The sequence below is a fragment of the Podarcis bocagei genome (assembly GCF_964188305.1).
Source record: "Podarcis bocagei genome assembly, chromosome: 17".
In the NCBI taxonomy this organism is placed as follows: domain Eukaryota; kingdom Metazoa; phylum Chordata; class Lepidosauria; order Squamata; family Lacertidae; genus Podarcis; species Podarcis bocagei.
The window spans coordinates 29,926,488-30,065,690 of record NC_138143.1 but is presented as its reverse complement, the minus strand read 5'-3'; the positions used below and the strand labels follow the sequence as shown (position 1 = coordinate 30,065,690).

The 139,203-nt window shown below is 43.3% G+C and overlaps 1 protein-coding gene and 2 long non-coding RNA genes across 7 annotated transcripts; 2 read left to right on the top strand and 1 right to left on the bottom strand.

Moving 5' to 3' along the window:
* Nucleotides 1-41,416: 41,416 nt before the first annotated feature.
* On the bottom strand, nt 41,417-49,934 carry KLF4 (KLF transcription factor 4). Of its 4 annotated transcripts, XM_081176633.1 has the most exons (5): nt 49,407-49,932; nt 49,098-49,218; nt 46,213-47,164; nt 45,955-46,119; nt 41,417-43,045 (listed from the first exon to the last, which is right to left on the bottom strand). In XM_081176633.1, exons 1-5 carry the CDS (start codon nt 49,409-49,411, stop codon nt 42,870-42,872), a joined length of 1,419 nt encoding a protein of 472 aa, XP_081032759.1. In that variant the 5' UTR covers nt 49,412-49,932; the 3' UTR covers nt 41,417-42,869. The 4 variants fall into 4 exon arrangements, with proteins under 4 accessions (XP_081032759.1, XP_081032758.1, XP_081032757.1 ...); XM_081176632.1 differs by having other exon boundaries at nt 45,955-47,161; nt 49,407-49,934; XM_081176631.1 differs by having other exon boundaries at nt 45,955-47,164; nt 49,407-49,933.
* Nucleotides 47,178-119,294, top strand: LOC308577116. Its single transcript, XR_014003455.1, has 2 exons — nt 47,178-48,436; nt 118,696-119,294. It is a non-coding gene; the product is annotated as an uncharacterized lncRNA (long non-coding RNA).
* Nucleotides 50,652-63,071, top strand: LOC308577024. Of its 2 annotated transcripts, XR_014003352.1 has the most exons (5): nt 50,652-52,640; nt 55,106-57,742; nt 60,427-60,518; nt 61,935-62,033; nt 62,829-63,071. It is a non-coding gene; the product is annotated as an uncharacterized lncRNA (long non-coding RNA). The 2 variants fall into 2 exon arrangements; XR_014003353.1 differs by lacking the exons at nt 60,427-60,518; nt 61,935-62,033; nt 62,829-63,071 and adding an exon at nt 58,777-58,805.
* Nucleotides 119,295-139,203: the final 19,909 nt, after the last annotated feature.

Genomic DNA, 139,203 nt, shown 5'->3' with positions numbered 1-139,203 from the left:
TTTTACAGTGGTACCTCAGGTTAAGTACTTAATTCATTCTGGAGGTCCGTTCTTAACCTGAAACTGTTCTTAACCTGAAGCACACTTTAGCTAATGGGGCCTCCTGCTGCCGCCGTGCCGCCGGAGCATGATTTCTGTTCTCATCCTGAAGCAAAGTTCTTAACCTGAAGCACTATTTCTGGGTTAGCGAAGTCTGTAACCTGAAGCGTACATCACCCGAGGTACCACTGTACTATGAGCTGGATTCCATTTACTAGTGCTGCCAGTAGAAGACCCCAAGAAGGACTTCTACTGGAGCAATGGGCTATTTCCCCCTTCTCCCCATCTCTACGTTCCTCAAATTGGCCAAGGGGGAATGGCAGGAGAAACCTCAGAACTGCACATCGGGAGAGGAGAAGGGAGATTGTTCCATACAGCAACTATAAATACTAACACTGACAGAGTGATCTGCTAAGCACCACGTTGAACGTATTTCTACAGTTCCAGTTACTGGTGTCTGTTCTGTACTTCTACATTTTGTAAGCCTCTTGGGATAGCAGCATTACAGAAAAGCAGAGTATAAGTCAAATAAAGAAAAATCTTAACTTGCAAGAAAAGAAGGGGGGAAATGTATGGCTTAGCACGGTACTCTTGTTCTCCAACTAAACCTCATGCTAGTAACCTCATCCACCTCTGATTGTCCACACTGACTTCCCCCATAGAAAATATCCCATAAGCCACTTGGATGATTTCGATACGAATACAAGGATTGGCAACATTACAACTCCTGTCAGAAATGGAATGAAGCGGCTTTAGCGCAAAGATACTTAAAAGAAGGAGAAAACCCCCCACTAGAAAACCAAGATGTAAAAGTTTCTGCTACTGACAGTTGGAAAGTAATTTATTATGTTACTAAATAAAACCCAGCAAGAATTACAGGCTTATCGTAGTATTGGGAAACATCAGCATATGGGAACAATCAGGTTTATGTAAAAATACCTGGGCAGCTTTCAACTATATTTGTCACTCACTGAAACATTCTGAGCTATCTTTGTAAATGTCAGGCTATAATTCCACCCTCCCCAATAGTTCTCTCCCCCCCCTCCCCTCTATTTCTATGTTTCCTTGTTTGTACCTGTTGAATACTGCAGAAACATACGACTGTTGTTTTAAGCAAATATAGTGTCTCCTTGCCAACAGGAAAATCCTGTTTTGGAGAGCTTTCTTTTACCAAGGTGCCATGATGCATGAAAACATTTGTGTATTGCCACATCAGAATATGCTACTGCTTTTTCACTTTTATCTCTCTCTCTCCCCCATTCAGTCAAATAGAGCAGTTAGAAGGGAGCATCGACCCTTAATCAAAGCTGATGTGGAAGCCATGCATAACTTTCTGATGCATTTGTGGACCACACTGCAAGTGGCTCAGATTATAGACATTTGAATTTAGTGTGTATGTAATTTTTTTTTAAGCACAGTCTAATTTTCCCCCACATCATGTGACACCTGGCTCTTTAAGAAGCATCTTGACCTAGCCACCAATATTCCAGTGAGGTCACCCATTCATTCAAAAGTGGCTCAGCCACACAAAACCTCACACATACACTAAGGAAAAGAAAAAAATTCCTTCCAGTAGCACCTTAAAGACCAACTAAGTTAGTTCTTGGTATGAGCTTTCGTGTGCATGCACACTTCAGATACCAGATACCATGCACATGAAAGCTCATACCAAGAACTAACTTAGTTGGTCTTTAAGGTGCTACTGGAAGGAATTTTTTTATTTTGACTATGGCAGACCAACACGGCTACCTATCTGCAACTAAGGAAAAGAATATACCATAAGTTTTACCACCCCACCGCCTCTCCCCACCCCTTCTCTCCCAACCCTGGCAATCACTCATAGACGAGTAAGAGTGTCTTCAAAAACAGGGTTTTAGCAGTGAGTCCGTAAGTGACTGCGGAGGCCAATTCTGGATCCATACGTCCTTGCACAGAGGGGACATGGGTTTCCGGGTGGGAGTTGATCATGGTGAGGGTTTGCCAAGCGTGCCTTCCTCTTAGCATGTTTCTCCCTTTCTTCAAAGTCCATGATACCTTTAGTAAAGACTGCTCTCCAATTGGAGTGCTTGCAGGCCCGTGTTTCCCAGTTGTCGATGTTTATACTACATTTTTAAAATTATTTTTTTAAAAAAATTATACAGTACACAAGACTAACATTCCACAACAAATGTAATTGACCTGCAGAAAGTACAACCTAAAGAGAGAGAGAGAGAGAAAGGCAATGCACATACTTTTGTAAACCAAGCCAATCTTCAATAAAAATTATTATTATTAGTGGCTCAGCTGGCCTTTATAATCTGGTAGTTTGTTAACATGGAAGCTGGATTTCTAGGACTTGGTTCAGACATGCTCTCTACCAAACCGGCAAGAGTGCTCTTCGATTTGTTTGGAATAATGAGGATGGGAGGAAATCCACCAACATCCTGAACGGCTGGTGCTGCATATGTTTTGCATACAATATTCTTAATTAATTAATTAATTAATTAATTATTAAATTTGTATACTGCCCTTCATCTGTAGATCTCAGAGCTGTTCACACAACAAAGATCCCAAGATTGAACCTTCGGCATCTATAGGCAGGACTGGAGACATCCCTTCTTGAAATCTTCTTGCCACTTAATTCTGCATATTTGGGAATATCAATAGTCCTTACTCAAGGATGAGTGCAATGAGTAGAAAGCATGCGGTATTGCCCTTGGCTGTACTTGAGGGATGATTCCAACAGATTCCACACGAAAAACGCTTATGTCCCTGTGGAGATGGCAGTACCGAATCGGTGGCGCATGCCCTTCTGGCTTGCACTCTTTATAAAGACTTGAGGAATGAGATTATCACCCCTCTTTTATTGTCCATTCCGGGTTGCCCAACCACTGCCACAGTGCCCTTTCTCTTGGCAGATGAAGATGAGCAAAGGTTGCAAGGTTTTTAGCTGGGGCAATCAGAATAAGATCCACTATTTGACTATTGATTCAAAAACCTAAAATGTATTTTATATAATTGACTTTTTATTTCTATTCTTTGTATATAGTATTGTTGTTTTATTGCTAAGGCCGATGTCTGCCACAAATAAAGATTCATTCATTCATTCATGCTCAACATTTTCCATCTACTGACTTTTTTAAAAAATGGTGGTTTGCTTTGATTTTTTTATACGCTTCTTTTTATTTGTCAGTCACCTTTAAGATCAGTTTGAGAGTGACTCTGTGCATATTCAGGGTCGTCGTTCCCATCCCCCGTTTCACGAGCAAGTGCAAATACAACCAACATACCTAGACTCAGGGCACTGATTTCTGGCTCAGGCTAGAAGGACTCTCGCTTTTTAGAAACAAATCCTAGGTTCTAAGGTGGTCATATTGCACACCCTTTCTTTGGGACGGTAGTTACAAGCAGTGACACAATGGCTTTGTAGTTGCCTCTCTCCCTCTGCAATTTCACCTAAAGTGAGATTTTAGACAGAGGGCCTTCTCGGTAGTGGCGCCTGCCCTGCGGAACACCCTCCCTTCAGATGTGAAGGAAATAAGCAGCAATCTTCTCTTTAAAAGACATCTGGTCTTTTAAAGGCAGACCTGTTTAGGGAAGTTTTTAATATTTAATGCTGCATTGTTTTTAACACTTGATTGGAAGCTGCCCAGAGTGGCTGGGGAAACTCAGCCAGATGGGCAGGGTATAAATAATAAATTATTATTTTAAGTCACTTAAAATCTGTGTCCCCTTATGTAAAAAATAATAATCTGAGAAGCTTCCATTAAAAATAAAAATTATCGAAGGGAATTTATTTATCAATAAATTATCAATAAATTCATGCATTAATCTGTTACTAGGTTTAGGGCAAAGGTTTTGTACAAATCATTATTCGACTACTATTGCTGCTGCTGCTGCTGTTTTAAAGCTTCAGCCAGAACTGATTTCTAGAGGGTTATTTTTCTAGAAAAAGATGTGCAGGATCTCACCATGAACAAATGACAATGGCGCCCGCTTGACAGGTGACAGAGCTGAGCCCTGGCTGATTGGTACTAATTGGGTGACAATTTGTTAAAAATTACGGAAAATCAATAAAAATAATTGGCCCAAAAGAAAGAAAGAAGCAGCCCTGGCTTTACTTCAGAGGAGCAATGCAGAAGATGCACATCTATTTAAAGACATCAGCAATATTCTCAGCGACATCCCTCCAGAGGGCAGTGCAGAGTTATTTAAACATCTGGCCTGTGCAAGCGCTTCAGCTCCTGTTTGCCTATAGTCCTCAATCAGATACAGTTTCGTGACAAAAGACAGAGGCTTACTATGCCAAGTTCATTGTTTACTATTTTTTATTTAGAGCTCTTGACAGCTTGAGACCAGTTAACCTGGAGAGTCACCTTGCCCTATAGGTGCCTACTCAATGGCTTCAATTTGTGAAACTGCCATGTAATATTCATTCCACATCTGTGTGGAGCCAATCTTTCAGTAGGGCAGATTGTTTCATGGTGTTTTATGTACACTGATTAATGCCTTTAAAAAAATAATACACACACGGTATAATATACAGTGGTACCTCTGGTTACGTAATTAATTCGTTCTGGAGGTCCATTCTTAACCTGAAACTGTTCTTAACTTGAAGCACCACTTTAGCTAATGGGGCCTCCTGCTGCCGCCATGCCACTGCCACACAATTTCTGTTCTCATCCTGAGGCAAAGTTCTTAACCTGAGGTACTATTTCTGGGTTAGCAGAGTCTGTAACCTGAAGCATCTGAAACTTGAAGCGTATGTAACCCAAGGTACCACTGTATTTATATAAAAATATACAGTGGTACCTCAGGTTACAAACATTTCAGGTTACAGGCTCCGCTAACCCAGAAATAGTACCTCAGGTTAAGAACTTTACCTCAGAATGAGAACAGAAATCGTGCAGCAGCAGCAGGAGGCCCCATTAGCTAAAGTGGTATCTCAGGTTAAGAACAGTTTCAGGTTAAGAATGGACCTCCAGAATGAATTACCATATTTTTCGCTCTATAAGACGCACCAGACCACAAGATGCACCTAGTTTTTGGAGAAGGAAAACAAGAAAAATAAAATTCTGAATCTCAGAAGCCAGAACAGCAAGAGGGATCGCTGCGCAGTGAAAGCAGTAATTCCTCTTGCTGTTCTGGCTTCTGGGATAGCTGCACAGCCTGCATTCGCTCCATAAGATACACACACATTTCCCCTTACTTTTTAGGAGGGAAAAAGTGAGTCTTATAGAGCAAAAAATACGGTAAATTCTTAACCCGAGGTACCACTGTATAATATAATATAGAAGAGGTGATCACCAAATCACACCCACCCACTCATTTTTACCAAGCTTCTTTCCACCACACGTCGTGCAAAGGAGCCGGACGCCATTGCTTCACCTAAGAGTGGCTATGAGAGTCTTAAGTGGCCTTACAGTTAATACAAATCAACCCTGGCTCTATTTTTAAGTTTCAACTATCTGATTGTGACCGCTGAAGGTTTTGACGCTAGATTTTTATCGTGAATCGAATACGTCTGAAGGCAAATGTCAATCGCTTTAAATTACCCCATGCTATAAAGAGCGTGGAGAGCAAAGCATGACAACCGCTCGTTCTGGTCTTGTTTTACGAGTTTAGTTCTGTATTGTGTAGGAAAAGTGCTTGTTTTGTGTGTTCAACATCTTCTTTCACGCGATGTCCTTTGGTTTGTACATTTTACCTCAGCCTGCTTTCAGCCAGTTCCTACCTGCCTACTTCCCCTGTTTCTGACACAGCAGTCCTGTCCATTAATTCCACTGGGCCTGCTCTGCATATGACTAACATGGATTACAAACCACAATCCTTTATTGCTCTCATTTTCCATTCCATTTTTCATCCTTCCAACGGAGGGAAAGAGAGTGGCTCGCTTTAGTCCACTCTCAAGGATGAGGTAAAATCTGAGCAAGAGAATTCCCAGGGACTGCCATTTGTTGTCAACCTGCTATGCCAATTCCCACTTCTAAATATGATTGCTTGGTTCTGTTTGGAACAATTGGAAGACAACTGCTTCCAGATGGGTGATCTCTAGTGTTTCCTAGGACTAAGCTACATTAGTCAAAAAACAGCGTTTTTTAAATGTGTTATGAACATGCAACACTAGAGAGCGCTGTAGAGCACAGCGCCTTTCTATGCGATTTTACATAGGGGTTTCCCCCGCTTTTCTTATAACAATTTAATTTATGACTTATTTATAGTGTTTTGTGTAGATCCATCCCTAGTCATTGTTCTTTCAATGTAAGCTTCAATTCACTTTCTACACTGTTAGAGGTACTGTGCTTTTTCTGTGTTCTGTCTCCACATTTTCTGAAACCTTTGCAGGGGGTACCATTTTATGACCCTGTCTTTGTTTTTAAAGGAATCAAAGCACTGGGACAGCTCAGTCAGCAGAGCATGAGACTCTTAACCTCGGGGTTGTGGATTCAAGTCCCATGTTGGGCTAAATATGCCTATGTTGTAGGGGGTTGGACTAGATGACCCTCATGAGAGCCAGTGTGGTGTAGTGGTTAAGAGCGGTAGACTCGTAATCTGGGGAACCGGGTTCGCGTCTCCGCTCCTCCACATGCAGCTGCTGGGTGACCTTGGGCCAGTCACACTTCTTTGAAGTATCTCAGCCTCACTCACCGCACAGAGTGTTTGTTGTGGGGGAGGAAGGGAAAGAAGATTAATAGCCGCTTTGAGACTCCTACTGGTAGTGATAAAGTGGGATATCAAATCCAAACTCTTCTTCTTCTTCATGGTCCCTTCCAACTCTACAATTCGATGGTTCTGTGAAATGATGGAATGACTGTGCACTGGTTCTCTTTACAGTATATCACTGTTCATGTAACCTTTTCCCTACCTTTTTTATTTTAAGAGAAGTGCTGTACTAAAGGCACCTACACCTATAGCGCTTGCAGTCCTTTTCAATTCTCCTAAGAAAAGATGAAAGAACCACAAAGAAATATAGGATGAGAATGACTAGATGGTGGCATTGTGAATGCCTTGCAAAAAGTGACTGAATGGAGCTCGACAATGCTGCACTAAATTTGCTGGTATGTGGCTGGATCCCACCTGCAAAAGAATGACCCTCCAAGAGGGGAGTATGTCTCAGTTAATATTGGTGTAAATATTAGGTAGCATCTCATCAAGCAATTTAAGTTCCATGGATTTCCAAGGGGAGATAGCAAAGTATGTTCTTGGCTGAACTGCACCCATTCACTGGAGTTATTAAAACCTGATTTAGATGGATATTCAAAGAACAGGCATGAAAAGCTGAAAGTCTTGTTCAAAGAACATGCATGGAAAGCTGAAAGTCTTGTTCCTTTCCTACCTTCTGTCTAACACTTAATAAGAAGAGACATTCTAGATCAGGCCCAAGACCTATCTATGATGATGATGATGATGATGATGATTTCAATTTATATATTTAAAAACACATTACAGAACATCAATGATAAAAACATAATACAAAGCATAAGCCTAATAATAAAATAGTCATCATAATAACTGTCCTCTCCCTCACTTTCACAGGCCATAGATTATTTACCGTAATAGCCATAGGACTGAGTAAAGAGGAATGTTTTCGCCTGTTGCCTAAAGATATGTAGTGATGGCACCAGGCTAGCCTCTCTTGGGGGAGCATTTCCATGCTCTCTGATGAAAATAGGGATGTCCTATTCAATAATAATAATAATAATAATAATAATAATAATAATAATAATAATAATAATAATACATCTGACTGGATTCACACTGTGGGCGGCTTTCAACACCTATAAAAACATAATAAAATGTTAAACATTAAAAAACTTCCCTATACAGGACTGCATTCAGAAGTCTTCTAAAGGTAGTATAGTTACTTATTTGCTTGGCTCAGGAGTTGCATAACTCCATACCCTCCAACATTTCTGTGATGAAAATAGGGACATCCTAAGGAAAAGCGGGGCATTTTGGGATCAAATCAGAAACTGGGATGGCTTCTGTAAATCTGGGATTGTCCCTGGAAAATAGGGACACTTGGAATGTCTGCATTTCACAATCGGGGAGCCAACACAGAAAAGGCCCGTTCTCTTGTTGCCACCCCCGAACCTCTCTGGGATGGGGGACATAGAGAAGGGCCTTAGATGACAGGAGCAGGGTCCAGGTTGGTTCAGTCAATAAGGTATTGAGATCCTGAGCTGTGTGAAGCTTTATAGGTCAACACCAGCACCCTGCTGTCACAGTGGATTGTGGGAAACTTGCAAGCAAGACCTCAGTCCAACACCCCCCTCTCTCCACATGTGTACACAGCAACTGGTGCACAGAGGTTCATTGACTCCAGCTGCTGAGGTACGAGGGTCGCTCATTAAAGATTTCCCCTGATCCACTTCCAGTTATTGTAGGAGGATGAAACTGCACATTTATCTCTCCACATCTCTCCATAGGTAACGTGGTAATTTGTAGCTCTGAACTCCTAACAGTTTCTCTGTTACGGGTGCTAACATGGAGTAACGTCTGATATTGGAACCAGTTGAATGCAGAGTGGTCATCAGGTTCCTGTACTTGAAGGGGTGCACACCATGGGAGACGTTCGATGAGATGAAAGGGACTTATGGGGAGGAGGACCCCCGTATGACATAGTCAAGCACTGCCATTATCAGTTTAAGTGGTCAGACTTCAGTGGAATGGCTCCCATTCCTGGGCAACCAGTCCACCACTGAAGAAGACACCATCCACCAAGTGGAGGCCACCATTTTGGAGGATCGCCCCGTAACTGTTCGCCAGCTAGCTGCAGATGTCAAGATCAGTGTGGGCTCTGTAGAAAAAAATCATCCATGACCATTTGCACATGGGAAAGGTGTCTGGATAGTGGGTTCCCCGGCTGCTGATGCCTTTCCAGAAGCAGGAACGAGTCACATGCTCATGGGCTCTTTTGGCCATGTGTCACAAAAACCATGATGACTTCTTCGCCAGACTAATTACTCAGGATGAAACATGGGCCCATCTTTATGACCCAGTGACTAAATCCCAGTCCAAACAATGCAAGCACTCCGCCTCACCACCTCCAAAGTAGGCACGTGTTCAACAGTCAGCGGGCAAATCATGCTTACGGCCTTTAAGGACCAGCGCGGAGTAGTGATGATGGATTTCCTGGCAAAGGGTACCACAGTTACCGGGACATACTACACTTCACTGCTGCAGAAATTGCAAAAGGCCATCAAAATCGTAAGACATGGTATGCGGACCAAAGCTGTCCTCCTTCTGCAGGATAATGACCCGGTTCACAATTTGCATGTTCCTCAGATGGAAGCACAGTCCTGTGGCTATGAAATCCTTCCTCAACCCCCTTATTCTCCCAACTTTGCACCATCGGACTTCTACCTCTTTCCAGCCATTAAGTTATTTTTGAAGGGCAAGCTTTTTCCAGACGACAAAATGCTGATTTCTGAGTTCAAGCCGTGGCTTCTGATGCAACCTGCTGACTTCTACAGATGAGGTCTCCACAGCTGCGTAAAGCGATGGGAGAAGTGTTTGACTCTTGCGGGTAGCTATTAGAGAAGGACTAATAACTGTGCCCAGTTTCGTTTGTCTCAGTGCACGGGAAGTACATCAGGGGAAATCTTTAATGAATGCCCCTCGTGGAACATAGCTATTGTGGCTACTAGTTGCCATTGATAGTCTTATTCTCCACGAATCCCCCTTTAAAGACTTCCAAGCTGGCTGCTGATGTATGGAAGTGAGAGCTGGACCATAAAAAAGGATGATCACTGAAGAATTGATGCTTTTGAATTATGGTGCTGGAGGAGACTCTTGGGAGTCCCATGGACTGCAAGGAGATCAAACCTCTCCATTCTTAAGGAAATCAGCCCTGAGTGCTCACTGGAAGGACAGATTGTGAAGCTGAGACTCCAATACTTTGGGCACCTCATGAGAAGAGAAGATTCCCTGGAAAAGACCCTGATGTTGGGAAAGATTGAGGGAACAAGGAGAAGGGGAGGGCAGAGGACGAGATGGTTGGACAGTGTTCTCGAAGTTACCAGCATGAGTTTGACCAAACTGCGGGAAGCAGTGGAAGACAGGAGTGCCTGGCGTACTCTGGTCCATGGGGTCACGAAGAGTCGGAAACGACTAAATGACTAAACAACAACAAGCTGGCTGCCATCTCTGCAATCCAGCACCTAAATAAGTTTTGTGGCTAATGTAGTTTATAAATGTAGGTCTAAAGGGACATGGGTTCTTGGAGTTTCATATATCCAAGCAGATAACTCTTGCAACTTAAGTTGAAGTGAAATATCGGGCAGTTGGGCTTTTGCAATCAGCAAACAGCTGGGTGCATTTTGTGGTAGGTCAGGGGAACTATCTCAGATAGGCAGATATCTTCTTCTCCTGTAGTAAACACAAGTTCCTGCCTGCTTGTCTTTGCCAAGCCAAGATACGCTTAATGTGAATGCATACTGTTACTGGTTACCCCAATCTCTGCCGATTTGTGGCCCTCAGCCAAGGTCTATGCTCCTTTGGAGAATTGGAGACCTGGTGGAAGCGGTGATAAGCTTTAAGAAATGTGATTTATTCACATATTTACACCAGAATTCAGATGAAGGGAGTCCAGATTTTACAGCATGGTCATTTCTCCTTCCTTCCTTCCTTCCTTCCTTCCTCTTAAATTATTAGATCAAATTTAATACAGTGTCCACAGAAATAGCATTAAGATTGTAACATCATTTTATAGAGTCATTTATGCAGAATATTGGGCTGGCTGAGGTCCAAACTAGATGGGACGGCAAATAAGTCCCTTTCCACTCATAAACAAGATCACCTGCCATGCTCCTAAGGCGAAGAGCACCGTGCTCTTAGAATTTGGGGTGAGGGTGGGGTTCATGGCTGTTAAAACTCCCCCCCCCCCATGCACTGTGGTCCCAGTTAAAAACCAGACTTGTTATTTTGTTCCATTTTTAACCTGATGTAGTTTCTAATGATGCATTTCATTTAGCCTTGCATCTAGTTTGGCTCTAATGCCAGTGCCTCCAAAATAATTATAAAATGGCTGTTGGGTTCACAAGAGTGGCCTTTGGATTCTGTGCTGTTGAGCTTGGTGTGTTGTCTCTTACGGACAACTAGTACCTAAGCACTTGCATTTTTAGTGTAAACACCCCCCCTTTTTTAAAAAAAGGACAGCCTCCACAGTGGCAGTGGAGGAGAGAACTTACAATTCCACACTTTCGCGCAATAATGCAGACACACACACAGAGAGAGACACATCTCACTTTGCTGACTTTCCAATCTGAAATTGGAAAGAGCAAAAAAGAAAACCTAATGGCAGCGAAGCCAGGGGAGAATTTTCCCACAACTTTTAATGGAGATAGGGGATTTGCCCTTAGACTGTTTTTCTTCAGGAAAAAAAAATATTCCCAGCCTAATTATATTTAGGATGATTTGGATTTGCTCCATGCAGTTTCATTTTCCCAGGCGCAAATCAACATTAATCTCTAAATTTATTTCAGATGTCAGATTTACCTGACTAGCATAATTTAGTTGGGTAATGAACTATTCAAATAGCCTACAGTCAAAGAGAGTTAAAAAGTCATCACTTCTTAAGTTAATTGGTCATCTAGATCTAGGCTGAGAGCCGCAAACCCAGTTAAGAACAGGAGAGCCTCGATGGAGATCAGATCAGGGATCTGTTGAGCCAAGCATCCTGGTTCCAGCAGTGGTCAGCTAGATACCTCTGGGAACGAATAAGCGTAGCATGAAGGCAACAAACAGCCCTCCCTTGTTGTTTGTCCCCAGCACTTGGGATTAAGTGCATAGATAGTTACAGTGCTTCTGAGCATGGGGTGGTGTCCATTTAGCTGTCATAAAATCACAGAGCAAGAAGGTACCTCCGAGGTCACTGAGGCCAACCCCTTGCCAATGCAGGAAATTTCTGCTACAGGATCTCTGACTCAGCTTCTCTTTAAAAGCCTCCAACACAAAGGGAGTGCGCCACCTTCCAAGTGGATCTGTTTCATTGTCAGAGCAGTTCATATTACCAGGAATTAATGCAATACATAAATTAATTACATGTTGTGTAAAGAAATAGTTCTTTTTTGCCTCTCCTAAATCTATTATTGGTCAATTTCAACTCCACCTGTAATTTCCAGTGTTGTAGGTAAAGAACCCCTGGGCTGTTAAGTCCAGTCAAAGGCGACTATGGGGTTGCGGCATTCATCTCACTTTCAGGTCGAGGGAGCCAGCGTTTGTCCGCATACAGCTTTCTGGGTCATGTGGCCAGCAGGACTAAACATTGTGCTTCTGGCGCAATCGGAAACTGTGACGGAAACCACAGCACATGGAAATGCTGTTCATCTTCCCACAGCAGCGGTACCTATTTATCTACTTGCACTGGTGTGCTTTCGAACGGCTAGGTTGGCAGGAGCTGGGACAGAGCAACGGGGGCTCACCCCATTATGGGGATTTGAACCGCTGACCTTCCGATCGGCAAGCCCCAAAGGCTCGGTGGTTTAGACCACAGCGCCACCCCCTATTTTACCTCCAATGTTGTAGGAGAGGGCAGCAAGAAAATCATTTCTATTCACTCCCTCTACACAATTCATAAGTTAATCTAAGAAGGCTTAGATTTAAGTCCCACTACTGAATTAAACAATGGTCACAGTGGATTCTCGACTGATGGAGTAAACCCGGTTTTACAACTTGTCTTGCAAGATCTGAAGCTTTTCCTTTGCGGGGGAATAATCAACTTGGCCAGGGATGTGGTTCAGAGGAAAACACACACGCAAGGATGAAGTTCCCCACCCATGACTGAATTGTATGAAGATTTTTAAAAAGATCAGTCGTCTGGATAAAGAAGTGTGGTACTACACTTTTCTGAACATATTTATATGAAGCTGGGTTCAGTAAGGTGTACTATTGGCTGGTAGAGGTAAAAGACTCCTGGACGGTTAAGTCCAGTCAAAGGCGACTATGGGGTGTGGTGCTCATCTTGCTTTCAGGCCAAGGGAGCTGGCGTTTGTCCACAGACAGCTTTCCAGGTCATGTGGCCAGCATGACTAAACTGCTTTTGGTGTAACGGGACACTGTGATGGAAAACAGAGAGCACGGAAACACCGTTTACCAGGGAGCGGGTGGCGTTGTGGTCTAAACCACTCAGCCTCTTGGGCTTGCCGATCAGAAGGTCGCCGGTTCGAATCCCCGCAACGGGGTGAGCTCCTGTTGCTCTGTCCCAGCTCCTGCCAACCTAGCAGTTCGTAAGCACACCAGTGCAAGTAGATAAATAGGTACTGCTGTGGTGGGAACATGTCCTCCTATGGCACCAGGGAGCTTCTTAACAAATTTTGATTGACCAAGACAAATGTTTCCATTTCTGGCACAAACAAATATGATCTGATACCAACCAGGCTTGATTACTATAATGCATTGTATGTGGGGCTGCCTATGAAAGCCATTTGGAAATTTCAGATGGTCAGTGAGGCCACATGCTTAAAAGAACACATATTTCGCTGTAAATATAAGACAACAAAGAGATCTCTCTTCCCTCCTATTTTCTTTCTTTTTTGACTATACATTTGTATGAAATGAAGATGCTGCTTCTCTGATCTCTGTTCTTAAACGACGACAAAAAAAAGTTTTTTAAAAATAAAATAAATAAATGAAATAAACTAAAATAAAAAGGGCACAAATTGCCTGAACAATGGCCTTCGAGGAGACAGTTTCCAAGTGCACAAAGCTTCTTCTGTAGGTTTTGCATTACGAACATGGGAACTTTGTCAAAGCAAATGTTAGTTAAAAAAAGGCTGTTTACCAAAGGAAAGGTAGTTAAACATCATACACAGAAGGCTGTATTGTCATCCCAAATCAATAAAATGAGGTGAACATGGATGGCAGCGCAGCTGTAAATACCAAAACATGAATAGCACCTGAGAGAGGTCACCATTTGGGTTAGTATTCATGCAAGTTGTCTTCTGATGATTTCCCATTTTTAGAAGTCCTGTTTTTTTTCAGTAGTCCCCCCCCCTTTCATTAAACCTAGCTAGTAGTGGAAGTTATTAAAATGACTGCTAAGATTGAAAAAAGCTGTTAAGATCAGTTTACCGCAATGTGCAGGAAATAAGTGAAAGATGAATGACTCTGCGCATTGGGCGGGGGGAGGGAGGGAAGGAAAGCTTTCACTCCTGACAGAGAGGATTTTACAATCACGCTTAATCAAAGCAAACTTCCTGTAAAGTAGTTAATCAATTCATTAACGCTCTATGATATATTCCATTAAGGGCGCAGGCAGGGGTGGAAATGATCCTGACAAGGTCATGCCTTTTACCTCCAGAAATTAAACGAGGAGGGGTGGGCTAATCCACTCACAGAGGTCCCAAAGGGCAAATCAGATTTTCTACGCATCAAGGGAGTTTTGGCTAACAAATCTGTGCTATAAAGACTCCCAGTGGGAGAAGAAAATCCCCTCTTCAAGTATTTTCCAAAGCTCGATTGGCTTGGTAATTGTGAGACTGTTGCGAGACCAATTAGGGTCTTACAACAGGTTTTTTGTTTTTTTTTTTTAATGAACAGGCTTTAATTCAGGAGATTTGTCTGTTCCCTCCTGGAATCAAGGAACTATGTTTGCTGGAACTATGTTTCCTGGAATCAAGGAACTAGGAGTCTTGGTTGACCACAAACTTGACATGAGCCAACAGTGTGACGCGGCAGCTAAAAAAGCCAATGCAATTCTGGGCTGCATCAATAGGAGTATAGCATCTAGATCAAGGGAAGTAATAGTGCCACTGTATTCTGCTCTGGTCAGATCTCACCTGGAGTACTGTGTCCAGTTCTGGGCACCACAGTTCAAGAAGGACACTGACAAACTGGAACGTGTCCAGAGGAGGCAACCAAAATGGTCAAAGGCCTGGAAACGATGCCTTATGAGGAACGGCTAAGGGAGCTGGGCATGTTTAGCCTGGAGAAGAGGAGGTTAAGGGGTGATATAATAGCCATGTTCAAATATATAAAAGGATGTCACATAGAGGAGGGAGAAAGGTTGTTTTCTGCTGCTCCAGAGAAGCGGACACGGAGCAATGGATCCAAACTACAAGAAAGAAGATTCCACCTAAACATTAGGAAGAACTTCCCGACAGTAAGAGCTGTTCGACAGTGGAATTTGCTGCCAAGGAGTGTGGTGGAGTCTCCTTCTTTGGAGGTCTTTGGAGGCTTGACAACCATATGTCAGGAGTGCTCTGATGGTGTTTCCTGCTTGGCAGGGGGTTGGACTCGATGGCCCTTGTGGTCTATTCCAACTCTATGATTCTATGATTCTATGTTTGTCAAACAGGAAAAGGAGAACAGAGGGATTGAGGTAGGTGACAGACCTCTGCCAACAAGCTTTAAAAGAAATGGGGAAAAGTTGACATTGGGTTGAAGTTGACCAGCAGATAACTGTACACAGATTTTCTTCATTTAAACTGTTCAGAGGGATACAGTGTGTCCCCCCCCCCCTAAATTAAGAAATAAATTTGCTTTTATTCATTCTGATACATAAAAAAGATAAGAGCAAGGGTCTCTCCCTGTCAATGAATTTATTTTACCGCATCAATTTTAAGGTTCAGTTGTGCTGTCAGAATAGGACTTTGGGCCAGAACCCCAGATCATCACTTCGGAGGGCTTTCAAATGCAGTAGAGCTGGTTTGTCATATTTTGACATAAATAAAGTAATACACATTACAGTCATACCTTGGATCCCGTACGCCTTGGTACTCAGACGTTTTGGCTCCTGAACGCTGCAAAAGCGGAAGTGACTGTTCCGGTTTGCAAACATTCTTTGGAAGCCAAACATCCGACAGGGCTTCCGCAGCTTCCGATTGGCTGCAGGAGCTTCCTGCAGCCAATCAGAAGCCGCGATTTGGTTTCCGAACATTTTGGAAGTCGAACGGACTTCCAGAACAGATTCCGTTCAACTTCCAAGGTACAACTGTGCATCTAAAGAGAGATGGGCAGGCTGTAAGATCATAAAGACCAGAGTTTAAAATGACCTAACTTCAACACTGTGGGTTAGGCAGTTGTATGCATGCCACACAAAGCATTTTTTCCTTGGGGTATGCAGTACTGGGACACAGGTGGAGCTGTGGTCTAACCCACAGAGCCTAGGACTTGCTGATCAGAAGGTTGGCGGTTCAAATCCCCGCAAGGGGGTGAGCTCCTGTTGCTCAGTCCCTGCTCCTGCCAACCTAGCAGTTTGAAAGCATGTCAAAGTGCAAGTAGATAAATAGGTAGGTAAAAGGCATTTCCATGACCTGGAAGCTGTATGCCGGCTCCCTCAGCCAATAAAGCAAGATGAGCGCCGTAACCCCAGAGTCGGCCACGACTGGACCTAATGGTCAGGGGTCCCTTTACCTTTACCTTATGCAGTACTGTCGCCTCTTTATGTTGTTGTTACAAAGCGTGGCACTTATTATAACAACTTCATGATGAGTACCGGCACCTATTTTTCCGGGGGGGGGGGGGGAGCACTGATGCCACGTTTATGCGAGAGTGCAGAAAAAGCATTGCCTGTTGCATGGTGCTTGGAATTCCTGGAAATCTTCATTTTTGTTTTTTTTTAAGCAAGTTTCTCACCCTTATTGAAACAAAACACATGCAAGTATGTTGATAATGCTTGCTGAAACCTCAGAAATTGGAGGATTACTACATAAGATTTCCTGTGGTTAGGGGAGGGGTGGATTTTCAATGCCTTGGGCAGCCCCATGCTTCTCCTTATACTTACTGGTGTAAGTTCTGCTCAGTTTTTAAAAAATGCAGAATAAATAAGGTAAGAAAATGAGGCACATTTGCTCAGTTACAGAAGCAAGCCATTGTTGATGTACACTTTATTTTAGTGCTACATTCGCAGGCCTATTCTCCAAAGCAACCACTGAATTGAATAATTGCAGGTCTAATCACGGTATGCTTTCTAGCAAAAGGGTTATGGGGTGGGAAAAGTCTCTCTTTGTTTACAGTGTAGTGTGCAAGCCGCTGAGCATCATGGGACTCAACATCCAACCGAATGTTCAAGGGGGGGAAATCATAATGCCAAGGTTGCAGGTTTGATCCCTATAAGAGATAGCTGTGTATACCTGCACTGTAGGGTGTTGAACATCCTCAAGGTCCCTTTCCAACTCTATAATTCAGTTATATCAGTGGGTCTGCTGTGAACTGTTTCGAAATGTTGTTGATATTTGATTCTTTTTTTTTTTTATAAAATTTTTTATTGCGTTTCTTTCCATAGGTTAACAGATTTGTTTACATAGCAACATGCAAGAAACATTTTTTATATATGAAGAAAAATAAGAAAAAGAAGAAAAAGTTAAGTAACTTTCACAACGTCCTTCAACAGTTCGCTTTCTTTTTGGACCTCCTCACATCCTCTCAGCATTGCATTCATTATTCTAGCCAGTTCAGCAATTTGTTATCTTGTTTCCCATCTTATTATACCTTTGAATTTATTATGTTACCAATTTCGGAAATTTGTAATTTAGTTTTAACACTCTTAATAAACATAATATTTTGTTTCTAATTTGTCTCGTTTTTTTCATCAATACTTACTTTATCATTTACTTAGATAAATTGCAGAAGCATAACGTTTCTTAATCGTGCACAATCTTAACATTCAAACAACTTATAATATTTTTGCAAATAGTCCTTAAATTTTTTCCAGTCCTCCTCCATTGTTTCTTCGCTCAGATCTCGAATTCTGCCAGTCATTTCTGCCAACTCCATATAGTCCATCAGCTGCGTCTGCCAGTCCTCCAGTGTGGGTAAATCTGGTGTCTTCCAGAACTTTGCAATAAGAATCCTAGCTGCTGTGGTTGCATACATAAACAAGGTTCTGTCCTTCTTTGGCACCTTCCGGTCCACCATGCCCAGGAGAAAGGCCTCTGGTTTCTTAGAAAAGGTATATTTAAATACCTTTTTCAACTCATTATATATCATTTCCCAGAAGGCCTTTACTTTCGGGCAGGTCCACCAGAGGTGAAAGAATGTCCCTTCTGCCTCCTTGCATTTCCAACACTTATTATCAGACAGATGATATATTTTAGCCAACTTGACTGGGGTCATGTACCACCGGTATACCATTTTCATAATGTTCTCTTTCAAGGCACTACATGCCGTGAATTTCATACCGGTGTTCCATAACCTTTCCCAGTCCTCAGACATAATATTGTGTCCTACATCCTGTGCCCATTTTATCATAGCAGATTTAACTGTCTCATCCTGTGTGTTCCATTTAAGCAGCAAGTCATACATTCTCGAAAGTACCTTAGTCTTTGGTTCTAATAACTCCGTCTCCAGTTTCGATTTCTCCGTCTGGAAACCCACTTTTTTATCCATTTTAAATACCTCTTGAATTTGAGCGTAATGTAACCAATCTCGCACCTTACTTTTTAATTTGTCCTGGCTTTGGAGCTTCCAGTTGTCTCCGACTCTTTCAATTAATTCCCAATATTTTGGCCAGTAGGCCTCCATATTGGGCCTTTTTTTAGAAATCTTGGCTTCCACTGGTGATAGCCACCTCGGGGTCTTACTTTCTAGTAAGTCCTTATACTTCATCCAGACGGCAAAAATTGATTTTCTGACAATATGGTTTTTAAACAGTTTATGAACCTTCGCCTTGTCATACCACAAGTATGCATGCCAACCATAAACATTGTCAAACCCTTCCAGATCTAGGACATCAGTGTTTTCCAACAGAAACCAATCCTTCAGCCAGCAGAAGGCTGCAGCTTCGTAGTATAACCTTAAATCCGGCAGGGCAAACCCCCCTCTTTCTTTTGAGTCAGTTAGTATTTTGAATTTAATTCGGGGATTTTTGCCCTGCCAGACAAACTTAGAAATATCCTTCTGCCATTTTCCAAAACATTCCATTCTGTCCACGACCTGGAGGGTTTGAAATAAAAATAACATTTTTGGCAAAACACACATCTTTATAGCTGCGATTCGGCCTGACAAGGTAAGTTTCAATCTTGACCAAATATCCAAGTCTTTTTTAATTTCCAGCCAACATTTTTCATAATTATCTTTAAATAAATTTAAGTTTTTGGTGGACAAAGATACCCCCAGGTATTTCACTTTTTTAACCACACTTAGCTCTGTCTCTTTCTGGTACCCCTCTATCTCTGTAGGCGTCAAATTTTTGGCCAAAACCTTAGTTTTCTGTTTGTTTAGCTTGAATCCCGCCACCCGACCAAACTCCAAGATAAGTTCAAGAACTCTTTTTGTGCTAGATTCTGGCTCCTGTACTGTCAAGACTAGGTCATCTGCAAAAGCTTTCAGTTTGTATTGTTTCGCTCCGACCACTATACCCTGCACCAACTGGTCCTCCCTGATCATATTCAGCAATACCTCCAGAACAGAAATAAATAACAGAGGGGATAGAGGGCACCCCTGTCGTGTCCCTTTTTCAATTTGGAGTTCCTCCGATACCACATTGTTCACTATCAGTTTAGCTTTTTGTTCTGAATAGATTGCTTCTAATCCATTTTCAAACCCCCGTCCCACTCCCATCCCTTTCAAGTTTTTCTTCATAAACATCCAAGAAATGTTGTCAAATGCTTTCTCCGCATCAATAAAGATTAAAGCAGCCCTTGTGTTTCTAATTCGCAACAGCTCCAATATATCAATAATGTTCCTGGTGTTGTCAGACATGTGTCTACCAGGGAGAAAGCCTGCTTGGTCCTTGTGAATTACTTCATTTAGTACATTTTTAAGTCTATTTGCTAAAATGTCTGCAAATATTTTGTAATCCACATTCAGGAGTGAGATGGGACGGTAGTTCTTAAGCTGGGTCTTTTCCCTTTCTGACTTGGGAATCAATGTGATGAATGCTTCTTTCCACGTTTCCGGTGCCTTCCTCCCCTCCATGATCTGGTTACAAACCTCCAACAACGGTTGTATCAAGAAGTCCTTCAAAGTCTTATAATATTTGGAGGTGAGTCCATCCGGGCCTGGAGATTTGCCCAGCTGCATATTTTGGATGGCACCTTCAATTTCCTGTTGAGTTATTTTGCTGTTAAGAATTGATCTTTTATCTTGACTTATTTTAGATAATCCATTTGTCCTCAAAAATTGATCTATTTCCGATTCTTTCTGAGGCCCCTGTGCGTAAAGCTCTTTGAAGTATCTGTGAAAGCACTTTCTTATTTCTTCTGGTTTCTGAACTATTTTTCCTTGAATCTCCAAGTTTGTAACCGTATTTAACTTTTGTCTTTTTTTCAACTGCCAAGCTAACAACTTTCCACATTTATTTGCTGATTCAAACGATCTCTGCTTCATTTGTTTAATTTTCCACTCAATCTCTTGATTGATCAATTTCGAATATTGTGCTTGATGGAATTTGATCTCTCTTAGCACCTCTTTTGACTTCGGTTTGGTTCTCAACTTTTTCTCTCCTTCACTTATTTTCTCTAAAATTTTTTCCTTTTTTCCATTCCAAAATTTTCTCTTTATTGTATTCTGTTGTATCAGAAACCCTCTCATTACAGCTTTACTTGCATCCCAGATTGTTCTTTTCTCCACCGTAGTGTTCAAGTTTATTTCAAAATAGTCCTTTAGCGTTTTTTGGGCCTTCTTAACAATCTCTTGATCTCTTAACAAGGTGTCATTCATTCTCCATCTGAAGGATCCAGTTGGGAAAAGTCTCAATTCCATTTTTAAGGCATTATGGTCGGAGCAGGTTTTTGGGCAGATTTCCACTTTTCTTGTTTTCGGGGCCAGCCCTCTAGATATCCAAATTTGGTCAATTCGTGTCCATGACAGGTGGGCCTCAGAGAAGAAGGTTCCTTCTTTACCCAAGGGGTTCCTTGTCCTCCAGATATCAATCAAGTCCATATTGTCTGTCATTTCAAAAAAAGGTTTTAGGGAGTCTGCCGTCTGTTGTTAAGTTTTGATTTTGGGATTTGTCCATATTTGTTGACACCACCCCATTCATATCTCCCATCACAATAATGTTAGAATAGTCCAAATAGTCCATCATTGTCTCATGCAGCTTCTTATAGAATTCTGATTTTCCATCATTTGGCGCATAAACTCCTAATATCAAAATCTTTTCCCCTTGTGTTTGAATTTCAATTGCGAGAATTCTTCCGTGATCATCTTTGAATAGAAATTTTGGTGACAGGTTCTCCTTTGCATAAATTACAACGCCTCTTTTTTTAACTTTGTCTGATGAGATAAATTCTTGGCCAAGTCTTTTATTGATTAATACTTTCCTGTGGAGCCTAGTCACATGTGTTTCTTGAAGGCATATTACATCCAATTGTTCTTTTTTTAGGATATGAAATATCCTCCTTCTTTTTTCCGGAGAATTCCCGCCATTTATATTCCAACTAAGTAGCTGCAGAGACATCCTGTTCTATTTAAGATGTTCTTAGGATGAGGTGCCTTCCTTTTGCTCAGATCCCGAGGGTGCAGGCGTTGGCCCGCTTCCAGGCAGTATTGGTGCTGGTAAGACTGGAAGCCAATCTACTCCTTTTTGGAGATCTTCTCCGTGGTCGTGAAGGAACTTTTGGTTATCTTCAGGTGTTCTAATTTTAACCTTCCTTTCTTTGTAGGTGAAGGATAATCCTTGTGGAAACTCCCACCTATAGGGAATTGCGTTGTGTCTCAGCAATTTTGCTAGTTCTGTATAGGTGGCTCTGAGGTCCAGCAACTGTCTCGGAATATCTCTATAAATTTCCACCCTTTTGTCTTGTATTTCAATTGCTTTTTTGAAGTGAAGACCTAGGATCTTGTCTCTCTCTTCCTTTGATCTTAAAATTATCAAACAATCTCTGGATCTGTCTTTCCTTACCAATCTTCCCAGTCTATATGCCGAGACAATCCTGAAGTCTGTATCTTCCTTTAAACCCCAGAACTTCGAAAATTCCTGTGTCAAGTATCCAATCAAGTCTCCTTGCTCGAGTTCCGGGATGCCTCTCAATTTGATGTTACTCTCACGATTTTTCAGTTCCACCATTGACAGATAGACTTGTTGTTCACCCACCTGTTTGTGCAGGGGCTTAACTTCTCCTTTTATTTCTTCAACTTCTTTTTGTAGAGCTCCCACTTTCTGGATTGCTTCTCCAGCTAATTCCCGATTTTCCGCTGTTGCTCCTTGCAAATTCTCTATAGCTTGCGTGTGCTGGGAAACTTGATCAGTCAATTTTTGAATCGAGGAAGTCGCTTTATCTATCTTCAAAGACTGGTCGTCCACCTTCTGATTTAAACTTGATAATTGCTCCAATATTTGTTTTAATAGTGTATCTGACCCACCTGCTGCCATATCTTCCTCAGTGGACTTCTCAGTTATTTCCCCTTGTTCCCTTTGGGTCACCAGTACAGCTGGAACCGACGATCGGCGTCCTTGAGTCAGTGTTGTTTGTACAAATTGTGCTGGTTTTCTTTCCTTTTCTTTTTCCTTGGCCTCTTTAGATTCCTTAGCTTTAGATGCTCTTGTTCTCCCTGCACCACTCATTACACATCTGTCAGTGTTCAAGGTCAGGTTGTCTATTGTTCCATGGGAGAGACAAATTCAGTTATAAACAACCAGTGAAGTGGAATTCAAAACAAAAGTCAATTCCCAGGATTTTATAATCCGAAAGCCCTGTAGGGGGAGTGCCACCAGGTTTCAAAGACAAAGAAGGAAGTAATCCGCCATTAAAGTTCCAAATTATTTCAACTCAGTAAATTCGATAATCCAACAGTCCCTTCAAAGACTCAAAATTCCCCAAAGCACCTTTTAAAGTTCAGCAAAGTTTCACAAGAGGTGCTTGCAACAGTATCACGTCCAGTCTTTTCTGCTCAAATGTATCAGTTACGCTCGAACAAAGTTTTTGCAAAGTTTTTGCAACTGTTTCCGCAGTTTGACACAGTCTCCCTCTCCGGCAGCCCGACGATCTGGCTCTTTAGAAATACAACCCAAAGAGGAAGGGAGATAGGAGGGAAGTCCCCGTTACTCCTTCTTTTAATCAATGTCCATTTCCACCTTCAGTTCAGAAGGAAAAAGAGCAGGTCTAATAGCAGGAAAAAGTTAAAACTTCCCACAGTCCCGTTTCAAGCGCTTTCCGCTTTTTAAAGCTTTGCTTTGATCTTGTCAGCAATGTCGGAAGACGGACTTCCCTTTTCTCGTCTCCCGTTTTCAGCCAAATTTAACAAATTCTTTGCCAATTTTAAACCCTTTACTCACGGGTATGTTGCTTGCAGTTTGGTGTTGGTTTTAGGAAGAAGGATCAGCGCTCATCTGCAACGGCCGCGCGGCTTCACTTCCGCGGAAAGAGCGATGAACTCACAGCACCGCTACCCCTCCTTCACTCCGGGTCTCCTTACGGGGTCCCTTCTGTGTTTTCGGAGCAGCTTCTGGTGCCCGCCGAGTCCCACGGCCACGGGCTCACTCTACCCGTGGTTTATCTTGATGGGTCGTCGCTATGCCGCAGCGAACGACCCTTTTCCGCGGAGCCCCTCTTCAGAGCCCGAAGAGGACCGCCATTACAGTTTCGCGCCGCCCCCGGAAGTCCGATATTTGATTCTTTTAGACCCCAGCTGAGCAGGGGTGGAGGAAGAGGGTGTGGTGGGGGCAGTCCGCCCTGGGTGTCACCACTAAGGGGGGGTGACAAAATGCCTGCAGCACGCCCGAGCCACGCCTCTCTCCTAGGAGTGATGCGGTGGCTTGGGCACCTGCAGGCTCCATGCTGCCCCAAATGGTCCACCCACTGCCTCCCCCTCAGTTGTAGGGCAGCTGAGTGGGAGGAGGCAGGCAGACTCCTAAGAGGCCCCACGGAGCGTCCTGCCCCTACCCCATGGGCCGCGGGCCCTGCCCCTGGACACAGGGCACGCACCGCCCCAGCCACCCGATTGGCTTGCTCTACTGCTGCAGCTGAGGAACCAGTGGCCCTCCAGTTGGCAGTGAGGCAAAATGGGAAGGTGCCACCTGGCTTCCAGGTTCCAGTGAGATTCCTCAAGATGTCTGTGAGATCTTGCCAGAAGCCACAGCTGCTTCTCCTTGCTTCTCTAGCGGCGCCAGTGGGGATGGGTAGGGCATGCCTTACCACGGGAGAAGTGAGACATGGCGGCAGTGGCGAGATCACGTCAGTGTTCTGTGAGATCTCACGAGATCTCAGCGGAAGCCATTGGTTCTCCTTGCTTCTATGGCAGGGGCAACAGAGCGGGAAAATCAGCTATGAGACTGTTGCACCTTGGGATTCTGCCACCTGAGATGGCTACCTCAATTCCATAGCCTCCAAAGTTTCTCTGATGAAAATAGGGACATCCTATTCAATAATAATAATAACAATAACAATAATAAAACCCGCCCCAGCCACTTGGGCTTGGTTGAAGGAAGGACAAAGTTGAAGGAAGGACAAAGCAGATACGAAAGAGCAGTGAGTGACATTTGAAAAAGAGAGATGTTGGGATGAGGTGTGGTTGGTAGAGTAGGAGGAAAAGATTCTCACAGAAGGTTGAGGTGGGAATCTGCTGCTAATTACTTTAGCTCAAGCTGTCTTACACCTCAAGTTATATTTTAATTGAAATTTATTATAACTTCATTAATTTTAGTATTAGTAATAGATATACATGGAATTTAATGGGTTTAAATAAAAACGTAATAAAACATTAAACATTAAAAAACTTCCCTGTATGGTGCTGCCTTCAGATGTTTTCTAAAGGTTGTCTAGTTACTCATCTCCTCAGCTTGGGAGGGAGGGGGGTTGCATCACTCCATACCCTCCAACATTTCTCCAATGAAAATAGAGACATCCTGAGTCCAGTGGACTGCAAGAAGATCAACCCTATCCATTCTTAAGGAAATCAGCCCTGAGTGCTCACTGGAAGGACAGATTGTGAAGCTGAGACTCCAAAACTTTGGCCACCTCATGAGAAGAGAAGACTCCCTGGAAAAGACCCTGATGTTGGGAAAGATGGAGGGCACAAGGAGAAGGAGACGACATAGGAAGAGATGGTTGGATAGTGTTCTCGAAGCTACCAGCATGAGTTTGACCAAACTGCGGGAGGCAGTGGAAGACAGGAGTGCCTGGCGTGCTCTGGTCCATGGGGTCACGAAGAGTCGGACACGACTAAACGACTAAACAACAACAACAAAGGAAAAGCAGGACATTCTGGGATCAAATCAGAAACTGAGATGGCTTCTGTAAATCCAGGACTGTCCCTTGAAAATAGAGGGGTTGCAGTTCCCCTCATGGGTGATGTCTGGACTCGAGTTCCTATCAGCTCCAACCAACACAGTCAGTGGACAACTCCAACCATCTCTTGCTCAACAGCTTCTAAGGGCCACATTGTTTCCCAGCTCTGTTTTAGACTTGTGTTACTTTTAAGTTTAGAATAATGGAGGGAGGTTTGTTTGTTTGTTTTAAACTTACAGCTTAATTAGATTTTTAAAATGCTGTATATTAAGGTCCCCAACTGCACAAAGGGATGTTGGGAGTCCCAACTTGGGACAGAGGGACAACAATTTACCCATAATCAGGCAAGTCTGTGTTTAACTCAGATTTAAAGTTGTAAGCCACATGAGCAGACTTAAAAATAATAATAATACAGTTCTTATACTAGCACAGCTAGATGTTAATTAGAAAGTATATTAAGCACAAGGTCAATTATGGTTTCCAGCCAGACAGTATTTTACTGGTCTGACCTGTAAAACTGTTTTGTTAAGTAAATGTAATGTCAAAGAAGAGACATGTGCACTATTAAAGTAATTAAAATATTATTTTAAGTATACCACTAGAGAGTGACCTTTAACATGGAAATCCCTCCTTTTTTAAGGTTCTCCCTGAAACAGTCTTGAAAACAATCACAGTTCTGAAAAATCAATAAACACCAGGTTGTGAAGGACTTCACATCTAATACACCAGATTCCATCTTGATTGGCCATAGACCTACCACTGACTTGCCCAAATTCATCCTAGTGCTGCTTGCGACAAGCCATATTATGCTGTGAGCCATGCAGAGGCCCATAGGAGCTTTCTGATCTGCAGTACAAATAGGATCAATGACATTTGGGTACAGGCTCCCAGATTCTTAAAGCTCCAGCTTCTAGAATGTGTGGCTTGCTAGCTGCATGCTGGTTCCTACTGCTGATTAATTATGTGTTTTGGGCAATGAACAACATCTGTGTCTTTCTCAATTACAGTCGTACTCTGGTTCTTGAATGTAATCCATTCTGGAAGTCCGTTCGACTTCCAAAAATGTTTGAAAACCAAGGCGCAGCTCCTGATTGGCTGCAGGAGCTTCCTGTGCTCAATCAGAAGCCTCAGAAGCCGCAGAAGCCGCGTCGGACATTCAGCTTGCAAAAAACGTTCACAAACTGGAACACTCACTTCTGGGTTTGCAGCATTCGGGAGCCAAAACGTTCAAGAAGCAAGGTACATATTGTGTAGATCTAACATGGAAACAGTTCCTACTTTCTTCTACAGGCCTTTCCATTTTTATTTTTATTTCTTTTTTGCTGGTGTCAATACCCATTGTTTATTTTTTATTTTTAAATAATTTTTATTGGGAGAAATACAAAACTTACTATCAAATATATATTTTTCATTTAACATTAATCTAAATAAGAAAAAAAGCAGAAAAAAGGAGAGAGGGAGAGGAGATAGAAAAGAGCTTAAATGAGAAAGAAGAATAAAGTTCAGAAACTAAAGAACTTCTGATTCTTCATCTGTCTGCTGTATAGAAACAGTATTCACTTTGTCCAATCCAATATAACACCCAACAAAACCACTTTCTATAAACAAACATTATCTTCAATCTTCAAATCCAACTATCATTATTTCATTTTCTTCTTCTGCGAGAGGTTCCCAATCTTTAGTAAACGTTAATAATGACTTTTCTCTGATTAGACATGCCAATTTTGCCATCTCAACTAAGTCTGTTAATTTTAACAACAATTCTTCCATTGTTGGTAACGATGAGTCTTTCCATCTTTGTGCATCTAAAAGTCTCGCCGCCGTAATCGTATATTGAAACCAAGTTCCATCGTCCTTTTCTAATTGCATATCCACAAGCCCCAGTAGGAAGGGTTCTGGTTTCAGTCAAAAGTTAATTTTCAAAATTCTCCGTAACAGTGTATGTATTTGTATCCAATATTTCTTGGCTTTTTTACATGTCCACCAAGCATGATAAAATGTTTTCTAGGGGCGTTTTCAGATGGCCTCCTTCTCCCATTAGAATTTCCCTTTTCATCCTTAGGCCCATTCTAGGTGCAATCAAAATCTAGTAGCTGAAAACAGCCTCTTTTTCTCTCGCCTGTTTTTATTATTACTCAGAGTTGGCTCCAACTTCCAGTTTCCCCTCATATAACAGAACTCCTGACCTTTCCACCTCCACACCCCAAATCTGTTCTGGATGGTTGCAGGATTCCCTCTGAGAAGAATTTGGGAGATGGGGGGTGCAGGAGGGGAGGGATAAAGGGAAAGAGGGAGAATGATTTGCTGAGCAGAAGTCATTCAACTCATCCAATGACTTGTAGGATACATCTCTTACTCTCAATTACAACACTGAGATTTTATTTCCTTATTAATAACATTTTATCTGCCTCTTTCTCCCTCCTCCATGAAGGTCCAAACAGGCTAGCACAAGCGATTACATGAAAGCAGCGCTAGTAACCACATAATAGGTATAACATCAGCAACGAGAGCTTCTGTTAATTATAATTGCCTCCTGACTCAACCTAGCTGGTGTAGGAACGTTTTTGTCTTCCTCCTAAGTGTCTGAAGTTTCAGGCTTAGAGGGACTTTTCTTGGGAGTTCCAAAACTGAAGGGCAACGATGGAGAAGGCCCTGCTCTAGGCCATTATCCTGTTGCATAGCGCTCACAGTTAAAACAGCAGGCAAATGGCATCAGTTGTTGAACCTTGGTTGAGACAGTGGCTTTGCAAACTAATCTCCCATGCGTCCTCTTATTTATCCAGGACATTCCCTATTTCCTGGTACCAGTTAATCCATGTCTCCATTTTGGGAGGACCTCTGCAATCTTAGAAACGTTGTTTGTTGTACTTCCAATTTTCGAGTTAAATTGAATGTATGTAAAAGAGAATGCATATTGACTTGGGATTAAATTGTGCCAGGGCTCAGCAATTGTTGGCACACAATTTAGCTGATGGAAGATTATTTTGAAACTGTTGATAATACATTTTAGGATGGTTATGTTTTTGTAGTATATCTTTAATGAAAGTAATACACACACCCTCTTTGCTTTTTAATCAGCAAGGGGTAGGTTATTGTAATGTAGAGGAATTGAATGCAGCATTAATGAATGTGAATATGTCCCCCCCCACCCCCCAGCCTCTGTTTATATCCAAGCTGGTCATCAGAAGAACCTTGTAATGCCAATAATTTGCTTGTTCAAGAGCTTGCTTGTTTTCCTCTTTCCTCCTCATCTCTTTTTCCTTTTGTGCCCTGACCTTTTAGACTGTCAACCCCTGTGCTACTGCTGGGAACTTTCCTAGCTGAAGAGCAAAATGTAAACACTTTGAATAGAAACAGAATATTGAAGAGCAAGCAGACATTAGAAATAGAAATCTGCAATAGCAGGGGGGCAGAGTTACTTCGGTGATTCTTGATACAGTATGAGAGAAGAGGTGTCATAAATGGGGGGGGGGGGAGTTCACATTTTCGCCTGTGAGATGGTGCGAGGTAATTACTGTATTTTTTGCTCTATAAGATGCACCAGACCACAAGACGCACCTAGTTTTTGGAGGAGGAAAACAAGAAAAGAAATATTCTGAATCTCGGAAGCCAGAACAGCAAGAGAAGTCGTTGCACAGTGAAAGCAGCAGTCCCTCTTGTTGTTCTGGCTTCTGGGATACCTGCGCAGCCTGCATACGCTCCATAAGATGCACACACATTTCCCCTTACTTTTTAGGAGGGAAAAAGCGAGTCTTATAGAGCAAAAAATACGGTAATTCTCCATGGATTCAGAAGCCTTCAAGTGCCTGTAACTGTTCTTGCTGGTTTCCTATCTAGTGATATAGGTGGCTGACTTGCTCTCCAGCTGTACCTGATGTCTTTCACCAAAGAGTAGCAAGGAAGTTAACAGCAAAGGGAACCTTAAAGCATAAGAAACTGTCCATGGAGGCACAGGTCAACTCTGTGTCCAGGGCAGCTGCCTACCAGCTCCATCTGGTACGCAGGCTGAGACCCTACCTGCCTGCAGACTGTCTTGCCAGAGTGCTGCATGCTCTGGTTATCTCCCGCTTGGACTACTGCAATGCGCTCTATATGGGGCTACCTGTGAAGGTGACTCAGAAACTGCACTAATCCAGAATGTGGTAGCTAGACAGCCAACTGGGAGCGGCCTCCGGGACCATATAACTCTGGTCCTGAAAGACCTATATTGGCTCCCAGTACGTTTCCGAGCACAATTCAAAGTGTTGGTGTTGACCTTTAAAGCCCTAAATGGCCTCAGCCCAGTATACCTGAAGGAGTGTCTCCACCCCATCGTTCAGCCCCGGACACTGAGGTCCATCGCCGAGGGCCTTCTGGTGGTTCCCTTGTTGCAAGAAGTGAAGTTACAGGGAACCAGGCAGAGGGCCTTGTCGGCAGTGGCACCCATCCTGTGAAACACCCATGGCAGAGTATTGCCATCTTGGCTAGTAGCCATTGATAGCTTTATCTTCCACGAATTTGTCCAATACTTCCAAGTTGGTGGCGTCTTGTGGGAGGGAGTTCCATAGTTTAGCTATGCACAGAATAACTTTTTTTTTGCAAGCTACATAAATATTCTTTTTCCCTCTCTGCTTCCTCTGGAGGTGAAGTGAGCAGGCTGCAATGCTGACACTGTTTATTACATCAGCTGGAATGTGCCCTCTGTTCATCCATGGACACAATGTGATTTTGTTTTGTGATCAATTCAGATATTAATACCCTAGTTTCCAGTCTGTCGCAATCCATCTCAAGAGAAGGAAGTGTGTTTTCTGAGTCGCCCGTGACCTCGCGCAATGCATGTAACTGCATTTTTACAACACAAGGAGAGGAGGGGACTCTGCCGATGTAAAGAGACTGCATTTTCATTGAATGTCTGAAACCTTAATAGCACGGAACCCGACTAACAGGATTTAGCAAGCCTTAGCATGCATCGAAATCAAGCCTGCCGAGTCCAAAACAAAATTATGCAAAAAAGGTTTCTGAGCTGCAGCTCGATGGCTCAGTCGATGCAGCACATTTTCTCATTATCAGCCTCGCAATCTGACATAAGTTCTTCTGTGAAATGTGCTTGGGGTTTCTTAAACTTTAATTGCTTGTTAACAACCACACAAATGCATCTGCAAACTGCTGTTTCTGCAACAAAGAGAGGCTCATCACTTCATTAGGCCTATTGTTCAGGAATCTGGTCACGGTTTCTTTTATGGCCACAATTCACCCACCCTTGCCCCAAATATGTTTCTTACATTGTACAGGGCCGGCCCTGTCATTGGGCAAAATGTGGTGAGAAGTAGCCACAGCCCTATAGCTGTTTTTCCTAAGCCTTCTGGGCATCCCCCCTTCTGTTGGGAAGCAAATGTAAATAAAGCTACCCAGCCTAGCCTGCCCTGGCCTCCCTAAACTATCGCTCCTTCCTCAGGGGAAGTGGAAAATATTGTCCCATTACCAATGTTGAAGTTCATGCACTCAGTTCCTGCATGTGGAATGAGGAGGGGGACACCATATTGTCCTTCGCCTCAGGCAGCAGTATGTTTTGGGCTGGTCCTGTGTGTGTGCAGGCCAAGATTGGGACTTTAAAAAGTAACAGTAACAACAACAACATTGAACTTTGGAACAACTACTTTGGAAGGGAAAGTCTATAAGGGTCTGTTGCTGAAAAGACCCCATGAAAATGGAAAACACAAATTGCTGATGCAGCAATTCAAGACCTGGTTGACTGTCGTCTGTGGCCAAGATTCAGTTTGTAATTTGACGCTTTTTGTTTTATAACCAGGGTCAACTTGAGAGCATTTTATGGCGTATTTATGTCACACTGATTTTTAATTCTCGGTGGACTGCGGAAAAATGAGCACTGGATAAGCGTGCTTCAGTACCACTGGAATAAATGAGACAGGGTTTGTTCTGAAGTCCCATGAAATTTGCTGGGGTGTCAGTATGCTTAATTTTCATCAGAGTGCTCCAAATATTATTACTTCTTTTTTTTAACCTTGCTGAAGCTTGTCTTGACATGTCTTTGAACCCTTTCATAACAGGAGTATGCTTAGAGGATTGGCAGCCATTTTGAACAAACATGTGACAGGACATTGGTTAAAAATTGGGGAAGTGGGGAGGTGGGGGAGGCTTTTAAAAAGGTTTTTAGAAATCTGGTATATGTTATGGGCAGGCCAAGGTGTTTTCTGCCATTTGCCGATGAAGGCAATATGGCAGGACTTGCTGCTAAACCTGCACAGCGAGTTGATTATGGCTGAGGTGATTCTCCAATTTTCATCCTCACAAAAACACTTTGAGGAATAATAACAGAATCACCTTGTGGCACCTTTAAAACTAATTAATTTATTATGGTATGAGCTTTTAAGGGCTAGAATTCTCGTCACCAGGACGTAAACTGTAATGCATGGGTAGGCAAACTAAGTCCCAGGGGCCGGATCCGGCCCAATCGCCTTCTAAATCTGGCCCATGGATGGTCCGGGAATCAGCATGTTTTTACATGAGTAGAATGTGTGCTTTTATTTAAAATGCATCTCTGGGTCATTTGTGGGGCATAGGAATTTGTTCATCCCCCTCAAAAAAAATATAGTCTGGCACCCCACAAGGTCTGAGGGACAGTGGACCGGCCCCCTGCTGAAAAGGTTTGCTGACCCGTGCTGTAATGCTTGGTTGGCAGGTGTGCGTGAGAGAGGTAGGAGCCAACTCCAAGGGGCCAAGGTGTCTTCACCTTTTTAATGTCTGATGTTTTATTCTGTTTTTGGTCCTCTGATGGGAGCTGCCCAGAGTGGCTGGGGAAACCCAGCCAGATGGGCGGGGTATAAATAATAAAATTATTATTATTATTATTATTATTATTATTAGTAGTAGTAGTAGTAGTAGTAGTAGTTGGATGCAGCTGCAGAGAGTGAAGAAAGTGGTAAGGACCTGATGGTGGCAGTGGAAGCCTGCAGATGACTCAATGAGGCATCACATCAGATTTTGGGAATGAGGACGACAACGAGGGGGCATGGGATAGAGAGTTTCTTTTGGAAGGGAGTGATTCTCAGCTAAGTTTAAAGTCTGATTCCTGAACGTGGCCAATTTAAGTAGCCTTTGTTTTAGGTTTTTATATATCTATACCTAATTACAACTACAGCAATGATACCAGCCTAGGATCATCATCGTCTTTCTCCCACTTTTTTAAAGCAAAGAGATCTGTTCCTTTTTACTGAACTTCATTTATTCATTAGATTTATTTCCTGCTCTTCCTTCGATAGGAGCCCAAGGAGTCAAACACTTATGTGGGTTTTCATATATATATATAAAACACTTATGTGGGTTTTTTCATATATAAAAAAATAATAAATATATACCTGAAATGTTTAAAAATATCTTAAAGCAACAAAACCCAATGGAAACATCGAAAACTGATTCAGGAGGAACCAAATCACACAGGCCTGCAGAAACAAATGTTTCTGGCGAGCATGCAGTGACGGTGCCTTCCTAATATCAATAGGCAGGGAGTTCCAAAGGTGCTTGCCGTATTTTGGCCATTATCCCTTGTAAATAGGCTCATTTGATTGTGGTAGCAGTTACTTGGTGTTTGGAACCGGCGTGTTAGCAACAAATACAAGTGCTAGTTGTGTGGAGCTGGAGAAATGGGAGTGAGACGGTGGTTTGGCGCCCTTGAATGACTCCCTTCTTCAACAGCTAGCTTTTGTGGGTTTAAAGCAAACAAACAAACTCTTCCGTCAGTTAGACCTATTATCTAATTAATCCACCCAAGCTCTAGTGTTTCCCTACATAGCAGAGTCTTGTACTGATGCTTTTCTTTGTTCTTTACTCATTGAAGTAGAATTAGATACAGTGAGTGATTCACACCGGCTTAATTGAGTCTTTTCGGTTCACGTCAATAGCAGCAGGAATCTCTCTTCACAAGAGTAATGGATCCACTAGAAAAGAAGCTGATCTTATTAAAAGACTGAGCGTTTTTGCCTAGCGGGGGAGTGCCAAAGGCATTTATGCTGAGTTACAAATAATTAAATTGTTTTAATGCACACGGGGTTCTTCTCCAGACTTTGTAGCAGACACAGAGGAAAGGTTAATGAAGAACAATGCTATTCATTGCCTTGGGTTTCTTTCTTTCCCCTTGAATTTAAAAAGTTGGCGCTTTCCAAAGAGGCATGTGTCATCCTGCAGGGAACAGCTCATCTGTCCTTGCAAAAACGTGCTCTGTGTTTTGGGCTTCCCAGTGACTGGTTGGTATATAAGGTTAGCATTTTATAACCTTGATGTTATTTAAGGCATGGGGCAGATGAATCAGGATTGCAAACTAAAACTAAAAAGAGGCGCCAATAGATATTTATTTAGTTTATTACTGCAATTCCTTGCCGGTTAATCCATTAAAAACATATCCATCAATATAATCTGGTATCTTAATCTCTATTAATTTTATTAACCTGGTGACTTTCTTTTTTAAAAAGACAAAAAACGCATAAACTATATATAAAAAGCACAAGATATGAGTTGTTATAGAAGAGGTATTTCCCATTCTGTTTTGCATCAGATTCAGTGTTTGCTAAGATAACATGCTCTAATCTAAGGTTACCAGATTTTTTCCCATTGAATCCGGGGACACTTTTCAACTTTAATGGATTTTGTCAGGGGACTGATTTGTAAATCCGGGGACTGTCCCCGGAAAACGGGGACACCTGGTAACCTTACTCTAATCCCTCATAGACATAAAACAATATGAATTTCTCTTGAGATCAGTTGACTTTAATGTGCCAGATAATTAATACATGTATTAACTAACACGATCCTATATCCGTCTACTCAAAAGTAAGTCCTATAGAGTTCCATTAGGGCTTACACCCAGGGTAGAGGGTTGGTGGCTAAGATTTGATTTTACTGAGGAACAGCTCTTCCTTTTATTTAGCTTTAATTTCAGGTCCAACTCTCCCCTGATCAAGGAATAACAGCTGAAAACAGAAGACATCCAGTTGAAACAAAACCCAGTTAAGTAAAAATTAGTTCATGCTTAACCCAGCTTGTTGATAATTCTAGTCCATTCACAGAGATCGTGTTTCGAAGACTTCAAGAAATAATTTTGTTGGACCTTTAAGGCAGAGGTGGAAAAGAAACAGCCCTTTGGCTGATTAATACTGTATCAAATACCCTTTTAAATGTGTTTGTGGGATGGGAAATTATTGGTCTGTGGGGTTTCTTGTTCTTGTTTTTACTACGCATTTTTTTGTTTTTTTATCTCGCATTGTTATGTTGTGAACTGCCCTGAGATCTACGGATGAAGGGTGGTGTCCAAATTTAATAAATGAAAATAAATGAAAATAGTGGACTCCCATCTCTCACCAGCCCTGCTGGAATGGCCAATGATCAGAAAAGGTGTGAGTCATGGCAACATCTAGAGGGTCACAATGTCCTCATTTGTGCCATCAATGAATGGACTTTCACAACTGCAAGGCTGTCAGTGAGAGCCCCTTCCTGCAAGCTCTCACTGTTCAGATATGTACCATCGAGAAGGTGCTTTCTCTAGTCAGGGTGATGAACAAAGAAGAGCAGGTGGTATCTGAAAATTTTGCAGCCTATGCAGGTTGATTTTATATCATCATCATCATCATCATCATCATTATATCTATTCCCTGCTGTCTTTTTCCTTGACAGGGACTCAAGGCACCCAGTAGATTTCTGAGCACAATTCAAAGTGTTGGTGCTGACCTTTAAAGCCCTAAATGGTCTCAGCCCAGTATACCTGAAGGAGCATCTCCACCTCTACTGTTCAGCCCAGACACGGAAATCCGGTTCTGAGGGTCTTCTGGCAGTTCCCTCACTACAAGAAGTGAAGTTACGGGAAACCAGGCAGAGGGCCTTCTCAGTGGTGGCACCCATCCTGTGGAATGCCCTCCCACCAGATGTCAAGGAGAACTACCCAACTTTTAGATGACATCTGAAGACAGTCCTATATCAGAAAGTTTTCAATGTTTGATGCTTTATTATGCTTTTATATTTGTTGGAAGCGGCCCAGAGTGGCTGGGGCAACCCAATCAGATGGGTTGTGTACAATTATTATTATTATTATTTACAGATGAAACAGGAACAGCTAAAAACATAGGGGGAAAATAAATTAAAAATGAACATTAATAGAATTAAACCAATATATAATATAAAAGCACTATTAAAAACATAGTTAATTACAATAAAAACACAGTACAAAGTTATCGCTTTTTTTAAAGTCATCTTTCAGCCCTGGTTCCATTCTTTTTTTTTAATAAACCAAATACAGTAGTAGTTGACACCCCTCAATGTTATGAGATAGAACAAAGGACCTCTTTTGTCTGTAAAAGTCCTAGGACAAGCAGTGATGGGGAAGAAATCCAGGTTGTTTTACATTTTAATGCAAACCTACCAAATCTGAGCTTCCCAAAACATTATACAAACCAAACTACATCTATCTGTCAAAATTCACACTTTGACAAATTCTGTGATGGAGTTCCCAAAACAAACACTATGTACACAAATGCATAAATTAGGGGGGAAATACAGTATGCATATTAAAAACACATATATTATTACACACACATTAGGATAAATTGCTTGCCAAAAAAGACACGTGGGGGTAAAATCATCTACAACATGTATATTAGGAGAAAAACACACTAATATACCGATGGATTTCTGTGGGAACTTTAATTCTCCCCCCAAAAACTGCTGCAGAAAATTAAAGACTGGAGAACTAACTGAGAATATGAAACTGACAGATTTGTCCATCCCTAAGGACAAGCCATGAATCTTATTAGATTCAATGGGACAAATTGCATGCAGCCACAATGATAGTACGGAATCTCATGTAATGCAAATGAGACTAATCTGTTTGCCTACCTCCCAGTTGTAATCTTACAAAACTTCCTTTACTAGGGTGCGGAATAATGCAACAAGAAAACAGATAGATTAAATCATAGATTTGGGAGGGATCCCAAGGGTTGTCTAGTTCAATCGCCTGCAATACAGGAATCCTCACAGCCACCCCTGGGTGGGCTCAAACCATCAACCTTCTGATTACTCGTGTCCTCCAAATCATGGAGAGCCACGCATTGCGGTGAGATCACTAAACTGCCTTCTTGTTGCTGGGGCGGGCCCGTTTGGATGACCTCCTTGCCTCATTGGTCTCCCCTTTGTTACTGGGGCAAATTTCTGTCGGTTGGGGTTTGACTGGCAACTGAGAGGCTATTTAAGGGGCTGCATGTGGTGAAGTACTTCCTCTTTTGCATCGTGCAGCGGATCTCCCTCCCTCCCTCCCTATAATTTTAGGTTGTGTTTTTGACCTTGCTATGCCTGTCTAGGGGTCGTCTGTTTTTCGAGCAGGAGCCCGGTAGGAATTTTGCCGCTTGGCTGATTGGCTGGTGCCATTTGGTTTTTGCCTACCGTGTAGCAAATCGCCACAACTTTGTAAGGTTGGCGGTTAGGCATTGGTTCATTCTTTGGTGGAGGGGATTATGGATTGGCTGTGCCTGCCTCTCAATTTTGTTGATGCTGCTAGGGAATTCCGTTAAAGGAATCCAGGGGCTTGATTTGCTCTGTCCGATTGTTAAGTTGTGGGTGAACATATCAGACGACACAGCGATTCTTCAAACAACACTTGTTTATTCACAGGCCATAACAGAACTGGACTGAAGGGTTCAGTCAGTCTGCTTATATAGAGCTCCAGTACAACGTAACTGTAACAATTTTCTAAAACTATCCAATCACTGACCGTCACTTTCGATCCCTTATTTGCATAATTATCTACAGTATCCCCCTGCTGGCCCAGGGTGAGAACTTCAGTACATAACACTGATCCCCTCTCAGGGGTAGGGCCATGCCAGAGCTCCTGGGAGCATCTGGAGTGAACTAAGAGGCGGAAATCAGCCTCTGTGCTCCACTAGTATGTTTTCCCTTACTGACCTCTGGAGGTTCCAGCTGTCAGGACTGTTCCTGCTGGTGCAGGTTCAGGTAGTCCGAACCAATGCCTAAGCAACCACTCACATGCTGTAAACAATAAAGTTGTGGCCAAATTAGTGCCAGAAATCCTAAACAAATATTCTGTTTCCTGTGTGATTCATTTGGGGGGTTGGGGGTCTTCACACACAAAGAACCAGATGCACCGGCCCATTGCGCCACCGGAGTACTATAAGGGTGGCACATGGCTCATTTCCCATATATCGCTCTGGCTTATTAGCTTGCGACACCTGTCTACATAGACTCTTTGAGGAATCTAGTACAGCATTTACATGAGAGCCATACTTGCAATGCTCACAGGCTGCAGCTGTGGGATGCATGAGGGCGAAGAGAGAGAAGACAGGCCATGCCCCTTTTTCTTACTTAGTGGGGGCCAGGCACTGCTTTGCCTTCCCCTTCTTGTGGTTGTAAAATAGTGGAATTGCAAGTGACGAGCCAACACCGCAGGCAGGTTGTTTATCTCGCCCAACACAATGTGTGTTGCTTTTAAATCAAGTCTGTTCATACTTCCAGTTGGAGTCATGCGAGAACCAGCCCTTAGTTAAGGATCTTGCTTAACTAAAGGAGCCCCCTATTGCATCTGGGCTCTAAATTAGCTTTATAAATTTGCGTGCAGAAAAACCCATTTTCCCAAAGCATGCTCTGAAACGGTGCATTTGCTGCAGCTGTTTTGTTCCCCTAGTTCTATTGATGATCTTTTTAGCTCCAGGAGCCATAGCACATAATAGAACAGGTGGCTAACACAGTATGTTATTTTTAGCTACACCTGCCTTTTCAAATTACAACTGCTTGTGTGGATATTCTTCTCCCGTGCCTGAAGACCTCCTAAAAAACAAGTTCTCCCTACGAAGGGTTGGCTTACACGCATTAAGGAGTGTTAGCTGGCATTCCCCCAAAACAATGTGCAGCAGCTTTCCCCCCCCTAAAAAAACCAACAAAACGAAGTTTAAAGGCACAATGAAATAATTAAAATATTGAACTTCTTGGATTTGCGTTTCATTTTTAACAAAGTCACACTCTTTAAGTGGGAAGTAGCTTTTGGCATGAGGGGGAGGAACAAAAACACAGCGAAGCGTTGTTTTAAGATTGGGGGAAATGCAATAAAAATACTTTTCGTCAAATACAAAGCTACGGCAGAATACAACAGCCAGAAAATTATGCACATATCGTTTGCATTAACAAACATCTGTCTTCAGATTTATTTATTTATTTTAAAAAAGACTAAGAAAACAATCCACTTCAATGTATGAGCAAGAATCCTCTTGCACTTCACAGCAGCCACAGAGATAAGTATCTTGTTCCCTAACAGTGCATTCGAACTAGTTTCTCTACCCAACTGGATTTGAAGAGACCTCCATCTTACTTTGCTTCATGAAATTATTTAAATGTCTTGCTGCATTCTATGCTGACATGTTTATCTTTCAGTAAATGAAGTGGGCCTGCAGATTTGATAGCTCCCAGCTTGAAGTTTTCAGAGAGACAGCAAGGTACCTACCATAAGCTCCATTTCCTGTCACGAACTTGACCAAGGGAGAAAGTGGGTTCAGACTTCAAAACCCTGCTCATTTAAATGTCTTTGGGTAACTCTTTCTCTGTGTTCAACCTATTCCACAGAACCTTTGCGAGGATAAAAGGCCATGGATAGGGCTGCCGTACATCCAGGTTTATTTCTGGACACATCTGGTAATTGCTCAGAAAAATGGCATCCGGGCAGATTTTTGCTAAATCAGCAAAATGCCTGCGAAAACCCAGATGTCTGGCAAGTTGAGCTATTTTTAAAAATATTTTTAAAAATAAAAAAATGCCCCAAATCTTTTTGGGAGTGCAACAATCCTCAACAACAACTGTGGGGGGGGGGGGGAGCTCAACAACTGTCCAAATTTTCACTCTTGGGAAGATAGAAACCCTAGAAGTTCAGAAACGGGTGAGGAACTGAAGGTATAAAAAGTTTTGAACTGGAGAAGGCAGGGTCCAAATTATCAGGAAGAGAAAGCAGCTCTGAGAGTCCTCCTTAGTTTGGGCTAAGGTAGATAGTTGAGTGGTTTCCCACAAAGCAACGAATAACTGCAAGAGCCAACCGGGTACAGGAGCGTGTTTATTGGATCGGAAGAAGAAAAGGTGCAAAGACTTACAACTCATGCCCACTGGGACCCTTCGACTGCAGTATGAACCCCAAATCCTTCAGACCGATAGACAAAAAGTAAAGGACCCCTGGACAGTTAAGTCCAGTCAAAGGCGACTATGTGGTTGCGGTGCTCATCTCCCTTTCAGGCCTAGGGAGCTGTGTTTGTCCGCAGACAGCTTTCCGGATCATGTGGCCAGCATGACTAAACTGCTTCTGGCACAACGGAGGACCGTGACAAGTCCCAGAGCGCATGGAAACGCCATTTACCTTCCCGGCGGAGCTCACCTAGCAATGGGAGCTCACCTAGTCATGGGGATTCGAACCACTGACCTTCTGATCGGCAAGCCCAAGAGGCTCAGTGGTTTAGACCACAGCACCACCTGCGTCCCTATTGATAGACAATAGCGGTGTAACAGATTGAGGAATCCCTTTCCCCTTCTGTTACCATGCTTCAGATGGGCTGCTACCTCTGGCACCAATTCCAAACACATTTATAAGGATGGAAGCCCCATTTCTAAGGAAACATGCATAGGATTGCACCATGGGCACCAGCCAATATGCACCTTAGTCTACAGTCAGCTACATAGGTTGGGATGAAACATATTAAGATACTTACAAACTGACATACTGTTCTGCAAATAATCTCTCTGCTTCAAATCACCTTCTTTAGCCACAAAGCTTATGCCTACCATTCTCTCATACTAACCTATTTCACAAGTTAGTGAGACAAGGATAAAACGAGATAACCTGAGTTTCTGAGCAGGGCACAGAAGCAAGTACTCAAATGAATCTTAGGGGGGGGGGAATGAGTTTTCCTGAATAAGCTCACTTTAATGCACTTACTGTATTTTTTGCTCTACAAGACTCACTTTTTCCCTCCTAAAAAGTAAGGGGAAATGTGTGTGCGTCTTATGGAGCGAATGCAGGCTGCACAGCTATCCCAGAAGCCAAAAGAGCAAGAGGGATTGCTGCTTTCACTGCGCAGCGATCCCTCTTGCTGTTCTGGCTTCTGAGATTCAGAATATTTTTTTTCTTGTTTTCCTCCTCCCAAAACTAGGTGCGTCTTGTGGTCTGGTGCGTCTTATAGAGCGAAAAATACGGTACCTGTTTACTGTGATGACTAACAATTTCTAAGAAAAAAAAATATATATCCAAAGTTTTTCTCCAACCTCTGATGTAAAGATGTATTCAAGGCAAAAGACACTGCACAAGGGAACACAAGAAGTATTTTCAAATCCAAATTTACTTATGGGGAGGGAGGTGCTGTGAAATTCGGCCAAGTGAATAATATTCAAATAAAATGTAAATGTCAAACAGTGAATACGGCATTCCTGAGGTATGCTTGATATTAAGTTTCTACTTATTCTTGCTTTATCAGCAACTAGGAAATATGATCTGAAATTCGCAGTGAAATGAATCGCCACTTGTATATACTTGTAAGGTAGAAAGGCAACAGCCTATAGCAGACTTAAAGGTTAGAAAAGGCTTTTTAATGGCAACAGTGTGGGCCTGATCCCACTTAGAATCCTGAAAATAAGTCAAATTTGCCAAGATCTTGCTTAGGATGCAGTACGACATAGGGACTAAGAGATCAAGTAATGGAGGCAGGAAAATCCCTGCTTCAGATCTTTCCCCTAACACATATTATAGGTGGTAGCCTCAAGCAAGGCATTTTCTTCAGCTCCCAATCAGCAATATGCTTTACAGGGTTATCGCTCAGGAATGGCATACACAAATCAAACACTTTACTCAAAGTGCTAAGCAATATTGTTACCTTGGAACTACTAGCCAACTTGATCTATTGAACTGACCAGCCAACAGGCCTATTGAGCTCATTTTCTGCCTCTGCTTTAATTATTTGGTTGGATTATCAGTATTAAAGATAGCCAGTTAAGCATCTCTGGCTCTCCAGGGTTAAACTAATGGTCAGGGTTGTTTTAAGGAAACAACAATATGGGGGAAAATGAAGCCAGTATTATCCATAATAATTATTCACTGAATTTCGACCTAGAGTAATTTCCTTTAGGAGTAAGCTTCATTGAACTCAACAGGGGTTGTATAAGAATAAACATGCATAGAGCTAGATAGTAAGCACTACTGTTCTTTAAAACACTGATTAAATGCAGCTCTTTAAATGCAACATGATTCAGAAAGAAGGAAAAGGCACTCAGATAAAATAGGTTTATTTAAAAGTTATTTTCAGCAAAAAAGAATATGCAAAATACGAACTCTGACAAAATGTTCATTTTTCACTTCATAGTTTACAAATATACAAAATAGAAGTCTCCTTAAATTTATATTACATATTTATTATGTAAAGAACCATATAGAAAAAAAAAATATTTGTTCTGCTTAAGGCATATTTGGGAATAAACCATTGTACAAATTATTGCACATTGAAACCACAGTGCATTACAGACTGTCTGCATAGAAGATTAAAAGAGAGACAAACATAAATAAGCCAGGTTTATCAACCTGACTTAGGTCATCATTAACTGTAGATCGGAAGACAAACGTATTTCCTTGTCAAATATGCAGCAGTTGAGAACTTTGGCATTTTTGGTACCTTAAGAACCAAAAGTCATTCAGCACCATGAAAATAGACTTTTAACCATAACTCTGTACCTGAATTTCTTCTTCCTCATTTGACATAGTTTAGTAATGGCTTTTTCTTTTTTTTTTAAGGAAAAAGAAATTGCAAGACTACAACATGTTTACAATATTGCATTGAAAATAAATCTTAAGGGAATTTAGGGCGAAGACAGACATAGCATTTAAAGAGAACTCACAGTGGATTCTTCAGCCATGGTGTGAGCCAACCTCCCCCCCCCCCAACTCCTCTCCCCCCTACTTTGCACGACATTCATCCTCTGTGAAGTTAAATGGTGAGGTTTGGTGTCAGTTTTGTCCCTTTCCCCCCACATTCCTTGCTTTAAAAATAAAATAAAGGTAAGTGCAAGTTATACCTTCACACATTCTCTCATCTCCTTAAAAAAAAATGAAAGTTTTAGAACTGTTGCAAAATTGCTTGAGGAATTTGGATGGTGGGCAAAGAGAGAGAGAGAGAGGTGTCTCTGAAGTCACAAGCGCATTAGCAGAACAGCATTAGCTTTTGTGGGAACCTTGCACAAACATGTTTTTTGGACTTCAACCTTGGCAAAGTAGGGGGGGGGGAGTCATTTAGATTGAATGAGATGAAGGAACTGCCAAAGCTGAACAGCCCCCCACCGCTCTACAACGTTACACCTGTCTTCACCCATCATCTCCCTACGTAATCTCCCATTCTCCCCACCCTCAACAGTTTCGTTTTAACCCTGATATCCTTGACTTCCAGTCAATCCTTGGCAATCTGTAGTCCAGAAAGATTCAAGTCAGATTTTTCAATTAAAAAAAATGGAATGATACAAGATCCAGTCATCGTCCCCCTATAAAAGTTCCACAATAGTCTCGTCTTTTCTTTATTGTCTGTTCATTTCCACGCTTTCTTTTGAGAAAGACCTCGCTGGGGTTCTTTGTAGTGCTTTAAAGTGGAGTTCTCCCCTCTGGCGGAAGACAGTCTTTTGTGCTGTCAAATACTGAATCTCTCATGGCAGTAAAGGAAAAAGTTCACCACGTCCTGTTTAAAAGTGTCTTTTCATATGCAAGGCAAGGTGGTCAGACCTGGAAAACGCTCTGTCACACCTCTGGCACTGGAATGGGCGGTGCCCCGTGTGTTTTCTGTAGTGACGCGTGAGTTCATCAGAGCGGGCAAATTTCCAGCCACAACCTTCCCAGTCACAGTGATAGGGCTTCTCACCTTCAGAAATAAAGAACCATATCAATTACTTCTGTATCCTTCACAGATATAGGTGCATCATACGATTCAATAAATATAAGTTTTTTCCAGCAATCACAGTTACAGACAGTTTTCCCTAGGATCAGACTATTGTCATTATAGCTTCACATTAGCCGCTATAGCTGAACAAATTAGAAAAGGAAAAAATCCCATGCATATTTATTCAGCTGGCGAGGCAATAGTTTTCTTCCCTCAAAATGCTGAAGGTGGTATAAGAAGCATTTTCTGTGGTGTGCGTACACCTATCCCTCAATCATTCCTCTTCAACAGTTCTGCAGGTTTTCTAAAAACCTGTACAACCCGTTTGACCATGAACGGTGGCATAAAACAAACAGGCTTGCAAATAATGTGCCCACATACCTAGCCACCTGTGGCTAATAAGAATTGCCTCTGGGTAACGAAGCTGGAAAACTTTGCAAAACTTTGCTGTTGTTTTTCTTTTGATCACAAATGACTAGGCAAGCAAATTATCTGTGGACTAGTATTATTAAACTAGTTTGCAAAGCTGGTGTTCACTACAGGTAACAATGCCTCACTTGTACCACCAATTCTCGCACACTAACATCTGTCACCAGCCTACATAAAATGAGGACATATCTAGAAGCATAAACATCTAAGGGACATTTTTTTCAATGATTGCTTGGCAGTATGTTAAATCACAATACTTTGTTTCTCGATCTCTGCCTTGACTGCTTCCAAAATTAATGTTGCATGTAAGTATTCAGACTACAAAGGAAACCTGCACCCATTCAGGTAAGCTTAGCAATCAAACTGTTGTTACAACCACACTTTTCAGGGAACTAAAGAAAACGACGGAAAGCTATTTGCAGTCCTTCACTGTCAAACTTAACAAACACCCTCCTTTTTATATATATAATCAAACCAAGAACTTATGCGGAAATTGATATCAATCAGAAGTTTCTCTGAAAGTCAATGTTCCCAAGCAGTTTGGAGATACTGAAACAGTGTTGTTCAATGTATTTTAACCATGCTGACAGTGCCCTAACTTTATTCTTTATGCCCTAGCTTTAGTATTTTAAATCATGTTTGTAAGTCAGTTTGAGTCAATTTTATGAGTAGTACAACTAATAATTGTTGTTGATGATGCTAATAATAATAAGAATACTTGTACACAAGTGAAAGCGCCACTTAAATCAGTCAATCTGTTTCTAGGTATACATGTTAAAAACTAGGCTTTTAGCACTATTAACACGTAACAAGGCACTTCTAAACTTGCTTATTCAGAGCTAAGCCTGTCTTCAATGAACTAACAGGTTACCTGCTATACTTTTACTCATAACACCCATTTTTTTTCTTAAGAGAGTCTAATTATTATTAATAAGAAAAGATGTTCAAGTTCTGGCAAATTTAATTGAAAAACAAATACTGCCATTCAAAGAATATTTACTCACAATTAAGTCCCATTGGGGGACTTAATTGAGTCCCACTGGGGGACTTAATTTCCAAGTGAACGTGTTAAGCAGCAAGGTAAATTATAGTGAGTAAAAAAATATTTCATAGTAAGATGAACGTATAAACTTCAGCAGCAAGAACTAAGTCTGTTGGTTATTTTTATCACTTTATATGGCTGGCTGGAAAATCCAGAACTGGATGTTTTCCGAAGCTAATTAACCAAGTCTGTTGCTAACTGGCAGCCGTTTTATACAACAGAATTGAGGAGAAATTAAATATAACAGTTTGTGGGAGGGCTGCCCTGCTTCCCCTGAAGTCAAAACAGTCTCAAATTAGAAATTGGTCTCCAAGATCATAGCCAATCAGCTAACATTTGTTGATTTAAAGAAAATCGAAATGAGACTAAGCTCTTTAACCAGAAGCAACAAGTCCAACAAAATAAATGAATTATGGCTATTTGCAATTTCCATTCCCCCAAAAGAAACACCTCAGTGGCGTTATCAGCATAAACATGCTTAATTCACTCTGGACTTCTAGCTACCTTGTAATTAGCTAGCCACATGGCCAGAGTCAGGCAAGAAAATCTTGCACGTCTGCAAAACAATTCCTTTGCTGTGGCTGAAACATTCAGAGACATTTTAACGAACTCCTCCGATCTGTAAGCAAAGCCATATATTTAATGGCTCCCGCTATTTAAATTCTTATCTTGGTTGCAGCCACAGATATGCATATTTAATACACTGGTGGAATGAAACTATTTAAAATGGATACCACAAAGGTACCCCACCAAAAAAGAAAAAAAAAGAATATGGTTGAGGGGGGTGTTGTTGCTCAGGGTGTGTATCCTCATTCTGCCTTTGCCTCTGTTAGACAGGTTGGCAGGTTTTAATATTTCCAGAACCACCAAAACCTATTTAACTAGAGTGTGATAAAAGATGTATACATGGGTACATGAAAATGATGATTCTCTCAGACTGATGGAGATGCAGGAGTTTAAGGGCGCAATTAGCACAGCAGCTCACTTACAAGGCACAGTGGGATACTTCTGAGCGAACATGGATGGGATTGCACAGCAAGGCGGTTAAAAAGAGGAATGAACGAGGCATCGCTGCATATAGAATATGCAGACTCCTTTTTTGTGTGTCCCAACATCATATCACCAAACAAGTTTCACAAGCTTTTGGAAGACTTGCAAAACCGGTGCACAGAGTTACAGCGGGGCAAATGCATATGGCACCACAGGCAAACATGCCTTTTTCATACAAATGCCAGCTCTCTGGAAAAACCTCTTTCCAGCCACATACAACAACCCTACTAGGTTGGGTGGGGTGGGGTGTGCAAAAACAAAACAAAACCCTTTACACAGCTGATGTTGGGGTATAGAGATTTGCTTTTGAGATAAGGGCATGAGAAAAGGGATGCCTGGGACCTTGGCAGCACAGTTGAGCAGGGCTTACCTGTATGGGTCCGAAGGTGTGCTTTGAGGTGTGAGCTCTTTGTGTACGTTTTGCCGCAACCCGCATAGTCGCATGTATGTGTGGCGGTCCTTTTCCTGGGCCATGACCGCCGCCCCCTCTTCGGCTTGGTCTCTTCGGCGAGGCAGCTCCCAGAAGGCATCAGCTCTAGAGGTGAAGAGGGCGGAGTCAGCATCATCCCTTGTACCAAGCGAGGCATATTTACAGGCTCTCCAAAAACATTTAGATAGTGAGACTGACCTTGATACTGGAGCGCGCTTGGTGGCAGCTGCTCTGGGAGAAAAGGAGGGTATCCCGGGCCAGGGTGGTAGCCTGGAGGAAGCGGCAGAGCTGGGTGACTTAAGCCCTGCGGGGAGGGGTGACAGTCTCTGCTGTTCATCAGCTCCTCTGGAGTCAAGGGAGGGTTAGTCCTGCTAGGCAGTGGGCGTCCCAAGGGAAAATCGTGTTGCTGCGCCCTCTGAGTATTCCCGTGGGATTGGCCAATGGTGCAAGAAGGGGCAGCCTCCTGCTTGATTTTTTGGCACATCCTGGGCACGTGGTTATAAATAGGAGACTGCACGGGTCCATCTGAACAAGGGGAGGTTGCAGCAACTGGGTTGTTCTTGCTGCTAACACTGATGTGGTTGTTGTATTCCCCCAGGTTCACGGTGGCTTTCACCACAAATTTGCCATGCAGGCTGCCCAGTGGGGATGGCTGCTGCTGCTGCTGTTGTTGCTGCTGCTGCTGCATATAAACTGGGTCCAGATCTGGCCTCATCAGCTCAGCTACAAATCCACCGGAAGGGGAGACGTCGTTGATATCAGCCAGGTTGAACGGGGCAGCCGGGGCCTGCTCCCTGTTGTACAGAATAGCTCCCCCTCCTCCTCCGGTGTGATCGCCCCTTTGCAGTTGGTAGGTGAAGTCGCAAGTGGTAACTGTTGGGCAGTTGCTGCTCGTGACGGCGGGCGAGGGGCCAGGAGCGGTGCTTACTACTGCTGCGGCAGCAGCCGTGGGTTGCTCCTGGGGCATCAGGGAGTTGGAGAGGATGAAGTCAAAGTCCAGAAGCTCGTTCAACTCCTCCGTCTCCCGCCTTGACATAGCCCCACTGCTGCTGTTTGTGGTGCTGCTTTCCAGCTCAGAAGAGAGGTCGTAAGGCCGTCCTGTAAACACAGAGGGAATCCGCTTGAGGTGAGAGAGCTCCTCCCGCCACTTCTGTGGGAAGAAAAAGAAGGAAAAAACGGTGTTGGTAAAGAGGGAGAAAACAGTGCTGGTGAAAGCACACTGAACTTTCGAGTTTCGCAAAGCAGGAAAGGTATAGGAAAACCTAGGCATGAGCAAAACATGGCGACCACCAAAACAGGGGGAGAAGTCTTTCACAGACAACTCTTTGGGACACAACTGAGTTGCCACAACACAACAAGGGACAGTCCTCTGCTGATTGAAGTGAACCTGTCAGTCTGTTCAAAGCAGTAGTCGCATGGCCCAATGCAATCAGCTGCAGAATTGCAGGACTGTGAAACGAAACCCTGGAAATTGTCAGTCAAGCCCCTATTTTATCATGTGTTGAAAATACTTAATAACACACACTGCGGGAGGGGGAAATAATTTGGGAGTCTCTTGACTTCTGATATATGTGCTTTTAAGGCAAACTAGGCAATTGTCAAGTCACGACATGTTGCAGATAACTCATTTTCCCTCTCCATTCTGTGCTACATGGTGTGTGGGGTTTTTTTTGGGGGGGGCACTGTTATATTAATTTACGGGTTCAAAGGATTGTCAGGACTTTTACTGTAAAGCCTAAAGTTGCAAGGTTTAGATGGAACAATTTTTTAAGTCTTTAACTTTCCAACTGTCTGTTCAAAAACTTGCCTGCAAAAAGTTACAAGACATGGTGATAAAATTAAAGGCACCAGTTAGCAAATTTATGTGTGTTTATGTGACTATACCCAAGTTTATGTATAGTCACATATATGCCCTTATAATCAAGTTACATTTACCTACTTATTAGTAAAGCAACGTTTTAGACACTACTGAGAAACAATGAGTTTACATGACTTAAAAAGGAGAAGGTATCATGTGGCTTTCTGCTGTTGTAAAGGAGCACAAAAATTAATACAAATCAACAAAAACTGCACGCACAATGTTAATCAGATTGCCTGAATTTGATATTAAACACATGTAGGCGTTTTCTAAAGCAGCATGCATTATACAACAGCAGCTGTAGGTACAAGCCATCAGCTTGAGACAAGAGAACAAAAAGTTAACCTAAGCACATGAGTAGGTGTGCATATTTCCCAAGGCTGTCCATGTATTAAAACATATGTATCCACACCCATGATTCTGGGTTGCGATACACTGCATATTTCAGCTTATTTACTGCAGCACAGATCTGGTAAAGCAGATCTATCTATCCCAGTTTTTGTCTCCCCCTACCATCCCACATTACAGACTGAACTTCAGGGAGTAGCTACGCCCCTGCAGAAGGTAAGAACATTTTCCTAAATTGTGCCTACACGCATTCTGAGGGTCTAGGGAACAACAGAGCAAAAGAGTCAGATGAAAGTGCTTTTTTAAAAAAGAAGAAGGTGGGGGTCATATCCCCGCAGCTGCTGTTAGAATATACATTTACATTGCAACACTCCCCCCCCATGTGTATGTTTTCACAATTGTAAAGGGTGGAATAGCTCCCTTTTCATAAACCCTCACCGTGGTTTTATCGAACAAGACCGAGATTTTGTTTTTTTAAAAAGATGTCTCATTCAAACTCTGTTGAGACCTGATCAACTTCCACGTTCCATCCTATTATAGGAATCTCCTCTATCTTCTAACATCCCACCCCAGCGCCAAATGCTTTAGCTTAAAAAAAAAGAAAAGATAGTGGGGCTTAAGCCCAACAAGAAGCAGCACCCTAATGTGGAATCCCATTCCACCAGTACAGGAGCTTGAGGGCTTCTTTGATTCAGTGTTCCTTTGGTGGAAGAAATGCATTCCACACCTGTGCCGAAGGTCATTCTCATGTCCCATTAAAAGCAAAAACGCGTGTTCTGGGGGAGCTGAGCTCCTCCAGGACTAGTTTGATCCCTGAGTAACCCCCCCCCCCCCATCAGCATTCACACGCAACTGCCCTGCCCGATTGTGTACTCACGTTACTGGCACCTGCTTGCCTCAAGGCTTTCTCCCTGCCGGCCGTGCCTGCTGCGAAGGTGGCGATGGAAGGGAGGAGGGTGCCGCTGAGAGCCATGTCAAACTCGCCGTGGGGCGGCTGCCTGCGGAAACGTCAGAAGGGAGAAGGGTGAAATAAACCGGCGAAGCCCTGGGTTCATCCACAGACAGAACGCAATCAAAGAAAAAAAATATCCAAGTTCGGTTCTGGCATGCTCAAAGTTCAGATCCAAGCATCCTCAAAGGGAAGAAGGGGGGTAGAAAAAATGGAAAAAGGGGAAACATCACCCACCTCATTAACGTGCCAAAGGCCGGTGCTTGGTCGGAGATCAGAAGTATGGAATTATTAGTGTGATATAGATATATAGATATATGTATTAATATATACTGCAACGGGATGTTGTTAACTTTTGTCCTTTGGGTTGCAAAAAAAAAGCAAACCAGAAACTTAATATATATATATATTAAAAAAAAATTAAAAAGCCGAAGGGCGAGCTTTTGCTGGTGGCTTCTCCTACGATGAGGAGCAGCCCCGCCACGGAGCTGCTCCAGCAGATTGCAGCGCGGGCAGCGGCTGGAAGAAGGCGCGAGACGGTTCCCGGGGATTCCCTGCTCGCGCCGCTGCCATGAGGGGAGTCCGGGAGTCTCCCGCAGCCACCGCCGCACGTCCCTGGCTGGCTGACTGGGCTAACTGACGGGCGGGGCCGGCGCGTTGCCTCGGTCTCTCTCTCTCTCTTTTCCCCCGTCACGCGCTCAGGCTTCTCCGCTCCTCCCGCCGCCGCCGCTCCTTTCGCCGACCGCGGCCTTTGCGAACTGTCAAGCCGCGCGCCCGCCTCAGGCTCACTTATAAACTCTCCCGCCCGCCCCGCCCACCTCCGCGGGAGCCACGCCCACCACCACCTCCACCCCCCGAGAGGCGGGGCTGGGGCATCGCGTCGCTACGGGCGACGGGAGAAAACAACAAACTTTACTCTCCCGTCCAGCACGTGGGGGCGGCGGGAGGGAGAGAGAGAGCAAAGGGATGGGCCGTGACGTCAGCAGAGCAGCTGGTTGGCAGCTCGAGCCCGGCGCTGACGCCAGCGAGGAGGAGCCCGCGAGGCAGCCGAGAGCCGCCCGTTGTGTTTCTGCTCGTCGCCCTCGCCTCAGAGAGGCGCTGCCCCCTCCCCCCTCCAGCCACACACACGCACACACACACACAGAAAAGCCGCGCGCGCATCGTTTCAGCCGTTGCGCGCCAGCGGGCAGCGCCCAGGCGTCTCGCGCACCTGAGGGCTTCAAAGGGGGGGGGGGTCGCTATGCGTGAAGGGAGAATAGTATATAAAACACACACACACACACATACACAAATATAAAGATATATATGGGGAGAGGGAAGGAAGGGCTGCTCATAACTTCAGTTTTTGTGCCTCTCCTAGGTCAGCTCTGGCGCCTTTCTCTTACGTGGGGGGAGGCCATAAACGGCAGTGATTTAAATGCATTTCCCTCAGTCGAGTTTAGCTATAGAAGTGATTCCCCCCCCCCAAATAAATAAATGAAAATAGGGACGTTTTATTCAATTATGAAAATCAAAACAGTAACGTTCTTTATACTCTGCCCAGCTGACTGGGTTGCCCCAGCCAGTCTGCCAACATGTATGAAAACATAATAAAACATTAAACATTTTTAAAAGAAACATCCCTATAGTATCCATATACTTATCTCCTTCCCTGTACATATAAATATACTTACGTCCTTGGCTCAGGAGTTGCATAACTCCATATCCTCCAACATTTCTCTAATGAAAATAGGGACATCCTATTTAATAATAATAATAATAATAATAATTTTATTATTTATACTGCAGCCATCTGTATAGTGCATATATAAACATAATAAAACATTGAACATTAAAAACAATAATGAAAACAAGAACAACAATAATAGCACCTCACCCATCTGACTGGGTTGCCCCAGCCATTCTGGGTGGCTTCCAACATATATAAAAACAAAAAAAAAACATTGAAAATTAAAAAACTTCCCTATACAGGGCTGCCTTCAGAAGTCTTCTAAAGGTTGTATAGTTACTTATCTCCTTGGCTTCAGGGTCACATAACTCCATACCTGCCAACATTTATCTGACGAAAATAGGGACATCCTAAGGAAAAGCGGGGCATTCCAGGATAAAATCAGAAACTGGGACGGCTTCTGTAAATCCCAGACTGTCACTGGAAAAAGGGACACTTGGAAGGTCTGGAGTCGTCATCTGACATGCATATAGCACCTTTAGAGAAGGATTTTGTTCATTTATTTTAGAACACCTGCCCCCCCATCTCTCCGTCCCCAGGTTACCATTTCCAGGACAGAAATAAAACACACGCTTTTAATTGTTAGTCCCACAGTCAGTTTCAGGTCTAGCTTGGCCCTGAGTAATGCTCTCAGCCAGAGCTGCCCGCCGCTCATTTTGAATTAGAGGGAAATGCTTCCAGCCCAAAGGACAGGGCTTGCAGGCAGGCTTAAGCCTTGGCACCTGCCCTTCCTCTCCACCATTGCCAGGCTGGCTATTCACTAGTATGCCTTGCCATTCATTCATCACCTTTGCATCCTGGTGTAGAGGAACAAGAACCAAACGAATGTCACATTAGCCAGCCTGAGGGGGAGAGAGTCACATATTGCTTGCTCTGCTTTCTGGAATTGCAACCCCTCCCTACACTTCTCTCCCCCCCCCCCCAATTCCTAAGTATCCCATTTTGCCCTGACAACAATGGCAAGGGGAGTTTCAGTTGAATCATTTGCCCAGGGCAGTTCATAGCCAAGCAAGGATTTGAAGTCAGGCTTTCCGTGTTCAGGCCCAACCAATCCATTCAATACTGCCCCAGTTAATGCAGGATTTTTCATTTTTCATTTGTACTGCTTGGACCTGCCTATACTTAAAGTATAACAGGTCTCACCTCACTGCTCTTCTGTATGCATTTCCAACTTGTGTTTGAGCAATACCCACATGATTTGGTCAAACAGTAATTACCACGAGTAATAGGGTTCAGATTATGTTTATCTTAATATACTAGATTGTGAGGGACCCCAAAATTTGCCTTGAATAAAGTGCTGCTAGGTTTAGGAGCCATATTGGGTGGCATGCACACCGTACATTTAAAACACATCACTTTCCCACAGAATCCCCACAGAACTGCAATTCCCAACACACTTAATGAACTTCTGGTTCCTGGACTTTTAAAATGTGCTTTTAACGTATTGTGTGTATGCAGCCTTGGAGAAATCCAGTAATGTGGGCCCAGGACATGTAGTTAGTGACAGGGAAAAATTGTGGTTCTGCTAAGTAGTCTTTGTCCACCATTACTGTTTCAGAATAACTGTTCTTGATGAAAGCTTATGCTCAGTTAGCTTTTCAAGTAGTATAGCAGTTCCAAAACAATTTTTCACAGCTCAGAAAATTTTAGATGGCTTCTGGAAACCCTGTTATTGCTGTATCTTGGACATAAGATATCCTGGATCTGGAATTTGTCAATCATTGACCACCAGCTACAAATTGGTAAGAGTCTGCCTAATGTTTGCACATTTAACTATGGCAACATAGTGTAGTAGAGCTACAATTCCCTGTGTAAGGATCAGTATAGATTTTTGCTAGTGGTGACATGAGAAAAAGATGGAAAGCAGAGCAGAAAAGTAAGAGGAGGTTGAAAGTGAAGAGGAAGTAAAACACTGTCAGGAGGGATGAAAGAAGAATATTTTTCCCCCTATGTGAAGTTACAAAAGCTTCAGATCATTCATCTGTGTCACAAGCTAGGATGTGTCACTTAATTGCAACTAATTGCCCTGCCCCTGCTTTAGTTGTTGAAAAGGATAAGGAACATTTTGTTTTGTCTCCAGCAGACAACCACTTAGTTGTTCCATGAGGAGAGGGGGTTGTAGTTTTTTTTAATTATTATGTTTTGTGTTTTTATGTTGAACACTACCCTGTGATCTCTGGATGAAGGACAGCATATAAATTCAATAAATAAACAAAATAATAATAATAATATTCTTCTTTGCTTCCTAAACTGATGTGTTCTTCCAGTAATATGTAGTGCTGGAATGTGGTGCTTTTTCTGTCCTTAAGAGCTTGGATTGACATGATTTTTATATTCTATAATTACTGAGTAGGATCTGAACTGTAAGAGTGACACTGTCCAGAATATTTAACTACTTTATAACTAGCTTCACTTTACGTCACAGGAATTATTATAATATTTGTTTATGTAGCCTTCTTGCATGATCTAAGAATTTTTATGTAGAAGGAACTAAGTTGCAATTCTATGCATACATACAACTGACTTTCTTCCAAATAGACTGGTATAACAGCCAGTGCTCTGTAAATTCCATTGAGGTTTATACCATTAGACCTTATTAATACTTGTAAGACATCTTTGGATATTGTAAATTTCATAGAACGTTGGAATGGATGTGTCGGAGCTAGAGGCGGAGGGAAGGCTCTCAAATGATGCTGGAGAAGGGCCCAGCAGGGAGAGAGGCAGCTCCGCAGATGGGGAAGCAAATCAGCGCAACACCAGGGATATAGAGGGGCTGATGGGGGAATCGGTGAGAGGGCTCCAGGACTCTTCACCGGACACCAGCGGGGAGAGCACGGGTCCTCTGCTACCCACGCCCACCCTGCGCAGAAGACTTCCGCGCAGAGAGAGTAGGAGGAGACTAGGTGTCAAACAACTATTATGTTGGAAAAGATTTAAGAAACGCCCACTGACGGATTCTGCTAGCGACTGAGGCAGCCACGAAGTGAAGGGCTGCACAGACTGAAAGGTTTAGCAAGGCAACAAAGCCTGGAGAGGCGGCAACTTGCACACGAGCAACCCATACACATTACAGGATGTTACAGGTTCCTCAAAATTAAGTACAATAACCTGCACCACGATGAAGGAAGTAATGGTTCCCTCACACAACCATATTAATATTTTTGCTGCTCCAAATTGCAACTGCTCTTTTTGTTAGTTAAATGTTGGAGTGCCTGGAAATGTCATAATTTTGAATTACTAACTACACTGAGGAAATGGGTTGTGGGTACCCTCTAAATACTTGACATTATAAAAGTAATACAAGGTGGCTGAGAGATTCTCAACCATTGCTTCCCTTTTATACTCTGTTTATGGAAATGAAGTTTCCTATTTCTGTAGAATTTTGCTGCCTTTTCACCCACCTATATACAGAAAAATATCTCTTTGCTTTTGTCTCACCTATGTCTGAGTATATGTGCTCCATAACTTACATCCTTTATTGCTGGATGACATCAACTTTGTGAATATTGTGACTCTTCACCATACACGTGAAGGATCTGTTTGAGTTGAAAAATACACTTCTACCCCATTTTGTGGAGGAAAAGGTAGTCTCCAAAGAATACAGAATACAGCGCCTCCCACATCCCTACAGAATATGGCTACCCCGTAAAAGAAGTATGAGATTACTAGATGTATAAACATGTAGTTTCAAACTGAAATGTAAATGTACCAACTTCTTTTGCTTTTCATCTTTCATCTAAAAAAATATTTTCTTTTCTGAGCTGTAGATTCTGGAAAGAATGGGGGGTGGCCTCATAAATGAGGCTGGTTGGATATTTAAAGGTTATGAACCTCCCTTTTCATAATCTATTATTTCCAAACAGGTTAATCTGGGGGAGTTAAGTTCTGCTCTATATAATTTATAAACATGAGAGTGAGTAACCTTTGATGACTAAATTAAACCATGAAAGAATAAAATGCTCACCTTTCTCTCTACAAACTGGTATTTCATGTTTCACCATATTAATAGTTAATATCTCTGGTCCGCAAGAATGGAGATGTTTCGGTAGAAAGTTCATTTCTTGACAGAAGATATGATGAGTAGCATGAAGGTAAATGATTAATGTGGAAACATGAGGAATATTTTTTTTTAAAAGCTTTCCTCCTTATTAAGGGTTTGCCTTCATGTCTGAGATGTATAGCTTTTACTGTTTACTATATATTCTAGTTTTAGGGTGCATCCAGGTCATCATTTTTCCAGGAGCTGCTACTGAAAATAGTTCAAGAAGACTGAAAGCAAAGAATTAAGGGTGTTTCTCCTCCACAGCCTCCTGAGACTGCTTTTCTTTAAAACAGAACAGAACTTCATATCATTTGCAAGTAAATGTAGTTTGCACCCGGCTGGGACCAGCAAGTGGATTGGGTTTGATGCTGACAGTGAGTGTCACGGTCAACATGGTGAAAACAGGATGCAATGAAAAGGAATAGCAGGTGGGATGAGCATGGGTCCAAACATGGAGCCTGTTGCCCACTAGGTCAGTGTGTCTGGCTGTTGGTGGTTGGCTGTTAGAAGGTTCATGGTTCAAGGCCACCCAGGGACAGCTGCGGGCAGTATTTCTGCATTGCAGGGGGGTTGGTTTAAGTTGACATTTCTCTCCTCTCTCCAGTCCTCTCGCAAGGCCACCCTAACCTTTCCCTATAGTACCCACTCATATGCTCAAGTCAGAACTTGTTGTGCACCTTTGACTCAACAAGAAGTTGACTTTGGGTCACGGTAAACTAAAGGGAAAACTGTATATAATTTATATTGCAGTTACGATATAAAATACTCATGACCGTGTGACCTGGTCCTTCAGGGGCACAATTGCCCTGTTCAAGACCAGGGAAATCTCCCATACCTGTGCAGCCCCTGTCCCCCAGAAACAGTACTTCTGTCTTGTCCAGATTCAACCTCAGTGCATTAGCCGCATAAAATATAATTACTTTTATTTTATATTTATGCTGCTGCTCACTAAAGCTTCCATGGTATCTTAAAGCGAAGCTAATAGGAGCAAAAAAATACACCATAATAACAATAAATATAAAACTAACAGCAATCAAAGAGATAAAATGACAGAGAGCAACAGCTAAAAGCAATGTTTAAATTCAGCAGAACAGATAAATAAACTACAGCCAGCTTACACCAAATGACAAAAATGTCAGAGGGAAAAAAAAGTATTGGCACTAAAATTATGTCAAAATTGCCATCCGACAAGCCTCTCTGGGGAGAGGAATCAAGCTGGCCATCTCTTCAGTCACCACCCACCTAAACGGGTTCAGAGGATGGCCTTTAAGGATGACTGCATATTAAGTCACTACAATGTTTGGTTTATGTACTCTTAGGGTCAAACTGCATATATCTATGATTGCATTTATTATATTTGCTGTTTGTTACTAAATGATTGCAATTAGTATATAAAGTTTGTTACTATGGTATGTATGTGTTTTTATGTTGTAAACTGCCCTGTGATCCCCAGATGATGGGCAGTATAGAAATATAATATAATATTATCTATATCTATATCTATATATCCCATATATATGTGGTAAAGGATCCCTGACAGTTAAGTCCAGTCACGAATGACTCTGGGGTTGTGGTGCTCATCTCGCTTTACTGGCCAAGGGAGCCCACATTTGTCCGCAGACAGTTTTTCCGGGTCAGTATGACTAAGCTGCTTCTGACGAAACCAGAGCAGCGCACGGAAACGCCGTTTACTTTCCCCGCTGGAACGGTAAATAGCTACTTGCACTTTGACATGCTTTCAAACTGCTAGGTTGGCAGTAGCTGGGACCAAGTAATGGGAGCTCACCCTGTCACGGGGATTCAAACTGCCGGCCTTCCAATCGGCAAGCCCTAGGCTCGGTGGTTTAGACCACAGCGCCACCCGTGTCCCTATATATATATATTCTTAAAAATGCAGCCACAGAGAATGGGGCAATAGCACATGGAAAGTAGGGATTTAACCCTTTTCTCCTGCACAACATTTCCAACAAAAATAGTTCCTCCCAAGCAGCAATCGATGCTGCTTTTTCTCAACTGATCATAAGCTAGGCAGTAAGGGTGCAACTGTTTGGTGTACATTTGTTACAGTATTTCATGTATATATCCAGCTCACAAAGAGATAAATATTTATTCTCTTACACATATTTTACTGTATTTATTTATTAAACTGAATAGGAATTATTAACTCAGTCTTAAGGTATATTTAAATGCAGGCAAGTCTGACTTTTTAAATGTAATTCTTGTGCATGCAAGTATGTTTGGGAGTGGGGCATTGGTCTCCATAATAAAAGATGGAGGAGTGAACTGATGTTTCCTGTTCTGAAAGTAAATATTTTGCTTCAAGAGTTTGCCTTAAATGTCTCCAGCTTTGCTTTGGCATTTATGTAGCAGCAGGATACTATTATCCTACGATAACATTCTCTTGCACAGACATGATAGTTTAATTAGAGCAATATGGAAACAACTTTAGTATCTTTGACATGGGCTCTACATGGTGAGTCATTGATACTATAACTAAAGACAGATTTTTGGCATCATAATGTACAGTAGGACAAAGATTTGGAAATATAAAATTCTCTTCCACTTGAATGGCACCCTTCCAGGCAGGGGCAGCTACACAGAGTGGCAAGGTCATGCATTTGCCAGGGCCCTAAGAATGTCCAAGTAACATTATCATTCTCACTTGGCATTGCACGCTCAGAAAAGTCGGAGGCAATGTGATAGAATTCTCACTTTGTATGCCCCATCTTTCCTAGTTTAAGGCTCAGTGGAGGTGCATTGCAGAGGACTCCCACACTCCTGGAACTTGGCATTTCCCCCAAGGTACTTAAAAATGACCTCTTTGTGCTTAGTCGGTGCTTGTCCTTCTAATTCAGTAATGCTGAGTGGATATGATTCATCAAAACTTCTTCTATGCCAGCACCACTGAAATAAACAGAACATGCAAAGGAGTTCTGTACTCTTGTGGAAGTTTCATTTATTTCAGTAGGTTGACAAAGAATGGTTAATTGTGTCCATTTGTTTTACTAGCATATTATTGTTGTTACTGCATTTTGGTAGATGCCAGCCTGGCACTAAGCAACGGTAAGGGGTATTTCTTTACTTGCAGCATATATATATATATATATATATATATATATATATATATATATATATGCTGCAAGTAAAGAAATTATTCATTCATTCATTCATTCATTCATTCCCTGCCCATCTGGCTGAGTTTCCCCAGCCACTCTGAGCGGCTTCCAATCAAGTGTTAAAAACAATACAGAATTAAATATTAAAAACTTCCCTAAAGAGGGCTGCCTTCAGATGTCTTTTAAAGATAAAATAGCTGCTTATTTCCTTCACATCTGAAGGGAGGCCATTCCACAGGGCGGGCGCCACTACTGAGAAGGCCCTCTGTCTGGTTCCCTGTAACCTCGCAATGAGGGAACCGACGGAAGGTACTTGGCAATGGATCTCAGTGTCTGGGCTGAATGATGGGGGTGGAGACACTCCTTCAGGTATACAGGACCGAGGCCGTTTAGGGCTTTAAAGGTCAGCACCAACACTTTGAATTGTGCTCGGAAACGTATGGGGAGCCGGTGTTATGTGGTCCCAGTGGCCACTCCAAGTCACCAGTCTAGCTGGATTAATTGCGGTTTCCGGGTCACCTTCAAAGGTAGCCCCACGTAGAACACATTGCAGTAGTCCAAGCATATGAGAATGTACTGGTGTGGGTTGAGATAGGGTAAGCACAGTCTTCTTCTGTTATAAGTAAATGCTGCAAATGTGCATTCTGTGCTTGTGCCTTGAATATGACTTCTTCAGGGATGAATTGGTGAAAAAATGAATGAGCTTTTTTGATGTTATAGAACTGTAATAAAGAGTTCTATAGGTGAATGGTATTCCACCCTTTTGCAGTTTGTCTACTTTCAGGATAAGTCCACTAGGCACATGTGAAAGTCACAAAGAATGTTTATTTAGTCAGGAGTAAATCCACTCAGCTTCCATGGTGTCTTTTTCCTAGTAAGTATGTTTAGGATTGCAGTCCAAGGCTGCCAGGTAAATTGTCACCTATGAATATGTCTAGCATAGTTTATTATTTTAAAGGGATGGTGAACAAAAACCATGTTTTCAATCTGTATGTTTTTGGATATAAATCTATAGGAAGTGGATATGCTGTTACAATGTTAGCTCCAAATTGCTCTTTTAAATAAACCAGCACCCTCAGTATTCCAGGGTACAATTCAAGCATATGCTTGAAGGATAACAAGGAAAGGAAGAATAGATAAAAGAACATTTGCTTTCATTAATTATCACAGGAATAAATTGGAGGATTCTAATGAGCAACCTAACAATTATCAGCTGGAACTGTGACTTTGCATTCAGACAGCAACTTTGATTGCCAAATAATGCTTTCATCCATAAATAAATTCTTCCATTTTATTTGACAGTCTCCCTTGATTGTGTTACACAACATGTCATCTTGTCAATATGTCACACAATTGTTAAGACTGGTATTTTGGGCAAGAGGTTTGTCTAAAAGAGTTAGACTTCCAATGGCTGGAAACTTCAAAGTAAATCCATCATCCAAATATGTCAACTTTATTCTGTCCACAAATCTGTTTTCTGTGTTTTATTCCAAGTGTTATCTGCTGACATTTAGTGACAAGAACTAATCCTTTGTTGATCTGGTACAAGGTGAAGGATTCTTTTTGATCTCATTATCAGTGTTGCTAACCCCCCCCCCCCCCGCATAGCTGTTTTGGTACAAGAAACCTTAAAAATGATGCAAGTTGGTACTCAGTTCTTGTTTAATGTTGTCATCCTCAAAACTGTATTTCCCTAGTGCAAATCTTCACTTCAGTGAAACCTCTACTGGTATAGCGTTTTGAGGGATCACTTCTAAGTTGACCCAATTTGAACATGTTCAGTAATGTGAGGTGGATTTGCTTAGAGAAAATTTGAAAAACCATAATGTTAAAACTCCAAAGTCAGGGGATAATTTTTTTTAAAGGCTTGTGGGAGGAGGCATGAAATCTTTGGATACTATAGGAACACATTGGATTTTTTAAATTATGATTTCTATATTTGTTGCTTATACTAATATTCATGCTTATGACCTTTAAAGGCTGTTGAAGTGCTTGATCAACAGAAATGACTGAACAGTATCAGACTCTTGCTGTTATGTGGTGTGAATTGACTTCAGTATGAGTTATACAGCCAATAAGAAGTTGCAATTTTTTATTTTGATTTTACTGGCAGTGCAGTTCAGTGCATGTCTACTATGAAGTCAATCCTATTGAGTTCAAAGAGAAATATTCCCAGGTCTGTGTGTTTAGAATTGCTGCTACTCATTCACTAGTGTAATATCACTAAATTACATTTGTTTCAAACACAGGAATCAAATAATGTTACAAATGCATTTATTATTGTTTCCTACTTTGAAATATTATTTCAGTTTCTGCCCTTTCTTTTTCATTTCTCTACAGTTATTTTTCTTTACACTTGTTTCTGCTTAGTCTGAATCTCAGCTTGTACAGGAGCAAATTGGTGAGCGGAACCAATATTTCAGTCCCTTCGTCAGGGCTCCTATTACAGCAATTCAGTCAAGGTAAAAAGTCTGTGTGCACAGTACATTTTTGCATACAGGTGTGGGGAATATTTAAGTAGATTGTATGGAGCTAGTTGGATAAATTGTATGGAAGAATGAAGGTAGGGGGAGAGACCCAAATAACAAATCTAGTGGGACAAAATGTCCTAGAAGTAATTCTGTTTCAAGAATGTAACATAATATGCACTTTTAAGTCCTAATGTTTTAATTAAGTACTGTATATGCTTAATTTCCCCCCAGTCAAAATCAATAGGGCTGAAATATGCTTAATTTTATATGAATTTTGCCCTGTGGGTTCTAAACTTCCTGGGATCAGCATTCAGTGTTTTTTTTTCTCCATTTGCTTTAAAATGCATTTAGACACAAATCTGTACAGCTGCTTGTCTGGAAAGTACTGGTCAAGTACTCTTTCTGCAGGGTATGGGTGTTTGAAATTGGCAGTTTCAGGCTTCAGCAACAACAGTGGTTAAAGTGTGTGTTAAATGTTGTTGGCCAAGGTCTGAGCAATGGCTAGTATACGTGACTGCTTTTTGTTCTCTATCCATCTCTCCACCCCCTCATCAATACAGATGAGAAACTGAGGTGGTGAAATGGCCCAATTCCCGTTTGTGAAATATTTCATTTCAATATACTGTTTGCAGTGATGTGCTTGGAGGCTTATAGAGGAACTTTTAGAAAACTGCTTCCTGCCTCAAATTTCCATATATATACAATAGATTCTATGGTGACCAAAAAATACATGATCAGTTGAAAAACTAGGACATATCAAATTATAGTAGAGGTTTCCATATTATTGTAATTGTTAATATGACAAAGCAAACTTGTTTAAACAAATAAAGCAACTCAGCAGCGCTGGCTCCAGGTTTTGGGAGACTTAGAACTTGGATACTACCTTACAGTGACTATATCTCATCTGAGAAGCTGAAAGGGATGGGAAGAGAGGTATTCAACTTAAAAAGCTCCTCTCTTAAGTAATTTTGAGGGTGCCCCTTTTGTCATTGTGGTTCCAGAGTCAATAACCTGCTGGCTATGTAAATCAAGATATTTTTCTGAGAGCGAAGTTACATTATTAGGCTGAAAGCTCTAGAACATAAAGGGATAGACTTGCCAATATAAGCAACATGGTTACGAGTAAATTATATATGTTGAAATTCAGGGGAGGTTTCAATGAAAATCACATCTTCCAAGGGCAACATCCTGATTTCTGCTAGTACACTTCATAAATGACATTTAAAACCCGCAGCAACCTACAGAAAGTATCCAGAGTAATGATTTATCATTGTTAGACAACTTGGTGCTCTGTGTTGTGTAAACACATAGTAATATGTCGCTTATTGTGGAAAGATACTGATATAAAGTTCATCAGCCTGGCAAATTTTGCTTATAGTATATAAAACCTGTATGTTTCCATCTTAGCTACAAAGATGACATTTCATCAATCAGATTTGGCTACCGTCATCACAGATCATCGCATTCAGTTTGACAGTAGGAGATCTATTGATTAAAGGCACAAAAGTAATCTTGGTTTCCTGAATTTAAACAGGGAACTGCATGGCTTCCAGCTACTGAATATACATTTTTTCTGAATTAGCCTGCTAGCTTCCTTTGCAATTCACCCCTCCCTGCAGGTACTTTTTTTTTTTAAAAAAAAAGGTTCATAGTTCAATTTCTCTTCCCTGATTTAATAGACTAACCTGGCTTAAAATTCACAGACTCATAAACAGCTAAGAATGTTGGTGTGTAGGATTCATTAAAGTCATAAGAAGTTCACTTCTTGGACACACATTTTAGAATTATCTGACTCTATCAGAAGAGTACCTTGGAATCAGTCTACCTTAACACCAGATTTTCCAAAGTACCCAGAGTCACAGCATCTTTTGCCATACAGCATGTGAAGCCAATCCAGACTTCCTATTTCTCTTAATTTTCCTTGTCTTATCATGTTCCTCTTGGTCGAAGAAATAAGCAAGCAGCTGGAAGGGCATTCTGATGTTTCTGTTGTGACAAAATGCATTACCAGATAGACATGTTATTTCAGTACAAAAGGATGCAGTGGACTCTGTACAGAAGCCTCTGCAACATGTTCTTCTGCTATTTTAGTCATGGTCTTGTGGTCCACCTGAACAAATACTATAGACTGCTTTTTAAGGATTAACAAGCTGTTGGAAAATGGATTATTTTCTGGCAGATTCAACATTTTAAATTAATGTTTTAAATTTCAGATTAGTGCAGACATTTTCAAACTTTTTACTCCCTGGGCTCAATTGAAAGAGTTTGCTTTGCTGTCCTTCTCTCCAACTCCCTATACAGCTCAGGACCAGGCTACTTGAGAGACCGCCTTATCCCTTATACACCCAGTAGATTGCTGCAATCTGTAGGAGAGTCTTTCTGCAAGTTCCAAAGATCTCAGAAGTCCACACTGCAGTAGCTCGGAGCAGAGCTTATAGTGTTGCTGTATTATAACTAAACAACTTACCCTTACTATTTCTGGGAAACTCAGTGCTGTTTTTAGTTACCTGCAGAAGCCATGGGGATGGTTTCATTGTGATTCTTGCATTGCAGGGGGGTTGGACTACAATTCTATGATTTTATGATTCTCAACACATGTTGTTTGAAAGTGAAGGAAGGGCTGTGTGAGCTTTTCCAGACAAACAGTTCTGCCAAAGTGGTAATCTCATACAGTTTCATTTCTTCGAATAAATAACCATTAAGAGTAAAAAAAAAAGACAAAGCAAAGCAAAACAAAATCAAATTCAGTTCTACTTTTGTGTTTTACATTTTCTAATGGTTATGGACAGAATTTCCAAAATATAAACAATACATAACATTTTCCTGAACCAATCACAATAATAAGGTAGACAGAACTAGGTAGATGTGATATCAGATTTTTTGTTTGTGAATCTATTACATATGAGAATGCTGGCAGAGAATATAGCATTTTGTATTTGTCAGAGATAGCCCATTTTACTAAGTGCACCTAACTCCTTTTATTGGGCACCTGCCAAAGCCGTATTATTACCATCTAAGCAGGTTATAGACTGTTGGCATTTAAGATTAAGCAGTACTTAATGACAGAAGCAAAGCAACGCTGGAAGGTAATGTTTAATGATGGGCAAACTTCAAAACACTGGATTTTGTAAATGGTGAATGGACATAAATGGCAGTTTGTCAGAAAGCAAAAATGTAATTAAAGCAGCACCTGCCTGGAGTTTGGAACAAGATATTTCATGATTGAAGAGAAAAGGGAAAAATAGTAGTAACTGATAAAACTCTAAAATTCAATGGGGCCTGGAGTAGGTTTCTGTGGGAATAATATTTCCTACTGCTCTATCTGGTAAAAAATTAGGTAAAAGTCTGATGTTTTCCCAGATAAGTAAATAAGATTTGCTTATTCACTATACTGTAAGGAAGTTCTATTAGGCAACTGCTTAGAACTGGCTCATTTTTTGGGGCCTAAATATGTCTTTGGGGCATATTTACATTTATTGTATGACCTTACAAATACACACACACTGCTCCAATTTTTGCCAAATTACTGTCATTGATATCTTGTTTCTTCTTAAAGCACATCAGTACATGACATTACATGGAAGTGAGATTTCTTGACTGTTGGCTTATTCTAGTGGTTACACATAAGTGTGACACATGGATGTGTTGGTGACAAGTGTCACAGGTAGTTTGCTAGTTTTGTTCAGAGAAAACCCCAAGGATGTGGATTTAAGATGCTGAAGGCCAGATTGTCAATTCTTAATGATTCAAGGCAAGTATTAAGTGAAGCAAGAACACAGCTGAGTGACATTGCAATAGATGAAAAACAACATTTGAAAATTATAGAAGCTTGCTAAGAAAGTTCATCAAGTCCGGTAAATCAAGGACATTCTTCCAGTGGGACTTTTAGATCAGACCACATCTTGGTTGCTTTCCCACCTTCATGATTGGTTATGCTAATAAATTTAGAACATCTAACTCAGTACTTGTTATCAAGAGACAGACAACTGTAAATAGAACTTGTACAGGACACGAGGTATTTATTGAAGCTGGCTCACATTATTTTAAAGGCAGCTTGGTTCAACAAAAGTTATTCTCAACTATTATATGGTAATTGATTAATAGCCACGTTTTCCTTGCAAATTGGGTGACATTGCAATTTTAGATATTTGTTTTGAGAAAGAAGCCCAAATTTATGTCGCTTTTAAAAGTTAAAGGGACTTGTGTGTGCATGTGGAAAGATGCGGAAATGAAGGATGTGGTGAGTTCTCATCTTTGCCCAAAATGGTAGCCCTCTCAGATGGAAGTGATATTGACGAGAAAGTGCCTTTAAGATGACATTGAGTACAGGTATGTCTTGTAAAAGGCCTATATGCTCCTTAGAGATGGTTTATCACCTCTGAAAGATGAGAAAGGGACCAACTACTTGTAAATCAGACGAGGAGAAGAGCAGCTTAGCCTTTTCACCTTGTGCAGCGAAAAGGTTAGTGTCAATCCTGCTGGGCACTCTGTGCATATTAATTTTTTTTAAAAAAAATCAAACTCCCTCTTGAACAATTCATTTTGAATAGATCAGGAATACTTGTATCTGGATTCTCTAGCCATAAAATATTCTGTGAATGATTTTAAGGGACAACTCTAGGTGTGAGAAACTGTTGCAGTATTGATATCCTCCTGTCCCTCAGCTTTCTTCATGGGTTGCTTCCAGAGCAGACTGTTAATGTAAGTTTGTGTCATGTTTTTAACCATCTGTGTTATGAATGGTTGTTCAACAAGAGAGTGGCATTTATCACATACAGGATCGCATGTACTTCACACTTTTTCTCCCCCAGACCTCTTTTCCCTGCTCGGTAACCCTTCCTCAGTTGGTTAAAATAAAAAAATTCCTTCCAGTAGCACCTTAAAGACCAACTAAGTTAGTTCTTGGTATGAGCTTTCGTGTGCATGCACACTTCTTCAGATACTTCTTCGTATCTGAAGAAGTGTGCATGCACACGAAAGCTCATACCAAGAACTAACTTAGTTGGTCTTTAAGGTGCTACTGGAAGGAATTTTTTTATTTTGACTATTTTGACTATGGCAGACCAACACGGCTACCTATCTACTTCAGTTGGTTAAATTTCTCTTCCCCTGTGATTGGCTCCATGCTTGCATTAAGCTTTTCCTAAATTAGTAGGGGCATGGGGGGGGGGATTTCCACCAGAATTGTGGAAGGGCGAGGGAGGTTGAAAAATTTTCCTTTTCCTACAGTCCCGCTTGTTTCTTCCTCAGATGACTGGAAAGCAGCTGAGAGTAGTGAAAAGGGGGCTGAAATGCAGAAAAAAGGCTCCTTTATAGGTAGGGTGGGATATTGATTAAATAAATCAATAATTCTTCCCCCCGCAGCTGCTCCTCCAGTGGGAAGTTATGGCCCATAAGCAGCCTGCACACTTCTGAACAAAAATTAGAAAAAAGGACTTGTCTCTTGGAGACTATACATACTGACTGGAGACTATGCATATGGCCCAGCGAATGTACAAAATGCGGCCAAGAATGTACAGAATTCAGCAGAGAGATGCACATTTCCTATGGAAGTAGTATGTGCACATTCTCCTCGAGGCCTAGTGAATGTACACAATGGACCTTAACACTCCTATTTATGTATGTATTTATTTAAATAAATGGATACTGTACACGCCTTGATTGTAAAAAAACAACCAGCCTAAAAGACGTTTACAAAAAGATAAAACAGTAAAATCAAGAAGAATCACAACCATACAAAAGTTAAAATACTAAAAATACTAAAAATAAAAATAAAAAAAGGTTCTAAGCATCTGGCTAGGCTTGCCTAAACAAGAATGTACAGTGAAGGCACCTGCTTGTTCTCAATAGGTAGGGAGTCCCAAAGTGCAGGTGCTGCCTCACTAAACAATCAAGTTCTTAAAATGTGGATCGGGCAATATGCAGCACCTGGGGTAGTGCCTCCAGCAGTTTTAAATTTTTTAGTATGTGTGTATGTACACACACAGACACACACACAGAGAGAATAAAAAACCAAGATTTTTCTCTAACAAAGCAGCTGGCCAGTACTATGCCCAGTGCAAGTAAGGGTCTTCATTTCACTTTGACATATGGTTGACATTATAAAGTATTTTTCTTTGCTCAGGAAGACCCTTAATACTTAGCTTTAATCATACAATAGAGAGCAATATAATTTTCCTGGCAAACTAAAATAGATGTGCAAATTGAAACAAAAGGATGGGATCTAACAGAGGCATGTAGTCTTGCGCGCTCATATATAACCAGGAGTGAGCATAGTAGGGAATATGTCTATATTAAGGCCAGAAAAGCAAAACAAAATCCATGCTGTGGATATAAAGCTCACTGTTAAAAGAGCTAGAAAGGTTCACAGCAAGAAAATGGAAATGCACAATTGTATTTGTACAGAAAGCGCTTCCCATTGTCTTATTTGAAAACTCTTCCTGTCTCCCTCCATTGATTCCCTCATTGCACTCCAACCTAGATCTTCCTCCGAGAGCAACAGCAACAACCCCCTTCATTATTTTGTTTGCAATTGTGGACTAGGCAACATGTAATTGCCACAGAATCGGGCTAATGCTGTTATAATGTTACAGGTTACCCCAATCTCTGTTGACTGGTAGCAAGATTCCAGGGGTCTTTGCACATAAACCAGGGTTTATGTTACTTTGGAATGAGGCACAGCAGAAACTAGTTTATTTTACACATATTTACAACCTGGGTTTGGGTGGAGGGAGTGCAGAACATTACAAACCCTCCAAGTGTCCCTTTTTTTCAGGGACAGCCCCAGATTTACAGAAGCCATCGCAGTTTCTGATGTGATCCCAGAATGTTCCGCTTATCCTTAGGATGTCCCTATTCTCATCAGGGGAATGTTGGAAGGTATGGAGTTATGAGATTCCCAAGCCAAGGAGTTAAGTAACTATACAACCTTTAGAAGACATCTGAAGGCAGCCCTGCATAGGGAAGTTTTTTTTAAAAAAATGTTGTATTATTATTTTTTATATGACATTACACCCCAGGAGTGTCTCTCAGTACAGCCTCTCCTAACTGAAGTGCATGGAGTTCTCCCTCCCCCTTACTGCAAAGCTCTGTTTTTTAAAAGGACACATTTTTCCTGTGATTACATCACACCCCATTACCCTGGCAACCTCCCCCTCCCAACTCTGCTATTGTCTTTTGCAAACTAATACACAGCTGGGGGAGGAACCCCAGCCCCCTTCTTGTCTGATGCTGAGTGTCTTACCTTTTGTCAGGTAAATTATCACCTGCCTTTGTTCTCTCTATAAGCCAAGCTCATGAGGAAGCTGGTTTGACTTATTTTATTTAGGCCTTGCTGGATCCATTGCTCAAAACCCACATTTAGTAATTTCAGAAATTATGAGGAGAGCCTGGCCCTCAGGAATTTTAGGGGATGCTTTTCCCCAGTGAAACCAAAACAATAGCATCAAGAAAAGAATGAGGTTTTGTTGCTGGTGGAAGCACAGACAACTTTTCAGTTATATCCATCTCTCCAACTAGTTTAATAGTACTTGGTTTATAATTAGGCCTAGCAGAGTGAGATGGGGATCAGGATGTGTTTGTATGTTAAGAGCACAGCCTGCTCCTTTGTCCTCAAGTCACCTCATCGCTGCTGGGCATTTCAGGAGACTCTGAGCTGAAGTCAAAATGTGAATCGTTGCCAGGTACAGCATGTCATTTTAAACATAAGGAAAATGTGGCAAAATAATACAAGCCCGTTCCTGCAGCGTTTCCTCACACAATGCTCCTTCTGAACTTGGTGGGAGTTTTTTTTGCGTGAGGTAAAAATCTTAAAAATAGGGCTTGGCCAGTCTAATTCATAATTCCCTGTGCCATCCAGGGAAGGCTACATAACTGTACCAAAAATGTATGCTGAAGCGATTCGCCATTCTTTTGCAGACTTGAGTATGCCAAGATGGCTGTTGGTGCTCTTTGACACCAACGGAAAGTTGCTTTGTCGTTTTGGAAACATCTCCTGCACAACCTGCAGAAAGAGAAATCCAACTGGCACTGAAAGGGGAGAAAATGAAGGGGGAAATCTCTTTACAGAAGGCACTTGCCATTTCCACAAGGAAGATGTTGAGCTTCTGTTGCTCTATGAATCTCTTATTGTATGTAGTTAATGGAAAATGGAGTACTCTAGGCAATCAAGATTTATCATTCACTTTACAAACAAGAAACAGTTTTGTTTGTTTGTTTGCTATTTTAAATAGATGGCTAATCTTTTTTGGCCTTCCATGACAAGCAAGGCAGCCTCTCAGATCAGTCTGACACATGAAACAGGGTGCACCTTTGAATTGCTTTAAGTGGGGAAGGAGCAAGTCTGGAAGGAGAAAAGCAGTGCCCTGTTGTCATAGTTAGGCCACTTCTTGGTGAAGTTGTCTTGTAATGGTTAGTCCCACCTGCAGGGGCAGGGGGCCAGAGAAGAAAGATGGTCTGCCCTTGGTGGCTAATGGATTCTCGTGGATTTCTGATAACTTTGGGGGATTTTTTTTTCCAGTGGATAGAGGAGGTGATCCTGTCAAGGCACTTGTGTGGGGTAGTGGTTAAGAGCGGTAGTCACGTAATCTGGGGAACTGGGTTCGCGTCTCCGCTCCTCCACATGCAGCTGCTGGATGACCTTGGGCCAGTCACACTTCTTTGAAGTCTCTCAGCCCCACTCACCTCACAGAGTGTTTGTTGTGGGGGAGGAAGGGAAAGGAGATTGTTAGCCGCTTTGAGACTCCTGAAGGGGAGTGAAAGGCGGGATATCAAATCCAAACTCTTCTTCTTCTTCTTCTTGTTTCATGGTGGAACATCAACAGGATCACTCCCAAGGTTCCTCTCTGGTGCTGTGGATATCACATGGCTCCTTGGTACTCTGAGGAGCTGCGGTCGATGGCGCAGGTTGGACGAAGACTGCCACACAAATGGTGGAAACCTTGTACTGAAGCTAATTGAACCTGTGTTAGGAGACATAGCTGTGCTTACCACATGACAGTGGAGGCAGTAAATAAATTGTATTTCCCTGTGCCAGTCATATCCCTGAGCAGTTGGGCTGGCAGAGTTGGAGATCAGTGACCCTGGATTTGGTGTGTGTATATTTACATGATTTCAAGTACTTCTGTAAAACAGTTTTTATTTATTGATAAATTACTGAAGCACATATTCAACCAAACAAGCTATAGCTTAGGGCCCCACTCTCTTGGGGGACCCCAAAAAAATTAAAAGAGGAAAAAAACCTGGATGTACATTTCCAAAATATAAGATAAACTTCTTCTTAATTGTATTTCAGTTCAACAATTACTTGAATAAACTACATATTTTGTATGTGCAAATGGCTTTAGATACCTATTAGGCCAATAAATTACCATGTAGCATATAGTCAACACAACAAACAGAGACCGTTTGTTGTTGACAATGGACAGCTGGACATATAAAGGGCCCCTTTACCTTCAGTGGCTTAGGGCCTCATCAGACCTAAATCCAGCCCTGCCCATGACACAAACACACATGCTATCTCCACAGAAAAAAGGGGTGCAATAGTTTTGTTCCCTTAGGAAGAACCATGGTGTTGTCTTAATTCGAAGAAACAGTGATGTCCTTTCCATGGAACCATTTACTGTGTTAAATCAGTCCTAGCTCTGAAGTCTTCCCAAGAGAGAACTACATTGTCTGGAAATGCCTAAGAAATTATGCAAAGGATTTTGAGATTTTTCCAGTACTGTCTGCTGTTTTAGGATAGCTCTTGGTCCACTCCTGTGTGACTTCAAATCATAATCTCTGATTCTCACCTAGATACCATAGAAGTGTTGGTTTTCCGATTTATGATTTTCTGTGGGTACGGTTTGTTCATGTTGCTTACAATGTATATTTATATTGGCCATATTATTGAATTAAAACTTCATCTATAATACAAAGGATTGGTCCACATCTGCTTGTATGTCACACATGTTCCTTTAAAACATGTCTGGGTCACTGGGAAGCAAACTGCTTGTTTTTATGGATTCCTTGTGCTCATTCCACTCTTCATCCTCTCACAAGGCTCTCAAATTGTGTGTATGCTTCATACCATGTTCATACTGTGAATCTCTCCCCACCACACCATGTTTGTCATTTCCCATTATGGAGCATATCTAAACTCATAAAATTAATTTCTATTAATCCTGTGAATATTCAGAGTTTTGACTACAGAAAAGAGAGCTGTACGCTTTGCATATTGGAATGGAAAAGTGGGCAAGGAAATGGGTGGACATTTGGAAAGGAATAAGGATATAATAGACTCTGCTGTTTGACTTCTGGGATATCTCTCCACTCATATAGGGTGAGATGAAATGTTGAGTCATTCTGTACTTAGATTTTGAGTGGGTGTCACACAGCAACTGAGTATTGTGTGGCAACACATATTCACATTCTGCAAATCAGCAGTAAGCCGTCTTGATAGAAAGTTTGAGCAGAAAAGAATATAGAATATGTGTTCAAGAGACACAATGGTATGAGTAATCATATTGTCCCTGCAGCACATACTCTGAACACTGCATATTTCCTTGCCCAGTTCCTGAACTGGGTTTTACTCTCCATTTCTTCAAGTCTCATGTTCTCTTGGGATTTCAATATCGTTGTTGCAGCATCAATGCAATCTTCTTTTGAGCTTTAAGCAAACATCCCTCGTGTTATTACATCTAACCTGGGATTGAGAAATGGCCACTGAAATGGACCAATCCCTACATTGTGTTCTGAGGACGCAAATGTCTACACCTACATCAATAATAAAAAATGATTGTTAAAGTGAATGAATGTTTTCATAATGCACCACTTCCTCATAAAAATATTTGCATCACCTACTTTCCATCTAGCTTAGTTTTGTGTTTAATTCCCTTGGTTAACTATAGGCTGGTACTTCTCTACATTCCCAGTGAAAACAGATCCACAATGTTTCTTCTTAAACAATAGGGCCTGTTAAACAAGCAGAGGTGTCTTTATTTTTTAAAAAGAAGCTTAGGACAGTACAAAAGTTAATCCTACTTCTCCCTGTAATTATTATTATTTTTTTAATAAAAAAAATCAGATCACAAACTGCCTTAAAGAAGAAGATGGTTACAGGAAACACTGACTGGACGTGCCTCTCTTTCGTTAGGAGTTTCTGTACAGCAATTAATGGGGCTTGTGGAAGGGAATGCAGCCATGTTCATTTCTATGCATGCAAGGGCATTCTCCCAGCTGCCTGTCCTTTGAATAGCTTTTTCCCCCCATTTAAATTGAAGGAGACAATTGCATATACAGTGCGAGGGCACTGACTTCACCCCAAACAATAAAAAAGCAATAAAACCTTGGGAACAGAATGTGTAAATAGAGCCTAACGATGATGTCCTTACACTGAAAAGCAAAACATGGAACTATTATTATGGTAATGATGTCAAATATTGGAGTTATATTATTCCACACTCATCCTAAGGTGCAGGAGTGCCGACAGGATAATCCATGCCCAGGACACTCTATGTGGATCAAACCATCAGCCCTCAGTCACAAAATAGGGTATAGTTTTTTATTTGATTTGCATGTACCCTGTGTCATATACAAATTTGCATCTTCTCTGGTAGGTGGGATGGAGGCCCCAAAATAAATCAGGGACCATATGCAAGTAATAAGATATCTGACAGACAGAATGTAAACAGGTGAAGCTTTCCCCATACAGTGGAACCTCTGTTTTCAAACTTATTCCGTTCTGGAAGACCATTTGGCTTCCGAAAAGTTCAAAAACTGAGAATCAGTGGGCTGGCTGCAAAGTAATGGGAAAAAATGAAAAAGCCATTTGGCTTCCAGAAATCGTTCAAAAACTGGAGCAGTTGCTTCAGAGGTATTGGCGTTTGGGAGCTGAAATGTTCCAAAATGGAGGTGTTTGGGAACCGAGGTTTGACTGTAGTACCGTATTTTTCGCCCTATAGGACGCACTTTCCCCCCTCCAAAAATGAAGGGGAAATCTGTGTGCGTCCTATGGGGCGAATGCAGGCTTTCGCTGAAGTTTCCGCAGGGCTCCCTAGGCTGCGGATAGCAGCCTGCTGCACGGATCACGGGGAGCGCTGAAGCAAAGCACCCCACGCTTCGGGCAGACATCGGGCAGCCCCACAAGCTTGGGGGACAGTGGGGAGGCGCAGCACCGCCATCCCACTGTTCCTCGACCTGGTTTGGATTCCCGACCTGGTTTTTGGGGGAAAATAAAGGAATTTCCCCCCCCCTTTATTCCCCCCCCAAAAAACTGGGTGCGTCCTATGGGCCGGTGCATCCTATGGGACGAAAAATACGGTAATTTCTGCTTAGCACACAGCTGTTAAAAGAATGAGTCCTCTTCAGCTCCAGTGCCAACCCTACACCATGCAAAGAACTCAACTCTCATTAGCTGAAAAGCACTTACTGTAGAATACTCTTTGTCTTTAATCAATTGATCCTTAGGTTGGCAATACCACATTCAGTGCCATTACTTTCAATGGGTCTACTGTGAGTAAAACTTAGTTGAATACAGCCCAGGGTCCAATCTTTGGGGTCAGGACAAGTCTGGCCAAAAAAATGATGGTTGTTGCTTCATGTCTATCCACTTTGCTGTAGCACAAACCACAGGCATGAGTTTGCCATCATAACATGTTGTTAGATACCTGGTAAAAAAAGGCCAGCAACCCGGGCTACAAGACATGTATAGAAACATATGACCCCACTTCTCTCAATGATCCCAGCGGTGTTTTGATGCATAAATTAGAAATACTGATCCATAGCTTTGTGACATGCAACATCACTCTTTTGTTTCTCTCCAGTTCCAATCCATTTGAGAAACACTGCTTTTAGCCACGTCTCCTTGATGGTGGCAAGGTCTGTGATGGACAGAATCAGACGTGGGTGGCGCTGTGGTCTAAACCACTGAGCCTCTTGGGCTTGCTGATGAAAGCACACCAGTGCAAGTAGATAAATAGGTACTGCTGTGGCAGGAAGGTAAACAACATTTCCATGTGCTCTGGCTTCCGTCACAGTGTTCTGCTGCCCCAGAAGTGGTTTAGTCAGGCTGGCCACATGACCCGGAAAGCTGTCTGTGGACAAACGCCGGCTCCCTCAGCCTGAAAAGTGAGATGAGGGCCACAACTCCATAGTCGCCTTTGACTGGACTTAGCCGTCCAGGGCTCCTTTACCTTTTTACCTTTTATAACACATTTCAGATGACCTTGGTCAGAATTTGCTTCTAAGGTACGTGCTAAAATCTAACAAATTCACAGCTCCATTTTAGCAGGAAAAGGTGACGAGAGCCAGTGTGATGTGGTGAATATTGCACTGAATTTAAAGCAAGGAAATCTGGGTTCAGTGCTTTGCTCAGCCATAAAGCTCATTGAATGACCAATCACCACCTCTCAGTGTAACTGGAAGTGAGAATTCATTACCATGCCCATGTGGCAGTAACAGAAGCAAAAAAATAAGGGGGGGCCTTTATTTTGATTCTTCCATTTCATCTTCTGAGAGCCACACAGCAGTGCTGTTCTAAGTGGTGACAGCCTTCTTGAAATCTAGCCCAGCCAGGAGGTCGCTGGAACCTTCAGCAGCTTGCTGTGACAATTTTGCAAATAACTTCAAGGATAAAACCCCACACATTCACTCAGAGCTTGACACCGCTGCTGGGGATCTGTCCCTGTGCAGATGTTTGCACCAGTTTCCATTTCTGAGGCCTGAAAATATGGGCAAGGCAAGTTCTTGCCTCAACTCTTGTCCATCCTGACTGATAAGAGTGAGAGAGATCCTGCTGGATCCTGGAATATTATGTCAGAGTTGGGAAGAAGTATAAAAACAGAGGTGGCAAAGATAAGGCTGTTTCTCAAGAAATCCTCCCCATACTTCATAACTGCTGACCTGTTGCCAGTCTCCCCTTTTTCAGCAAGATGTTCAAAAGGGTGGCAGCTGGTCAGCTTCAGAATCTCTCAAAGGAGGCTGGTTATCTAGACATATCACAGTCTGACTTTAGACCGCAGCTAGGGCCTGAAATGGGATGCGGGTGACTGTGGTCTAAACCAAAGAGCTTAGGGCTTGCCGATCAGAAGGTCGGCAGTTTGAATCCCCATGACGGGGTGAGCTCCCGTTGCTCGGTCCCTGCTCCTGCCAACCTAGCAGTTCGAAAGCACGTTAGATAGGTACCGCTCCGGCGGGAAGGTAAATGGCATTTCCGTGCATTGCTCTGGTTCACCAGAAGTGGCTTAGTCATGCTGTCCACATGACCCGGAAAGCTGTCTGCGGACAAACGCCGGCTCCCTCGGCCTGAAAGAGAAATGAGTGCTGCAACCCCAGAGTCGTCTACGACTGGACTTAACAATCAGGGGTCCCTTTAGGGCCTGAAATGCCTTTGATCACCCTGGTAGAGAGGAGGCAGAGTGGATCCCTCAGTGCCTTTTGATACCACTGACCACAGTATTTTTTCTGGGCTTTAGGTGGGGGGCATTGTGGGACAGCTACTAGACTTCTTAGGTATCCTTGTAATGCAAGCAAATGAAAAAATAAATAAATCCACACTTCTGCTTGCCCCATGATATCTAAGCATGGGTGCAAGTGGTTTTCCGTTTATCCCACTGCTTTCTCCTGGGAAAACCCATTCTTTGCAGCTGAATTGGAGCAAACATCAATCTGCTGAAAACTTGATTGGTGTTTACTACAGTTCAGTGGTAAAGACCAGGCTTTCCTGGGCAAAAGGGACAGGACAAGCAGAAGTGTGGATGATCCCTAAGTGAGTGTAACATGCCACCTTTTTAAAAAAGAGCTTCGTGATTGAGTTTTTTTTAATGTTCTCATGAAAAATTGTCAGTATTTTAATGTTTGTCTTCCTAATACGCTAATTTTAAAAACACAATTTTGCCTAATGCACACATTTTGATATACAAATAAATGAATATTAAATAATTGATTTCTACAAATGTTGGAGGAGTTGCTTTTTTAAAAAAATTCTGGTGTTTGCTTAAGCAGACACATTGCTTTCACAATTTTTTAAAAAATGGTTGTTTCCTTTCAGAGCCTGTATTCTCTCTCCCCCCCCCCCCATTCCCGGCTACTGATACTACTGTTGACATATCACACTATTGAAAATGGTGGGATGACTCAGAGCTTATGGCAGTGTCTGGGAAGTTACTGTGGCCCACGATCTGACTGTGTCACCCTTTTGCAGAAGTTGCATGAGGCAAGCAGTTTGGAACCAGATGGTTACAAAAGTGTCTTTTTTTCTGTGAGACATTCTCTCTCTCTCTCTCTCTCTCTCTCTCTCTCTCTCTCTCTCTCTCTCTCTCTCTCTGTGTGTGTGTGTGTGTATTCCACATAAAATGTTTTTGTGAATTGTAGTTTAAAATAAACACCAGATTTTTATGGCTTGAGAAAACAGAGATGCGATTAGCATTTTTTATTTTATTTTTGCTGGATTCCCTTCTTCTCCCAGAGTATTTCCACCCAGTGTTCGAAACTCCCATTGTTCTAGGCACATTTTGGGACAGAGAATTTTATTAGGGTGAGCAGTTTCTGAGCTCTGTGTGCAGTACCGCACCTAAGATTTCAGATTAAAACTGCAGAGTAGAAGGAAAGGAGGACTTTTTTCTGCAACCCCACTTGAAGCTACCCTCTGAAGACTGGAGAAGAGACCCTCTTAAGAATATTAGGGAGGTGGACAGGGGAAGGATTAGACCATGTGAAAAATGAACATAATATTTTAGCTGCAGTTCATTCATTTTCAGCTTTGTATTCTTGTTATTAAAAAGTGCATCTAGACATTCCGTCGTGGTGCCCATAACCTAGGTTTAAGGTGCCATTTAGCTCCTAAATTTCATATCTCAGTTTCTAACACTGCTTCCATCATAAGTGAAACAAATGAGAGTGCACTTTCAGCTGCAATGCCCCTGTTATGGCACCTCATTTATTATTGTATGTTTATCTATACCCCACCTTATTTCTCTGACAGGACCCAAGGAGGCTCACATGTAAAAACGAGAACCGCTAAAAACATAGAAACAAGCAATCATTGTGGGGCTAAAAAATTTAATTAATGACTTACTCATCTGACTTTTGAATGTGTATTTATTTGTTTTTAAGTGGGGAAATGAGATAGAATGGTCTTCTGAATGAACACCTGTGAATTCGACATAGATCAGAAATAGGATGATTAATCCATCCCTACTGCTGAATAAGAGGGATGCGGGTGGTGCTGTGGGTTAAACCACGGAGCCTAGGGCTTGCCGATCAGAAGGTCGGCAGTTCGAATCCCTGTGACGGGGTGAGCTCCTGTTGCTCGGTCCCTGCTCCTGCCAACCTAGCAGTTCGAAAGCACGTCAAAGTGCAAGTAGATAAATACCTTCTCTGGCGGGAAGGTAAACGGTGTTTCCGTGTGCTGCTCTGGTTCACCAGAAGAGGCTTAGTCATGCTGGCCACATGACCCGGAAGCTGTACACTGGCTCCCTCGGCCAATAAAGCGAGATGAGCACCACAACCCCAGAGTCGGTCACGACTGGACCTAATGGTTAGGGGTTCTTTAGTGCTGAATAGTCTGTGTTGGTTGGGGCTGATGTCATTCAAAACATCTGGATGACACAGGTTGGTGAAATCCAGTCTGCATGAGCTGCTCACCTGGGGTGGGCATTTTTCCCTGGCAAGAGGTTGAGGACAAAACATATTGGATCCTTCACAATAATGAGATATATTTTCTTGCCTGGCAATTTCAGCTGCCATGTGTACCAACCCTAGTGCCCAAACTTCATTGTAAAGCTGAAAATCTCTCTCTCCCCCCCAGTCATCTTTATGCTTCTTTCCTGCCTCCAGTGAGATTTTTATTGTGAAGAATTTTTCACTGCATAGAATTTCCCCTCTGATGACAGGTGCAAAATTTGTAGAACAATGAAATCGATTTGGAACTACTGTCAAAACGCTTATACCTTTCCCTCACTGGGACTGAGTTCTTAAAAAAAACCAAACCCAAACCCAAACAGCTCTTCGTTTTTGTAGCAAAATCTGCCTGTGGACTGTTCCTGCCATCCGAGAGCAATTTTTTCTGTAGCGCAATGTTAGATGATAAATAAAGACTGCATGTTTCGTGTTTATTGCCAGCATTTGATGAGAGACAAGTCAAACAAAAACCCAAGAAAAAGAGTGGCTGACTCAACGTCGGATTTACGTATAAGCTAAACAAGCTATAGCTTAGGGCCCCACTATCTTGGGGCTCTCCCAAAAATCTAAAAAAAAACCAAAAACACCTCTGGATGTACATTTCCAAAATATAGGATGAAAAACAAATAAAACAAAACCTATGTACAGCAACAGTGTAGGTACACAAATTACCATATAGCAAATATTGAACACAAAAACAGCGGCAATTCGTTGTTGACAAAGGACAGCTGGACATACAAAAGGGCCCCATTACCTTCAGTAGCTTAGGGCCTCATCAAACCTAAATCCCTAAACCCTGAGATGGTTGCTTGCTGTCTTCTTTTCACTGATTTTTCACTTAAGGTGCATGTAGACTCAGACTAGGCATTTTGCACCCCACTATTGGTAGTCACGCAGGTGGCACTGTGGTTTAAACCACAGAGCCTAGGACTTGCCGATCAGAAGGTCGGTGGTTCGAATCCCCACGGTGGGGTGAGCTCCCGTTGCTTGGTGCCTGCTCCTGCCAACCTAGCAGTTCGAAAGCATGTCAAAGTGCAAGAAGATAAATAGGTACCGCTCCGGTGGGAAGGTAAACGGCGTTTCTGTGCACTGCTCTGGTTTGCCAGAAGTGGCTTAGTCATGCTGGCCACATGACCCGGAAGCTGTACGCCAGCTCCCTTGGCCAATAAAGCGAGATGAGCGCCGCAACCCCAGAGTCGGTCACGACTGGACCTAATGGTCAGGGGTCTCTTTACCTTTATTGGTAGCCAAAAAAGTGTAACATATACATGTAGTTTGTGTTGTCATTCCTGAGTGTAGATATTAGAGTTTCTAGTTACAGGACATTAAGAGGCAGCTCATGGCCAAGTAGATGGGAGGGCTCCAAATTGGCTCCAAATTTTGTATATCTTGGCTTTTGCTGTTCTGCAGCTGGTTTTTCCCCTCCTTTTATAACTTCTAATGCCAATTAAATAGTATTAATGAGCTGGAGTCATTTCCCTCATCTTCGTCTCTGCCTTTACCAGAGACAAAGTATTTACCAGGTTCACCAGTTCAGCAAATAAATACCATAAGTGAAACCTCAGGAATTTCACGAAATATAGAGATGTTGGGTGCAATAGCAGCAATATAACCAGCTTGTGTGAAACAGTTATATCCAATTCAGTTCTACTCAGACTTGATTATTTTAGGTTCATTATTTCCAATGTTTCACTTTGAGTAGAACCTAGTTGGATACAACCCACATTTGTTGTTGCTGTTCAGTCGTTTAGTCGTGACCCCATGGACCAGAGCACACCAGGCACTCCTGTCTTCCACTGCCTCCCGCAGTTTGGTCAGACTCATGTTTGTAGCTTCGAGAACACTGTCCAACCACCTTGTCCTCTGTCGTCCCCTTCTCCTTGTGCCCTCCATCTTTCCCAACATCAGGGTCTTTTCCAGGGAGAAAGTGTAGACTTATCACACTCTCCCTATGGAATCCCTCTGAGTCACTTTAGCAGTAAGTGACCTCAGGTCTGTAGCTTTATACTATTTGTGTAGAATGTGAATATTGTTAATATGCTATTACAGGGATCGACTGGGAGGTTTAGGTAGATCACGGCCGATCACGGCCTGCTTTTCCTTTGCAGTTGCCCCTTGCCCTGTCCTCCATTTGCGCAGGATCGCTTGAACGGATATTTTGGTGAGTGAATTTTCCCCATTCCCCTTAAATAAAGTTCTATTTTTCTCTCTCCCCTCCCCCTCCCTAAAAAAGCACAACAACTTTAACCTGACCTCCCCTCCCCCCCTAAAAGGGGTAGATCACTGCCAGTTTTTAATTTTGTGAGTAGATCTCAGTCTCTTGGAAGTTGGATGTCCCTGCGCTATTAGTATCATGGCCAGGAATGTTTTTGCCCCTTCTTATTTTGAGATACTTTATAGTTTCCATTGAGAAATTAGACGCAGTGCCAAATGGAGGAATGACAGAGGACAGGGATGAAGATGTGGTAAAGAGCTAAGAATGTGTTTGCTTGTAAAATCAATGAATGGGGGAATAAGTGGCTGCTCCATTTAAGGTTGAGAAAGGATCTCTCTTTGTATTGACATACTATAATGTAGCAGAAATGGATTAATCTGAATAGTGTGACTTCCTTCCTTTCCTTTAATATGGGGAACTATGCTTGCACACTGCAGGCTCAGACTATTACATGCGCATAACAGGTGGTCCAACACTGCTACATCTGAAGGCAGCCCTGTTTAGGGGAGTTTTTAATGTGTGGCGTTTTAATGTATTTTTAATCTTTCGTTGGAAGCAGCCCAGAGTGGCTTGGGAAACCTAGCCAGATGGGCAGGGTATAAATAATAAATTAATATAGAGAGCCAGTGTGGTGTAGTGGTTAAGAGTGATAGACTCGTAATCTGGTGAACCGGGTTCGCATCTCCGCTCCTCCACATGCAGCTGCTGGGTGACCTTGGGCTAGTCACACTTCTCTGAAGTCTCTCAGCCCCACTCACCTCACAGAGTGTTTGTTGTGGGGGAGGAAGGGAAAGGAGATTGTTATCCGCTTTGAGACTCCTTCGGGTAGTGATAAAGCGGGATATCAAATCCAAACTCTTATTAAATTATTATTATTGCACTTCTTCAGAGGTGATGCTGCAGAGGGGCAAGGATGGTCAGGTCTTCTGCCTCAAACTATTTTATTTGGGTTCCTCTTTTCCTCTCCTTCCCAACCCAATGAAACCCCAGAGCTCTTATTTCCACACAGGTTAATGCACAAGGACTACTTCTTGCTATCTCAGAGACTGCTTTATTCTTTTTGTTTGTTTATTTGCCTGCTATTATTTGGATACATACGTACATTGAATTAATTTAACAATCCCGTTTCTCATTCCCAGGTAACTCTGGAGAACCACTGCCAGTCCTTGTGAGATGAGCCAAGACTAGAGCACGAGACTCTTAACCTTAGGGTTGTGGGTTTGAGCTCCATGTAGGGTAAAACAATTTGTGTTCCTTTCCAATTCTGCAATTCTATGATTCTCTAAGAGTTGGCATAAGTCTACTTACTATGTTCCTATACACATTCAGATGGAATATGGAGAAGCTGCAGTAGCTTCTCTTCTCCACATTCCTATCTCCCTGATTTTTCTCATGTTCCCTCCTTTCTATGATATTTAGTCAGCCACTAGGAACTCTGTGTGCATGTGTGCTGAATAAAGTAACCTTCCCAACAAATTGTTGTATTCAGAGGCATGGGACTCTTAGAAATCAGAACCTAGGCTGAAGCTATGTTTGTTCAGTGAAGAGGTTTATTTTGTATTTGGCGCTTTTGTTTTTGCTATTTATTTTGCGTTTTTGTTTTTGAGGCTTTTTCGGTTAATTTGTTTTTGTGACTGTGTGGAACCCAGTTCAGCTGCTGATTGATTGATTATGTGACTGCGGAAATGGATAAAAGCCCCCCATCCAAACAATGACTATCATCAGTGCAGGTACGAATTTAGACTTTTAATTTTTTTAATTTGTTTTATCATCTACAATACTGTCTTATTTATTTTATATTACAGTACATTGATTACTGCTTTCATTTTATAGATCAATGGTCTCGTTAGATAGTAAAATTCATGTTAAATTGCTGTTTTAGAGGTTGTTTTGAAAGTCTGGAACGGATTAATCCATTTTGCTTTACTTTCTATGGGAAAGTGCGTCTTGGTTTTGGAATGCTTTGGTTTTGGAACGGACTTCCGGAACGGATTAAGTTTCAGAACCAAGGTACCACTGTACTGTACTCTCCTTGCTCAAAGTTACATACAGACTGGAGTTCTTCTTCCAGAATTCTCTGTAAGTCCTGGTCTGGATAAATCTATGCCTAGCCTGGAGCGTTCTGGAATCCTGTTCTGGATCAAGGAACAGATCAGCTTTAGACATCACAGAAGTATGGGTGGGAAACATAGTTGGAGAGATAGAGCAAATAGAAGTGTCCATACTTTTCTTTTTATCCTTCTTTACTGATTACAGGAAAGATTTGAAAACACAAACTCCAACCCCCCCCCCTTGCTCCAAAGGACAGAATTAGAAATAATATGTTTTTTTGCAATGTGCGTGCGTGCATGAAGAACGCTTAATTTTTTTTTTAAAAAAAGGTTGCATATTTTAAACAACCTGCTTCCCCCCCTCCCTCTGTACATTCTTATGACTGAAGCCAGCCTCGCCCCTTCCTTTGCACTGCATATTTTCCATTTTAAGATTTCCTGTTGAAACTAAAGGGCAAAGATCTCGTCAATAGCTGCACGGAGCTGGGATTATTTGCTGTGTGTAAAAGGTAGCTTCGAGGCTCTTGCTTACTGGTAGTGGTGACTCTCCTTATCGGGAGAATCAGGGTCTCAAGTTCACTGCCTTTGACTTCCTACTGCTTCGTTGGGCTAAAGTCCTGACTTTCAGTGTAATCTGAAGAATGGCTGAAAACAGCAAAATCTGCTTTTGTATTGTAATAGTAGGTGGCAGGCTTCCTTCTTCCCTCTCCAGAGTGTTTTGTTTCTTAGTCCTTCCCTATCTTCACCTGTGCTTATTTTATGGGTGACACACACATGTACTTTTCTGTGTGGGTGAGCTGTGCATTAAAAAAGATATGAATGGAGCCAATAGGGTAAAAGTTAAGTTCATGCTCCATCTGCAAGGAAAAACTAGAACGGTCAAATATAACATTGTTTTCTCTGAATCACAGACTCACACCATACATTTAAAACACTCTTACATACCCTCCAACATTTCTCTGATGAAAATAGGGAGCCCTATTCCATAATAAGCAGAGACATCACCTTGCCAACAAAGGTCCGTATAGTTAAAGCCATGGTTTTCCCAGTAGTGATGTATGGAAGTGAGAGCTGGACCATAAAGAAGGCTGATCGCGGAAGAATTGATGGTTTTGAATTATGGTGCTGGAGGAGACTCTTGAGAGTCCCATGGACTGCAAGAAGATCAAACGCATCCATTCTTAAGGAAATTAGCCCTGAGTGCTCACTGGAAGGACAGATCGTGAAGCTGAGGCTCCAATACTTTGGCCACCTCATGAGAAGAGAAGACTCCCTGGAAAATACCCTGATGTTGGGAAAGATTGAGGGCATAAGGAGAAGGGGACGACAGAGGATGAGATGGTTGGCCAGTGTTCTCGAAGCTACAAACATGAGTCTGACCAAACTGCGGGAGACAGTGGAAGACAGAAGTGCCTGGTGTGCTCTGGTCCATGGGGTCACGAAGAGTCGGACACGACTAAACAACAACAACAACAAATTCAATAATAATAATAATAATAATAATAATAATAATAATAATAATAATATTTATACCCCGCCCATCTAACTAGGTTGCCCCAGCCACTCTGGGTGGCTTCAAGCATATATAAAAACATAATAAAGCATTAAGCATTAAAAAACCCTTTTCTATACAGGGCTGTCTTCAGATGTCTTCTAAAGGCTGTATATTTACTTATCTCATTGGCTTGGGGGTCGGAGAACTCCATACCGTCCATTTTAAAAAAACTCTTCCCTATACAGAATTGCCTTCAGATGGCTCGGTGGTCAGTTAACTCCATACCCTCCAACATTTCTTCAATGAAAATAGTGACGTCCTAAGAAAAGCGAGACATTCTGGGATCAAATCAGAAACTGGGATGGCTTCTGTAAATCCAGGACAGACCCTGGAAAATAGGGACACTTGGAGGGTCTGCTGTTGCATTCTTATGACTGTGATGGAGTCATGCTGCCTGAAAAACTGTAGTTATGCCATGGTGAATCAAATCTTCCTTATCACCTGTATTTAGCTAATGGGCAAAATATGATACAGTATTACCTCTTGCCACCTGGCGTTCCATCGTGCCCACACAGTCAAGACTCTTGGGAAACAGCACAACGAGCTGATTAAGTTTATCAAGAAATGCAAACAAGGCCTTGATGCGATACTGTGGCTCCTGCAAGACCTTGATGTGATACTGTGGCTCCTGCAAGACTGAGAGTCCGGTGTTTTAAGTTCAAGACCTTTTATGGCACATGATACAGTTCTCCAATAGACTGTCACTAGGATGGGGAGCAGCTGAGATCATCCAGAGGAGTTGTCCCCCATGTTACAGAAATAGGGCATTTCATGTTGCTGCTCTCAGGCTATGAAACACTCCTCTAGCAGAGATTTGGCAGGCATCCTTGCTTTTGAATTTGAGGCATCCCTTGAATATATATATATATTGCAGACAGGCCTTTGCAAGTGGTTCAATTTTTTATTTTTTTCTATTAGCCGGCCACCTTATCGTTGTTTGTATTTTTATTTTTTAAAATGGCATGTAATGTTTTAGCATTGCACAGCACACCTTGGTATTTTATGATATGGCGATGCAGAAATACTTCTATAGATAATAAAATAAATGAGGTTCATATTTTATAGGTGCATACAATTTACAGAAAAACTGTTGTACCTGGTGCATCTGTAACAATCTAGCATGCCAACCAAATACAGTCCGTATGAAAAGCATTTTTCACTATTTCAGACACATGCATAATCTGGGGCAGTGGTACTGGGAGCGTGGGCTTACTCCCTCCAATATATCCCAGGCCTTTCCCCAAAGTATTCCACTTACAGTTAAAACTAAAAGTGAGTTTCCAGTCCTCTTACTTGCAGAGATGCAAGGATAAATGTGTAGGCAGTATTCTTATGTTTCCCCCTAAGAAATAGACCTCTGTTCTGGCAACAACTGTGCTGGTCCATGTACCTCGAATAACACAGTGATAAGCATTCAAGACAACTGGTATTTATGTTTGTTTTTGTGTGTTAAAATTTAAACAATTCAATACATTCAATAATTTTGAAGATATTGGATGGTTTGTGTGAGGCTTTGACTGTGTGAGCCCATTGACTTCCGATGCCAGTCCTCCCTTGAGTTCACTGCTATGCCACAAACGTTTCACAGGCTTGTCCTAGAAGCCAACCTCCCCTGTTTAATCCCCATCATTTCATGCCATAAACCCTGGCATAAAGGCTGACCCATCAGCTGTCCTCAGCATTCATGGTTCATCTATGGCAGGGATGAGGAACCCAAAGCCTTCCAGGTATTGCTGGACTACAACTCTCCTTGTCCTTGACCATTAGCCTTGCTAAACAAGGCGCTTGGTAACTGGAGCCCAAGAACAGCTGGAGGGACACATGTTCCCACTCCAGCCTATCCCTTCCACCAGTTCCATGCATCACCCATTTGCCCATTGAATTGACCAGCTGGTGAAGGATTGGATCCAGTGCCAGATCTACATTTGGGGCGCCCTGAAGCTTGAAGTGTTATGGGGGTTCCTTCGCAACCAGCAACAAAGTCTGGAGAACCACTGCAAACTATCTTCTTCAGTGGAGGATTTTTTTTTTTTGTGAAACAACCTTTACAACATCTGGGCTACTGACTCTCAAACTCTGGGGTTGTTGAAATATATACAGCAACAAAATCAATCCATTTGAGTTGTGTGACTCAAATTGGGTCTAGGTAAAGGTAAAGGTAAAGGTACCCCTGACCGTTAGGGGTAGCGGACGACTCTGGGGTTGCACGCTCATCTCGCTGTATAGGCTGAGGGAGCCGACGTTTGTCCGCAGACAGCTTCTGCGTCATGACTAAGCTGCTTCTGGTGAGCCAGAGCAGTGCATGGAAATGGCGTTTCCTTCCCGCCAGAGTGGTACCTATTTATCTACTTGCACTTTGACGTGCTTTTGAACTGCTAGGTTGGCAGGAGCAGCGACCAAGCAATGGGAGCTCACCCTGTCATGGGGATTTGAACTGCCAACCTTCTGATCAACAAGCCCAAGAGGCTCTGTGGTTTAGACCACAGTGCCACCCGCATCCCTTAAATTAGGTCTACTAGATCTAATTTTTAAAAAACAATGTGGACCAAAGTTGCTTCTGGGACCCTTCTGGGATTAGGGGTTCTGAAGGTTAAGCTTCATTAGTTTCATAGCCAATCTGCCCTGATTGGATCCATTCCCTAAATGTCTTATACTGATTTATGGGATGATTTGGCATGCAAGAGGAGAATAATTGGATGAGAGAGGAGTCACAAAAATATGCACCTTGAATTGAAGTGAGGATGCAGTGTGGTTAATGTCCTTGAGTGCTCATCACTGATTAAAAACCCTGCATCACAGAACAAGACTTTGTCTAATTTGGCATATTAGTATGCTAAATTATATAAGTCTGTCTGTGATGCAGGGTTTGCAAATTCTCCTTATGCTGAACGTCCTGAAGAAAATTGCTGTGAAGGAGGTGAAATGGTGCCAAGATATATAGCCTGATATCTGGTGGGGTTTTTTTATGGCAACCAACTGTCTAGAACTACTGATAAAGTAATTGTTTTCTTCTGAGTCATATACATTTCTCTGTGCTGACAGGGTTATGTGACTAAGCAGAGAGGGGGATGCCGTTTTATCTTAATTTGTTTTCTAATATCTCTCCCTGATAGTGTTTATCTATGCCCATAGTGCAACATGGCATAAAGGTTTGCCTGACACAGTATTGATACATATTCCTTGTTAACTATGGCCTTTGCATTGGCTGAGGCTGGATTTCCTTCCTGCTCCTTCCTAATAGATCGTCTTAGTTTATGAATCACTCCATATTTTATTTCTGGTTCTCTGAGAAAAGGCCCATTAAGTACTCCTGTTTTGACTGCCACAGTACAAAATGCATTCCATCATGTATGAATGAAAGGTGCATGCAAGAATAATTCATGGCTTTCCCCTCAAGAATACTCCCAAGCTAGAGCCTTTTGCCTTTTTGCTGCTTGTGTGCTTTTTGAAGGGAAGATATGTGAATTATATACACTGTTACCCTACATGACTGATGTAATATACCTGTATTTGTACTCAGGTGTGCAACTTTGGGGCAAGGTGCGTTGGAAGAGTGTAGTTTGAAGGCCTCAGAGACATAACACTTTGTGAAATGAAGTTTACTGATCAACATTTGTCTTGTTTAAATCGGAACCTGGGAACCAACGACCAATTTCAGCATAATATTTGGGTAGTCCTTTGGATCCTGGCCTTAACTAGCTATTTAGTTCCTTCACTGAAGGCTTTGTGACTCTTCTCCAGCCCCTGCAGAAACACACAACTACAGTGGTTATTTTTAAGCAGGAACAAATCAGTTCAGCAATCTCCCCATTCAATACTGCATGTGAGAACGGGATATTGCGGTTCTAGCATGGGATCAGAGCTAGCACAAGGACAGAATCTGAAGCTCGATCCATACAAGATGGAGCACTGATAGTGGGTAGTTCAGTGGTTTGGGAAGATGATGTTCAGGCTCTTGTAGAGATGGATTAAGTTCAAGTTTGAAGTTATAGCTAGCCTTGTATTTGAATGACCAGGTGGCATGTTTGTGGCACAAAGCTCCATCCACCAGTTACGACCCCCTAGATGGAGGTGGCCAAACAGTGTGCATGCTCTGGTCACATCCAGCCTGAACTTCTGCAGTTGTGTGTGGTGCTGACCCTGAAGATTTCTCAGCAACTCCTATTCCTCAGAAATACTACTGTTACATTGCTGACTGGCGCAAATCATAAGTAACATATATTCCCAGCATGTTAAACATGCCTGCTAGCTGGTGCTTACCTTGAAACTATATAATTTGGGACCTGGGTATTGGAAAGTAGGCTCCTATGAGCCTGCCTGTAGGTTTGATAGCTGATGACAGGCAGCTTGTCTGGTGTCTCTGACGCTTTTTCTTTTCAGTGCCAGTCAAAGTCATTTATCTTCCCAGGCTTTTTAAAATGTTGGTTGAACTGATTTCAAGTCTGCTTCTGTCTCTGTCTGTTTTTCTGTTTTAATTTGTCATTGAAATGTTGGCTTTTATTATTTGCCTTAAAATAAGACCTGTAAGCTGATGGGAGTGGTGGCACTGGAGAGTGAGATACAAATTCCCAAATGAATAAGTAAATAGAATCCTAAGGAAAATTAACCCTTTAAAACCACCTGTAAAATCTCATCATGATTCAAGAATTGGCAAGTGTAATGTCTCATTGGGACATGGGGCTATTCCCGTTTTATAGCCGGCAGCACAGAGGCACAGAGAATGAGAGATTGACAGATGTATCCATGACCACAACCTCTGCAGACAAATTAGGACAACCACACATGCATGCATTAAGGGAGAGGAGATGAACAGATGTTCTGTACATCCTGATGAATGGACATTTTCACTATAGTTTATATAGTAAACTGCCACACAAGGTTAGTACCAGCAGGCTGAACCGTTTACAGACCCCTGTGTGACTTCCATTTTGTATGCCACTAAGAAGAGTCAGAATATACAGTGGTACCTCGGTTTTCAAACGTAATCTGTTCTGGAAGACCATTTGAGTTCTGAAATGTTCGAAAACTGGAAACTCAATAGCTGACAGCTAGGCCTCAGGATCTTGTGCTCAGCGGAAGCCATGTAGCAGGTTCGACTTCTGAGGCATGTTCGAAAACCGAAGCATTTACTTCCGGGTTTACGACGTTCGAAAACCAAAATGTTCGTCAACAGAGACGTTCGAAAACCGAGATACCACTGTACCATGAAAAACAGAAGACCAATCAATGGAAGAGAAAAACATGGTCACAGAGACAGTGGAGGAGGGAGCACAAAAGGGAAAATGGAAGAAAACTTGGTCCTCAGTTCCTCAGATCCTTGGAAGAGTCTGAACCTTCCCTTACACTCAAACATTCCTGTCAGTGCACGTTGTAGTGGTCTGTTTTCAAAACCGAGCAAATCTGAAGATAATCTCCCATTTGTGTTAACAGTTTAACGTGGGAATCCTGGTTGCCCTCTGAACTCATGAGTGAGAAAGTCATCTGCATAACACATGCCAGCCATCTCATCTTGGCGCATTCTGTTTGACTATTTAGTTTGGAAGACAAATGGCAAACGCTTTAAAAAACAAAAAAAGGATGGGAGGTTGGTTCAAATAAATTGAATCCTTAGCAAATGTGCTCTGCCAAGGTATTCCCTTCCTCTAGGATGTGAAGCGGACTGCCAGAAATTCGCCTGCAACATTTTGAAACCAAATGTTTGGGGCCAGGTTTGACATTTGAGTTGATCTTTCCCCATCTTTTCTTGATTATGTGAGCACCGCAGCTTTTATCATCTGAAAGCATAAGACATTAAGTTTCTTGCAGTAAACCTGCCCGTGGAAAGGGCCTTGTATGCTGCTAATAATTCCAATTTGTTTACATGAAGCTTTTATAATCCTAGTTTTTTTTCTTCAGCCGTAGCAGAATTCTTTCTCTCAGTCTTGAATGGCGTTTCGGAGTCTGTTTCTAATATATAGCATAAAGGTAAACGGTTACGATGTTGGCCTTAATCTAGGTAATAAATTAATAAATCAAAATGTGCTGGGCTATAAGGTTTTCCTTGGCTCCTTCATTGTTTGGGAGAGCCGAATGTACAAGAAACCTATTCACATGCTGACAAGTAGTAATGCTTGAAAGCACTCAGTTCAACTTGATCTGCTCGTGATATAGGATGACAACTGCCGAAATGAGATGGACAACAGACTCAGGTGAGAAATGGCATGTTCATGCCAACCTGCATGGGATTCCACATTATGGACCCAATCTGGCCAGTATAAAGCATTTTTAATATAGAGAATGCTTAAATAATGTGGAAAATAGCATGGTGAAATTTTGTTTCTTGAAACACGAGTGAGATTATATTCTTCCTAAAATTGATTTGGCACTTCCAGTCATTAAATTCCAACATAAAGGGCTGACTGGTTCAAACATAACACTAAACCAAGTGATGAGTTGGTGAGATTCTGTGAGCATGTCGCAGGCACACCCAATGTGATTTTTGCTGGACCAAAACTCCCATCAGGCTTAGCTAGCATGGCCTATGGTTGGGGATGATGGGAGTTGCTGTTCAACAAGATTTGGAAGGCCTAGCATTGACCACTGCTGGTGTGTGGCTTTCTGGAGAAGACATGGTGGCTCTTCCCTGCTCCTCCTGCAGTTGTGCTGCTGTGAGCTGAGCTATAGTTTGGCTTAGCATGGCATCCAAAACCAATATTCATTCATTCATTCATTCATTCATTCATTCATTCATTCATTCATTCATGTATGTCTCTTTCACAAGCCATTAACCCAAGAATGAAACTTGGTTGCACAAACCACAAGGATAAATGGTTCTATGTGTTGCCCCATTATTCCCAAACAACGAGACACAGATTGGGAAGTAACTTTTTTAAAAAAATAAATCTGCATGTTTTTGTCCAGTTTATTTATTTATTTAATTATATTTGTATACGACTTTTCACCCATAGATCTCAGCCTGGTTCACAACATAAAAATACAAGATTAAACAAAACAAAACACAAAACACTGTTGTATATCTGTTGCGTTTCCATATTGGTCATGGGCTATGACATAAATATACCGTTATGAAATGGAAATACACAAACTAAACTTTTAATTAAATGCTTAACTCTTGTGTTGAAGACAATGGACTCCCAAGCGTTTCATCTGATTGCAAATTATGGCCAAACCCAATAATTTCACTAACCTCTGAAAGCAGGTAGCAAGCAAAACTGAGCACTCTATGTATGTTACAAGTGCAATCCTAACATCCAATCCAAGTTTCTGGAAGAGATTAGGAACATGTGGTGGTACGGGAGCACCACTACAGCACAGCCTCCACTTTGCCCACCAAATGTTTGGGAATTTAGTATGGTATCTCTGGCAGTATCCACACCAGTGCTAGCCACTGTAAGAACCTGAAACTGGGCATTATGGGACAGGGGAGAAGTTGAACAGAGGTGACATTGCATCTGCTGGTCCAAAGTTGGTCCATTTCTTGGAGAGGGTCTTGATCCAGGTCTCTTTACTATGCCAGTCTGAAGCTAGCACAACAACAACAACAACAACAACAACAACAACAACAACAACAAAGTGGAAATACTTTCCCCCCTCTGCCCTGGCAGGCATGAGCAGTAGGACTTTGGGTGCAATGGTAAATTTGCCACTCAGTTCTGCCCCACTGCTTCTCACTGGGGCTTTGTGTTGCTCTGCATATCAGTAAGCTTTGCAACTGACTGGAAAGCTAGGTCTGTATTATTATTCTCACATTGCCTCTTACATACCCTCCAACATTTCTCCGATGAAAATAGGGATGTCCCATTCCGTAATGATAATTTTACTATTGATACCCCACACATCTTACTGGGTTGCCCCAGGCACTCTGGACGGCTTCCAATATAGATAAAAACATAAGAAAACATTAAACGTTTTTTAAAAACTTTTCCCTATACAGGATTGCCCTCAGACAGCTCGGGGCGTCAGATAACTCCATACCCTCCAACATTTCTCCAGTGAAAATAGTGATGTCCTAAGGAAAAGCGGGACATTCTGGGATCAAATCAGAAACTGGGATGGCTTCTCTAAATCAGGGACGACCCTGGAAAATAGGGACACTTGTGGAGTCTGCACTTAATGAATTCCTTGCATGGCAGAGACAAGATTTAACCATGGGGCCTCCTGCTTCTCTAGTCAGTTTCTTAGAGTACAGTTCACTGGGGCTTCTTCTCAGGTAATTCTTTAGGACCACAGTCTTAGGTACTATGTTGGAGCACCCAATAGTTAATACCACCTTGTATCTGTGTGAAATATACTCAGAGTCGAGAGTGGATTTCATGCTCTTTATTCAGCTCATAGTGGTGAGGAGGAATGAAAGTTTCCCCAAAGTATCTGCTTTATATACATTATTTACACAATGGGCTGCACGTGATTGGCTAATTCCAGAATTCTCCTGTAGGCCAATCAGGTTGTGAATTCACTTCCATCTGGAGCTGGATTGGTTGGCTCCTGCAGACCAATCATATTGCTGCATTGTTCTAGGACCAATCAGACTGCTGCATTCTGAATCCTATTGTTCTAGGACCAATCAGACTGCTGCATTTTGGATTCTATTGTTCTAGGACCAATCAGACTGCTGCATTTTGGATCCTATTCAACTCAGTACATAACACTGTGTCTTCCGTTATTAGCTCAATATCCGCTCCCACACGGAAAGCTGTGTGTGGTTCCAGTATAGTAAACTTGTCCAAACAAATGCTCAAATCTGCAACATTGAAGCATGTGAGTTTCAAGCTAATGGTCACTAAAACCCAAACAGAGATTGTTCTCTTAGAATTTAAAATGAGTGTGTGTGTATGTATTTAATTCTGCCTTGGCACAGGGGTCTAGTGAATCCCAATAGATGAGGAAGCCCTGACCCTGGATCAAGCAAACCCAGAGAGTCTCACTTGTGGGAACCAGCGAACATTGTCTGGGATGTGCTGATTGCTAATTGCCAGCTTAATCCTTCCGCTGTATCAAAGCTGGGGCGCTGCCAACTGACACAGCACAGCTGAAAGAGCTGGTGTTGTGTTTAACTGGATTAATGATTGTACAATTACAAGTCTCCCTTAAATGCTCTTCTACAATTAGAGCTCATGATATCTTTGCAACCTGGCAGGCTTCTAAAAACATAATTACAGGCCACCAGCATTATTTGTATTTAACTTGAGGCGGCAGGAGGAGGGGAGGGGGGAATTACTGGGAGCAGAAAGTTGCTGCATACTTACAAGTTGCTGAATCGACCTTGGTCAAGGAAAGTGTCTGTCACAATTTAGTTTTTCCCTCATGCACTGGGTTTTCTTTGCTATTGGGGGCAGGGTTAGGTAGGAGGAGGACAGCAACATATCAAAGGTAACAGAGAGGAGGAAAAAATCCCAATCTGTATTTGAAGGTAAATAATGTGATATCACATATTTTTCCTTCCAGTCACATGTACTATTTGAATACTGAAGGTCTGTCTTGCTGGGTCCTTTAAAGCACTATAGTGATCTCTGACAAAAAGGTTGGTCCTCCAAGCATTAGATGCTTGTTCTATGTGTCCTCCGGACAATTGCTCCTTGCCTGTTGTATATGTTTGTGTGACTTCTTAGGCCACAGAATCTTCTCTATGAACCCCTTTTTGTCTCACGGATCTGCAAGGTTGTTGTTGTTTAGTCGTTTAGTTGTGTCCAACTCTTCGTGACCCCATGGACCAGAGCACGCCAGGCACTTCTGTCTTCCACTGCCTCCCACAGTTTGGTCAAACTCATGTTGGTAGCTTCGAGAACACTGTCCAACCCTCTCCTCCTCTGTCATCCCCTTCTCCTTATGCCCTCCATCTTTCCCAACATCAGGGTCTTTTCCAGGGAGTCTTCTCTTCTCATGAGGTGGCCAAAGTACTGGAGCCTCAGCTTCAGGATCTGTCCTTCCAGTGAACACTCAGGGTTGATTTCCTTCAGAATGGATAGGTTTGATCTTCTTGCAGTCCATGGGAGTCTCCTCCAGCACCATAGGAGATTCTTGAGAGTCCCATGGACTGCAAGAAGATCAAACCTATCCATTTGATCAAACCTATCCATCCTCATGATCTGGATCAATGCCTTGCAGTTTTGATTCCCCCCCCCCTTGGCTGCTTTTTGCCACTCACTGCATAATATTTAATTTCAGTGCTTTTTTCCACCCGGAACTTGCTGGAACTCAGTTCCAGCACCTCTCAGGTGGGCGCAATTGCCATTCGAAGAGAACTAGGGAGGTGTTCATGGTGAGTTCCAGCAACTCTTCTTCTAGCAAAATAGCCCTGTTTAATTCTATCTAACCTTCCTCGGCAAAGGCAAAATGAAATATGCATAGTTATTGTTATGGCAAACTCTTTGTGCCAGGTCTTCCTCTGGGCAGCTTTATCATGTTCTGTTCTGTTCTGAAGCGCTCTCACTTCCCTTTTCTGTTTCCTCAGCCTCTGATTCATTTTAAAGTGGAATATTTTAAGCCTCTGAAAGCCAGCTCTTTCCTCTCACTACATAGTAAAATAATAGAGCTCTCATAGAAGTATGATTGTGTCACTAGCACTCAAAATAAAGCCTGATTGCATAGAGGGAAATTGTGAAACTCTGCTCTTAGCTGCTTTGTTTGAAAAGGCTCGGCAACATTAATTAGAGCTTCTCTGAGTCTTCTGTGCCTTTCAATTAGTTGTTTCGTATCAATGTGCAGCATTTTTGCGAAAGTGTTTTGAATACATTTATTGCATTTTGATTGCATTTACTGGGAACCTTTCCTCTGCACCCAAGCTACTTTGAAAAGGTCTTCTCTGTTTGCAGTGAGGAAATTATAGTGCGACATGCAGAATAATAAAAATAACTGGAAGTGGAATAGAGGGTGGAAACAATCAATGCTTGACATAGTTGAAGTTGCCACAGCTTATCAGCTTCTTTTGGGGGTTTGCAAGCACAGAGCCAATTGTTGCTATTGGTGTTGTAACAATAATTAAATTTATGTACTGCCCTTTGTCAAAACAATACAGGACAATTTACAACATAGAACACAAATGGCAATACATAGCATGGATATCTATACATCATCATCATCACCACCACCACCATCATCATCATTATTTTATTTATACCCTACCCATTTGGCTGGGTTTCCCCAGCCACTCTGAGTGGCTTCCAGCAAAATATAACAAATAATAAAATGTCAAACATTAAACAATACAGGACTGCCTTCAGATGTCTTCTAAAAGTTGTGTAGTTCTTTATCTCCTTGAAATCTGATGGGAGGGCATTCCACAGGGAGGGAGCCCCTGCCGAGAAGGCCCCTTGTCTGGTTCCCTGTAACGTCACTTCCTGCAGCGAGGGAACCGCTGGAGATGGACCTCAGTGTTCAGGATGAGTGATGGGGGTGGAAACACTCCTTCATGTATACAGAGCTGAGGCTGTTTAGGGCTTTAAAGGTCAGTACCAACACTTTGAATTGTGCTCAGAAACATACTGAGATCCTGTGAAGATCCTTTAGGTCCCAGTGGCCACTCTCAGTCACCACTCTAGCTGCCGCATAAAAGTCAAAACTGGTGCCGGATTTACGTATAAGCTAAACAAGCTATAGCTTAGGGCTCCACTCTCTTGGGGGCCCCAAAATAATGTAAAGAAAAAAACCCCTGGATGTACATTTCCAAATTATAAGACAAAAAACAAATAAAATAAAACCTATCGACAGAACTTAATAATTATTTCACTATTAATATACTTCTTAATTGTACTTCACTATTAATATACTTCTTCTTAATTGTGTTTCAGTTCAACAATTACTTTGATAAAATACATCTTTTGTTATGTGCAAATGGCTTTAGATACCTATTAGGTCCATAAATTACCATATAGCATATATTCAACACAAAAAACAGCGACAAATTGTTGTTGACAAAGGACAGCTGGACATATAAAGGGCCCCATTACCTTCAGTAGTTTAGGGCCTCATCAAACTAAATCTGGCCCTGGTCAGAACAGTTATATAAATATAATTTTAATACTAATAATAAGTACATAGCGAAATAATAAAAACTCCACTTCCCTTCCTCTCATTCAGGATCCTTTCCCCATCCACCTGCCACTTTCCTTGGGATTCAGCCATGATGTCCCCGATCCGAAACACACCCTCTGGGTGAGTCAAGTCCAGTTTGCCTTTTTCTGCGCAGCGCCAGACAATTAACGCCCCCTCATGCTCCAAATTGCTCCCTTTCTATTCCCTTAATAATCTGGCCGTCGACACCTCTGTCGTTGCTGCCAAGATGTTTCTGCTGAAGGTCACTGTCAGAGACCACATAGACATCTCTAGGGAGCACACCGCAAGGGTGGGGCTTGCTGATGAAAAGAGATATCAGAAGTACAGCTGTTCTTTGTCTCGTTTGTGGAAGAGGAATCTTATTCTCCACACTTTAGGGCCAACAGGCAGAGGGTGGGGGGGGGGTTGGGGGGTCACCTCGGGCACAGTTTTTGGGGAGGATGCATTCTTCACGACACCTTGCCAGCCCACAAGACTGGCAGGGCACCGTGAGCTGTTGTGTCCTTCTCATGCTGCCCTCGAGGTGGCCGGTGGCTTGAGAAGAATGCAACAGGCATGAGCCCTGCCAGTAAAACTCAGTAAAATAAACAACTCCACATACTGCGTGAAACAGATTCTGCTGCAGTTCAGGAGAACTAAATCTTCCTTGGTAATTGGCTCGTGAGCTGCATTTGTCTTTCTGGGTTACACACTGAGCAGGGCTGCCCTAATTCAAATAAATGAATAATTCACATTTCTGCCTCACAGATATGAACGTACACATGTGTGCTTGTGTATACATAAGCATGCATAATCTCTCTGGCATTATATTATGCGTACTAGTAATTTCTAGCACGATCTGCTTTTCACATAATCCTGCTAATCAAATTGGGCAGATGCTTATGCGGTATCTAGATGAGCAGGAAGTTAGCACATCAAATGTAATTCAGTGTGAATAAAACGGGGGGTGGGGGGATGATTTTTTAGCATGATGCAGACGTCCAGAGAACACTGGCCAGCCTTAAGGTGTAGCTGTGGAAAAAAACTAAAATCAAAATGTAAACTTGAAATCATCTTGCATGGTCTGCAACCCGAAGGCCACTTACTAGGGAATTTTTTTTCTTCAACTTCAGTTGGACTTCCTTTTGAATAAATATACTTAGGGAACATACAGTCAGTTCCACAAATGGTGAAGCCAGTGACCCCAAAACAGCAATTCGCTTTCATTTAGAAAGTGTGTCTTTATTAATTGTCACAGGAGATTGGGAATGATGTGCCGGAAATATGAATGACATTTACCTCTATCTCTCTCTTCCATCTGAATTGGGAGAAGCAGCTGAGGTACCAGAACAGTGCTTGGAGATGGGCCTGTAAATTGAAACCTGAAAAGACAAAGGAGTTTTGTATTCCCAGTTCTTGAATCTGGGAAGTGGGAAGATGGCCTGGTCTTTATTGGGGTGAACTCCCTGGGGAGGGACAGGTTTATAGCTTGGGAGGCAGTGTGGGGTTTGTACATTGTCACTGGAAGATCGGGTGTCAGGGACTGGCCAGAGGAGGAAAGGTGGAGACTGCTTTCCTAGCCTGACCCTTCCAAAGAAGAAGGAGACAGTTCAGAATTACAACAGGATAGATAAACTTTATTCGCATTAGCCAACGGCCATAGCAACATAAAACAAGCAATATATAGAATTAAAAAGACAAGAAAGGGTAAAAAGGAGAATCAGATGACCAAGATTATCATTCAGATAGTGGTCCTTAATCTCATTGCACCCTCGATAAACCTAGCAACCTTTGCTGTTGTCTGATCATTTTGATCTGATAAAAGAAAGAACAATGTGGCCACAGATGGGCGGCCTGGGATGGTGAGTAAGAGTGGAGTGATGATCTCATTCCTCAGATCTTTATAAAGGGGACAAGACAGGAGAACATGAGCCACTGTTTCCAAATTGCCATCTCCACAGGGGCAGAGTCGCTTCTCAGTTGGAATCTTTTGGTATCTGCCCTCAAGTACAGCAGATGGCATCACATCCAATCTGCCCTGTGTGAAGGCACGTCTGTATTTTGGGATAGTTAAGAAGAAGAAGAAGAAGAGTTTGGATTTGATATCCCGCTTTATCACTACCCTAAGGAGTCTCAAAGCGGCTAACATTCTCCTTTCCCTTCCCTTCCCTCACAACAAACACTCTGTGAGGTGAGTGGGGCTGAGAGACTTCAAAGAAGTGTGACTGGCCCAAGGTCACCCAGCAGCTGCATGTGGAGGAGCGGGGAAGCGAACCCGGTTCCCCAGATTACGAGACTACCGCTCTTAACCACTACACCACACTGGCTCTCCAGTGTTAGTTAATTTATACAAATATGGTGCCAGGGAATCAAACTGAGAAGGGGGGGGGGAGGCATACCAAGGACAGATTACAACAGGAGTTTGAGGAAGGTTACAGCTCAGAGGCTGATTTGGGGGAAAGCTGGGAAATAATGGGAGAGGAGGAAGAAGAAGCACCGGGGGGGGGGCAGCTGATGGACACAGTGTCTTTAGAAAGCACTCCAGACCCCCCCCTTCCCAGAACCTGGCAGGCATTGAAAGTAGGAGAGTAGAGAGCTCAGAGGCGAGAGTCACAGCTCAGCCACCGTAGTAATGACACAAAATAGGAGAGACTGAGGGGTGGGGTTTCACTCGGAGCAACACCATTACTCCAAGAGGCTGCATTTCTAAGCCTCTCTCTGTGAATCCTGAATAAAAAGCATTGGTAAGAACTTTCCTTGTCTTATCCATTCCTGGCTACCTACTGTGGTGGGTGAGATCTTCTGACACCTGATGCTGGGTGACCTTAGTGGCTAGGAGTGTCTATTTCCAGCCCGGCTGGTTCATTTCTCCAGAATGCTTCTGGATTGCTGTTACCCTTTATAAACTGCTCCTTGCTCCATCATCATCGCCCCACCCAGGCTGCAGCACACTGGAATTTGGCTCCAAAGTTTGCACCTAATGGAGCCACTATTTGGGATTCTGCACTATAGGAGGCCTGCTTACACTCTTATATCTGCTTAGTCCTTGTCTATTTCTCTTTGTCCACATGACTTTAGACTACAGAGCAGGAAGAATCTTTCGTCCCCCCCCCTTTTCTAATAGGCTCATATTCCCCGAAATTGCTCCTCCCCGCTGCTAAATCTTCATGTTCAGCCACACCCAACATGACAAGAATCTGAAAAATCTGCCCTTCCTGATTTTCGATAAAGGCTTTCCAAATGTGGGATGAGGTGTTGGGCTGGCTTGTGGAAGGAAATAACGCAGGGAGGACTGATCTTATATCCAAACATGGCAGAAATCCACCAAAAAAGAAGGATAAAACATCATAGTTATTCTTTCCTTGAGACCCATTTTCAGAAACTGCCAAAGTGTGGTCTTTCCTTGTGTATGCTCCAGGAAATTAATGCTTTGGAGAGGTGCCTGAGGTTGTTTTAAAAGGATTTAAAAAACAGAACAAAAAAACCCCCTCTCCTTGTTGAAGGAAAACTCTCACTTAGAAGGGGAGAGTGTGCATTTTAAATTTTAACTAAGAATTAATGGAATTAATTAATTCAGCACGGGTGGCGCTGTGGGTTAAACCACAGAGCTTCTTGGGCTTGCTGATCAGAAGGTTGGCGGTTCGAATCCCCTCGATGGGGATTCCTCCCTTTGCGCGGTCCCTGCTCCAGCCAACCTAGCAGTTCAAAAGCATGCCAGTGCAAGTAGATAAATAGGTTCCGCTCCAGCAGGAAGGTAAATAGCGTTTCCATGCGCTGCTCTGGTTCGTCAGAAGCAGCTTAGTCATGCTGGCCACATGACCCAGAAGCTGTACGCCGGCTCCCTCGGCCAGTAAAGCGAGGTGAGCGCCGCAAACCCAGAGTCGTCTGCGACTGGACCTAACAGTCAGGGATCCCTTTACCTTTACCTAATGGAATCTCAGCTGCAACAATCTCAGGGTATGTAGAAGGATGGAACTAATCACAAACCATTGAAAACTTGTGCAAAGATGCTGGAGTCTGCATGGTCAATTCTTGCCCACATTGCAAGTCCTAGCACTGAAGGGACATTGACTGCTTCCAATACAGGCTTGGATTACAACACGATCTGGGAGGTAGCACTCACTGAGAAACTGACACAAAAACAACATGCTGCGAGGGGAGAAAAGAAGCAAGATACAATGCCTGCAGAATGGTGTCTCCTCATTCAGTTTACAAATAAAAAGGCTAGTCCCTCCTACATTCTGCAGTATATGGCTGCAATGATATTTTTATGGCTTGTTTTCTTAATGCATAAATTCATTTTGTGGTTCCTTCTTTACTTACCTGAGGAGTGTGGCAGGCAGATCTTTGGATGTTTAGTTCTTTGATTGTGTGTAATGTTAGTTCATTTCACCTGTAACTGAGAAACAATAAATTAACGGAAAAGGAAGGAAAAGAAGCCTGCTTTTGTTGGTAACATTTTGCTTCCTCGGCTCCACTGACCAGTATGTTTATTGTCTGACATCTTCATTCTTGCGTAAACTGATATACAACTTCCATGCTGCAGAATCTCAAACAACGTTTCTCCCATCCATGAGCTAGACAAGCGATCACCTTTTTTGCCGCATGGAGTAGGCAAATGAGTAGGGGATGAGACCTGGGATAAATAAAAGGGGAGTTCAGCTTTTCACATGTGTAGTGAACCTGATAGCAATGAATTGAGGGAATTCCATCAACGATCTGAGTGCTGAGCCCAGCCTTATTTAAAGCATTAAGGGACTTTTGTAACAGTCACTCCCTAACTCTCAAGTAAAGCCCGTGAACTTTGCATTTTTACAATACATGCACCTCAGTCCAGGAGACATGCTCTGATGGATTCGGAACCTTAAAGTTCATCTTCACATTTAAATATTGTTCAGTTGGTGATGACCACCGAGATCTTACAATATCATTGTTATGCAGAAATGGATTGTCTCAGAAAAGGTGCTTTCCCAGACCACAGGGATGTCCAGCTTCATATTTCATGGAAAATGCAGAAATTGCGAAACTTACCAGAAGAATAAGAAATCAAGATAACAAACTTTTTGTAAAAGAATGGAAATGGTTTATTGAATATTTACAAACAAATTGTAAACAGATAAGAACACTGGCAAGATTATAGTAATAACCTGCAGTTTCATAAGAGTATATATTTAAAGAAGATGAATAATTGATTGAATTAGGTTAATTTGGATATTCAGAAGACATTAAAAATAAATTTAAGGAACCGCAGAAAGAGGGGGAAGGAAGTCAAGTTTTGAAATGTTAAAATGATTGTAAAATTAGTGAAATGTATAAATTTGAAAAGTGTGTGTGTGTGTGTGTGTGTATTTAAAGGATGTCCAGCTTCTACAGTGTTAATGAGTCAGAATGGAATGGATTCCCTTTTCCCTTTTTGAGAGTCCAGGCTGTGGCCCTTTTCAGTACAGTGGTACCTCGGGTTACAGACACCTTGGGTTACAGACACTTTGGGTTACAGACTCCGCTAACCTGGAAGTAGTACCTCAAGTTAAGAACTTTACCTCAGGATGAGAACAGAAATCATGTGGCGGCGGAATGGCAGCAGCAGCGGGAGGCCCATTAGCTAAAGTGGTACCTCAGGTTAAGAATGGTTTCAGTTTAAGAACAGACCTCTGGAACGAATTAAGTTTTTAACCTGAGGTACCACTGTATCATCCCTTTGAATGGGATGGCAGGGCTCTCTAAGGAGATGCCACTGCTGAGGACAAGCTCCAAAGCTTTTGAGCATGCAACGGCCACATCCTTCATAGCTCGGCTGCTCTCTGCTCCCAGATCTGCTGCTTCCTCCAGCCTCTCGCTGTTCTCTTCTCTCCCTTATTCAGCAGTTGAGGTTGGGCTGGGTCATTGCCACTCCAGTCCAGGTGTGCCTGTGTTAACTCTGGCTTGACTATGCACACTTCCTGTCAGGCTGAACCAACAGAGACCCTCCCAGTGGCACAGCTCCAAACAACCACATTGTTCAGCAAGTGGATATTTGAAGATTAGAAGTTAAATGCAATCTCTGTAGCCAGAACTACATTATCTGAAACTTCAGATTAACTGTGTGTTTTGTGTTAACTCTGCCTAGATATAACACAGTGCAGCAAAGCTGTGCACATCTAGCTCTCCTAGTAAGAACTATATTTTTTGGACATGGTTAGGCAACTTTTGATACCACAAGGTAAGATTTTGCCATTGACCTTGAGGGTATTCTTTTTGTATTTTTGCAGTATTTCAAAGGCTTGTTGAAGCTGTTATTTGGATAGTCACAATGCATATATGGATAGTCACAATACATATATGATCACAATATGTATTTTTAGACTGCTAAAATGTACTAATTTGGATCTTATTTTGTGGCCTTCACAAACTACTGTGAAATAAAAGTCAAGATTAATAACATATGTTCAGAAACCTCAATGGAATGGGGCCAGTTTATGTCCTGGGAGCCTCAAGCCCATTACTCCAAATCCATCCCATGGAAGTCGATAGGACTACTTTGAACAAAGTACACTGAGGTTTCATTCTGACGGAATTTACAATGACAGAGCACCGTGGTGACATTCAATTGGAACAAATTAACTGTCAGGCCAGGGCTAAACTTGTAAGCGTGGGGGACGCAGATTTCTCAGTAGTTGTCCTATAAATGTGGCATTCACAAAGATCAGAATGACCACAAACCACATTGCTTTTAAACAAAGTAAGTGCACACTCGCTTGTTTGAATTAGCTTCCCCACAGCAGTAAAATGGAACGAGCTAAAAAAAGATCGGGCGATAGGAAGGCTAGGTGAAAGAGGAACAGAAAAGAGAAAGTCACATTAAGATTCCGGGAGTGAAAAAGGGGGGGGGGGAGAGAGATGTGTTCCCTGAGGTAATATATATGAGCAACTCCAGTTTAGCTAAGTAAAGACGCAGCAGGGACAGTCTTTGCCTCAAACGAGAGACTTCCATTCTTATTCAAGGAGTATAAAGGCTAAGGAAGAGACAGGATTGGTGCCAAACCTCTTCCTATGTGGCAGAGACTGCACAAATCTGCCATAATGCGCACACAGGCTCACCATATGAATCAGCAGAATTGCAAAAGTAGTCTTCACAGTAGCGCGAACCAGGGGCGGCCCAGCCCACTTCGCCACCTGTGGCGAAATGCGAAGGTGCTGCCCGGTGTTCATGCTTCCATGTGCCACCAACCCTCCTTGCCACCCCTGCCGAAGCCTTCCTTTCCCAAATTGTGCTGCTGCGGCTTCCAGGTCCTGGCAAGATCTAGCAAGAACCTTATGAGATCACCCTGCGGGATTCTCACGTGATCTCTCCAAACCCTGGAAATGGCCACTTTTCTTTGCTTCTTCAGTAACAGAGGGACCTTGGATTTCACCGCCTGAGGCAGCTGCCTCAGTCTGCCTCATAGATGGGCTGGCCCCGGTGCAATTCTTTTCTATGCGTTGTTGGCGCAGCTTATGGAGAATTTTCATGGTACCAATCCATATGGTGAACTCTTCACATGTCCTTATAGCTGTCTGCCGTTCAGGAGAGCTTTTCGGTACAAATCACACTGTGGTTTAACATCCTAAAACAATCCCACTCATGGAAGACAGCTTCTATCAGCACCTATTAGCCACGATAGGTACCAGAGTACCAGAATGTGGGAGCAAACAGCAGGGCGAAGGCCTGATTGTCAGTTTCCACGGGAAGCTATAGCTGCAAACAAAATGCTGGACTAGATGAACCATTGATGTGACTGATCAAAGCATTTCTTAATCTGATTGAGTGGGCAGTTTGCTGTTCTAAAATATTACTTAGAATTTCCGGTGTGATAGATTCCTGTTACATAATCTGGGTTGCCTAGAAACTACTATGCTGTTGTGGAGGCTTAATTTAGTTTGATGCTGGTAATTCAGTTTATGGATTACTTATTGTCAGGGGTTTAGGAGCAGAGGCACGGGCAAGGGAGGAAACAGAGAGCGAAGGGGAGGAGGCAGAAGAAAAGATGAGTGATGACGACGACCCGAGATCTCCTAGTCTTTCCAGTGAATCAGAGGATTCACAGAAAGGAGCACCAGTGGCCAGGGCAAGGGGGGAGTCAAGGGGGGCACCCCAGGAAGATAGAGCCAGAAGGGACTCGGGGGGAAGCAGCTGGAAATCGGGACCAGCGTCACCGCCAGGAAGCAGGGAAGAGGAAGGGAGCCAGGGGGGAAGCGCTGGCAGCTCACCACAGGAGGGAGGGCATGAGTCAGGAGTGGCCACACCTCCATCGGGGAGCGAAGAAACGGTTAAGAGGAAGGTGGAAGGTTGGGCGCGCGCGCCAAGTTCAAATGCAGAGGAAGGCGGCGCAGTAAGCAGCCCCGAAAGGGAACCAGGTCCTAAAGCCCGGCGCAAGGAGGCAGGAGGGTCCGGGTCAGCGTCAGAAGAATCCCGGAAGGAGGAGGCCCCGGGGGGTAGAGGGACCCAGAGGAGGACAGTCAGGCGGAAAAGGTGGAGCAAGGCTAGGATATTAAGTTGGTGCTCACGGGGCGGAGACTCAGACGGAGCTTCGCCGATCTAGCTACTAGACGTAGAGTTTGCGCGCAGCAGCGTGAGAATGGAAACTGTAATTCAATAAAGACTTTTACTTAATGATCGCTGGCTAGCGTGATCCTCTGTGAGCTAGGATCTTCAAGCAGCTCTGACAGTAAGCTCCGTCTCACCATTGTGGGCATCTACAGCCTCGAGGAGGGGAGAGAAACAGGTGCCTACTAGCGAGCTCACGAACGGCAGACGACATGACGGCTGAGCAGCAGATAGAGGACCTCAGAAAAGCAGTGGCACAACTGAACGCCGAGGTTCTCGCATCCAGGAAGAGAGAGGAGGAGGCAGCTGCCGCCTGCAGGGATCTCCAGGTCAGGTTAGACGTGCTGACAAAGCAGACACCCCGGCAGGAGGGAATTGGGTTGGCGAGACGGACAGGCGGGCTGGTCTCTCACTTCGATGGGAACCTGCAACAGTATCCCAACTTTAGAGCCGATGTACTGTGCGCACTGCAACTGCTGCATAAAGACTTTAGAGATGAACAAGAGAGAGTGGGGTTCATCATGTCCCATCTGCATGGGGATGCGAAAGCATGGCTACGCAATTTATGGAGAGATAAGGATCCGGCGCTCCAGAATGCGGATGCCTTTATTAAAGCGATGGATGGGTGCTTTTTATCAAGTATTGACGTGGATCTTGCACGGAAGGAGGTGCATGGGCTGAGACAAGGGAGGGCCAGCGTCAGGCAGTATCATGCCCGCTTTTTCGCCTTGGTCAGTGCCCTGGAATGGGACAGAGATTCGGCTCCTGTAAGAGACCTCTTTTGGGAGGGGCTGCACAACTCGATTAAAGATGAGATCGCGAGGGGGGAGAGACCCCGAACCACCCAGGAGGTCGTTCAGAGGGCACTGGCAGTGGGGGTGAGGCTGGAAGGACGTCCGTGGAGCAAGGACGAAGGGCGTGGAGGGCGCGAACCAGCCGGGGGCCCCTCCTTCCTTCCCAGAGAAGCAGCGCGGGCGCAATCCACGCCTCCGCCAGGAGGAGGAGCCGAACCTATGGAGGTTGGAGGTGCAAGGGCTCAGTCAGCAACCAGAGCCCTAGCACCGGCAGCAGTGAAAGCGAAGCCTCCTAGAGGGAACAGGAAGTGTTACGTCTGTGAGGAACCAGGGCATATGGCAAAAGAGTGTCCCCAGAGGCCCCACAAGCTCACTGCAGCCTCAGCAATGGTGACTGCAGCAACGCAGCAAGGAGGACCACAGCAGGGAAACGACGCAGTCTGGCTGGAGGAAGAGGCACTGGGGCCCAGCCAGACGTGTTAGTGACGCAGTCCCCAGAGATTTTACAGCCCGTGAACCCCCTCCCGCCCAAACCAGTAGTGAGGCTCACAGCATCTCTCCAGCTGCCCAATGGAATCACCATAGACGTGCCAATCACCATTGACTCAGGCAGCAATGCGGACTTTATAGGGCAGGACTTTGTCGACAGGCACGCTGTGCAGTTGCTGCCGGCCACACTGCCCCTGCAGGTTGTCACGGTGGATGGCAGGGAGCTGCTCGGGGGGCAAGTGGTGAAGCAGACGCCACCAATGGTGATGCGACTTGGGAATCACAGAGAAATCATCAGCTTCAACGTCACTCAACTATCTGACACGCCCGTTGTATTGGGCATGAGTTGGCTGGACAAGCACAGCCCAACGATGGCTTGGTACCAGAGGCAGCTGACCTTCGGCTCTTCTTTTTGTGCTGAACACTGCATCGTGCCCAGGCAGGAAGGAGAGGAAGAGGAGTCACAGCTGCTGCTAGGCACGCTGCAAGCGATTCCCCACAAGTACGCTGAATTTTTGGAAGTTTTCTGCGAGAAGGAGGCAGACAGGCTACCCCCTCACAGACCATATGACTGCAAAATTGACCTGCTGCCGGGGGCGGCGCTGCCTAAAGGGAGACTGTATTCCATGTCAGAGGACGAACTGCAAGAACTCAAGGAGTTCATTGATCATAATTTGCAGCGCGGCTTCATCCGGGAGTCCAAGGCAGTGGGGGGCAGTCCCGTATTCTTTGTTAAGAAGCGGGACACGCCCCAAAAGAGACTCGTAGTGGATTACAGGATTTTGAACAGTGTGACTAGGCCATCGGACTTCCCCATGCCCCGAATTGACGACCTCCTCGCAAAGGTACGGAAGGGCAGAGTGTTCACCAAGTTGGACCTGCGGGGGGCGTACAACCTCATTCGCATGCGGGAGGGTGATGAGTGGAAGACAGCCATGTTCACGCCACTGGGGACCTACGAATATAGAGTTATGCCTTTTGGATTGCAAAATGGCTCCCACGTTTTTCAAGCATTTATGCATCACGTGTTGGCGGGACTTCTCTACAAGACGTGCGTCTGTTTCTTAGATGACATCCTGATCTTTTCGGAGTCGCAGCAGGAGCATGACAAACACGTCAAGGAAGTGCTGAGCAGGCTAAAGCAACATAGGCTCTACGCCAAGCTGGAGAAGTGCCAATTTGACGTGCCGGAGGTGGATTTTCTGGGCTACAAGCTGTCTGACAAGGGGCTCGCCATGGACAGCGCCAAGGTTCGAGCGGTGTTGGATTGGAAGAGCCCGCGCAACCGGAAGGAGGTCCAACGGTTTGTCGGCTTTGCGAACTTCTATCGCAAGTTTATCAAGGGCTTCGCGATGCAGACGGCGGCCATCACTGACACGCTTAGCTCCAAGAAAAAGAAGTTCATTTGGACAGAGCAGGCGGAGCAGTCCTTTCAGGCACTCAAGCGTCTCTTCGCGTCGGAAGAGCAGCTGCTTCATGTCAACCCCAGCAAGCCGATGAGGGTGGAGACAGACGCTTCGGACAGAGCCGTGGGGGCGGTCCTGCTGCAGAAAGACCCGCAGGGGGTGTGGCGACCGGGAGCGTTTTACTCCAGGAAGCTCAGCAAGTCCGAGCAGAACTACACCATATGGGACAGGGAGTTGCTGGCCATTCACGCAGCGTTCAAGGCGTGGAGGCACTTTCTGATCGGCGCCAAGCACACGGTGCAGGTTTGCACGGACCACAAGAATCTAGAGCACTGGCGCACGGCACAGTTCCTGAATCAGAGGCAGATACGTTGGGCTGAGTTCTTTGCGAACTTCGACTTCCGAATAGAGTATGTCCCGGGGGACACCAACATCATGGCAGACGCTCTCTCCCGTAAGCCACAGTATCTGGAGGACGCAACACCAGCGGCCGCCATGCACATCTTCGCACCGACAGTGTGGGCGTGCGCCGCGGCGACCGTGGACCTAGAGGCGGTGCGACGAGCGTTGCAGGGGGACTCCTTCGCACGAGCAAAGATGGCAGAGGTGCAAAGGGGCAAGGCAGCGGCCGACGGTTTCCTGCTAAGAGATGGATTGCTCATCCGTAAAGGGGCCATCTACGTGCCGGGAGACGAACTTCGAGCCAAGGTGCTGCAGCAGCTGCACGACGCGCCCACGGCCGGGCACTTTGGCAAGGAGAAGACGGTGGAATTAGTAGCCAGGGATTTCTGGTGGCCTGGAATGAGAGGGGAGGTCGCAGACTACGTGGCGAGGTGTGACACCTGCCAGAGGGCCAAACCAGTGCACAAACCGCCGGCCGGACTGTTGGAACCGCTGCAAACTCCGGTCGAACCTTGGGAAAGGGTGGCCCTGGACTTTGTCACGGATCTGCCCAGCTCAAGGGGCAAGACGGCAGTGCTGGTGGTGGTGGACCTGTTTTCCAAGATGGCCCATTTCATTCCGTGTGCTAAGGTGGCCACGGCGGAGCAAACCGCCAAACTGTTCATAGACCACGTGTTCAAGGTTCACGGTCTGCCACGGTCTATTCTGTCCGACCGGGGGCGGCAGTTCATCTCGAATTTCTGGCAGAAGCTGATGGGCTTCCTGAACGTCAAGATCAACCTGGCGTCGGCGAGACACCCGCAGACCAACGGGCAAGCGGAGCGGGTCAATGCCATCATGCAGCAGTACCTGAGATGTTATGCAAATCAACAGCCTGCGACGTGGGTGGATTACCTGCCGCTTGCCGAGTTCGCCTACAACAACACGACGCACGTGTCCACGGGGGTCACGCCGTTCTTCGCCAACAACGGGAGGCACCCCAGAACCTTCCCGGGACTGGAAAGAATGGGGGAGGGGGAGCCGCAGACAGCAGAGGCGTTCGCGTCGGAGCTGCAGGAAGTCCACGATCAGCTGAGGCGCCACCTGGAGCTGGCCAAGCACGCATACAAGGTACAAGCAGACAAGCACAGAAGGGTTGGAGAAGAGCTCCACGTGGGAGACTGGGTTTGGTTAGCAGCCCACGCAGTGCCGGCCAGGTCGTTGGCCAAGAAGAAACTAGGGCATAAGCAACTGGGGCCCTACCAAGTCGAAGAGCAGGTCAACCCGGTAGCTTTCAGACTGGCACTTCCGGAGGGTTCCAGGATGCATCCGGTATTCCACAGATCGGTGCTCACTCCCTACAAGGCACCGCACAGGTTCCAGGAACCCGGAACGGCGCCGAGTCCGGCCAGAGACAGAACAGGGCACGCGGGAGTGGCACAGAAGGAGCGCATCAACGAAGTCACGGAGATTTTGGACTCCAGATGGGGGGAAGAGGGGGTAGAATACTTTCTCGCCAAGGAGGGCACCCCGGCCAGTGCGAACAGCTGGGTGCCGGGCTACGCCTTAGACGAACCTCTGCTCAAAGACGAGTTTCATGCCCTCTTCCCACATAGACCTATGCCAGCAGACTTTTTCGACGACTGGCTTTTCACGCCCACGCTTTCGGCCAGCACGTTCCGGGGGTTCGACTCGGACGAGGAACCAACACGAGACGTCCGTTCCCCGGAGGGGTCACCCTCGGGATCCGCCTCAGAACCCTCGTATTGGTGGGACGATAGGCCAGAGGAGCAGTTCCGCAGAAAGTGGCTGGAATGCTCAGGACGAGCAACGCCGACAGGAGGAAGTGAGGGAGAGACGGACATGGACATTTTCGGGGACGACCCTGGTTTCGAGCACGGCGGCACAGAGATGGAAGCGGAGGTGACCGTCGTCGACGAGAGCAGGGAGGAAGAACCGGAAGACTTCAGATGGAGGCCCGCCACGGGAAGCGACCGATATCCGACGTTCGTCCCTTTGCAACAGCAGCCCCCAGCTCCAGCACCGGAAGGAGGGGAGGGGGGAATGGGGGGCTTCGAGGGGGGGATGGATGTCAGGGGTTTAGGAGCAGAGGCACGGGCAAGGGAGGAAACAGAGAGCGAAGGGGAGGAGGCAGAAGAAAAGATGAGTGATGACGACGACCCGAGATCTCCTAGTCTTTCCAGTGAATCAGAGGATTCACAGAAAGGAGCACCAGTGGCCAGGGCAAGGGGGGAGTCAAGGGGGGCACCCCAGGAAGATAGAGCCAGAAGGGACTCAGGGGGAAGCAGCTGGAAATCGGGACCAGCGTCACCGCCAGGAAGCAGGGAAGAGGAAGGGAGCCAGGGGGGAAGCGCTGGCAGCTCACCACAGGAGGGAGGGCATGAGTCAGGAGTGGCCACACCTCCATCGGGGAGCGAAGAAACGGTTAAGAGGAAGGTGGAAGGTTGGGCGCGCGCGCCAAGTTCAAATGCAGAGGAAGGCGGCGCAGTAAGCAGCCCCGAAAGGGAACCAGGTCCTAAAGCCCGGCGCAAGGAGGCAGGAGGGTCCGGGTCAGCGTCAGAAGAATCCCGGAAGGAGGAGGCCCCGGGGGGTAGAGGGACCCAGAGGAGGACAGTCAGGCGGAAAAGGTGGAGCAAGGCTAGGATATTAAGTTGGTGCTCACGGGGCGGAGACTCAGACGGAGCTTCGCCGATCTAGCTACTAGACGTAGAGTTTGCGCGCAGCAGCGTGAGAATGGAAACTGTAATTCAATAAAGACTTTTACTTAATGATCGCTGGCTAGCGTGATCCTCTGTGAGCTAGGATCTTCAAGCAGCTCTGACACTTATTAATACTTCTGTATTGTCCTTCTGTTTTTACAATGGAAAAGGAGAGACTTTAAAATGGTTTATCAGAACAATTATTGATATCTCTTTTATGGACTGCTGAAAACCCTCTTTCTTGTTTTGCTACTTAATAAGGGGGAATATTTAAGGAGTATAGCTGAACTGATATAATGTCTGGGCTGAGCTGGTGTATTAAAAAGTTATACTCCTAAAGTATACATTATTTCTGTGGCAAGCTGCAACAACTCAGGAAATAGTGAAATCCAGAAGTAAACATGAACTTTGGAAAACAGAATATCCTTGCCTCTCAGTCATAGGAGCTCTTGTGTAAAAGACATGTTTCAAAATGAGCGCAGTGATTTGACCCTCTCAACTTTGCCTTTCAAGTTCCTTTTTACCAATTCTCTCACTTTGGGGAAGTTTCCTCTTTTGAGGTCAAATGTGGCTGCTGGATTTTCTTAGCAGTTGGCCATTTGTCTTTATATTTAATAGCACTATTCCCATTGCTCCCAGTTGGTTCAACAACACTTACAACTTGCCCCAAGTCCTGGGCACCACTTGATGTTAAGTCAAGAGGTTGTTGCCTCTCTGGTTGGTTCTGTGACCAATTGTTCCAGGGTACAGTCATTTAGAGTTCTTTGAAGGGGTGCAGAATATAACTCCCATGGTATTCTGGATATTCAAACCCTCCAATATCCTCCCTAAATTGGGTTTCCTCTATCTGTGGCATCATGGCTGAATGCTGAGTATATTCAGAATTCTGTGTTAAATACCACAACAGAACCACAATTTGGTAGATTCTTCTATATGGTCTTATGTTTCGACTGGCTCTAATCTATGATAAAATAGCATGAACATATATCTGACTGCAGTGTTTGCACTGAAAACACCTGGAATTTTATGTAAATAGTCTAAGGACACTGTGGAAAGGGAACTTAAGATTTAGAAGCAGAAAAAAGTTATCATAAGTGAATATCCTGTGAGAAATGCACGACAAAAAGCACGCCTAGTAAAATCCTGGGGCCTAAATGGAACAAGACAATATATTTTGGGGTTTTAGCATTCGTTTTCCTTCAGTATACCTTCTGATCATTCCTTATTTTATCATCCAAAACTCATGTTTAGCAGAATTAAATGTTTGAGAGTTTTAATTAAAGGTAGTCTTAATGTGAATATTATTGTGTATAAAACTAAGGGAAGAAAGGAAATAATAGTTCAAATAACAAAAGTTTCAAAATTCACAGAAGAGGCATGAACAACTCCACTGGGTTACATAAAAACATCTTTGCTTTTGCTTCAACAAGATAGAAAAAGAATATTGCCAAAATGTCATGGTGAGACCTGCCAATAATTGCAACAAGATACGGTCCCAAGATATCAGAAGAATTTTTTCCTTTGGCTGCCACTCAATGAGACATTTGGGCCAAATTCTTCTTATGATATTATTAGGTAAGTAATCTCATTGGTTACTGCCGGATGACTACAATAGTGCAGAACCAAATCCTGGAGAGATATACATGTATTCTACTGTCTCTGGCACTTCTAGGGTTAATTAAAAATAGATAGATAGATCAAGTCACCATGAAAATGCTGTGTTTTCTGTTACATTGGGCACATTGATGCAAAGTTATTTCACCCAAAGTAAGAGGCAAATTTAAATGTCAGGAAAGATTAATTTCCATGTCACAAACCTTACGATGAGAACTCTACCCACACAGTTCCACCACAGAGCACCTACATGGGTGCCATTTTAGAATGAAATCTTTTCAAATTGAAGACCCACCTTTTCCCACCCATCCCCCCACATGCTGCAACGTGCTATGTGTTAAGTTGTGGGTTGACATAGCAGACGACACAGCGATTTCTCCAAAGCAGCTCTTTATTTTGTAAGCTGGAACAGAACTAACTGAGGAGCTCAGTCAGCCTGCTTATATAGAGCTATAGAACAATTGTAACTGTTGCAACGTTCTAAAACTATCCAATCACTGAACGTCACTTTTCGATCCTTCATTTGCATAACTATCTACAGTATCCCCCTGCTGGCCCAGGGTGAGAACTTCAGTATATAACACTATGTGCATTAACAGCATACTCACCATACAAAAACTGCAGTGCGCTTGCTCCAGAATGCTTATAACTATTGCTATGGGTAACCATAGATTGCTCCACTGAAGAAAGACTGGGAGATTCTCCCCAAATTTTGATGAGACTCTAGCCTAGTTGCCTCTGGTAGCGGTCTTAAGGTGAGACTCCACCTAAGACCCGCCAGAAATCACAAATATCTGATAAACAGGACCTTATCGAAGCAGCCACGGGGAGGATCGTCTCCTAACCTAGGGCAGCTTTCTACAATGAGCAAGCTATGTTCAACAAGTTCTTCATTTGCTCTTTTACAAAAAGCAAACATCTCTGTATTTCCATATTATCCAAGGCTGATCGCCACTTGGTCTTAATGCTAGAAAACAATAGTTGGACTGTTAGGTCCTCCTCGTGACATAAAGGGTTCAAGCTTAGCAGCCATACTCACTTGCTTAAAAACCTGACAGAGGCCTGAGTATTAAACGAATAATGTCTGTTCTGTTGACGTCCATTGGACAAGCAAGTCACAGCTAATTCTCATTTACCAGATCGTAAGACTCATTGAATTCAGTAAGACTTACGGTACTTCTGAGTAGATGTGGTTAGGATTGTGCCATGAGGCATGTGGTGCTAGGAACACAGGGCTAGAAACCCATGCTAGACATTAATGGCACTGATTTCATTTTGTTCCATTCATTTCTGAATGTATATAAACCATCTTCTAACCAACCAGGCTCTTAAGGCAGTTTGCAATAACAACAATATAAACGAAAACCAAATTAAAATGAAAATTAAAACTGCATCTTATCAAATATATGTAATATTACATTGCAGTCGATTGCAATGGACTTCCTTTACAATAAAAAAAAGATAAATTCAAACAGAAAACAATATGAGGTTGTAATGATTACGGGCGCTGCAGTTTGTTAAGTGTTCCTGGGAATTGTAACACTGCGAGCGGTGAGCTCAGATTGTTGTTGTTGTTTAGTCGTTTAGTCATGTCCGACTCTTCATGACCCCATGGACCAGAGCATGCCAGGCACTTCTCTCTTCCACTGCCTCCAGCAGTTTGGTCAAACTCATGCTGGTAGCTTCGAGAACACTGTCCAACCATCTCGTCCTCTGTCGTCCCCTTCTCCTTGTGCCCTCCATCTTTCCCAACATCAGGGTCTTTTCCAGGGAGTCTTCTCTTCTCATGAGGTGGCCAAAGTATTGGAGCCTCAGCTTCAGGATCTGTCCTTCCAGTGAGCACTCAGGGCTGATTTCCTTCAGAATGGAGAGGTTTGATCTTCTTGCAGTCCATGGGACTCTCAAGAGTCTCCTCCAGCACCATAATTCAAAAGAGCTCGGATACACAGCCTCATCTGTAGTGACTACCTGGGTGTTCCATGGGTAAGACAGAAAAGACACAATAATAAGACATTGCTCAAGGAAGGCAAGGAAAAGAAATGTTGCACACAACAAACAGGTTTTTTGCAGCTGTTCAGTATGATCTAAAGCATCCACCATAAAGCCTTTTCCTAAAAAGAAAGAAAGAAAAAGAAGTGGTCTGTCATTGCTTACTTATCTAAAAGCGTGCTTTCCCAACAATCGAACAGGCTGTTGAAAGTACAGTAGCAAACACATGGATTTGAAATGTGAAAGACTATTCTTGGTAATTGTTTTGACATTTTCAGTGAAAACTCTGCAACTTGTGCAGCGGATATGCCTTTCCTATGGTTTATTTTATTTTATTTTCACCATTAAAGATGACGAGTAAAACGCAACCATCATTAATTTTTTAAAGAGCCTGACTAGATGGTCTTCCTAAAAGCACTTGTTGGTTTACTGTCTGCTTTAATTATCTAACTCGGTTCTTCACAAACCTGATGTATCATCCTATATACTGGAAAGTGGATGGTCTATACTGTAGTTTTTAAAGATAAATCGTTGAGAAAAAACATGTACTTTAGTGCCAAAGAGTGGTCTGTTTCTGCAAGCTAAAGGAAAGCAGCTCGAAAAAAGCTTCAGATTATTAATGTGGTTGATGCTTATTGGATATAGTGTTTTGGGGAGAAGGCACCAAGTCACTCATTTGATGGTTCCCATTTACTGTCTGGCAGCCTTTATATGCAGTGTCCATCTTAATATAAATACGAATTTTCAAACGTTTAGAAGAATGCCGTATTGGGAGTAACTATATACTAACTTCCAATTAGAGTTGTGCTTTTAATTTACCAAGTGTATTTTTAAAGTCCTTCCAGAAGACCAATTCCTGCAAGCAATTATGCACACGAGTAATCTGGTGCATGGAAAAAGTCCAAATCCGTCACATTTCAGTCTTATTGGTTTCAAGGAGATCTTTCCTGCATGTAAATTTATTCATATGGAAGCTCACAGCTTCTCTCTCCCCCCCTCCATGCCCCCCATCGACAAATGATCACTTATTTCAATGCACTTATTTCTGCATTGAAAAACTTCATTATTTTTACTGGGCTTCTCTGGCTTTGCTGCAGAAATAGATAGACAGGTGTCTCAGTTTTACCTGGCATGCTTGTTACTTTGGGAGCACAAAGCTATAGTCATGTTTTTACAAGGGAAATATGTATAATTCTCTTACACTAGTAACTTGATCCAGCATATGCAGTTTGTTAGGGGATAACTCTTAGCTCAGAGGCAGAGCCCATGCTTTTTCATGCAAAATATCCCAGTTTCAACTCCTGGGGTCTTGTAGTAGGGCTGAGGAAGACTTATGGAGTGCCAGCTGCCAGCCTGTGTATACTGACCTATTACAATTTGACTGGATTTAAGGTACCTTCCTAAGTTCCTGTGAACGGGCGAGACCAATAGTGGGTCCAACGCTCAAGAAGGCTGGTTATGCACATGATGAAGAGTGAAGTGAAGGGCAGATGAGACTTGTCAACCTGGGAAGGTAGCCCATCTAGGAGAAGGGAAGCTCTGATCCTAAACCTCCTGCCTTGTGGGATATCTTCAGAAGAAGGATGAGGAGTAAATCCTACACAAAACCTGAGTGGAGTCCCAAAGGACGGTTGGGTGGTGTCTCCTTCTGGCAACTTCTGTAGCCAACAACGTCTCTGAAAATCTTTAAAGGAAGTGAGGTACCAAACTTTGTACGGTTGAAGACAAGCTGTGAAGCTTTGTGTATTCAACAATGATGTCCAACGCTGAACAGTAGTTCCGGATATTGACTACTGTTCCGTAGAATTCTTCATCAGCGTGGTGGGTGGATATAGAATGCTTCACAAACCCATCTTATTTCAAATGAATGTATATAAATGAAAATATCAAATGCTGTGGAACAGTGCTCATGTAATAATGTAGTCACAGCTTGTCTTCCACGGGACAAAGCTTGGTATCTCACTTCATTTAAAGATTTTCAGAGACTTTGAGACTAAAGATTTCATTTTGTCCTTTTTATGATTTGAAGGAATTCTATAAAGATTGTCTATTATGTATGTATATGGTCATCATGTTGCCAAGACATTGTTGACATTCTCTTTGCAACACAGGGGTTTGTTTGGATACTAACTTCTGTAGCCAAGCTGGTGCCCAATGTATTGCTGTGCTTTCCTTTGGACTAGAACAATGAGACCGAGAGGGGGGTCTTGTCACCTAGGCCAGTGTTCCCCAACCTTGGGCCTCCAGCTGTTTTTGGACTACAATTCCCATCATCCTTGACCACTGATCTTGCTAGCGAGGGATGATGGGAGTTGTAGTCCAAAAACCGCTGGAGGCCCAAGGTTGGGGAACACTGACCTAGGCAACCCAAGTCCTCCATATACTCTGCCCAGGCTTGTGCCCTGAGTAGGTCATTTAGGTGCTGCTAATGCAGCGGTTTGACCCCCCCCCAGAGATGCACTCCATTGTGTCTTAAGACAGATGGAAGTCAAGAACAACAACATTTATGTGGGTTGCTTTGAATTTCACTTTTCTGAAAAAGGACAAAGTAATCTAAAAACAACAACTCTGAATAATCCCCCTTTTCCTCTGGTCCCCCCTTTCTCTTTTATTGAAGAAGAACAGGATATTTTAATGCTACCATCATCACAGAGGTGTCTGTGGAGGGGATATATTGATTGAAAGTATATTGTATTGTAACTGCATTGTAACGTTTGGATAAATGTTTTTTGAATTTTTTAAACTCTGAATCAGATCGTTCCACACTGCAACATGTTGCTGCTGGTTCTTTGTTCGAAGCAAAAGTTCCAGCCAGTTTGGCCAATGTTCAGGGATGAAGAGAGCCGCAGACAACCTGAAGACTCATAGTGTCCTTATCCCCGGTGAAAAAGAAGTACAGCATGCATTGCAGCAGAACATAGGAGCAGATGGATTTTAGGTGTGGATTAGTCACATCTTAGCAGTTACTGTGTGTAAATGTGTGGTGCCGAGATGCCCTAACAATCACAGAACTGTATCCGTCTCTGGGCTTGTGTGTGGCCTATGAATGGCATGCAATTCTTGCCAGAATTTGATCCAAGCCACCCACAATTCCAACTGAAGCCCAAGGAAATAAAGTCCTTCCCATTGACTTCAATGAGGATCATATCTGCATAATTACCAAATCCAACCATCACTCACAAGGACTTTGTAGTTCTGGAAGGATACTGCCAGCGCTGACATCATCCTCATCAGACTCTTCCACATGGTTCTGTTTATAGACGGTTAATTGCTGTCAACGTCTGAAGGAACCTTTGAGATCTAGAGTCTTTTTATTTTTTTTTGCGACTCCATAAAATTAAGAAGCTGATTTTTGTTGTTGTTGTCGTTTAAGGATCCAGTCCGCAAAAGACTCAACACTGGCATGACTTTTATTATTGTAATTTGCTGACTACAAAGCATAAAAAAGTAACTTGTGCAGACATGTAATGGTTTGCATTTGGGTAAAACTAAATTGCATTGACGACACAGAACACATTTTTCTAAATAAAAGGGAGGGGGGTTAGAAACAAATGCTAAGCACTCATTGTTTGACTGGTGAAGTTAGGGGACAGCTGTACGAATGGCTGTGGCTAAAAAAAGTAACTAAACCTTCTGTGCTAAGGTGACCCAAATTCTGCACTAATTCTGTGCATTGGGGAGCTACAGTGGTGTAGTGGTTAGAGCACTGGACTAAGACCTGGGAGACTGGGGTTTGAATCCCCACTCAGCCCTGAAGCTCACTGGGTGACTTTGGGCCAGTCCCTGCCTCACAGGATTGTGGGGATTAAATGAGGGGGAGAAACATTGACACCACCTTGAAGCTGGGGTATAAATGTATAAATCATCAGGAGAAAAAGAGGGCAACAGCAGAAAACTAATATGGAGAGGCAGAGCTTCAAAGCAGCGCAGAGAGGAATTGATAAGTATATGTAAATTGCTCAATGGATTTCATTAGCAGTCTTACTTGGGGGTCGTATACCTGAAGGAGTGCACCCACCTCCATCATTCAGCCTGGACATGGAGATCCAATTCTGAGGGTCTTCTGGTAGTTCCCTCTCTGTGAGAACTGATGCTACAGAGAACCAGACAGAGGGCCTTCTTGGTGGTGGCACCCGCCCTGTGGAACGCCCTCCTGTCAGATGTCAAAGAAATAAACAACTATCTGACATTTAGAAGACGTCTGAAGGCAGCCCTGCATAGGGAAATCTTTTAACGTGTGATGTCTTGCTGTGGTTTTATAATTTACTGGAAGCTTCTACAATTGGATTGAAGACTTATACGAGCTCGCAACATATGAACAACTTGCATATAAATGCCCACTTGCCATGGACAAACTCAGTGATATTTGGAATACATTCTTAAGATCTGGTGAAGTACAATAACAACCTTCTAAATTATACAGTTTGGGGGTTTCCCCCTCCCCCCTTTATTTTCCTTTCTACACTGGTTCTGTTTCTCTTTTTCTTTCTCTCTCTTTTATTTACGTCTCACCATGTTTAGTGCACATATAATTATGTACTTTTTGAACTTTCAATAAAGATGTTAAAACAACAACAAAACAAAACAAAAAATTTGCTAGAAGTTGCCCAGAGTGGCTGGGGCAACCCATTCACATGGGTGGCATATAAATTTCTTATTCTTATTCTTATTTGTAGTAGTAGTAACCAAAGGCACACAACAGAGCAGCAGTAGCCAACATGGTACCCTGCAGATGTTGCTGACCTACAAGTCACCTCAGTCTCAGCCAGTTTATTAATGCAGTAGAAAAAGGCAAGTACGGGTTTTGAATAACAGAAAGGGAGATCCCCTCACAAATACATCTACTCCATACATATTTATTCAGATGTACGACTCACCAAGTCCTTAAACATGCATAGGATCAGAGCTTATACATATAGCAAGACAGCAAGCAATGCCGCTCTGTAATTGTAAGCTGCCCTGGAAACCTGGTTATCAGGCGGCACGGAAACAGGATAAAATAAATAAAAGTAAACCAGAACTCCTACTCAGGAATGAAAGCAACAGGAAAGGTTTTTTGACACCCAATTTTTAGAGCTGTAGTACAATGTCACAATCTAATGTAAGCCAATTAAAAGATGTATTATTTTTTTTAAGTCATGCCGGGCAGCCCTTCCCAATAATGCCAATTAGGGAGACATAATACTGATTTATAATATGATTTTTAATTTTTTATTGGTATACTGTTGTGTACCTTCGTAGTTATAAAAATTGCCGAAACAGTACATCAGCTTTTACCAATGCAGGTTGCAGTGCTTTGAAGCTTGCTTGCTTGATTAGACTGTCAAATCCAATAAATATATAATCAGAGAGCAAGTTGTATATTCATTAGGGAATGTGTGAAATGGTTCCCTTTATCTTTTGTGGATTTTGCTGCCTTCCAGATGTGGGCATTCTGTGTTGGGGAGACTTATCCGCAACACTAGATCTGCATGTGTGCTTTACAACATAGATACAGTTCATTGCTATCGATTCAATTTGCTTGTCATCTACAATTATGCTTTATGTCCTGCCCCCCTCCTATTGGATGTCCAGCTGCTTTAATTATGAAACAACTGGCACAATTAAGTATCCATCTACCCCCACGCCCCTATAAACCCTGTGATTATCTTTGCAAACCTGCTGTCTGCGTGGGACACATGCAGATGTGTTTTGCCTTTCAGGGGCAGAGAAAAACATGGCTATGACATGGCACCCTGGTTTATGGGTGGCTATTGCTCTGGACCATAAAGAAGGCTGATTGCCGAAGAATTGATTCTTTTGAATTATGGTGCTGGAGGAGACTCTTGAGAGTCCCATGGACTGCAAGAAGATCAAACCTATCCATTCTTAAGGAACTCAGCCCTGAGTGCTCACTGGAAGGACAGATCCTGAAGCTGAGACTCCAATACTTTGGCCACCTCATGGGAAGAGAAGACTCCCTGGGAAAGACCCTGATGTTGGGAAAGATGGAGGGCACAAGGAGAAGGGGACGACAGAGGACGAGATGGTTGGACAGTGTTCTCGAAGCTACCAGCATGAGTTTGACCAAACTGCGGGAGGCAGTGGAAGACAGGAGTGCCTGGTGTGCTCTGGTCCATGGGGTCGTGAAGAGTCGGACATGACTAAACGACTAAACAACAACAAATTGCTCTACGGAATATGGACTTCTAGGTGCCTTCACAAATCCCTTCTAAGTAATCTTGAGACTGTATTGTTTCATCCCAATCTAGTTCATAGGAACGTAGCATGGGCTGAATTAAAATGTGTGAACAAGCACAAACGCTGCTGGCTTGTTTACTCTCAAGTACCAACTCTCCCAACATCTATAGCAGCTCTGTCTGAGGCAGCTGAGAATACTCAACTCTCATTTCCCCCTTCTTTCTTATAAAAAGGGGGTGGGAATCTCACAGTGGAAACAGATTGAAGTCATTAACATTCGATCAGTTATTGTATTCTTTTTTTCTTGAGCACCGCCGCAACTTATGAGGCTGTTTTAATAAAAACTCTGGTCAGAATCCAGCCCATGGCTGCCAGAATGTATGCAGGAAAGCGTTTCCCACACAGCTTTGCTCTAAAGCTGCCTCCTTCCTGCCTCTGAATGGCTGAAAACGAGGAGCCCCAAGTATGCATCTTCGTCGCTACACATCTCCATTTCCTCCAGAATATTGTAGGCCAAAAATCACAGCACAGATATTCCTAGACGCAAACAAATACAAGCTGTCCTTTTGGATAGCCAAAGAATGTCCTGTTGAATCATAACACAATATGCCATAGGTCTTCCAAAATACATGCACCGTTTTCGGGCAGGAAGTTGTTTGCAAGATTGTGCATTGTTGACAGGATTCAAGCAAACACTTGCTTCCACTGAAGAAGGGCTGAACATGCTTCTACTCCTGTGTAGGCCTGCACATACTTCATCCTGGAGGGGCTGCTGCCGCCAGTAAGCCAGGCTACGTGGGTGTCTCTCTACATGGGGAGTCAGTTTTGTGAAGCGCGAAGTATTTCACCACCACAAGGGTAAAGCCCTTGACAAAGAGGGATTTTAAAGGTCATGCCTGACACCTCATCTAGGGGAATCCTATGACCACGAGGCCTGTTTCAAAACCAAGGACGGTTGAAACAGATCATCTACAACTTCCTCAGTTGGAGGAAAATGTGATTTTTTCAGAACATGGGATACGTGGAAACAAAGGATTCAGACACTAAAATTATTTACCTGTTCACTTCCCCGTTGCTTTATTACATTTATATAGCACTTTTCCTCCAAGGAGCTCAAGATGGTTAGGGAAATTTTTATTATCGATGTTTTACTGTGCTCAATGTTTTTAATTTGTTGGAAGCTGAGTCGTTGGAGCAACTCAGTCAGATGGGCGGCATATAAATTGTTATTGTTGTTATTATGGCTCTCCCCTCCCCATTTTATCCTCACAACAACACAGGGAGGTAGGCTAGGCTGAGAGACAGGACTGGCCCAAGGTGAGCTTCATGGCTGAGTGGGAATTCAAACCCTGGTCTTCCGTCTCCTAGTCTTACACTACTTGGGTTCACTGTCTTTCGAAAGGATTTTATCCTTCCCCTCTAGATATCCCCTCGCTGGTTTTCGAAAAATGCAGTGACATCAACACCCAGTATCTGCCCCCTACTGTAAAGTGTCTCAAAATACTTTGATCTATGTTTCAGTGCCCTGTGGCAAGTTATCTCAAGTTCATATCAAGTTATAATTTGCTTTCTCTCTCTCTGACCATTTCTATAATCTACACTTTATATAAATGCATATATACATTACGGGAGGACTGTGTGTATCATCAGGATATTGAGCTTTCCCCACCTTGCTCTGCCTCACTCTCCTGCTTCAGAGTTTTATATAAAAAAACCTAAGGGACGCGGGTGGCGCTGTAGTCTAAACCACTGGGCCTCTTGGACTTGCCAATCAGAAGGTTGGCAGTTCGAATCCCTGTGACATGGTGAGCTCCCGTTGCTCTGTCCCAGCTCCTGCTAACCTAGCAGTTTGAAAGCACACCAGTGCAAGTAGAAAAATAGATACCGCTGTGGCAGGAAGGTAAATGGCGTTTCCGGGAGCTCTGGTTTCCGTCACAGTGTCCTGTTGTGCCAGAAGCGGTTTAGTCATGCTGGCCACCTTTATAAGCATATGTACAAGTTTCCAATAGAGTTCAATAAAAACAACAACAACCCTGGGAATTGTAGTTCACCCCTCACAGAGCTGCCATTTCCACCAGCACCTTTAACAAACTACATTTCCCAAGATTCTTTTGTCAGCAGCTGTGTGCTTTGAAAGTGCTTTAAAGAGATGGTGTTTGGCTGTGACCAACTTCAGCTACAGTGAGATGACTGGATCATCCAGTGAATGGAGCAGAGACTGAACCCTACTCCCAGTAGCTGGTTGACCACTGTGAGATTAGAAAGCAAGGCCCTTCGTCTGGTCCAGCAGTTCCCTTGTCATATTCAGCACTGCAAGAGAACCATCTTGCTACAGGTGGGAACTCAGGTAACATTCAGCCGTCTGACCAGTGGTGTTTCTCGAGAGGGCAGGTCGCCATCAAGAGCTTCCAGAGCAACTGTAGAAATATCACGGCAGAGGGGCAGAGACTGACATTAGACCCTACACACAACTCCATATCTCTACACACTGCTGGCACAGTTACAAGACAGAACTACAAGTGACGCCCTGTGGTTGCAGGATGAGCCCATTCCTGGAGAAACAAGCAGCATCTAGCCACTGGCTCTCACTAGTGTTTCCAAGACAGGGCATATATATCCCTGAAGTGTTTCTCTAGAAGTGCGAATAAACCTTGTGAGTGATAGACTTTGCCCACCCCCCAGCAACCTTGCAGACCTAAGCATTAATTGATATGCATTATAGCTCAAGTCTGCTGTTTTAATCTTAGAATCCTTCCTTGCGGACAGGGAAGAATACCATTTCTTAAAGCTCACTGTTCTCTGTTTGTAAGAAAGAAGTTGACTCTCAACGGGAGCCCTCTGTGCCAGATGGATTTATGAACAAGCCCCCTAATGTGACAATTGAAACAGCATGGTGGGGTACTTCCTCCCATGCAAATATTTCCTGTATCGGTCCAGTTTTCTGCACATCCAAAGAGTAGCGAAAGAAATGAATTTAAAGTTTGTGTGTGGGTATACACACACGTAGATACACACACTTGTATAATTTATCAATTGATTTATTGTATGTATGTTTCCTTAGAATGCCCAGAACAGCACAAAGGGGTTCCCAGTTATTGCCCATCTTCGCACAGATCAAGCCACTCTTGCTTATCTTCAACAGCAAGCACTCACTGACAGAGCCACTGACTGGTCCGTATAATTACCCTATAAAAAAAACCCCCCTTCAATCAATCATGAAGTGTGGCACCATTTGTATCGCTGCAGGTGCCTGGGTCAAGAAACTGGTGCCTCCCCCTGGCATTCCAAAAGGGCAGAAGAAACTTCCTCTGTATGTTTTCCGATTGGCACCCAATCCCAAGATTAACACTAATACAAAACATTACATCTCCCTTTCTTGCAATTCTGTCCGTGTGTGTGTGTGTGCGTCCGCTGGAGCAGGAGGGGGAAAAATCACTTGGAAACACATCCCTCCATCCTCATCGCCTTGGGACACCTGTTCATTGATGCCGACCCAGAACAATATAGCTATCTATATGTATGATAATGGAGAGAGGAGCTGAGATTCTGATTCCCGCTCCCACCCCCCCCACCCCCGCCGCCAAAAGCTCTGCGTATTGAGCAATTCCTTCCGAACATCTTTTTTTTTTTTTTTTACAGGCAAGGTTTATAAATCTTTGCAAAACAGTCTCCTTTGCACGAGCCCTCGTTTGGAGCGCACGGCTGCGTTCTTAGGGGGAGAAGAAGATGAAAAACAGTATTCTCGATTTCCTTCCCAGGGGGCTGTTGAAAGAGTGCTGCCTGCCAAACACGTCTGAAGGGTTTCACAATTGCATCATAAGCTCTGCTCTTTGCAGGGTGTGTGTTTGTGTGTGTGCGTCCGCTGGAGCAGGACCCGCTGCTGCGCTCCGAGCTGACCAGGCGCGCACTGCGTGTGCTGGGATTCCACAGCCGGCCTTAAATATGCTGGTTATTTTTATCCGCCTACGTAACGCCGCGCAAGCCCATCCCACCAGCGGCACGGCAGCGAAAGCTACACAATGTTTCCCTTTAGTCGGGAGGGGAAGTGGAAAAAGGCCAGGCTTCCTGATCACATGGTGCTGAAGTCAATGAAAAAAAGGAGGGGGGGAGAGAGGGAGAGAGTTTTCCTGCCGGTTGCTTGGCTTTTGCGCGCGCCCCACCTCCCAGATTCCTTTCTAATAGCCTGGTCCGGCTTAACCCTTGGCACCGAGCGCGTCTTGGGGAAGGCGGCCTGGGCGGGATAGCGGCCAGAAAAGCATCAGTGGAAAAGAGCAGGGAGGGAGGGAGAGAGACCAGCGCTCTCTATAAACACCAGCCCGCTGCAGTAATTGGTGGCTTGGAAAAGGCGAAGGAAATGCGAGGCTTGTACGAAACATCAGCCGACAAGAAGTGGGGTGATGTCACACGGCCTTCCAGGATTAGAAACCCTTAAAAGCTCCGCAGCTCGGGGCTGCCCCTGCGCAAAAGCGCGCGGGAAGGGAGCGAGAAGGACTTGGGCAGCTCCAAATGCCCGGCGGTGTTTGTTGTTGTCCTAAACTCTGCTGCCACAGATCGAATGGCAAAAGAACCCCTGAAGCCAGGTCACTTTTTATTATTAGTGAAGGCAATTAGTTATTACTCTCAATGTGTATTAGATGTGGCTCCTACAGGGTATATTTCTATAATTTGCCAGTGTTGTAGTCAGCCAACAGATTATGGTGTTCCATGTCAGGGGCAGTGGGTCGGCTTCCATCTGCATGTGCACACTCATCATAGAATCATAGAACCATAAAGTTGTGAGGGACCGCGAGGGTCATCTAGTCCAACCCCATGCAAGGCATGAATCTCAGCTAAAGCATCCATGACAAATGACCACCCAACCTCTGCTTAAAAACCTCCAAGGAAGGAGAGTCCACAACCTCCCCTGGGTGAAAAACAGGCTTCACTGCAACGATGCTTCAATTCATTACAGTACCTCGGGTTACATATGCTTCAGGTTACAGACTCCGCTAACCCAGAAATATTGCTTCAGGTTAAGAACTTTGCTTCAGGATGAGAACAGAAATCGTGCAGCAGTGGCCCGGTGGCAGCAGGAGGCCCCATTAGCTAAAGTGGTGCTTCAGGTTAAGAACAGTTTCAGGTTAAGAACGGACCTCCAGAACGAATTAAGTTCTTAACCCGAGGTACCACTGTATTATAATACTGCATGGTAATTTTTGGAAACGGCGTATTATTACTTTACACCAGCTTTCGCCAATTTGGTATCCCTCACAGATATTTGGGACTATGACTCACGTAGGCACCAGTCAGCATCGTGGAAATGGAGACAATTGGGGGAGAAAGTGGGGGGATACTGAGGTGCCTCCAGAGTCAGGAGGGAGAGGTGTGGGTGTGTGAGAGAGAGAGAGAAGACAAGAACATGAGAAGAGTCTGCAGGATCAGGCCAATGGCCCACCTAGTCCAGGCATCCAGTTCTCACAGGTGCCTGTGGCAAACCTGCAAGCAGAATTCGAACACAAGAGAAGTCATCCCTCCAGCAGTTTCCAGCAACTGGTATAAAGATAAAAAGAAACACACTGTATTACTCTCCTATGCTGTCCATCAAGTTGTAGAATAGTTTTTTTAAAAAATAGGTCCAGGTATCATGAGTTTTGAAGGGACGCGGGTGGCGCTGTGGGTTAAACCACAGAGTCTAGGACTTGCCGATCAGAAGGTTGGCGGTTCGAATCCCCGCGACGGGGTGAGCTCCCGTTGCTCAGTCCCTGCTCCTGCCAACCTAGCAGTTCGAAAGCATGTCAAAGTGCAAGTAGATAAATAGGTACCGCTCCGGCAGGAAGGTAAATGGTGTTTCCATGCGCTGCTGCTCTGGTTCACCAGAAGCGGCTTAGTCATGCTGGCCACATGACCTGGAACCTGTACGCCGGCTCCCTTGGCCAGTAAAGCGAGATGAGCGCCGCAACCCCAGAGTCGGTCACGACTGGACCTAATGGTCAGGGGTCCCTTTACCTTTACCTTTATCATGAGGTTTAACATAAGAAAGCACAACTGATTATGCAGCTTGGGCACCAGCCTGTTCAGGGTGGGATTGTTTTGAAGCTCAGGGACTAAAGATGCATAAACCCACTGGCAGAGCTTCAGCTTGCCCTCTCACGAGTGCCGGGATGGCAAGCAGACTTTCTGCCTAGAGCAACAGCTGCTTAAGAGCCTTGCCCTGCCAGAATGAGTGGGTTCATTGGACAGATGTTGGACAGCAAAGGGTATTTTGTTATGTGCATAGGAGTGTCACATACCCCCCACTGAGAGGAGTTTATGGGGGGGGGGAGTCCAATCTTTGCCAAGCATCTGGAGTGACTAGATGCCAAGCTCTGCTTTCTGGCCTGTGAGGGAAGTGATGTGTGGGCTTGTTTGCATGAAAAATTGCTCCAGCCAGGGTGGCCATTTTTGCTCACAGTTAAACACATTTCTTGTTTTGTTATGATCTATCCTAATCCAAGAGTCTAGCGTATATAGGATAATATAGCACATTTTCTTATATCCAGATCGTTGCCTTCTGAGTCAATCAGCTTGGGAGAGTCAAAGAAGGAAAAGGCAGAAGTGAAAAACAAATTAGTACATGTTCTAATGAAGTTCTCTTTTGTTTTGATGGACTGGAGCGGTGGAGGAAGTAATGCAATATTAGGGTCAGGGTAAAGATTATCTCCCTCTCGCCTCCACCCCTGTTGCCTTCCCAAGTGCATAAACGCCTTCCTTATATAGGAAAAAAATAAGAGTGTATTTGGGAACACCACTGGGGCAGATACGATACCTGCTGCCTTTCATGACTCTTGTGTCTGGTTTGTGGGACACTCCTTCCTTCAGCAGTCTTGACATTTGGTGTCTGTTCATATGATCATTTGCAAGTCGATTGGAGAAAGTAGAAGAGCTGTCCACTTCCTCAGACACGGATTAGCCTCAGCTGGTTTTGACCCACATTGCAGTCAGTTTCTTTTGCCCAGTAAAAGCTAGGTAAAGGACTCCTTGATGGTTAAGTCCAGTCAAAGGCGACTATGGGGTTGTGGTGCTCATCTCGCTTCAGGCTGAGGGAGCTGACGTTTGTCCATGGACAGCTTTCCGGGTCATGTGGCCAGCAGGACTAAACCACTTCTGGCACAACGGAACACTGTGACAGAAACGAGCACATGGAAACGCCGTTTACCTTCCCGCCACAGTGGTACCTATTTATCTACTTGCACTGGCGTGAACTGCTAAGTTAGCAGGAGCTGGGACAGAGCAACGGGAGCTCACCCTGTTGCATGAATTCAAACCGCCGACCTTCTGATCAGTGAGCCTAAGAGACTCAGTGGTTTAGACCACAGCGCCACCCGTGCCCAGTAGAACTCAGCAGAACCAAGCCTGTCTCTGCCTGCCTAGCTCCATGCTTTATGGGCACAGCCCTGTCCTGGACTCAGTTTCTTTGACATGCCAGAGTGTGACAAAGAGACAGGAACAAAGAGGCTGTGCCATGCAAATTCTATTACTTTTACTTGGATCCCTTGTAGGACTCCCAAAAAAGACTGCAAAATCTGTAGCCACCAGCAATCTTGAGATTCTTAATTGGCTACTTAACTTGAACAGCTGATCTGCGAATGGCATGACCGGCAGGTGATATTCAGCAAAGATGCAGAACATCACACTCATTTGAGTTTGGGACAAGCCATCTCAACTTTTTATACAGTCTGTTAATGGGTGGAAGTCAATGAATGTCAATGATTTCTTATTATCTCCCCCTCACCTTGCCGTTCCCAGTGCCCCACTCATTGTCTCATCCAAAATGGAGTGGAAAGTGACATGGGGGAGGGCATGCAGGGGGAAGGGTGAATGATAACATATCTCCTCTCTTTCTATTAGCAGAAGCAACTGCTGGATCATAAACCCTCCCAAAAACCTAAATTCCACATTCAGAATCAAACAATGCTACTACTGTAAATAACCATAATCATACATTCACATTGCCCTGAGAAGCTCCCAATTGGCTTGGTATCAGATAATATATCTGTCTGAGATGCTGGGTGTGTGGAGATGTTTCACAGCTGAGGGTGATCAGCTTGTAAACTGGCTATCCATTTGAGGAGATAGAAATCTGGACTAACCTTGACCTGAGCTCAAGGAGCAAATTCTTATGTGCTTGAAATCTGCCTTGTGCTTTTAGTTGTTAATTTACTAACATATACTAAGTCTATATACTCCCCAATAACAAAAAATGCTGTATTTCTTCCCCTTTCTTTTCTGCCTCTATAGTAACTAAATGCTCAGATTCATGTTTATGGATCTTGCAAAAGTCTCTGAATTCACCTGCTTGGTATTCCACATTTAATATTGTCTCCAGTTCGTCAGAGTTTGCAGTTGGCCAAGATTTACCATGTGACATGAGTCAAACACATGACAGAAATAGAAACTTTATAAAGCTACAGAGTGGTAGGATTTTTTATTTTTTTAAAAAAACCACAAAATTATTTTGTTTAATTCTCATTGAGTTCTCATTGATTGTGACAGAACAGCATTGAGCAAGATGTTGGACCTCTGGACCATAACTCCGAGAAGAAGTCAAATGAGGTTTCTCCTGACAGATCGGGACAAAGATATCACTGCTTTAGTAGCTTCCTTTTTAGCCACAATTTTACCTGAAAGGGTTCAACAGCGAACCATCCTTTTGGGAAACATGACAGGTTGAGATTAGGGAAGATTAGGGAAGATTCCACCTAAACATTAGGAAGAACTTCCTGACAGTAAGAGCTGTTCGACAGTGGAATTTGCTGCCAAGGAGTGTGGTGGAGTCTCCTTCTTTGGAGGTCTTTAAGCAGAGGCTTGACAACCATATGTCAGGAGTGCTCTGATGGTGTTTCCTGCTTGGCAGGGGGTTGGACTCGATGGCCCTTGTGGTCTATTCCAGCTCTATGATTCTATGATTCTATGAAGCAGAATATCTAAGTGCACATGATCACAGTGTGACCTTATGACCCTCGACAGCTTCACCCTTGTCCTTTTAATCATCCCAGGGACTTGAAATGTTTTATACTGTGATGCCAATAAAGGTATTTGATTTGATTTGATAGAACAGCATTTCTAGTACAGTGGTACCTTGGTTTTAGAGCAGCTTAGTTTATGAACAACTTGGAAACAGAACGCTGCAAACCCAGAAGTAGGTGTTCCGGTTTGTGAACTTTGCCTTGGAAGCTGAACATGTTCCGCTGCCTGTTGAATGTGTTCTGTTTGTAAATTTAGTCCTCCGCTGCTAATCAGAGGCTTCCTGTTGAGTCTGTCGGCTATGGAGTCCCGAGCACCAACGCAACACAGAGGTGATATTTGGAGCTTTTGTTTTTCCTTTTTTGCGTTTTTGTTTGTGTGGCTTTTTCATTTTTTTTTTTTTTACTGTGACTCGTTCTTCATTTTATGGGACTGACTTGTGAATGTGGCTTGTGACTTCATTTTTGTGAGTTGTTTTGTGACTGTGTGGAACACAGTTCAGCTACTGGTTGATTGATTGTGTGACTGCAGAAATGGATAAAAGCCCTCCATCCAAACAATGACTATCATCAGTGCACGTAAGGGAAAAAAAAATTATCATCTACAATACTGTCTTATTTATCTTATAGTACAATACATTGATTATTGCTTTCATTTTAGGGACCAATGGTTTCATTAGATAGCAAAATTCATGTTAAATTGCTGTTTTAGGGGTTGTTTTTAAAAGTCTGGAACGGATTAATCCATTTTTCATTACTTTCTATGGGAAAGCATGCCTTGGTTTTAGAACACTTTGGTTTTGGAACAGACTTTTGGAATGGATTAAGTTTGGGAACCAAGGTTCCACTGTAAAGTCCAGAACTATTATAATTTTTTGCTTTATTTATCTGCCTCATGTTCATATCAGGAAATTACCTCAGTCATTTGAATGGATCCTCTTTGCCTTTAGCTTCCAGAATAAACGCCCCCAGTCTTGCCAGAGGAAGAGGGAATGGGACTTATTGAACACGCGGGTTGTCCTTTTGCTCCATGATGCATAAATCTTAACTTATCATAGGCCAGCCCTTCCTATTACATTACACCATTGTCTCCAGTGCTGATCAGAGCTAACTTTAAACCGGCACTTCCTGGCTCTTTCTTTTTAAAAAGCTTCAATTTCAAAACGTTGCGTTGACCGATTATGAAAGCATTTAGACACTGTGAAGTTTTGCAATGGGAATTTTGCAATCTTAGAGGAATTTTCAAATGGATCTGAAGAAATAACGGTCTTGGAAGTCACCTTTGCTACTGTACCTGGCTACTTTACCTGAAATAAGGACTTGTTTGTTGCTCACATATCCTAAAGAAGTAAGGGGAGGGGGGTGGATATCAACATGGAAAGGAGTGATTTACATAACGCACGTTGCAGAATCACAGCCTTTCTTAGCTGAGGCTTGGCTGACTCAGTTGGCACCAAAAAGAAACCACCATTGGCACCTGTCAGCTTCCTGAGGAAATGTGAGGGGAATATATGTTTCTTTTTTATTATTTAAAATAACTTTTATTCAAAATTGAAACAAAACATTATCCAGAAACATATCATCCTTATTCCCCCCCATTTTTCCTCCCTCCCCCTCTTTCCCCCCACAGAACCCACCCATTCCACCCCCCGACTTCCCTCAGTTCCAGTCTTTCTCTAAAAATGCTGATTTCTGCATGTTATACAGTTGTATAAATCCGCCAACTATTTAGCTGATTATTATCAATAAAAAGTTTGTGAATGTTTATTCAAAACCAGCCAAGGAGTCCAGTTCGTTTTGTTGTGTCTTCACATACTTTGTAAAGGATTCCCATTCATCTTTAAAGTCACAGTTATCCTTGTCCCGTAGCTTGTATGTCAGTTTTGCCAGTTCTGCATGGTCCATCAATTTTTCTTGCCATGATTCTTTAGTTGGGGTTTCTTCAGTCTTTCATCCTTGTGTTACGAGAACTCTCGCGGCCGTTGTCGCATACATGAAAATCGGAATATATGTTTCAAACTGTTGCCTGCGTCACCAGATTCCGTATGTTGGGAAGGCATCATAAGAAACTACCAGTAAGAAACGTGTCACTGAACAATAGTGTTGATAAATGATGGACTCTTGTAAGATTGGCGTGTGAGCAGCATGCCAAAGGAAGGTTGAAGCAGTTTGCAGTATTACAACAATAAAAGTGGAAATCATTAAATGCAAAAGTGATTATCTTAGGACAGACTTCTGGGACAGATGGTGCATCACTGTTGGGCAGCCTAAAGCCACTTCAATCACTTTTTAAATTATTATTAAAGAAAAGCCTAGGCAGGTAAAGAATTCACATGTCTCCCTCCCTGCATTCTCCCCCCTCAAACCCCAGGGGACAGGCTTTGTCACTTTGAGCACTTTGTCACCCAAAGCTACTAAATATAGGAGCCACGAGGCAGAATATCTCACATTTCATTTTCGTTCCAAGGAACTAACAATAGTAAGTGAAAATGGAACTCCAGAATGAGGAGCAATGGGCCATTGACTTCTGTAGAGAGACTCTCGCTCTTATCTGACCCACACATTTATTCAACACGTAGCTCACGAGCTATTTCCCTCTTCTCTCTCCCATGTTTCCAGGCAGACCAATAGCTTGCCGTATAGTCGGGTCAAGGGTGATAACTCAGCAAGAAAGACTTATAGTGGTACCTCAGGTTACAGACGCTTCAGGTTACAGATGCTTCAGGTTATAGACTCTGCTAACCCAGAAATAATACCTTGGGTTAAGAACCTTGTTTCAGGATGAGAACAGAAATTGCGTGGCGGCAGCACAGCCACAGCAGGAGGCCTCATTAGCTAAAGTGGTGTCTCAGGTTAAGAACAGTTTCAGGTTAAGAACAAACCTCGGAACGAATTAAGTTCTTAACCCGAGGTACCACTATACTGACTCAGATTAGGCCCTATTACTGACTTCCCTTTAAGAATTAACTTGTGGCCCAGAAGATACTAAATGATTGGAAAAATAACCAGTCTACTATGGGGCGACAATGTCACAAATTAAATAATTAGCTACGGGGGCACATCATTAATGCTTTTTTAAAAAAAAGTGTGCTTAAACTGTCCATTTTTATTTTAAAGAGAAAGCTAGTGTGGACTCTAATATATTCCCCATCCAGATTGGATTTCCATGCCAATTCCCTGCTAAAATCTCTCTGCTCCAAGCTGTTGCCTCCATGTATCACTTTCTGGACCCAAATGATCATTTTTGCAGGTTCGATCCCCATATGGGACAGCTGCAAAGTCCTGAATTGCAGGGGGTTGGATTAGATGATCCTCAGGGTCCCTTAGTAAAGGTAAAGCGACCCCTGACCACTAGGTCCAGTCATGACTAACTCTGGGGTTGTGGCGCTCATCTCGCTTTATTGGCCGAGGGAGCCAGCATACAGCTTCTGGGTCATGTGGCCAGCATGACTAAGCCGCTTCTGGCGAACCAGAGCAGCAGCACATGGAAACACCATTTACCTTCCTGCCGGAGCGGTACCTATTTATCTACTTGCACTTTGATATGCTTTCAAACTGCTAGGTTGGCAGAAGCTGGGACCAAGCAACGGGAGCTCACCCCAACAAGGGGATTTGAACCGCCAGCATTCTGATCGGCAAACCCTAGGCTCTGTCATTTAACCCACAGCACCACCAGGGCCCCTTACAACTCCACAATTCTATGATTTTCCCCTAGCTAGATGTTATTAGTCAGGATGGCAAGGATCAAGCATATAAAATATAGCCTGCACCTCTTCAGACAACCTTCAAGCGTCTTGGGGCTCCAATAACAGTTATGGCAGGGTGGGCTTATGGAATGTCTCATCCCTATTAAATTCATTTGAAATGATTGGTCATCATTGTTACAGCAACTCTCCCCAAACAACTTAGACATCGATACACACATGATCATAAATATTCTTGACTGTAAGGAAGTACCTTGCTCCTGTACTACATTAAATGGAATATGAGTGGAAGACTAACCCTATAACTGAATTTTCACTGCCCATAGCAGTGAAATTCTCCCTAAACTTGTTGGTATGTACAATGATTGGAAACGCTTGGAAGAGTCTGCCCCCAGCAGACTCCTTCTGGTGTCTGCCCTGGTACTTTGTCAGCCTACTGTAAGTAAGTAGTATCTAGAATGCTAATGCTGAAAAGGCTTTGGCAATTTGATGTGGAAAGACCCCGGTTTCAGAAGAAAAGTTCAGTTCTGGGCTATGGAAATGAAACTTGTGACTTGGTTAGATAGGGACCCATCTGCGACCGCAGCTGGGTATGTTGCACAATTTTCTATTGTTGGCCTGTAACTGACTCTCATCCTGAGAACAGACCTTTCCTCACAGAACTTCTCCCATGCTTTAGTTCAACACGAGCTGCTTTTTGACGGTCAAATTTTGTGCTGTGGCTAGAGTTAATTTGTTCAGTTATCACATCATTGCATAAGCAAAAGTATGCTATGGGTGAACTAGAATATACCACCAGACTTGGGTGAAATCATGTTATTCTCCCTGAGGAACTGGTTTCTTCCAAATATTTTACTGAAGCAATGCTAAAACCATGCTCTATGATCTATTCCTTGCGCTTCTCATTTTCTCTCCTCTTCTCCTGATTAACGGATTCTTAAAAATGCTCTGTATATGTAATCTCCATTGATAGTAATTGCATAAACAATTACAATTATTCATTTTCATTTGGTATTTTTCCCATTCATGAATTGAACATCTATTGTTTTCTACATTTTATCTGTATTTTTCTTGTGCTATGCCACAGAACGTTTCGTCTGAACTTCTAGTTCTACGTATAGCAAACATAAAAGAATTAAAACTTTTAATGCAAAAAATAAACTCTGCACGGGTGGGTGAATTTACAAAGGCCTGAGATCCTAAACTGCATATCCACAAATTATAACTAGCAGGCGGGCCCTTCCTAACTATTCAGATTATACTTTAACTGAGCTCAAAAAGGTTTCTCCAAGGAGGTAAATACATGAGTTCAAAAACATTATTTTTCCTTTCAACTTTATTATCTAAATCAGTGGCATTCCTCCTGGGCAGCTATCCATTTGGATGCAGTCCAAATTGCAGCCTGTGAGCTTCAGAATTAATAGCCTAGTTTAAACAGACAAATTCAAAGTGATGTGATTTGTCCCAAGGCAGAATCAGCAGGTCAGCTAAATGAGGGATAGGCAGCACCTCTGGGTTCCATTCCGGTAACTTTTGGCAGAACCTAGAATAAAACAATTTGGGTCTGCCAAAACTTGCAGTCTGGATTGTGGAATCTGGAAGAGAGTCTGTAAAATTAAGTTCAGGCTCTGAAGGGAATAAAAACACCACATCACTGTCCAATGTTTCCTTGGAAGAAAACATCACTGCGGTCAGTGGGGCTTACCCCCAGGTAAGTGTGCATAGGATCAGAATCTTAGGTTCAATGAATAAAGCTCATTGAACACACAGTCGTACCTTGGTTCTTGAACAGAATGCATTCCAGGTGTCTCTTTGACTCCCGGAACTGTTTGAAAACCAAGGTGCGGCTTCCGATTGCCTGCAGGAGAATCCTGCAGCCAACTGGAAGCCGCAGAAGCCAAGCCAGACGTTCAGCTTCAAAAATCGTTCAAAAACCAGAACACTCACTTCCAGTTTTCAATTGTTTGGGAGCCAAAACGTACGAGTTCCAAGGCATTCGGCAACCAAGGTACTGGGATATCCTTCTAAGCAGTGCTTTTTAATTTTTTTATTAAAAAGAAACAGTCAACAAAAACAACCCAAAATCAATACATATTACCAAATAAAGATTTAGATGCATACATAACAAATTCCACCATGACTTCCAATCACCCCAATCTCTCATCTCAAGACAACTCAAGCAGTGCTTTTTTCCAGCTGGAGTGCACTGGAGCGCAGTTCTGGCACCTCTTAGGTGGGTGCCATTGTGGGCCAACAATCCCCCTGCCCACTTTTTGCCTTTATGTACTTCTGAGAAGCCCAAAACGAACATTTCAAGTCAAAATAGAAGCTGGCCATCATGTGTGAGTCTATGCTTTTTATCTATGATGCACCTGCCTTGAAAGGAGAAGGTCCCAATCTCCAGCATCTATAAGGAGGGCTGGGACAGATCCCTTCTGAAACCCCAGAGAATCACTACCACTCCATGTAAACAATGGCCTGACTCTGTATAAGGAACTTCGTGCGTTCCTAAAATGCAGTGGAATTGCATGGCATCTCTGAAGGAAAGGGAAAGCAAGGCATGCCGTGTGTGTGTGTGTGAGAAACGCAATCACTTTGTAGACAAAAAAATCCAGCGATATAATGTGCTGCACTCCTCCAAAAAAACCCCCACTTATCCGTCCAAAAACCACGTGGGGCTTTATAACAAACAAAAGAAGAGTGCAGCGAGCCTGGCTGGAAGGTAAATAACAAGTTGCAAAAATAGCAGACCATAATACTTTTCCTGGCATTTGCATCAGAGGCATTCATTATAAAACATGCAAATGCTTTGAAGGACGGATTTCTATCGACATGAATGAAAGCAAACAAGAAAGACCAGGCAGGGGGTGGAGAGGAATCAAATGCGTTACAAGACTGGCACTCTAACTTGGCATGGGAATCCTTCAGCGAGGTGCTTCCAATTGCTGAAGATTCCTGGGTGGCGCCCTGGAAGAGGAGAAATGATTTCCTTGGCTGAGGCAGAGAACTTGCTGCCCTCCAGAAACGCAGAGAAGGATACGCTGATGTTTCACGCCACCCGAATAAACCGAAAGAAGGAAACATCTCAGCAGAAACGCGATGTCAGGCATCAAATAAGCATGGAGCTGAGCTAGAGAATATGAAATGAGGGTAAAAGATACTGGCGCAAGCCAAACGCATCTGAATACCTGTTTGACAAAGATGCATTCATCCACAATGATGGAGCAAAAATGCTAAACTCCGGAACGATCACAGTGCATGAAGCGTTCGATAAGTGCATTTTCCCCTTCACTTGTGCCCCTGTTAGAACCAATTATTATGACATCTCTCCCGCTCTCTCTGTGCGTCGCTAGCAAATGGATTGTCTGAATGCCTCACCCTGGGCAGACGATGTAATTCTGCATAGCGTTTCCTAGGAGCAAATGCCATCATGTGCGGGAGACACAAGCAAGAACAGAGCTGTGGCAAGCGCGTCATCTAGTCTTCAGAAAAGCATTATAATAATGTTTGTTATTACTAATGATAATGCGTGTTATTAAATTGAAATTGCTTTTGATGAAGCCTTAAAAACCGACGCACTTGCAACACCTCTGTTATAATACAGAGGTACCTCTGGTTACAAACTTAATTCGCTCTGGGGGTCCATTCTTAACCTGAAACTGTTCTTAGCCTGAGGTACCACTGTAGCTAATGGGGCCTCCCGCTGCCACCGCACGATTTCTGTTCTCATCCTGAGGTAAAGTTCTTAACTTGAGGCACTACTTCTGGGTTAGTGGAGTCCGTAACCCGAAGTGTTTGTAACCTGAGGTGTTTGTAACCCGAGGTACCACTATAATTGTTACAGAAGCCCAGTGCTTGCCCCTCTACCCGCCAAGCAGTGGCCCAAGCGCATGGGGCCACAGGTATCCACACAGGGTCTGTGCCCCTTTGGAGAACAGAAGACATGGCGGAGACGGTTGTGCTTTAAGAGACAGGGCTTATTCACCTATTTACACTTTTAGTCTGCATGGAGGAAGTTTAGCTTTTACTCAATGGCCCTCAGCATTGCGGTTAACCTTCCCTCCCTCTCACCAAAGATGGAGCTCAGCCCTTTCTTCCTCCTCCTTCATCCCAGGAATGCCTGCTTCCAAAGCTCCTTTTTCCTGCCCCCTCAAACAAACACCCCATCTCCTTGGTAACATCTCACCCCCCAGGCTAAAAGATTCCTCTCCTCCATGCCCCATTATTGTACCTCCCTTGTCTCCACCCCCATTGTTTAGCCCGGACACTGAGGTCCAGCACCAGGGCCTTCTGGCAGTTCCCTCCTTGCGAGAAGTGAAGCTACAGGAAACCAGGCACAGGGCCTTCTTGGGAGTGGCGCCCACCCTGTGGAACGCCCTCCCACCAGATGTCAAGGAAATAAACAACCATCTGACTTTTAGAAGACATTTTATTAAGGGGAGGTTTAATGTTTAATGTTTTGTTTTGTTTTTAATGCTGTTGGGAGCCACCCAGAGTGGCTGGGGAGGCCCAGCCAGATGGGCGGGGTATAAATAATAATTTATTATTCCATTATTATTATTATTATTATTAATGGCCCTAGCTTGGCCAGGCTGGTTTGCATAAGCAGCCCAGAAATTCCCTGAATTCCCTGTCTGGCACAGCTCTGCCCAGTTCCATATCTCAATTAATCAAAACCCTGACTTTTATTAATTTCGAGGGTTTATCTATATCTATAACATAATTATAAACATTTCTGCCCTGCCCTTTTCTATCATGTGGACCTGAGGCAGGTTATATAGTAAAATGTGCAGGATATTATGGCATTACAGTCTACTCTGAAGTAAATTCAACTGAGTTCAAGGGGTTTTTTTTTGGTTACGTACCTGGGTGTACAACTGCAGCCTTAATTACTCAAGTTCATTGTGGGAGGGGAAGCACCTTACTGCCTATTGGTTGAACTGTCACGTAGGCATTTTCTCTCCATGTACTTGCTGTCAGCACTAAACAGCTATAAATTCTTTCTTTCTGTAGGTGCTGCTATGTGCGAAGCAATAAAAAAATCAAATGACCTGGCACTGGGTTAAATACTGTTTATTATTGTCATGTGCTACTTATAGCCCAGGCTCAGTTCCCATCTCATTTCACGTGGAATTATCCTCACTTTGGAGCAACAAGCCATGCCTTTTAGCAGGCCGTGTGTACCAACAGCACAGATCTTTCTGCTCCACTGGCGATTCTCAGACAGATAAACAAGTTTTCCCCGGGCCTCTGACATGGCTTTGTAATTAAAAAGCCCGCAATAAATGTTTATATTCAAGGGAAACAACTTGCTGGATTGGCAAGGGAAGGCGAGAGAGTCATCATCATCGCAGGAGTGTGAAATGGCATTTGGCAAAAAGATCCTTCAATAATCACTTTGTAGCAGGATTACCAGGGAGCTTTGTAACTGAGCTGCTCTGTCCAGCCTGGCGAGGGATTTTCCAGTCTTTAAGTCTAATTGCTTGCCATTAAAAAAAAATAAAAAATAAAAGCAGCAGGCAGATTTCTTAATGTGAGCATTTGTTGGGTGAGTCATACTGAGAAGGTGGCAGAGTTGTGACCCCCAGAGGGCTTTGCCACCTGCTTTCTGCAAAGGATGTTGCCCTGCTCACTTCACACACTCAGAGGACACACAACCCTCTCCGCTGAGTAATCTTGACAGCAAAAAAGTAGTCTCCTGGTGCATGCTCCAGTCTCAGCTCTGTGTGTGGACTGCCTAATGTTCAGGTGCAGCAGAAAGCTGAAAGGAAGGTGTGAAAAGTGGGATATGAAATATCTTTTCAATCAGAGTAAAAAGTAAAGGTAAAGGGACCCCTGGCCATTAAGTCCAGTCATGGGTTGTGGTGCTCATCTCGCTTTATTGGCCGAGGGAGCCGGCGTACAGCTGGTCATGTGGCCAGCATGACTAAGCCGCTTCTGGCGAACCAGAGCAGCGCACGGAAATGCTGTTTACCTTTCCGCCAGAGTGGTACCTATTTATCTACTTGCACTTTGACGTGCTTTCGAACTGCTAGGTTGGCAGGAGCTGGGACTGAGCAATGGGAGCTCACCCCGTTGCGGGGATTTGAACCACCAACCTTCTGATCAGCAAGTCCTAGGCTCTGTGGTTTAACCCACAGCGCCACCCACGTCCCTTCATTCGGAGTAGAAGAGAGCTAATGACATGTATAGCTAAAAAAAGAAGCACGTTGGGAAGGAACGTAGGGTTGCCACCTATCCCGTATAATATAGGATTAAAAGGGTGGCATTGTGGTCTAAACTCCTGAGCCACTTGGGCTTGCTGATCAGAAGGTCGGAGGTTCGAATCACGACAGTGTGAGCTCCCATGGCTCCTGTCAACCTAGCAGTTCAAAAGCACAGCAGTGCAAGTAGATAAATAGGTACCTCTGTGGCGGGAAGGTAAATGGAGTTTCCGTGTGCTCTGGCTTCTGTCACTGTGTTCCGTTGCACCAGACGCAGTTTAGTTCTGCTGGCCACATGTCCCGGAAAGCTGTCTGTGGACAAACGCCGGCTCCCTTGGCCTGAAAGTGAGATGAGTGCCGCAACCCCATAGTTGCCTTTGACTGAGCTTAACCATCTAGGGGCCCTTTACCTTTACCTTTTTTATAATACAGGATTGTCCTTTATTTCCATGTAAAATGTTACATTCTGTATTGATGCAGTTGTGTCCTGTATTTCAGGTCTTCCCTCTCTCTCTCTCTCTCTCTCTGCCAAGTTAGGGACCTTCTCCAAATGTATGTGTTTGAGAGGATGTGTGAAAGATCATGTGTTTAAGCTCTTGGTAGCCAAGCACAGCAATATTTATAAATTCATGTGTTTGTATGTGTGTGTGCATGACAAATTCCAGAGGGGCCATCCTGTGAGGCTGCAATAGAATGTAATGAATTTTCGCCAAAATGCCCCTCCCCCCCTATGCTGTATTTTGCCAGAACAAAGGTGGCAACCCTAGAAGAAAGGAAGATGAGACCAGATCACACATGGATGATATCCTTCTTGAGGGCCATTTCACCTGTATCTGTGAGAACATAGGGATAGGCTGATGGATCAGGCCAGGCCTAGCTTAGCAACTTGTTCTCATGGTGGTCCAGCAGATGACAATGGGATGCCCGAAAGCAGGACCTGTGCAAGAGAGCACTCTCCCTATTCTCAGTAGTTTGGCATTTAGAGGTATGCTGCATCGGACAGCAAAGGTATAACATAACCATCATGGTCCATGATTCTGTCTCCATAAACTTCCTCCCCATCACCATAGCACCATGAAGGAGGCATTCATGATCAGCAAAACCTGGAAGGGTAGGGGGAGAATGGGTGCCCAGACCCTGAC

Excerpts from the sequence above, each read along its gene's own strand:
- KLF4 (XM_081176631.1), bottom strand. Across the intron at positions 47,165-49,097 it reads GGCAAGCAGGTGCCAGTAAC|AAGTGGCGGGAGGAGCTCTC; the intron begins GTGAGTACACAA and ends TTCTTCCCACAG. Across the intron at positions 43,046-45,954 it reads ACACCTTCGGACCCATACAG|GTGAGAAGCCCTATCACTGT; the intron begins GTAAGCCCTGCT and ends TTATTTCTGAAG.